This window comes from Marmota flaviventris, chromosome 2 (genome assembly GCF_047511675.1).
Source record: "Marmota flaviventris isolate mMarFla1 chromosome 2, mMarFla1.hap1, whole genome shotgun sequence".
In the NCBI taxonomy this organism is placed as follows: Eukaryota; Metazoa; Chordata; class Mammalia; order Rodentia; family Sciuridae; genus Marmota; species Marmota flaviventris.
The window spans coordinates 89,980,307-90,112,853 of NC_092499.1; the positions used below are offsets into that span (position 1 = coordinate 89,980,307).

The 132,547-nt window shown below is 37.5% G+C and overlaps 2 protein-coding genes, 1 long non-coding RNA gene, 3 other non-coding genes and 1 pseudogene across 7 annotated transcripts; 3 read left to right on the plus strand and 4 right to left on the minus strand.

Moving 5' to 3' along the window:
• Positions 1–9,301: 9,301 nt before the first annotated feature.
• On the minus strand, positions 9,302–9,374 carry Trnaa-agc (transfer RNA alanine (anticodon AGC)). The gene has a single exon. It is a non-coding gene; the product is annotated as a tRNA-Ala (tRNA).
• Positions 9,375–14,327: 4,953 nt separating this feature from the next.
• Positions 14,328–63,430, minus strand: Exd1 (exonuclease 3'-5' domain containing 1). Of its 2 annotated transcripts, XM_027923048.2 has the most exons (12): positions 63,267–63,430; positions 50,540–50,725; positions 46,292–46,360; positions 42,817–42,874; positions 42,395–42,522; positions 36,281–36,339; positions 32,694–32,780; positions 27,453–27,557; positions 27,293–27,373; positions 22,412–22,555; positions 19,696–19,887; positions 14,328–16,107 (listed from the first exon to the last, which is right to left on the minus strand). In XM_027923048.2, exons 2-12 carry the CDS (start codon positions 50,670–50,672, stop codon positions 15,448–15,450), a joined length of 1,716 nt encoding a protein of 571 aa, XP_027778849.1. In that variant the 5' UTR covers positions 50,673–50,725; positions 63,267–63,430; the 3' UTR covers positions 14,328–15,447. The 2 variants fall into 2 exon arrangements, with proteins under 2 accessions (XP_027778849.1, XP_071463418.1); XM_071607317.1 differs by lacking the exons at positions 46,292–46,360; positions 50,540–50,725.
• On the plus strand, positions 18,861–18,964 carry LOC114085109 (small nucleolar RNA U13). The gene has a single exon (XR_003581403.1). It is a non-coding gene; the product is annotated as a small nucleolar RNA U13 (small nucleolar RNA).
• Positions 63,431–63,619: 189 nt separating the features above from the next.
• On the plus strand, positions 63,620–111,928 carry Chp1 (calcineurin like EF-hand protein 1). The gene is made up of 8 exons (XM_027925818.2): positions 63,620–63,719; positions 64,075–64,182; positions 74,790–74,862; positions 87,986–88,066; positions 93,614–93,741; positions 104,322–104,383; positions 109,669–109,791; positions 109,928–111,928. The coding sequence occupies exons 2-8, from the start codon at positions 64,116–64,118 to the stop codon at positions 109,979–109,981; spliced, it is 588 nt and encodes a 195-aa protein (XP_027781619.1). The 5' UTR covers positions 63,620–63,719; positions 64,075–64,115; the 3' UTR covers positions 109,982–111,928.
• Positions 82,808–82,946, minus strand: LOC114085097 (small nucleolar RNA SNORA70). Its single transcript, XR_003581392.1, has one exon. It is a non-coding gene; the product is annotated as a small nucleolar RNA SNORA70 (small nucleolar RNA).
• LOC114081776 (large ribosomal subunit protein eL21-like) lies at positions 92,494–93,127 on the minus strand (annotated as a pseudogene).
• Positions 111,929–117,925: 5,997 nt separating the features above from the next.
• Positions 117,926–129,231, plus strand: LOC114084799 (uncharacterized). Its single transcript, XR_003581368.2, has 3 exons — positions 117,926–118,060; positions 119,665–119,753; positions 121,186–129,231. It is a non-coding gene; the product is annotated as an uncharacterized lncRNA (long non-coding RNA).
• The last annotated feature ends 3,316 nt before the right edge of the window (positions 129,232–132,547 follow it).

Consider the following 132,547-nt stretch of genomic DNA (forward strand, 5'->3'; position numbering starts at 1 on the left):
AGATTAAACTCAGGGAAAGTCAACCACTGAGCCAAATCCGCAGTCCTTTTTATTCTTCATTTTGAGGTAGGGTCTTGCTAAATTCTTGACTGACCTGGAACTTGTGATCCTCCTGCTTCAGCCTCCCAAATTGCTGGAATTATAAGCCTGTGCCACCTTGCCCAGCCTGCACTCCAATTTAAAGAAGGATGACCTATAATCTACATCTCTGATCATTTAATTTCCTTGCTCATAATTCTTCAATGGTTTCTTATAGTTAGGATAAAACCTGTACTTCTCAAGAGGGCATATCTTTAATTCCCCTTCCTCTAACAGTAAGTAGTTTACTTTTGAAGGAATTACTTTTCCCATTTTGTATTGATAGGACAATAAATCAGGGTGTCCTGGATGGGCAAGTTCATTATAAAAAACCTGAAATTCTCCTCAGGATTTTTTCATTTTAATTAATCAATTGTACCGGGATTGAACCCAGGAACACTTAATAACTGGGCTTTATCCCTAACCTTTTTTATTTTTTATTTTGAGACAGGATCTCACTAAAAATAAGGCTGACTTTGAATCTTCCATTCTCCTGAGACTTCTGAGCCACTGGGTTTATAGGCAAGCACCATCATGCCCTGCTAAATTAAATTTATTGTTAAATGACATATAAAGTTGTACATATGAATGATGTAACATGATGTTTTCTTATCTGTATACACTGTATAATGTTTAATCAGGTTAAAAATATATATCTGCTTGAGCATTTATCATTTTCTTCTTTATAATACTGGGGATTGAACCAGGGGCAATTTACCATCAAGGTATCTTCCTTGTTTTCATTTTGTATTTTGAGACATTTCGCTAAATTGCCCAAGCTGGCGTCAAACTTGTGATTCTCCTGCCTCAGCCTCCCAAATTGCTGGGATTACAGTTTACATGTGTGGACCACTACCCTGGCTATCATTTCTTTATGATGAAAACTTCCAATACACTTTCTTCTAGCTTTTTGAAATGTATATTTTTGTTATCTACAATTACCATACTGTTCAATATTACACCAGAACTTATTGTTCCTAATTGTAAATTAGTATACACTAATCAACTTTTTCCTATTCTTCCATTCCCTCCTCAGAATTTTGAGTCAGATTATGCAGTGATGGAATATATATATATAGGCACTCACTCTGACAGTTGAGTAATTCTTGCTACCTACATTTCTGCAGCTATTTCCAAGCCTAGTTGTCTAGCTTTCTGGTCAATTCTAAGAGTCATTAATTTTTCCAATAAATTCTCTTTTTGCTTACATTAGCCAAGTCAGTTCTTTTGCTTATGACTAAATAAATAAATAAAATAACAGACACATGGACCCAACCTATTTCCCAGTGTTGCCTTTCTCTATCATATATTATGTTTTTCCCTGTTGCAATAATGAACTCTTCATAGTTCTCTTGCCCAAAGTGTACACTTCCCCAACTTTTAAGAAAGTTTTTGAGCCTGGCAGAGTGGCACACTACTGTAATCCCAGCAGCTCAGGAGGCTGAGGCAGGAGGATCATGAATTAAAACCAGCCTCAGCAATTTAGCAAGGCACTAAGCAACTCGGTGAGACCCTGTCTCTAAATAAAAAATACCAAAAAAAAAAAAAAAAAAGAGCTAGGGATGTGGCTTACTGGTCATGTGCCCCAGGGTTCAATCTCCAGTACCAAAAATAAATAAATAAATAAATAAGAGGCAGCAGCTCTTTGAGCTGAGCTGATGATTTTAATCCCACCAGTGATTGGGATGACTGAGGCAGGGGGATTGCAAATATGAGGCTAGCTTTGGCAATTTAGTGGGATTCTGTCTCAAATATTAAAAATTAAAAAGTCTAGGGGCATAACTCAGTAGTAGAGCACTAAAAAACCCAAAAGACCTCCTTGATTCCCATCTCAGCTGCAGGGGAAGTGCCATATGCTCTCCAGGGCTTCTCTGCCTCCCTAATGCCTACACAATGCACTGGTTCACCTTGAACATAATTATTATTTCAGTTATACTTTTTCTACATGTCTTTCACTAGACTCTTTAAGTTCTAAGAGAAAGAACTCTGTCTACTATCTCTGATTTCCCAACCCAGCCCAGTGCCCAGCTCTAAAAAGTCACTTCAAAATGTTTGCTAGTAAATACACAAATAAAGCCTTCTATGTGAGACACTGCAGTCAGGTAACTTCATAGTTACCTTCATAGGCAAGTATAAGTATGTGAAAGTCATACATTAAATATTTCCATTTATATTTTACTTCTTTTAAGTTGGCCTTCTCAGAAAGATAGGCTAAGGAAGAATTTCCTTTCCTTTTACACCAAAATTTTGCTATTTCAATGGCTTCTTAAAAAGCAAAATATGGGATGGCGGGGAGGGGGTGCTGGGGAGTGATATGGGCCAAATTATATTGTTGCATTGTGTACATATACAAATATGTAACAACAAATCTCATCAATATGTATAACTATAATTCACCAGTTAAAAAAAAGGGAGGGGGTTATGCAGCAAACTATGGATGATGTCCCAACAAATTGCACAATAAGGAGAATTTCTTTCCCTTCTTTCACTCTTTCCTGGAACTTGCTGTTTTGGCTCTAAGGAATGTTTTAATTAGAATTTGTTTGCATTATAAAATTCTTATTCAAATACTCCGGATTTAGCCATCAGGTGGCTTTCAAGTTATGAACAATAATGCACTTTGGGGAATTTGAGAATTCCAGAATGTGGAAGTGTCTCATACAAATCAGAGAAGCTATTCCTGCAATTTGGAGAGATCAGCAGCTCTTACAATCAAATGTCTTTCATCAATTCACCACTTTCCACTTCACCACATTACACTTTAGTTCATTGGGAAAAAATGTTTAAGTATTAAAAAGTGGATGCTTCAGACTGGTTTGGTGGCACTTGCCTGTAATCCCTACCCTGGAGGTTGAGGCAGGAAGATCTGTAAATTCGAGGCTAGCCTAAGGAATTTAGGAAGACCCTGTCCCCAAAATAAAAAGTGCTGGGGATGTAGCTCGATGGTTGAGCACCCCTGGGTTCAATTCCTAATGTCAGGAAGTAGCTAGCAAGGAGCAGTGAAATACATGGCAAGGTCACAAGTTTTCTTAAAGTCATTACCATTTTATCTATCTATCTAGGTATTGAGAATTGAACCCAAGGGCGCTAAGTCATATCTCCAGCTGTTTTTATTTTGAGACAGGGTCTCACTAAGTTGCTTAGGGCCTCCCTAAATTGTTGAGTCTGGCTTTTGTTATGGAAATCTCCATCCTTGTCCCAGATGCCAATGCAATAACAAGGACTTGGTTTTGAGAAAAAGGAAACAGAGTTGTATTGCTGTGCTAGAAGGAGAAACGCAGGGGACTCCTGCCCATCAGTGGGAACATGGGGGTTTTAAAGAAGTTTAATCAGAGACCATAATCCATGTGTTCTCTATCTGGAGTTGTAATTCACTTGTTAATTGTTGAGGGCCACTGTATTTCATGATCCCATACTTAAAAATATTTAAAATGTTATTAAAGTATATGAATTTTCCTGACCTTGAGTCATGGAAGTAATCTGTTTTAGGTGGCCGCCAAATATGTATTATCATGTACAAGTATCCTTTTCTGGATTGTTTTAAAATGTGAACATAAAAGGAGGTTAACAGATCTGTTTGTTTACTTTCACCTTTCCTTTTCATTATATCTAATTCTATTCAGGATACTAAATTGTTTAGAAAATTGCTTTCTTTTAGTGCCTGTTGGAATGTTACATAATTTTTTTTAGCCTTCATTGCCAGAATTCTTATCTTCATCCCAGTGCCGGTAAAGACAAAGATAAAACCAAACTACAGCTTCTTCGATAGCTATCACAGTAAACTGTATAAACTGATGCATCAATGAATAATAACTCAACAAGTGATGCTCAATCAAGGAGTCGATTTACTTTGAGAGGAAATGGACATATTGATGGAATCCTCTGCTTTGAACTGCTTGCAGAACTGGCCTGGACTATGTATCACTTGTATGCATTGTGAACTATCTGTTGGTGCAGCGAATTGTGGTAGTGCTGGGGCATCTTTGCTGATGGTGTCATCAGTGGTACAATTTTTCCAAAAAGAGCCGTCATTTGGCTTGGTGTCATGGCATTTTGCATCCTCCTCTCTTCTGCTAGCAAAGGCCAAATTTGGGGGCCAACAGAGGTGAGGCAAAGAACCTCACCCCCCACTGGTATTTGGGGGCCAACAGAGGTGAGGCAAAGAACCTCACCCCCCCACACTGGTGCAAAGGCCTATCCACAAGTATGGCTGTATGCTGGACCGGTAGTCAATGATGGGTAAGATCCAATTGCAATGGTACCAACCTAAGACAGGAGGCTGATGGCTTGAGGTCAGCTCATCCGATGACGGGTAAGAACCATATGTAGTATTGGACAACCTAAGACAGGCACAGTCCCTAAGCCACATGCTTGTTGTTTAATTAAACAGAAGGGGGGAGATGTTGAGGGCCACAGCCCAGTAGGGATGACGCATGGCATTTTGCCAGAAGGGAGTGGTTGAGAGGTGGCGCCAGCCAGCCATTGAGATGATGATGGTTATGTTAAGCTGTTTATTCAATTGTATATAGACCTTTACTGTCCTGCAATAGGGCAGCTCTTGCTGCCTCAGGTGCCTGCTACTTTGGAGTTCCTGTTGAGTTCTTGCAGGGTCCAAGAGAGTTCCCCAGAAGTGTGTGTGGAGTGCTGGTGGAGTTCGGGCAATAAAGTTTCCTGTTTGAACATACAAGTGCTTTGTGGCAGCTCGGTTATTTGTGCCCAGCCAGACTGCGGCAGTTGATTTGGGAGACAGTAATTTCTTAGATCTTCTGGTGTCATCCCCAGGTCTGAATTACTTTGTTCCTGTGGTAGGTGTGTGCTCAAGGATGGATAACTCTGCTAGGATGGGGAAGAAAGGTAATCCTGTTTCCACTGAGATTGGGAAGGGGGAGAGATTAGGGAGGCAGAGAGAGAAAGGAAGAGAAAAAAAAATGTCCTTTTCAAAAATAAGTCACAATGACACAGCAGCAAAAGCTATATTCAAAGCATAAAGTCGACCATAGTTACACTTTGAATTTGCAATCCTCCTGCCTTAGGCTCACAAATTGCTGGGATTACAGGCAGGCAGCACCATGCATCATCTCCTTTGTCATTCTCTGCTCAAAGATGAGCATCTCTCTCTCTCCCTCATCTTTTTTTAATATACACATTCTTTTCTTTTGATTTTTTTTAAGTTGTAGATGGACACAATACCTTTATTTATTTTTATGTGGTGCTGAGGATCGAACCCAGTGCTTCATGCATGCTAGGCAAGCACTCTACCGCTGAACCGCAACCCCAGCTCTGACCCACTCTCTCTTGAGATTGCTCTTTGCTTGAGCCTTACTTTACTTTCACTCTGCTTGTATTTATAATAAAGTTCTCCTGCCTGGCTTTTGGTGTCTGACTTTAAATTTTCTTTTGTCAAACACAAGAACCAAGGTTTAAAGTTTCAGTTCCTGTGACACTTATATCACAAGAAAATTAAAGGTGGATGCCTCTGGTGAATACGACTAAGATCAGGAAAATATGTATTTGTTTTCATTGTAAGTCTTTCTGTAGCATTTATTTTATAACCATATGCATGTATTACTGTTTCTTTTACATTTTTGTTTAAATTTTCCAACTATAATAGTAACACATTTATTATTTTTGTTCACTATTTTTATTCGTGTGTGTGTGTGTGTGTGTGTGTTACTAGAGAATGAACCCTTTGCTTCACACATGGCAAGTGCTCTACCATTGAGCTACATTCCCCTTTTTAATGTTTTTTTGTTTGTTTGTTCTGAGGATTGTACACAGGGGTATTTTACCACTGAACCACATCCCCAGTCCTTTATTTTTCTATTCTTATTTTGAGACTGGGTCTTGTTAAGTTGCTCCGGGTCTTGTTAAGTTGCTAAGGCTGTCTTTGAACTTGTGATCCTTATGCCTCAGCCTCCCTAGTCATTAGGATTATACAGGTGACCACCGCTCCCTACCGAATGTTTCTAAATAAACTTATTGAACATAATTTAATACAATAAAATGCACCTGGTTTTTTTTTTGTATGTTTTGTTTTGTTTTTATTTGGGGGTATTGAACTCAGCAGCACTCGACCACTGAGACACATCCCCAGCCCTGTTTTGTATTTTATTTAGAGACAGGATCTCAAATTGCTTCACACTTTGCTTTTGCTGAGGCTGATCTTGAACTCGAGATCCTCCTGCCTCAGTCTCCTGAGCTGCTGAGATTACAGGCACACACCACCTTGCCCAACAAAACGCACCTGTTTTAAGTATACTGTTTAATGAGTTTCAACAAATGTTTGTATCAGCCAGGTATTGCTGTCATCCTGACTTTGGAGGCTGAAGATCACAAATTTGAGGTCAGCCTCAGCAATTTAGCCTAAGCAATTTAGCAAGACTCTGTCTCAAAAATAAAAAGGGTTGGAGATGTAGCTCAGTGATAAAGCACTCCTGGGTTCAATTTCAAGTACCAAAATGAATAAATAAAAAAACAAACAAATAAATAAAATAAAAATAAAAACAAAAAAGTTTGCATTAATGTAACTACCATTATAATCAAGATATAGAACACTATTTCACCCGAAAAAGCTCCCTTGAGATCTTTGCAGTCAATCCCCAATGACTGTCCTTAGCCACAGGCAATCACTGCTCAGCTTTCTGTCATTAAACATTAGTTCGCTTAGGTTGATTTGGTCTGGTACTAGGGATTGAACATAGAGGTGTTGAACACTGACACATCCCAATTTTTTTTTTTATTTTGACAGAAAGACTTCCTAAATTGCTGAAGGTCTCAGTAAATTACTGAGGCTGTCCCTGAATTTGCTATTCTCCTGCATCTCTAGCCACTGGGATTACAGGTTATACACCAACCTGGCCAGGGCTTTTAAATTTTGATGATATCCCATTATAAGATCTATTTATTTATTTATTTACTTTATGGTTTGTGCTCCCCTCCCCCCCTGCAGTCACAGTGAAATCCAGAAACAAGAAGCCTGATGGATAAACATCTTGTGACAAAAGTCAAAACTATGCCCTAGGGGCTGAGGCTGTAGCTCAGTGGTAGAGTGCTTGCCTACCATGTGTGAGGCTCTGAGTTTGATCCTTAGCACCACATAAAAATAAATAAAGAAGGCATTTTGTCCATCTACAACTATAAAACAACAACAAACAACAACAACAACAAAAAAAAAAAACTATGCCCTAAGACTTGATGGCACATGCCCATAATCCCAGTGACTGGGGAAGCTGATGCAGGAGAATAGCAAATTCAAGGATGGCCTCAACAATTTAGTAAGACTCTATTAAAAGGGCTTGGCTCTGTTTAAAGGGCTTGGGATGTGGCTTACTGGTAAAGTGACCCTGGGTTCAGTTCTTTGTACCAACCAAACAACAAATTATGGTCTAGACAAGGGGACCTTTCTTCTCATAACAAAAGCCACCACGAAAAGAAAATCCTGAATGAAGATCCACCAGACCAGCCTGACCTAGGTCACCTGTTGTGGCAGCTGTGCAATCTCTCCAGCTATGCAGATCCCCCACCATTGCCCTCAATCCCCTTTCTATGAAATCTCAAAATCATTGTCAACTCCACAAAGACAGGACCAAGGACATGGGTTCCCTTGTCTTCCTGGTGTGGCTACACTGATTGAAGTTTCTTTCATGATTTTCACCCTCCCCTTTTGATTTGGGGGCAAGTGGCTGGACCTGATTTATTGGATTACCAGAGTCAGATCTCTGGCCTAGGACTGCTGGTAACAATCTTATCTGAGTCTTTGCATTCCATACATGTTTTGGAATCACCTTGTCAATTTCTACATACAATCCAGCTTGAATTTTTATTGGGATTGTAATAAATCTGTAGGTCAATTTGGGAAGTACTAACAATACCTATTTTTCCATGGTATATTTTCCCTTAGGTCTTCTTTAATTTCTCTCAACAATATTTTGTGGGTTTCTTTAACAGGCCTTAAACATTTTTAAAAATGTATCGCTAGCCAGGTGTGGTGGTGCACACCTGTAATCTCAGCGGCTCAGGAGGCTGAGGCAGGAGGATTGAAGTTCAAAACTAGCCTCACCATTTTAGTGAGGCCCTAAGCAACTCAGTGAGACCCTGTCTCTAAATAAAATATTAAAAAGGGCTGGGGATGTGGCTCAGTGGTTGAGTGCTCCTGGGTTCTATGCCAGATACCCTCCAAAAAAGTATCCCTGAAAACATCATGTTTTGGATACTATTTAAGTTTTTTTTTTTTTTTTTCCCTTCGGTACTGGGGAATTAAACTCAGGGATAGTTTATCACTAAATTCCATTCCTAGCCCCCCCATTTTTTAGTGGACATAATGACTTTATTCATTTATTTTTATGTGGTGCTAAGGATTGAACCCATTGCCTCACATGCACTAGGCAAGCACTCTATCACTGGGCCACAATCCCAGCCCTGTTAGTAGTTTTTATACATTTACATTTTGCATAATATTATACACTCTGACTTTGCTGAATTTAATTATGTGTCCTATTATGTTTTTTATACACCCCATAGGATTTTTTTCTCTTTGTTTTAGTAGCAGGGATTGAACCCAGGAGTACTTAGCCACTGAACCATATCTCCAGCCTTTTTTATTTTTTATTTTGAGACAAGGCTTGCTAAATTGCTTAGGGCCTTGCTAAATTACTGAGCCTGCCATTGAACTTCTGATCCTAATGGCTCAGTCTCCTGAGTTGCTGGGATTATAGGCCTGTGCCGCCATACTTGGCCCTGTTGGATTTCATGTGCTTGTGACCTTGTAATCTCCAAACTATTTTTTTGTTTGTTTGTTTGGTACTAGAGATTGAACCCAGGTGCACTTTACCACTAAGTTACATCCCTAGTCTTTTAATTTTTTTATTTTGAGGCAAAGTCCAAGTTGCTAAGCCTGCCCTTGAACTTTTGATTCTCCTACCTCAACCTCCTGAGTTCCTGAGATTCCAGGTATGCAACACTGAGCCTAGCTTGTTGTGCTTTTTGTTATCATAAATGTACAATTTTGTAAAAAAAAAAAAATTTCTCTTTAGCCATTGAGAAACTCATATATTCATTCTTCTTTATTCTCTATTATGAAGCATTATACTTTTTTTTTTTATATAAAATCATACTTCCTTTCCTGGGATAACTTCACACAGTATGGATGTATTACCTTTCTTCTTCTTTTTTAAAATATCTTTTAGTTGTAGTTGGACACAATACCTTTATTTTATTTATTTTTGTGTGGTACTGGGGATCGAACCCAGGGCCTCGCACTTGCTAGGTGAGCGCTCTACCACTGAGCCACAACCCCAGCCTGTATTACCTTTTTTCTGTATTCTAGTTGTTAATATTTTGTCAAAGACTTTTGCATCTTTGTTCATGAGAAATATAGTTGTAGGTTATAGTTTTATTGCAATTTTGTCTGGTTTGGTATCAGAGTTATGCTGATCTCCTAAAATGAGTTAGAAAATGACCCTTCCTTTTTTTATTCCCTGAAAGGATTGGTATTATCTCTTCTATTATTTGATAGAAATTCATCAATGAAGCTATCTGGTTAAAACATTTTCTTTGTGAGAAGTTCTTAAATTATGAATTAAATTTCTTTAATTCATTTAGAGGTATTTAGATTTTCAATTGCTCCTTGATTCACTTTTATTTATTTATGATTTTCAATGAATTTGTCTATTTCAATTAAGTTATTCAATTTGTGGGCATAGAAATTTTCATAGTGTACCCTTCTTTACTTTTTTTTTTTAAGTTATAGATTGGGCACATACCTTTATTTATTTTTATGTAGTTCTGAGGATCGAACCCAGTACTAAAGTGCTAAAGCACTCTACAACTCCAGCCACCTTTATTTACTTTCTTTTTGGTGGGGGACTGGGGGACCAGGGATTGAACTCAGGGGCACTCAACCAGTGAGCCATATCCCCAGCCCTTTCTCTTTTTTTATTTAGAGACAGGGCCTTGCTAAGTTGCTTAGGGCCTTGCTAAATTGCTGAGGCTGGGTTTGAACTTTCAGTCTTCCTGCCTCCGCCTCTCCCAGCCACTGGGATTACAGTCACGTGTCACAGTGCTTATTTACTTAAAAAAAAAATTTTTTGTAGTTGTAGATGAATAGCATGCCTTTATTTTATTTGAGTATTATTTTTAAGTAATGCCAAGGATCAACCTAGTGCCTCCCACCCACGTGCATGGCAAGTGCTCTGCCACTGAGCTACAGCCCCAGGCCACTTATTTACTTTTTAATATATATAGAATTGCAATGACAGCCTCTCATTTCTGATATCAGTAAAATAAATCTTTTTTTTTCAATGTTGTTCAATCTGGTTATAAAGATCAACTTTATTGATCTTTCCAAAGAATTAACTTGAGGTTTCATTGACTTTCTCTGTCTTCTTTTAATTTTATTGAATTTTATCATTATTATTTTCATTTTCTACTTACCCCAACTTTAATTTGCTCTTAGTTTTCTAGATTAAAGTACAAGCATAGATCAATAATTTTATCTTTTTTTGTTTTGTTACATAAGCATTTAAAGCTACATCTCTCTTTCCTAACTTTAGAGGGCTTTTTTCTTTTTACAGCAAACCAACACTGAAACACATATAATTCAACACATACAAACTGTGAAATTTTTTTTTTCACAAAACAATACTTTCTCTTTACAATGTGCAAGGCATGCTGATATTTTTTATTCCATATAATTAAGAAATGCTATTTAAGCTGGGTGGTGCACATGCCTGGAATCCCAGGGACTCAGAGGCTAAGGCAGGAGGATTCCAAGTTGAAGACCAGCCTCAGCAAGTTATTAAGGACCTCAGCAACTTAGTAAGATCCTGTCTCAAAATAAAGAATACAAAGTGCTGGTAATATAGCTCAGTGGTAAAAATCCTCCTGGGTTCAATCCTTAGTACCAAAAAAAAAAAAAAGAAGAAGAAGAAGAAATGCTTTTTATACCTGGAAATGGTGGCACAGGCCCATAATCCCAGTAGCTTGTGACAGGAGGATCATAAATGGAACATAACTTCAGCAGTTTAACAAAACCCTGTCTAAAAATTAAAAATCAAAAGGGGTGATGTTTTAGTCAGCCTTTTCACTACTGTGACTGAAAGACCGAACCAGAACAATTTTAGAGACGAAGAGTTTATTTGATGGCTCATGGTTTCAGAGCTCTCAGTCTAAATTGAAGCTGGGTCCATTTCTTGGGTTAAAAGTGAGGCAGAACATCTTGGCAGAAGAAGAGTGTGGTGGAGGAAAACAGCTCTCAAGAAGACCAGAAAGAGGAGAGGAGGGCAAGAGGGAGAATGGAGAGGGAGAAGGTGGGAGGGGAAGATGAGGAAGGGGGAGACTCCACTCTCCAGATACAAAATATATACCCTATAGCCACGCCCCCAATGAACCACTTCCTCCAGCCACACCCACCTGCCTCCAGCTACCAGTTAATCCCATCAGGGATTAATTAACTGATAAGGTTAAGGCTATAGCCCAATCATTTCTCTTCCAAACCTTCTTGCATGTCTCACTGGTGAGCTTTTCAGGGATACCACATATAAACCATAACAGGTGATATTATAGCTCATGATAAAACACCCAGTGTTCAAACCCCAGAACCAAAAAACAATCAAACATGGAAAACATTTATGTATAAAATGAAGAATTGAAAAAAAACTGAATACCAAAATACAGTCCGTTAAATACAAACAATACTGCATCCTCTTAGATAAATGCCATCTTAAAAATCTTTGTAAAGTTTGTGAAACAGCATAGGAAAGCATTCATAAATCAGGAAATATACACACATATGATTACAACTATATAGCAGAAAGAAATTCCACCTGTAGAGGTGGAATGAACAAAAGTGTTACTTGCTTTTTCCATTGGGATTAGAGGAGACATTTTTTCCTATTCCTCTGTATTTTCCAAATTCTACTAAATAGTATGCTAACTTAAAAATGAAACATTGACTGAATATGTTGGCTCTTAGGATTTAAAATGGAAAATATACAAAAAAAAGCACAGGAAGAGTATTTATAGTATGGTTGTAATTCTGTTTCAAGTGTACATTTGTATGATGAAAGAGTGAGAGAATACAGAGAAAAATGTCAGAATACCAAGAAAGGTTGAAAAAAGTGGAATGGTAGTTGAGAATTTTTTTCCTCTTTATTTTTTAGATTTTCTGTAAGTTATTTACTTGTATTTCTTTTGTAATAAAACCTTTTTGATAACTGTACCTAGTTGCAATAGATGAAGTTAATTTCCCCCAGGCTCCCTGTGGTAGAGATATACCTCAGGCTTCATTTCAACAGGCTGCTGGGGCTTGTTTTGTGTCAAAATAATGAAAGGCATATAGGACATTTAAATTCTACCTTGTCATGTTAGGATTTATCAAGCCCTTAGAAAGATAAAAGGCAAAGCTTCTACAGTGGCTTTTCTACTACAGTTGAAAATAATGATGACTGGGCCAAGAAGCCAAGAAACATGGGTTCTATTCTCAGTTCTGCATTTTTGTTCAGGGAGGTCATTTAACCTCATTTCCTAATTCTAAAATTTTAAGAGTCAGATTACTAGTCTGTAATTGAAGGTCACATATAGAAAACCCTGCTAAGTAGGGTAGATGCAGAAAATTAGTGGTGGATTTGAGCAAGTTTCTAAAAGTACAAGGGGAAGAACTCAACAATGGGTTGAAACACAAGCATCAAGATTTTTCCAAAAAATCTTAGGGCATAGAACACCCAGGTACTTTGTATACCCTATCTAGCAAAGAACAGAACTTTATGGCTGGTCCTAACTCCCAGCTAAAATGAGGATGTGGAGAAAAATGCAGCTTTGAGTGTTACACTGAGAAAACACCCCAAAAGCTCATTTAGTTTGGCGAGTCAAAGTATATCTCTACCATACTGTCCAAAAGAATTTTGTGAAAAGGCTAGGGATATAGCTCAGTTGGAAGAGTGCCTGCCTAGCATGCACAAGGCTCTGGGTTCAATCCCCAGCACCAATAAAATTAAATTAAATTAAAATAAAATAAAAAGAATTTTGTGAAATGACAATAATGTTTTAAATCTGTGCTGTTCTCTATGGTAACCACTTGCTATATTGGACCACTGAGTACTAGAATTGTGACAAGTGTAACTGAGGAATGGAATCCTAGTTTTATTTATTTATTTATGTACTGGGGATTGAACCAGGGACACCTTAAATGTCTCCAGCCCTTTTTATATTTTGTTTTGAGAGAGGGTCTTGCTAAGTTGCTTTAGCTGGCTTTGAACTTGCCATCCTCCTACCTCCGCCTCCTGAGTTACTGGTATTACAGGCATGCACCACCACACCTGGCTCTTAATTTTAAAATTAAATAGCTACATGTGGCTAAAGGCTATCATATTGAGCCTTTTGTTTGTTGTTGTTGTTTGATCATGGGGATTGAACCAGAGGCTTTACCACTGAGTTACATCCCCAGCCATTTTTATTTTTTGTTTTGAGAAAGGCTCTTGCTATCCCAGCAGCTCAGGAGTCTGAGACAGGAGGATCTCCAGTTCAAAGCCAGCCTCAGCAATGGCAAGGTACTTAGCAACTCAGTGAGACCCTATCTCTAAATAAAATACAAAATAGGGCTGGGGATGTGGCTCAGTGGTTGAGTGCTCCTGAGTTCAATCCCCAGTACGAGAGAGAGAGAGAGAGAGAAACAGAGAAAGAAAGAAAGAAAGAAAGAGTCTTGCTAAATTGCTGAAGCTGCCCTTAACTAGGATCCTCCTGACTCAGTGTCCCAAATAGCTGGGATTACAGGTCTGCCCCACCATGCTCAGCTGTTCTTATTCAAGCACAACAAAACTTATGCAATGAAAGAAAAATCCTTTTTTAAATATGAAAACTATTGCATTTTATACTTCTTAGTGTGTCTGTGTATGTGTCTGTATGTGTGTGTGCTATGAGTAGTAACTTAATGATTTCACAAGAAGCTAAACAATTCTAAGAATTTTACAGGAATTTACACCCCTTCTAGAGTAACCCTAGAGTAACCACATTCTGGGCTCAACCTGAAAATGCATTCACCTAAAATGATTCAGCAAGCACATTAGCTCCAAGTGACTTTCTAAACTAGGGACAAGGTGAGACAACGCAATTTGGGGCTGAGGCCTTAATCTTAAACTCAGACTAAGTCTGGGTTCTGCAGTGAGGAAGGGCACAGCAATTCTTTCTTTAGCACTCAGAATCAGCTGGTACAGACAATGATGTTCCTAACCTTAGACTGTCCCTAAATTTCCCCTAAGTGCAATAAGTAATATAGTCCTGTAACAGTCAAATTATAGATTTCTAAACTGTACTATAGACCTGGAAATCCAGATATATTCCAACGTCTTCCTACCTAACCCCATTAAGGAAAGAGAGAGTTAACCTAATGCCAAAACAGGTTTATTGGTTATTTTATGCCAAAGAATGTGAGTAATTTGCAAGTACTCAAAATAAAAAAGGCTCGATACAAGCTGCCTCCCTTTTACCCTGAGAAAGTGTACCAACTCCAGGCAAATAGAGTTCAGTCAAACTTCAAGTTCACATAATAGACATACTAAAAACAAATGTAAAGCTCCTGCTTTGTTAGGAAATAAATAAAAACTGCTGAAAGTAAATGAAATAAGAAAAAATTAAAATTGAGATACTGATTCCTATAATAACATCAATTATTGTTTGTCTAAAACATAAGGCCAATAAAACATTCAGAATTTAGGCATAAAGTTATATTTTAAGAGGAGAAAAGTACTGGCAATTTTTTTGTAGCTCCTCTGGCAGCTCCATACATGTAGGCTAAGAAAAGAAAATGAGCATAGGTTTATGATAGCTAAACCTTTGAATACGGTACTTAAAAATCACTTCTATTATACCTGACAAGAATAGGTACTCTAGAGTCTATTCAAATGTGTTCATATATCACCCTCTAGTTTTTTGTTCATTTGTTTTTTTTACTAAAAAAAGTACTACCAATATTTTTCAGCCTATGAATATGAATTTTGCAGATCCCCCTTCAAACAAATCTGAAAGCCAAAACACAAAGCAAAAATTTTAAATGAAAGATCCTTCCTGATACTAAGGCCAAGATTTTTCCCTTCTTCAAATCCTCTTAATCCAAATTATGAGAAATAATTTACTCTGTCCACTGGCAACATTTCTGCATAGTGACATAATCAGAAATTGTATTTCTTTCATTAGTTATTCATTCTCATTCTAACCCAAATACCAGGAACTCAGCAGTAAGCAAGAGGATATAATTTTCCCTGAAGCCTATAATGGAGGCATACAAAACATACAACATGAGAAACTTAAACATTTCGAAAGGCCCTGTATGGCAGAGAAATGAGCCATCTTTATGGCCTCAGGGACAAACTATAAATCCTAAGGCAGATTTAAAGAAGGATTTATCCATGAATCTGTTTTCTCCAAAGCTGGACAGGGAGGGAGTGTGGAAATCACAGCTTTTTTGAAAGGATGAAAGGTATCAGCTGGTGACACTCTGGTTTCCTGAGGAAGAGAAGAAGACACTGAAACTTCTTGCTTTGTGCATGTGAAATCTTCCTTATTTTCCACCATCAATAACTGTTCTATCTCTTCTTTCAAAGAAAAACTTGCCTGGAACTCATGCTTGGGTATTATAAAGTGTTCTTTCTGAGTTATTCTTTGCTCCTTTAACCCTTTTAACTCAGGACAAATGAGTTTGTTACTGGAATTGTCACTGGCTTCTCCTTCCTTTATGGGAGGTAGATGAGACTTCACTGTTGTTTGTTTAGCTCCTTCTTTCAAAAAATTCACATCCTCATGAAATTCCGGAGATGTAAAACTTGGAGCTTTATCTATTCTAGAATTTTTACAAAATAAGAAGCCTCTGACTTTTTCCTCTTTTCCTGTTGTCTCTGCCACTGATTTCTTTGGGCGTAGCTCAGTCCTTATTAGGAGTCCCTTTGCATTCACCTTATATTCTTTTGCAGCTCTCTCTCTGCGCTCCTTCTGGAAGTCCTTGAGTTGAAGTAGCTCCTCTGGAAGCTCCATACATGTAGGCTAAGAAAAGAAAATGAACATAGGTTTATGATAGCTAACCTTTGAATATGGTACTTAAAAATCACTTCTATTATGCCTGACAAGAATAGGTGCTCTAGAGTCTATTCAAATGTGTTCATATATCACCCTCTAGTGTCTTCAACTATAATTGTACTATTTTTGAGCAAAAATATTTTGAAAAGGTAATGAGTCCACATGTGTGTGTACACATGTATGTGTAAAGATTATACAGGGAAAGTGAGTCTCCCAACCTGGCCCCAGTTGCCTTAGCAGATGCATCTTCTAAAAAGCTGTTTCTTGTGTAACCTACCAGAGGAAGTCTGCATATATGATTATAAGTGTATACATATACACCTTATTACATGTTTATATTTCCAATGCATTACTTTTTTATTATTTTTGCAATACTAGATATCCAACCCAGAGCCTTGCCCATGGTAGGCAAGTGCATTACTACTGAGTTACACTCCCAGTCTTGATGGCATCTTTGGTTTTTCCCCTAACTTTTAATGTTGGTAACTAAAATCATTCTACACAAATGATACCACACATTATATATTCTTCAGCATCTTGTTTTTGTTTGTTTGTTTTTTTACTAAAAAAAAATGTTTAGGAGATTGTTCCATATTAGCATTTCTAAGGGCTATATGGACATATTGTAACTTACTTAACCAAACCTGTTGTGTCCCCCTCCCCCAACACACACACACACACACACACACACACACACAAACAGAGTGACCCACCACTGAGCTATGTCCCCAGGCCTTTTTATTTTTCATTTTGAGGCAGGATTTAGTTACATTGCCCAGGCTGGCCTCAAAGTCCTGTTCTCAGACAATGTTTCTGCTTCAGCATCTCAAATAGCTGCTATTACAGGCACATGTCACTAGGCCCAACTATCACAACAAGTTTGCAAAGTCAAATTTATGAATTTTTTATGTATGAACTTTGAGTATTTTTGTGTTACGTTAAAAAATTCCTGTATTAAAATTTTTAAATTATTTTTTCTAATAATTTTCTAATTTCACTAAAATTTTTTTTAGTAGTAGATGGACACAATACCTTTATTTTATTTATTTATTTTTATGTAGTGCTGAGGATAGAACCCAGTGCTGCACGTGTGCTAGGCAAGTGCTCTACCACTGAGCTACAACCCTAGTCCCATCTAATTTCACTTTTTTATACAACTACTTGATCCAAGGAGTTTATTTTGTTGTAATGAAAGAGAACAATCCAACTCTGGTTCTCCTCCTCTATATTTGTAAATTAATTGCCTAAGACCCTTTACTGAATAATCTCTCCCATTGATTGGAAATGCTAATTTATCACAATCATCTTGGCAAATTGATACTGAGTTTATTTCTTGGCTCTCTACTTCATTCCATTCACCTGCTTAATCATGTATCAGTCAAAAAATGTTTTAGGGCTGGGATTGTGGCTTGGCGATAGAACGCTTGCCTGGCACAGGCGGGACCTGGGTTCGATCCTCATGCACCACATAAAAATAAAGTCATTGTGTTGTGTCCATCCATACCTAAAAAATAAATATTAAAAAAAGTTAATTAAAAAATGTTTTAGTGTAGCTTTGTTTTAATATTTTACAAAGCCAGTCTTCTTTCAGCATACTCCTTTTCCCAAGGTTTCCTGGCTATTCTTGCATATTTATTGGTTTTTACAAAGTCTGTAATGACAATCTGTCATAATAATCCAGGTGTTACTATTTTTATGAGAATAGAATTAAATTCAAAGATTAATTTAGGAATGATCAATAGCTAAAATTTTTTAGTGTTCCCATTCATTTAAGTGTTCTTTTACACTGTGCAGTAATATTAAAATGTTTGCTTCATTTATGTCTTTTTTTTTTTTGGTACCAGGGATTGAACCCAGGGGCACTTAACCACTGAGCCACATCCCCAGCCCTTTTTTTTTTTTTTTTTTAAATATTTTATTTACATTTTAGTTTTCGGCAGAGACAACATCTTTGTTTGTATGTGGTGCTGAGGATCGAACCCGGGCCGCACACATGCCAGGCAAGTGCGCTACCACTTGAGCCACATCCCCAGCCCTCCCCAGCCCTTTTTATTTTTAATTTTGAGATAGGGTCTCACCAAGTTGCTTAGGGCCTTGCTAAGTCACTGAGGCTGGTCTTAAACTTGCAATCCTCCTGCCTCAGTCTCCCGAGCTGCTGGGATTACAAGTATGCGCCACCACACCTGGCAACCTGTATTTTTTCATACAACTATACATAGGGTGTTTTCTCCCATTATATTTTCTAGCTGTTTTTATAGATTTAGAAAACCTATTAACTTTTATATTATTATTATTTTGTTAAATTCTCTTTTTGCTTGTGGCAGTTTTTGTTTGTTTGTTGTTGTTGTTTTTTGGTTCTAGGATTTTTTTCCACCATGGAGCTACATGCCCACATTTTTTATTTTGAGACAGGGTCTTGCTAAATTGCTTAGGGTCTCACTAAGCTGCTGAGGCTGGCTTTGAATTTGTGATTCTCTTGCCTCAGTCTCCAAGTTGCTGGGATTACAGGCATGCACCACCATGCCTGGCCCAGTGTATTAGAAAAGTACCCATCCATTCTGACTTTAATCAGTAATGCATGTAAAGGATTATACAAATTTTTTTCAGCATTTATGAGATAATCATAAATCTTTCTTGGCTCTATGAAAATGGAGAAATATCCTAACATTGAACCATGTTTGGAACTAGAATCCAATAACACATTAAAATAAAAATATATAGGTCTTTTGTAGTTCATAAACATGATAATTAGGTTTTCATGATATTGTGTGAGATGTTCCTTCCTCAAGCCTTTCTATGATATTGGCACATTTCTGGTCTGACATGAAAAAAAAAAAAGCAAAATATCATACATTTAAGTGGAGTTTGTATACATCTTTATTTTATTTATTTATTTATTTATTTAATATTTTTAGTTGTAGTTGGACACAATATCTTTATTTTATTTATTGTTATGTGGTGCTGAGGATCGAACCCTGCGCCTCACACGAGCTAGGCAAGTGCTCTACAGCTGAGCCACAACCCTAGCCCCTACATCTTTATTTTTAATTGCCATATTAATTGTACATACTTATCAAGTACAGTGTGTATTTTAATATATGTATACAATGTGTAGTAAGTTGAATAAATATTGAATTAAATAAATATTTTGGGCTTTGTCAGCTGTAAACTCTGTCTCATATACAGACGGTCTTTGACTTATGATGGTTGACTTATTTTATGTATATATGTGTGTGTACATATTTATATTTATTTATTTTCTATCTATCTATCTATCTATCACCAACTTCTCACTTATACACTCTTATGTTACTCTGGCTGCATAAAAATAATTCATAAAAATCTTATGTTTACTTGATTGACAGAAACATTCATTGGAAACATAATGATTTGGGGAAAAGGTGCTGAAAGGGATGGATCAAGCACAAACCATATTCTCTTTAAGAATATTTATCACTAAGTCTGCCCGTGAAAGTTACTATGGTTATGATGAATCGGTATCATTGTGCCCTCGTGAGGAAGAGGCAAAAACTGCAGAAAAGGAGGTGCACATACCTCCATGCCTGCAAGCCGGTCTGCAGACCCTTCTCTATAGGTGTTTAGGTACCCATCCACCAGGGTAGTTAGGTCAGACATCATCTCATCCATAAGTACCAAGCGAAGGGGTAGCAGGTAGGTTGCCTCCAGGGCCAAAATTTTCAGCAAAGAGGGTGGAAGAGGTCTTGTGAACCACACTTCTGGATTCTCCTAGAAACACCCAAACAATTTTTTTTTTTTAATGAAGAGTAAGTAAAACTTTACAGAAAATAATTGTATAAAGGTTGCTTAATCTAAAATACTGTTATTCCCTTCTATTTTTACCTCCTACTTTCACACCATCAGTAGCTTTCTGAGTGCATGCATGCATCCATACCCATACATATACAGGGTGCATGAGAGACACAGGGAGATTGGTCAATCAGGAGTTCTCAAAGTTGGAGGCAGCAGACTGGAGTATATGTCCAAATTTGTAGACAGTATGGTCATGATCTAAGTTTATATTCAGGGATACTGGTGGTCATAATATAAAGAAAATTTATATTATTTTGGGAGAAATAACTTGTATAATTTTGTTTCCATCAGCTTAATTCACTTTCTTTTTTTTTTGGGGGGGGGGTACTGGGTATTGAAATGGGTGTTTAAACGCTGAACAACATTTTAAATTGCCTAGGCTGGCTTTGAACTCGAAATCTTACCATCTCAGTCTCTGGAGTCATTGGGATTACAGCACCCAGCTTAATCCAAATTCCTACAAAAGTTTCCCAATTATCCCAACATGGAATTATATTTCAGAATACTTTTTTGGGGGGGTAAGAGCAAGGTGGGGGTACCAGGGATTGAACCCAGAGGCACTTAACCACTGAGTCATATCCCCACCCCCCACTTTTTTTTTTTTTTTTTAAGAAAGCAAACAACCTAACTTAATTTTTGTTTTTCTGGTACTGAGTATTGAACTCAGAGGCACTCTATCACTAAACTGATCCAAGGTCCTTTTTAAATTTTGAGAAAGGTCTTCACTAAATTGCCAGTCCAGCCTCTAATTTGATATCCACCTACCTCAGCCCCCCCCCATGTAGTGGGGATTACAGGGGTGAGTCACCAAGCAGGGCTTAATTTACTTTTTTTGTGTGGGGGGGACCAGGGATTGAACTCAGGGGGACTCAACCACTGAGCCACATCCCCAGCCCAATTTTTGTATTTTATTAGAGACAGGGTCTTACCGAGTTACTTAGCTTCTCACCATTGCTGAGGCTAGCTTTGAATTCACCATCCTTCTGTCTCAGCCTCCAGAACTGCTGGGATTATAGGCATGTGCCACAGCGACTGGCCAGGTCTTACCTTACTTTTTAAAATTAAAGATGATAAATAAGTCAGGCATAGTGGTTCACACCTGCAATCCCAGTGATGAAGGAGGCTGGGCAGGAGGATTACAAGTTCAGGTCAGCTTTGGAAATTTAACAAGAACATATTTCAAAATAAAAAGCGGGTGTGCAGAGTGCCCATGAGTTGAATCCCAGTACCATAAAAAGAAAAAAAAAGATGACATACAGATGGTAAATAAATACAGAAGACGCTCAACACTATGAGTGTTGAATTAAAACCATATATTGTCAATACCCATAAGAATGACTAAAATTAAGAGTGACCAAGTGTTGGCAAGGATGCACAGGAACTAGAAATTTCATACACTTCTGGATGGGAATGTGAATAAATAGAGGCCCATTGGAAAACAATTTGGAAGTGAAACATAACATCTACAATATCATCTATCAATTCTATTCCTAGATACTTGCCAGATAGAAGTGAAAAGTATACATCAACACAAAAGCCTATCCACAAATATTCATACCATTCATAGCAACACATGAGTAAACTGTGATATATGCACACCACAGAATACAACTAGGCAACAAAAAGAAGTATATTATCATGCTATAGCATAATAACTCTCAAAATAATTCTGTTAAATGAAATAATCCATATGTACATACTGATTGATTCTATTTCTACAGTATGTCATGGAGAGGGAGCTATACAGATTTTTCCCCCCTTATTTTGGTGATAATTTCACAGGGATATACCAATGTTGAAACTAACCAAATTGTACATTTTATATATGTGTAATTTATTATGTCCATCTCATTCCACCATCTTTCCTGCCCCCATACCCCTCTCCCCACCCCTCTCTCCTCTTTGCCCATCCCCAGCCCTTTTTATTTTGAGAGTGGGTCTCACTAAGTTGCTTGGGGCCTCGCTAAATTGATGAGGCTTGCTTTGAACTTTAATCTTTCATGCCTCAGCCTCCCAAATTTCTGGGATTATAGGTAGGCTCAAGAAAGCCTGGTTTTATTTCAGAGTACTTTTAAAATGATAATCAACAAATCTTTTCTCCAACTGAAACCTTTTTCTACTTGGCACAACTAAGATTCTGGCAATGCTCATATGCTTACATGGCAGCCAACAGCCAGGGGCACTAACAATTTAGAAACATCCAGACCATTTATTTATTTATTTATTTATTTATATTTTCAGACAGATTCTCATGAAGTTGCTTAGGACCTCATTAAGTTGCTGAGGCTGTTTTTGAACTTGTGATTCTCCTGCCTCAGCCTCCAAAGCTCCTTGGATTACAGGCATGTACCATTGTACCTGGCAATATAATAGACTATTAATGGTGCTCAAGAAAACACTTGAAAAAATAACATCAAATGGGATATCCCTTAATACTTACCCGAATCAGTTTTTGTCTTTCTTCTAGAAAGAAGAGATATTTAGGGGCTACTTTAAGGTGTCTAGTTAAATTTTCCTGCAGAGTACTGATGCAATTTGGAAGAAAGCCACCTGTTTCCATGGAAAACTGAAGGACATCTGCTACCTGCAGTGTTAAAAAAGACAAATTAACCAGTTAAGTGTATACAGAAAACTATCTCAAAATTATATTAAAAACTATTTTAGCCAGTAGTGGTGAGTCATGCCTATAATCCCAGAGGCTCAGTAGGCTGAGGCAGGAGGATCCCAAGTTCAAAGCAAGGTTCAGCAATTTAGTGAGGCCCTAAGCAATTTAGTGAGACTCTGTCTCAAAGTAAAAAATAAGGGCTGGGGTTGTGGCTCAGTGGTAGAACGCTTGCCTAGCATGTGTGAGGCACTGGGTTCAATTCTCAGCACCACATATAAATAAATAAAATAGGGAGGTCCATTGACAATTTAAAAAAACTTAAATAAAATAAATAAAAATAAAAAGAGCTGGAGATATGGCTCAGTAGTTGAATATACCTTGAATAGCCCTGGGTTCAATTCCTGGTACCAAAAAAAAAAAAATCGATTTTAAGTTTTTAGTTTTAACTATCTTAAAAACTATTTTAAACTGGGTGTGGTGGTGTACACCTGTAATCCCAACAGCTCAGGAGGTTGAGGCAGGAGGATTGGGAGTTCAAAGCCAGTCTCAGCAACTTAGCAAGACCCTGTCCTAATAAAATATAAAAAAAGATTGGAGATGTGGCTCAGTGTTTAAGTATCCCTGAGTTCAATCCCCAGTACCAAAACCAACAACAAGAAACTATTTTAAGAGAAATACTTTAAATACCATTTTCCCCAAGGATCCATGTTAGGCCACACCACCAGGAAATTTAAAGTTGTTTATTATTTTGAAATAATTTTTAAAAGTAGAAACTACTGACTTTTTTTTTCTGTTTTTGTTTTTCTCTCTCTCCCTCTCTTTCTCTCAGGGCCTTGCTAAATTGCTGAGGCTGGGTTTGGACTTGTGAATCTCCTGCCTCAGCCTCCTGTGCCCCTGGGATTATAGTATGCCTGACTACACCTAGTTCAAGCCCTTAAAGGTTTTTAAAAATTTTTTATTATTTTCTTTTTAGATATGCATGACAGTAGAGTATATTTTGGCATATTAAATATACATGGAGGGGTTGGGGTTGAGGCTCAGCTGTAGAGCGCTCGCCTTGCACGTGCGAGACCCTGGGTTCAATTCTCAGCACCACATACAAAAATAAACAAGTGAAATAAAGGTGTTGTGTCCAACTACAACTAAAAATAAATAAATAAATATTTTTTAAAAAGAGTATGACATCACTCAAAAAAAAAAAACATACATGGAGGGCTGGGGTTGTGGCTCAGTAGTACGGCGCTTGCCTAGCATGTGTGAGACACTGGGTTTGATCCCCGGAACCACGTAAAAATAGAAAATAAAGGTATTAAGTTCATCTACAACTAAAAAAAAAATTAATAAAAAATACATGGAGTATTGAGTTATACTAGTCGTATATTCACATAAGAACATAGGAAAAGTTATGCCTGATTCATTCTACTGTCTTTCCTATTTCCAAACCCCCTTCCTTCCCTCATTTCCCTTTGTCTAATCCAATAAACTTCCCTCCCTCCACCATTTTTTTTTTTTAATTGTGAGACAGGGTCTCACTAAGTTGCCCAGGCCAGCCTCAAACTTGCCATCTTCCTGTCTTAGTCTCTCTACTAGCTGGGATTATAGGAATATGCCACCACACCTGGGTAAAGTGTTCTTATCCACTTTCTTTTATTTGCCTAGTATAATGTCATTTACTATACTTTGATGCCTGTGGGAACCAAAAGGAAAAGAAAGGAAAGGACTGGGCAAAGGAAAATAAACTTGAGAATTTTTTTCTATTATCTATTAGCAACTTTATTAATAAAAGTTTTGGTATGAAAAGCTAATCAAATTAAGAATTTCAATACCTAGGGGCTGAGGTTGTGACTCAGTGCATGTTTGAAGCACTGGGTTGGATCCTCAGTACCACATAAAAATAAATAAATAAAATAAAGGTATTGTGTCCATCTACAACTAAAAAAATATTAATTTTTTTAAAAAATAATTGCAATAACTATTTATGATAGGCTGAATAATGATCCCCATAATATGGCATTCTAATCACTGGAACCTTTGAATATTATTTGATATGGCAAAAGGGACTTCACCACTGTGACAAGTTAAGGACCTAGAGATGAGGGGATTATCCTGTATCACCTGGGTGGACTCTAAATGTACCCACAAGTGTTTCCTTCTTTCTTTTTTTAATTTTTTAGCTGTATTTAGTATTATTTTATTTATATTTATTTATTTTTATTTTTTTAGTTGTAGATGGATGTAATACCTTTATTTTATTTATTTATTTTTATGTGGTACTGAGGATCCAACCCAGGGCCTCACACACACTAGGCAAGCACTCTAGCACTGAGCAACCACCCCAGCCCACAAGTGATACTTTAAAAAGGAGACAGGGAGATTTTATTATGGTCAGAGGAGAAGGTGACCCAGTGGTGGTAACAGAGAAAAGAAGGATGCATTTTAAAGATGGAAAAAGGGACCATAAGGCAAGGAATACAAGTAGTCACTAGATACTAAAAAGTAAAGGAAAGTCTCTCCCCTTGAGAGCCTCCATAAGAAACCCTGCTGACACACTGACTTCAACCTGGGAAAAGTGATTTGAGACTTCTGATCTCCAGAATTGTTTGATAATATATTTGTGTTGTTTTAGATCACCAAATTTGTGGTGATTTGTTACATCAAGAATAGGAAACAAATATACTGCGTTAATGGAAAACAAATTGGTAAAATTCTAAATTCCTGTTTTTGCACTATGGAAATCTAAAAAGAAAATTTTGGAAAGATATGCTGGAGGCTACACTAGAAATACATATGAGTTCTAATCAAGAAGCCTAATGGAGCAGGTGCACTGTTGTGGGCTCGGGAGGCTGAGGAGGAGTATTGCAAGTTCAAGGAAGTATTGCAAGCTCAGCAATTTAGTGAGGACCTAAGCGATTTAGTGAGACTGTCTCAAAAAAATGGCTGGTTACTTAGCTCAGTGGTAAATTTCCCCTGGGTTAAATCCCTAGTACCCCATCTCCTCATCCCCTTCAAAAAGAAACCTGATGGTCTCAAGGGAACAATGAACAATTCTCTTACATTTTGGAGTAAGCATAGCATAGAAGACATCTCTATGCTATTAGTCAAAGCTCTTGAGAGAAGCCCCAAAGGAATATGAAAATAAGATAAATGACATAAAATTTATTATAAACATGTATAAAGAGCAAAATTGAATCATACATAGTAATGAAATTGAACTTTTAGGAATTGCTGCTCAAAAATAATTGGCCAATTCATTAGTTTAATTCCTCTTCACAGCTCTGAGTATATGTATCCCTTTCGTTGGCATAAACCTAAAAACTAGAAGAAAATAAAGAATGCATAATGAAGGACTGGGGATGTGGCTCAGAGATAAAGCACCCCTGGGTTCAATCCCAAGTACCTAAAAACAAAACAAAATCCTCAAAAAAACATTTTAAAACTGGTGGTTTTACTGCTCTCACAGAAAAGCCAAAAATTAAGTCAGCTCTATGAGCTAACATAATCTAGAGATTTCTCATCTTTTAATACATATTTTTTTAGTTGTTGGTGGACCTTTTATTTACTTATTTATATGCAGTGCTGAAAATCGAACCCAGTGACTCACACATGTGAGGCAAGCACTCTACTGCTGAGCTACAATTCCAGCCCCAAGAGATTTCTCATTTTTGTCTCTCTCTCTCTTTTTTTTTTTTTTTTTGGCAGCAGGGATTGAACCCAGGGGCACTGAGCTACATTCCCAGCCTAAGTCTTTTCTATTTGTTATTTTGAGACAGGTACAGACTAAGTTGCTTAGAACCTCACTAAGTTGGCAAGGCTGGTTTTGAACTTGAAATCCTCCTGTTTCAGCCTCCTGAGTTGCTAGGATTACAGGCATGTGCCACCATGCCTGGGTTTCTTTTCAGTTTTTTTTTTTTTTTTTTTTTTTTTTAGGTTGACACAATATCTTTATTTTATATCTGTGTGGTACTGAGGATGAAACTCTGTGCCTCATGCATACTAGGCGAGCTCTCTACTACTGGGCCAAAACCCCAGTCCCCGCCTCTTTTCATTTTTGTTTTTAGGTCCTGGGATTGAACTCAGGGACACCTTACCACTAAGCTACATCCTCAACCTTTTTTATTTTAAAGACAGGATCTCATTAAATTACTGAGGCTGGCTTCCAACTTCTAATTCCCCTGCCTCTGCCTCCCAAAGCACTGGGATTACAAGCATGCACCACTGTGCCCAGCAGTTTTCTCATTTCTCTAAGGCTTCATAGATATGAGTCAAATCATACCTCTTCAGCTATTTTGGGCCAGAATTGGGTTTGGGGGCATAGACAGAACAATCTATACCCCTGAGGTACAGAGATGGTAAAAGTCAATATGTGATTGCTCATTTCACAAAGTTTCCCATGTCAGACTTTAAATGACACATAAACCGCTCAAGGTTTCTGAATGGCATGGAGTATGGATTTTGCTTCTTATTTGACAAATTCTGGAGCAAAATGAGGAAAACAAATTACCAAGTAATTTTAACTTTTCTGCAGTTTTTTTTTTTTTTTTTTTTTTAGTTCACCAAATGTTCTCACATATTGTATAAACATCTTATATAAGAAGTGGGCAGAAATGGTGCATTAAGAGAGAGAGAGAGAGAGACTTTTGATCATTTATCAGAACAAGGACTATTTTCTACCAGATGTCATGCACTGGTTTGAATCCAGTGTTTTCCTTTAAGTACCTGTGTGTCAAAGACATTATTTAGCATAATTCCATACTGATGAGAGAGGCAATCGGAAAGCCAGCGACAATCATGGATGACCTAAGGAATCAGAAGAGGGAGACAGTTATTAGAACCTGGTTGCTAATCTTCTAGCAAAGAAATCAGCTTAAATACTCACCTTTAGAATTCTCTTGTCTTCTAATATCATCTGAAGTCCATTGTTGAAAGCTCGACTTCCCAGAAGGAAAATGTCAAATAAGTAAACTCGGCTATTTGTGGCCACCTATAATAAACCACATCATTAGGATAAGGAGCAAGTGGGGAAGTGGATCTGAAGACCAAGAATATAAGACATAGGACTGGAGTTGTAGCTCAGCAGTAGGGTACTCACCTAGCATGTGCAAAGCACTGGGTTTGATCCTCAGTACCACATAAAAATGAATAAAAATAAAATAAAGGTATTGTGTCCAACTACAACTAAGAAAAAAAAATTTTTAAAAAGAATATAAGACGTGGGGGCTGGGTTTATGGCTCAGTGGTAGAGCACTCACTTAGCATGCATGAGGCATTGGGTTTGATCTTCAGCACCTCACAAAAATAAAATAAAGATATTGTGTCCACCTAAAACTAAAAAAATAATATTAAAAAAAAAGAATACAAGAGATGGGCCAGGTGTGGTGGTACACACACCTGTAATCCTAGTGACTCAGGAGGGTGAGATAGGAGGAGCACAAGTTTAAAGCCAGCCTCAGCAACTTAGCAAGGCCCTAAGTAACTTATAGAGACATTGTCTCAAAATAAAATAAATATAAAAAGGGTTGGGGATGTGGCTTAGTGGGAAAGCACTCCTGGGATTCCTGGTAGCAAAATAAAATAAAATAAAAGGACTAGAGCTAGAAATATAGCTCAGTGGTAGAGCACCCCTAGGTTCAATCCCCAGTACAGCACACATGAAAAAAGAAAAAAAAAAAAAAAGACATGGATAAAATATTTAACACCATCAGTGTTAAATAAATAATAGATACTCAATGATTCTTAGGGAAAACAAGTTTAAATTGATCCTACATAGTTAAAAAAGATACAGTGGGGCTTGGGGTACAGCTCAATGGTAAAGTGCTTGCCAGGCATCCGTGAAGCCCTGGGTTGGATCTCCAATACAACAGACACGATCACTGTAATTTTTCAAAGAAAAGAAAAGGATAAGCTGGTGAGTAAGACTTCCACTATTTATCCTCTCAACTTTTTTACTCCCTTTGGTACCAGGGATTTAACCTAGGAGCATTTAACTACTGAACAAAACCCCAGTCCTCTTTATTTTTTATTTTGAGGCAAGGTCTTGCTAAGAGGCTGGCTTTGAACTCGCCATTGTCCTTTCTTTTCTTTCTTTTTTTTTTAACAACTAAGATCAGAACAGGGAAGAAGAGCATGAGGAAAAGATTAACATTAAACAGAGACGAGTGGGGGGACAGAAAGGGAGAGAGAAGGGAAACTATGGAAATGGAAGGAGACCCTCATTGTTACACAAAATTACATATAAGAGTTTGTGAGGGGAAAGGGGAAAAAAAAAAAAAAAAAAACAAGGGAGAGAATCTTTTTTTTTTTTTTTTTTTAGGTTTTTGGCGGATACAACATCTTTGTATGTGGTGCTGAGGATCGAACCCGGGCCACATGCATGTCAGGCTAGCGCGCTACCGCTTGAGCCACATCTCCAGCCCCCGCCATTGTCCTTTCTCACCTCCTAAGCAGCTGGGATTGCAGGTATGTGCCACCACACCCAGCTACAGTCTTAACTTTAATGTTTACCAGTTTCACCTATGCCATTCTAATTGTGATATGTGAAATATGTATTTAATCCCCCTCTAATTTCCAGACTTACAGCTTCAGAAACCCTTGGAGTCTCCATAGTGATGAGTGTCTTTTATATGCTAATGAGAAGAAAATAGGGCTGGGGATGTGGCTCAGTGCTCAAGTATTCCTGAGTTTAATCCCCAGGTACCAAAAAAATTAAAAAAGTAAACAATAAATAAACACACAAAAGGTCTGAGTTTGGAGGGTTTCTAGATAGCTAAGCATAAGGAAGTTTCTGGAGGGTGGCATACCCCTTCTTTCAACATTTTACCCTATGGGTCTCTTCCATCTGGCTGATTATCTGCATCCTTTATAACCTTTATCTTATATGAGTAAATGTTGAGTAAAAATGTTTTCCTGGGTTCTGTGAGTTACTACAGCAAATTAATTAAACCTGAAAAGCTAGTTGTGGGAACCCCCAATTTATAATCAGATACAGGTTGTGTCCTGTGCTTCTGACTGGTATCTAAAGTGAGGGGCTGTCTTGTGGGACTGAGTAATTATTAATTCTGTGAAAAATAAAAAGTTTGTTCAAGAAAAGAAAAACAATCTGGATCAGCAGGAAGTAACAGTTCAAGACATAGTATTACTAACATAAATCTTGAATTCTGTCTTAACTAAAAATTGTGATGTAACTAAGTTAGGAGGTGCTATGAAGGTGCTAAAAGGAGCATTTTTACTATAGTAAATGTTCACAGAAAATGTGTAAAACTTATGAATCAAGATACAGCAATACACACATTATTAAAAATAATAATAATCTTTCCCAGCTTTGACCTATCTTTCTGAGTATTTCAATATGTTAAAAGTAGTAACCTTTACAAATGAATTATCTTTCACTGTGCTTTTGAAAATATAATTGTCTTTCAATGTGCTACATAAATTTACTTTGCTTTAACAACTGTATAATGAAAGTCTTAAAAAAAACTGCCTCTGAAGGAGTATTAGTGTAAGAATTTTTCTTTCCTTGTTAAACTTTTACCATTATTTGATTTTTTTTTTTTTTTTTTTTTTGGCTTTTAATGCACAGTTGATGTGATACTTGGATTTAAAAAAATAATCATCTTACAAATTTTTTTTTTAATTTAAAAAATTTAAAAAAATAATCATCTTTGGGCTGGGACTATAGCTCAGTGGCAGAGCACTTGCCTAGCACTCATGAGGCACTGGGTCCGATCCTCAGCACCACATAAAAATAAACAAATAAAACAAAGGCATTCTATCCATTTACAACTACAAAAAGAATTTTTAAAAATTAATCATTGCAGGAAGCCACCCATTAATTACTTGAGGGTCTTCTCAAGTAATGGAGCCACAAAGATTTAGTTTTTTCCTTGAGAACTATCTTTGGCTTCCAGGGGTGCATTAGATTGCCCGAAGCAGATGACCTCTGTTTCCAATGAAATAGGAAGACCCCTCCTGTAGCTCCAAAGTTGGGTGTAACCTGTTGGGAACTGGACCTGTTGGAACCTCCTACCCTATTTGGCAAAGAACATTCCATGGAAAATCTTTGATGATCCCTCATATAAATAAAGCAAGAGTAGGCTCCATTTTGCTCTTTTCAGTATAGAAGCTCGATCCCTAAGATTGGCTAGCCCATCCTGCCCCTGCTTTTAAAATTTTCTGTGTCCTGTGAATTTTTTTTTTTTTTTTTTGCTACACTATTTTCCTTAGCTTTTATTTGACAGCCAGCGCATTCCACCAAGAGGAACCCCATTTTCAACTGCCCGTGTGGGACATGGGTGGGAACCATCTTTCTCATTCCCCAGCCATCTTGGTGGCTTCTCTTGGTTGGAGCTAACCCACACCTTAATGCTGGAAGATGACAAAAACATCACTGGAGGCTATTAACTTAAGTGGAAAGTATGTGCTAGAGTTCAGGGGTATTCTGAAGATAATTAGGCAGGGCAAAGTGAAATTGGTCATCCTCACCAACACTTTCCCAGTTCTGAAGAAATCTGAAACAGAGTACTAAGCCATGTGGGCTCAAATTGCTAAACACCGTCATGATGGCAATAATACTGAAATGGGCACAACATGCACAAAATAATACAGATTATGCCCAGTGGCTATCATAGATCTAGGTGATTTCTGATATTGTTAGAAGGTGGCTATCATAGATCTAGGTAATTTCTGATATTGTTAGAAGGTGGCTATCATAGATCTAGGTGATTTCTGATATTGCTAGAAGGTAGATACATCTCAGAACAGACTGTGAAAAGCAAAACATGCAAAAAAAATTGTTTTAACTTTTTTGGGGGGATGGGGTGAATAATAGAAGTTCAGTGGAGTAGACAAAGGAGAAAGAAGGGAAGGGAGGGAGGATGGGAATAGGAAAGACAGTAAAATGATTCAGACATAACTTTCCTATGTTCATATATGAATACACAAGAATGAGATTCTAATTTGTATAAGTGGGGCTGGGGATGTGGCTCAAGCAGTAGTGTGCTCGCCTGGCATGCGTGCGGCCCGGGTTCGATCCTCAGCACCACATACAAACAAAGATGTTGTGTCCGCTGAAAACTGAAAAATAAATATTTAAAAAAATTCTCTCTCTCTCTCTCTCTAAAAAATAAATAAACTTTAAAAAAATAGAATAAGTTATACTGCATGTATGTATAATATGTCAAAATACACTCTAATGTCATATATATACAAAAAGAATAATTTTTTTAAAAATGCCAGAGATTGTTTAAAAAAAATTAAACACATAAGCCCAAGGGCTTGATTGGGGAAAATGTGCCTATTAATTTGCTTCCAGTCACAAAGAGGACATCTATAACTAATTGGATAGTCATTCCCTTTGGTACTTAGGAAATTAAAGGGGACAAATTCAGAAATAACCTAGAGTTATCCAAGCATGTATTACCAGAAAGTCCTTCATTCTGTTTTGTTAGAGAAAAGTTTTTTTGTTTAAGTAATTTGCTTTTGTGCTAACTTGGTTTTCTAAGAGCTAAGGTTTACCAATTAAGTGCAGGGAACAAGAGAGAGGCAATCTAATACCAAGCAAAATTAGGCTCAGCCACCTCTATTCCTTTTCCTTGGAGAAGTTGAATATTGCAGAAGGAGGAATTTAAGAGGGCAGATTGCTAACTCAGTTGGCTATATTCTTGGAAAAAATATTCTCATAGTGACTCAAACCGCTGGTTGAGGATACAGCTTGCTCTCTTGACCACCTTGCATACTGATGCTTCTGGCTTGACTCAAAGGTAGCTTACTCATCCTCTAGTTATTTAAGGCTCACTTCAAACTTCTTTTGATATAATGGTACCCTCATCTCTAGGAAACTCACCTAGTGTGGCAGAGACATGTATCAAACCTAACTTCAGAAAGATGGTCAAAGTTGGGAAAGAAGATCTCCTGCAGAATCTGTGAGATAGCAATGATAGCTATTAAAGTGAATCTATTAGAAGTTCCTTCTTTTGAAAAGAATAAATTGAGCACTAAAAATATGAGGTACATTCCCAACAAGTTACAGAATAATAATAGCAGGGATAACAGAGAGAAGACAATTAATAATATATTGAATGTACAATTATTTAAAAATAAAAAGTTTTAAAAAATCTTTTACCTGAAGCCAACACAGTTTCCCATGGCGGCACACGTTAGCTCCTTCTGCAGCCACACTCAGGACACTCTGCTTCTTGATATGGAGCATCTGGTAAGATAAGGAAGAAAAGGGACAGGTGTGGTGGTGCACACTTGTAAACTCAGCACTCAGGAGGTTGAGGCAGGAGGATCAGAAGTTCAAAGTCAGTCTTAGCAATTTAGGAATACCCTATCTTAAAATTAAAACTAAAAAAAATAAATAAAAATAAAAACAGGGCTAGGAACATAGCTCAGTGGTAGAGTGTCAATGGATTCAATCCCCAGTAGAAGAAGAAAGGAGGAGGGAGAAAAAGAAGGGGAAAGAAAGGGGAAGAAAAAGAGGAAAAGAAAGGAGGAGAATAAAAGAAATTCCAGGGAACAAATATTGGCATCATAACACCATGAATGGCATCTGTGATAAACAAAGTACATCATTTTCTCTAATTTTTTTTGTTTGTTTTTGGTACTGGGGATTGAACACAGGAGAATTTTACCACTGAGCCACATGCCCAGCCCTTTTTATTTTGAAACACGTTTTCGCTGAGTTGCCCATGCTGGTCTCAAACTTGTGATCCTCCTGCCTCAGCCTCCCAGATGGCTAGAATTATAGGTGTACACCATTGTACCTTGCCTCAACTTACAAATCTGACCAATCTAAAACACTGATTCAGATTCACAAGCATACATAAATCATCACTGAACACTTCTGATCCTCTTTTTAGTTTTGGTAAATGTATTCCACAACTGGAAGATAAATCACTCATACCCCAAATGCTAATGAGAATTAATTATAAGTGATACCTTTTATTTTCACAGATGGTGCTGGAAAAATTCTAGTATTTAAGCCAAGATTCTTTAGGCAAACTGTGGTGCCCTAACACAGGCAATTTACTACATCTGAAAGGAACACAATAACTACTGTTCAGAATTACAGAAATAAGTGGGGTGAGTGTGAGGTGTCACATGCCTGAAATCCCAGCAACTTAGTATTGCTGAGGTATGAGAATTGCAAGTTTGAGGCCAGCCTCATTAACTCAGTGAAGCTCTAAGAAACTCAGCTCTGTTTCAAAATAAAAAATAAAAAGTCTTGGGGCTGGGGTTATGGCTCAGCAGTAGAGCACTCACCTAGCACGTGTGAGGCTCTGGCCTCAATCCTTAACACCATATAAAAATAAATAAATAAAATAAAGGCATTGTGTCCAACTACAATTAAAATAAATAAATAAATAAAAAGTATTAAAAGACTTGCAGCTATCACCCAGTGGTGAAGCACCCCTGGGTTCAATCCCCAGTACAAAAAAAATAAATACAAAATAAAAGGCAAAGTATCTAAATAGATAGTTCACCAAAGAAGTGACACAAGTGGTCAATAAGCTCACAGAAAGATGTTCATCATTTTTAGACATCAAGGAAATGTAAATCAAAATCATAATGAAATACCCCTTCACACAAGCCAGATGACTATAATAAAAAAATGACAGATAATAACAAGTATTGACAAGGATATGAAAAAAGTAAAAATCCTCATATACTACTAGTCAGGATGTAAAATATCACAGGCAGCAGCTTTGGAAAAGTCTGGCCAGTCCTCAAAAAGTTAAAAAGTTACTAAATAATCCAGTAAATTCCCTACAAGGTATCTATCCAAGAAAAATAAGTTTTATTTGGATATGTTCATATAAAAACTTGTATATGAATGTTCATAGAAGCATTATTAATAACACCCCTAAAGTATAAACAACTCAAATGTCCATCAAATGGTGAATGAGGGCTGGGGATATAGCTCAGTTGGTACAGTGCTTGCCTCACATGCACAAGGCCCTGGGTTCAATCCCCAGCACCACACACACACACACAAATATATGGTGAATGAATAAAATGTAGTATATCTATAAATATAGTATTATTAAGCAATAAGAAGATAAAAAGAAGTAAAATACTAATATACCCTACAGCATGGATGAAATTTCCAAACGTTATATTAAATAATCAAAGATCACCTATTTCATGACTGATTTTATATTAAATGTCCTGAAGAGTTAAATTCACAGAGACAGAAAGTAAATTAGTGGTTGCTGGGGGCTGAGACAGGGTTGGGAGTAATGGCTAAAAGGTGGGGAGCATGGGGTTTCTTTCTAGAGTATTGAAAATATTCCAAAATTCATTATGATGGCAGAGAGACAACTCTGTGAATACCCTAAAGGCCAGTGAGCTATACATTTTCCAAAGGTGAATCATATGACATTTGAATTATATCTCAATAAAGGTTTTAAGAAAAATAAAAAAGAATCTGTTGAAACTCTTCCCTTTAAAAATGCACCCCCCACACACACATGTACAAGCCTGCATCCAACAGAAAGTTCAGTTATTCTCCTAAAGCCCATCTGTGCACTAGTCTGTAGGCTAATTAGTTTTTGCCACTTCTCAAATTAATAAATGATTATTGAGAAACTGCCTAGGTACAGCATCCAGGGTGTTCCTTTTAAAATCAAAGTCAGATAACTTCTGACTGTTCTCTGAAACTGTCAATGGCTTTCCATGTTACTCAGGTCAAAATCAAAATCCTGAAAAGCCTGACCTGATCTGCCTCCCACCCACTTCTATCTCCTACCACTCTTCTCTATTGTGGTCCAATCACACTAACCTCCCTGCTGTTCCTCCACACAAGTCAGGAACGCTTCAGCCTCCAGCTTTTTTTTTTTAGAGAGAGAATTTTTTAATATTTATTTTTTTTTTTAGTTTTCGGCAGACACAACATCTTTGTTTGTATGTGGTGCTGAGGATCGAACCTGGGCCGCACGCATGCCAGGCGAGCGCGCTACCGCTTGGGCCACATCCCCAGCCCCACCTCCAGCTTTTTGTACATGCTAATTCTACTTTGCTTAAATTCTTCACCCAGATACCCACACGACTAGCTTCCTTACTTCCTTCAGGTCCCTATTCCAATGTCATCTCTTCAGAGAAGTTTTTCTTGTCCATCCATATGAAATAGGACCTCCCTGTCACCACTCTATTCTCTATGCCTTGTTTTTCTTCATTGCAATGACTGCCAGCTAATACACAATTATCTATTTACTGTCCTTTTAAAGAATTTTTTAAGTTGTAAACAAACACAATACCTTTATTTTCCTTATTTTTTTAATGTGGTGCTGAGGATCAACCTGAATGTCTCATGCATGTGAGGCAAGTTCTCTGCCACTGAGCTATAACCCCAGCCTTCTTTACTATCTTATATAAGGATGTAAATTCCTTGAGAGTTAGAATTTTGTCTTGATTATCTCAGAACAATGCCCGACATGTAGCAAACACCCCAAATATTTTGTTGAGTTAATAGAGAAACATGTCAGGCATCAAAGATCTTATAATTAAAAAAAAAAAAAATCTATAGGCGGGCAGGCTGGGGTTATGGCTCAGTGGTAGAGCACTTGTCTTGCACATGCAAGTCCCTGGGTTCGATCCTCAGCACCATATAAAAATAAATAAATAAATAAATAAAGTTTTTTAAAAAATCTATGAAACACAAATATAATACCATTCCCAATATTAGAAATGATTGAGGATAATACTTACTGCAGCACCAAACTTCTGCTGGAACTGATCAATGACTATGTATGTCACCTCTTCTTCCTCTATAAGAGAAGCATAGCATTAAATATATTTATCTTCCTTGGCAATAGAAAAGCCTTCCCACCAGCTTTGGCCACACTCATAAACTCTTACTCTATTGTATCTCAAACGTCTACTGTTGTTTCATTATCATCTGTGTCAGAAAATACAAATCAGCATCCTGTTTGTCCATTGAGAGTAGATAAAAGTCCTACTAACTATAACCTTATCCCCTCTACAATACTAGGGATTGAACCCAGGTGTGGTATACTATTGTATACCACTGAATTATGTTCCCAGCTCTTTTTATTTTTTAACTGAAACACATTCTAAATTGCTAAGACTGGCTTTGAACTTGTAATCCTTTTACCTCAGCCTCCTGAGTAGCTGGGATTATGGGTATGTGCCACTATGCCAGCAATAATCTTACAAATGAACTATCTATTCATTTCCTGTGGTAATCTGTAATATTTCCCTACTCATAGATATGCTTTTTTTTTTTTTTTTTGTACTGGGGATTGAACCCAGGGCACTGTACCACTGAGCTATATCTCCAGTCCTTTTTATTCTTAATTTTGAGACAGGGCTCTCTCTAAATTGCTGAGGGTCTTGTTAAATTGCTAAGGCTGGACTCAAACATGAAATCTGCCTGCCTCAAGCTCCTGAGTGGCTGAGATTACAGTCTTGTGCTCCCACACCTGGAAAGATTTGTTTTGAACACCTCAAGTCATGCACTTTTATTTATTGATTGATTGATTGAGTCAGGGATTAAACCCAGGGGCAATTAACCACTAAGCCACATCCCCAGTCCATATTTATTTTGAGACAGGATCTCACTAAATTTCTGAGGCTGGCTTTTTGAACTTGTGATCCTCCTGCCAGCCTTCCAAGTAGTTGGGATTATAGGAGTGTTCCAATGCACCTGGCAAATCATGTACTTTTTTTTAAATATTTATTTTTAGTTTTAGGTGGACAAATATCTTTATTTTTATGTGGTGCTGAGAATCGAACCCAGTGCCTCATGCATGCTAGGCGAGCTCGCTACCACTTGAGCCACATCCCCAGCACCATTCAATCATGTACTTTTTTAAAGCGTGTTTATAAAACAAAGTAATGGTTTAAAAGAAATGAGCCCTGGAGATGGGCCTATGCCCAATTTTTTAGAGTTCTCTAGGTACTAATAATTACTTTTAAAAAATGATATAATTGAAAATAATTAGATTATAGGAGGTATGGCCCAGTAGAGTAATTGCCTTAAGGCCCTGTGTTCAATCCTCAGTAGTAATAACAATAATCTAGTTGTATAATTTAACATAGAGGAGGTCTTCTTCTTTTCCTTGTCTTTCTTTTTTGTGGTGTTGGTTTGAATATAGGGCCTCGTACATGCTAGACAAGGGTTCTGTTATTGAGCTATATCCCCAGTCCCTCTTTAGCTTCCAACCTCTAAGGCGGAGTGCCACTGGACACATACATTTTCCCTTTGTACCTACACTCTCTTGGTGACCTCATCTAGTTTTAGATTTTAAATAAATATCATCTATGGGCTTACTTCTGAATCCTTTCTCATACCTTGCTTCTCATCTTAAGCTTTTATTCAAATTTAAATTGACCAAAACTGAATTCTTAATCAGCTTCTCAAAATCTTTTCCACTCATAGTCTTTCCTACCTCATTATAATAGCAACTCCACACTTCTAGCTGCTCTTATAAAACCCCTGAAATTGTCCTTGATTCCTCTCTTTATCTCATACCAATATTTGTCAGTATGCCCCATGGGCTCTACCTTTAGCATATATTCAGAATTCCAACACTTCTTACTCTACTGCCACCATCAGGGTCTAAAGCCACCATATCCAACTGTTTTAATTATTTCTTAGCTTCCTGACTGGTATCCATGTTTTTACCTTTGCTCCACTTTCAGTACCCATATAACATCCAGAATGAGCTTTTTTTTAAAAAAAAAAAAAAAAAAAAAAAAGAAATATTTATTATTTCTCATTACTGTGTAAATCGACTAGATGCTTCTGTCAGTCCTGTTTGGGAACTTTATGCATAAAGTGAGCTTTTTAAAATAGAATTCAGGGGGCTGGGGATGTGGCTCAAGCGGTAGCGCGCTCGCCTGGCATGCATGCGGCCCAGGTTCAATCCTCAGCACCACATACAAACAAAGATGTTGTGTCTGCCGAAAACTAAAAAATAAATATTAAAAATTCTCTCTCTCTCTCTCTCTCTCAAAAAAAAAAAAAAAGAATCAAAAAATGGGACGGTATCAAACTTAAAAGCTTCTTCACAGCAAAAGAAACAATCAAGAATGTGAAGAGAGAGCTTACAAAATGGGAGAAAATCTTTGCCATCTGCACCTTGGAAAGAGCATAAATCTCCAGGATATATAAAGAACTCAAAAAACTTAACACCAGGAGCCGGGTGCATCGGTGCATGCCTGTAATCCCAGTCTTGGGAGGCTGAGCCAGGAAGATCACAAGTTCAAAGCCAGCCTCAGTAACAGTGAGGTAATAAGCAACCCAGACCCTGTCTCTAAATAAAATATAAAATAGGGCTGGGGATTTTTTGTATTTTATTTTATTTTTTAAAGTCACATAAAACAGAGAAGATTTATTTATTTTTTTAAGAGAGAGAGAGAATCTTTAATATTTATTTTTTAGTTTTCGGCAGACACAACATCTTTGTTTGTATGTGGTGCTGAGGATCAAACCCGGGCCGCACGCATGCCAGGCAAGCGCACTACTGCTTGAGCCACATCCCCAGCCCTTTTGTATTTTATTTAGAGACAGGGTCTGTGATGTGGCTCAGTGGTCAAGTGCCCCTGACTTCAATCGAACCTCCGCCCCCGCCCCCCCCCAAAAAAAAACCTTAACACCAAAAAAAACCAAATAACCCAATCAATAAATGGGCAAAGGAACTGAACAGCCACTTCACAGAAGAAATAGGATCTGTCAACAAATATATGAAAAAATATTCAACATCTCTAGCAATTGGAGAAATGCAAATTGAAACTACACTGTGATTTCATCTCACTCCACTCAGAATGGCAATTATCAAGAATACAAGTAATAATAAGTGTTGGCGAGGATGTGAGGAAAAAGATACACTCGTACATTGCTGGTGAGACTGCAAATTGGTGCAATCACTCTAGAAAGCAGTATGGAGAGTCCTCAAAAAACCTGGAATGGAACTACCATTTGACCCCGTTATCCTACTCCTTGGCATATAACCAAAGGAATTTAAATCAGCATACTATAGTGACACAGCTACATCAATGTTTATAGCAGCTCAATTCACAATAGCTAAGCTATGGAACCAATCTAGGTACTCTTCAACAGATGAATGGATAAAGGAAATGTGGTACATATACCCAATACCCAATAGAGTATTACTAAGCCTTAAAGAAGAATGAAATTATGGCATTTGCCGATAAACTAGAGACTATCATGTTAAGTGAAATAAACCAATCCCAAAAAAACAAAGGTCGAATGTTCTCTCTGATATGTGGATGTTGACTCACAATAGGTGGTGGGTAGATTAAAAGAGGGGAAGTGAAAGGAGGGGAGGAGGGATGAGAATAGGAAAGACAGTAGAATGAATCAGACATAACTTTTTATGTTCATATACGAATACACAACCATTGTAACTCCACATCATGTACAACTAGAAGAATGGGAAATTACACTCCATGTATGAACTTGTATGTATAATATGTCAAAATACATTCTACTCCCATGTATAACTAAAAAGAACAAAGAAAAAAACAAAAACAAAAAAACTTTCCGGTGAAAAATTGGAGTTAAAATATATTCTATAGGGCTGGGGCTATAGCTCAGTGGCAGAGCACTTGCCTAGCATGTGTGAGGCACTGGGTTCAATCCTCAGCACTACAAAAAAATAAATAAATAAAATAAAGTCATGCTGTCCATCTATAACTATAATTTTTAAAAAATAATATTTATAATAGTATAAAAATATGAAATAGGGTTGGGGCTGGGGCTCAGTGGCAGAGCACTTGCCTGGCATTTGTGAGGCATTGGGTTTGATCCATAACACCTCATACAAAAATAAATAAAATAAAGGCGTGCTGTCCATCTACAACCACAAAAAAATTTTAAAAATACAAAATAATTATGGGTAAATAGGATATAAGATATGAGAGACTTAAAACTCTAAGAATTATAAAACACTGCTGGGAAATAAAAGAAGATCTAAACAAATGGAGAAATATACCAGGTTCAAATATTGGAATACTCAATATTGTTCATATGTCAATATTTCCCAAACTTGTGTATAGATTCAATATATCCCAATTAAAAGTCTAGAGATTTTTTAGCTTAAGAAATGGAGAAACAGATTCTGTATATATATATATATATATATATATATATATTTTTTTTTTTTTTAAATACGTATTTTCTAGTTGTTGATGGACCTTTATTTTATTCATTTATTTATATGTGGTGCTGAGAATCGAACCCAGTAGCTCAGAGGTAGAGCGCTTGCCTAGCACATGTAAGGCACTGGATTCTATCCTTAGTACCACATAAAAATAAATAAAATAAAGGGGTTGTGGCTCAGTGGTAGAGTGCTTGTCTAGCATGTTTGAGGCACAGGTTTTCTGAAGAATCTCCATACTGCTTTCTAGAGTGATTGCATCAATTTGCTGTCCCACCAGCAATGTACGAGTGTACCTTTTTCCTCACATCGTCACCAACATTTATTGTTACTTGTATTCTTGACAATTGCCATTCTAAGTGGAGTGAGATGAAATCAGGTTCTTAACACCATATCTAAATAAATAAATAAATATCCATCAATAACTAAATTTTTTTAAAAAGGTATTGTGTCCATAAAAACATTTTAAAAGAGAGAGAGGAATAAATGGGAATTCATCAAAATTAAAAATATCGGGCTGGGATTGTGGCTCAGTGGTAGAGTGCCTGCCTAGCATGGGCGGGACCTGGGTTTGATCCTCAGCACCATATAAAAATAAAGGCATTGTGTTGTGTCCATCTACACCTAAAAAATAAATATTTTTTTAAAAAAGAGTTTAAAAAATTAAGAATATCCATTCTACAAAAGATATTTTAAGAAAAGGAAAAGTCAAACCACAGATATTTGGAGTAATCATTTGCCAAGCATTTCTCTGAGAACAAAACTTATATCCAGAATATAGAACTCACAACACTGAGAAAGAAAACTAGCCAATAAGAAAATGGGCAAAAATTATGAAAAAAAAGTTCCATATTCAGATGGCAAATAAGCACAAGAAAAGACTCTTAGCATTCTTAGCTATCAGGAAAATGCAAATTAAAACCACAAAGAGATATTATTACATATGTATTAGAATGGCTAAATTTTTTTTAATTAAAAAAAAAAAGTTCTCCAGTGACTTCTCTTCTCACTTCAGACAGTTAAGGCTGATATCCCTTCAAGGATCTAAAAACTCCTCCTTGACCATTCATCTAGTCTCATCTACTGTTTCTTTCTCTGCTCCAGTTCCACTCATCTCCTTGCTGTCTGAGTCCCTGGCATGTCCTATTTCAGGGGTTTTATGCCTTTTTTAAAAAATATTTTTTTTTAGTTGTAGAAGGACACAATACCTTTATTTTATTTACTTATTTTTATGTGGTGCTGAGGATGGAACCCAGTACCTCATACTTGCGAGATAAGCACTCTGTCACTGAGCCACAATGCCAGCACTATGCCTTGTTTTTTATGGTTTTTGTTTTGGATGTACTAGGGATTGACAGGGATGTTCTATCAGCCTAGCCAAATACTTCTCATCATCATCATCTTCTTCTTCTTTTTTTCCTTTTGATATATGGGACTAGCATACAATATATTTTACTCATTATTCTTATTTGGTATCTGCCTCCTCCAGAGCTCAACGAGGGTAGTATCTCCAATGCGCGGCTGTAGTATGCATTCACATATCAAGTGATATTTATTTTAATTCTGAGCCTAGAAGCAGTTGCTCAGCATTTCATATAGAATTTGGATTCAGGGTTATGCCAATTCTAAAGAGTTCTGAACTATAATAAAGAGAGCCTAGAAAATTCTGAGCACTCACCTGATGGACTATACTTCAGGTCATTTAGCAAAGAGGTAGTTGGCGCCTCAGAGGCAGGTGAAGCAGGCTCGCACACATTTAGGTCTTCATCCTTCATTTTATCTATCCTGGCTCTTTCTGTATTTAGACTACCCTTACAAAAGAACAACACTTAGATGAACTTGTTTTTAATTACTGTCATATTCAGATTTTTCCTCACATTAAGGGACTGTTGTTCTCCATTAAAGAGAGGATCCTTTCACACACTGTTTACATGGGCATAAGGATGCTATCTAGAGATGGAAGAGACATCCACATTTTCCTTCTCATTTCTCTCCCCTTAGGCCATTTTAGGAATCAAGCAGCTAGTGGATGAGAGTTAAGTCTTTCTCCCTACTGTGTATTTGGAAAACCTCATAATGAAGAAAATTATCCCATCATACCTAACAGAAGATGCCTTTTCTCTCACTGCACCTTGCTCCACTTCATCCAGCAGTTCCACTGAAAAATAACCAAATAGCTTCCAACAGTTTCCAATCAGAAAGCAATTAATCATCCTCAGCCCCACAGACCCAGTGTGACTATGTATTACAAATAGTAATTGGAAGCAAAGTGTTAGAACACAAAGGGCTACATTGGCCAGCAATAAATACAGCAAAAAAGACTATCAAAAGTACCATGGAAGGGGCTAGGGTTGTGGCTCAGCGGTAGAGCGCTCGCCTTGTGTGTGTGAGACCCTGGGTTCGATCCTCAGCACCACATAAAAATAAATAAGTGAAATAAAGGTATTGTGTCCAATTACAACTAAAAAATAAATAGTAAAACAACAACAAACAAACAAACAAAAGTACCATGGAGGGGCTGGGGCTGTAGCTCAGTGGTCAAGGGCTTGCCCCGCATGTGTAAAACACTGGGTTTGATCCTCAGCACCACATAAAAATAAATAAAGATACTGTGTGTTCATCTACAACTAAATAAAATTTAAAAAAAGTACTATGGAGGGGTAAGGGGTGCAAAAGAGATGGTGGAATGAGATGGACATCATTACCCTAAGTACATGTATGAAGACACAAATGGTGTGAATATATTTTATATTCACAACCAGAAATATGAAAAATTGTGCTCTATATGTGTAATATGAATTGTAATGCATTCTGCTGTCATATATAACAAATTAGAATTAAAAAAATAAAAAAAGTACTATGGATTCCCAATATTATGTCCGAAGCTTCTTGGTTACTTAGCAGGATTAAAACTTCTCAATATGGCCCCCTTATCCTTTTACATCCCCAAGGCTGCCTTTGCTGTCATTCACATTGGTTCTAGAGTTTTTGTTTTACTCATCCCAATTCTAATGCGCCTTCCCTCACACTATACTGTTGAAGGGTAATCATATACAGATCTGTCACTGGCAACTCTCAGGCTAATGCCATTATTGCTCAGTGACATGAAAGGCAATGAAAATAGAGTGAAAATCCCAAAAGAATTACAAGAGAAATATTCCAAGGATATTATGAAACCATTTAGCTTTAACCTAATTGTTCAGGGAATCTAGGGAAACATTGTATTTCATTGATTCAGAGATGCACATTTTAAACAGCTCTGAAATTGATTGTGATTTACAATAATTGCACATTATAGCTGCATTGCAGCTTCTTTCTAAATGTTCAAAAAGTAAGAATCTTATAATTATTGACATCTTAGATTCAATACAGTACATTCAGTATTTTTTATTTTTCATGGAAAAAGTTTCTCAGAGGGCCACTGTGTTTCAAATGTCTTTTTTTTTTTTTTTTCTGGTACCAGTGAATCTAAGGCAGCAAATTGGAATTTACTAAAAATGTCAATTAGTCATTATTGTGCTCTTGATAATTCTTACTCAAGGTGTTTTCTGGGGAAATTCCTTCATGGTTGATTAGGCCATGGGACAAAAAAGGAGAAAACCATCCTCTGAGCTTAAAAATTATGAATAAAGGTCAAGACCTCAGAGAGAATTTAGGAGAAAATAAATTATATGTGTACAGATTATAGAACTGGTTAGTGTCAGCCTTCTTTGGATTAGGGAGGTGTTCTAGTGATTCCTTCACTTCTTTACAAACTCAACCACCATTCAGTTCTGTTCTAGTCAAGTTCTGCTCTGCTACAAAGGCTATTTATCCCCCTTGGTGGTGCTGGGGATCAAACCCGGGCCTGTGCATGGTAGGCCAGCACAGTTATTGAGGTACACACTCAGCCCTGAAAAGGCTATTAAAACAAAAGTAAGAATTTCAGGGCTGGGGTTGTGGCTCAGTGGTACAGTGCTTACCTGGCATGTGTAAGGCAATGGGTTCAATTCTCAGCACCACATATAAATAAATAAATAATATAAGGATCCTTTGACAATTAAAAAAAAAAAAGTAAAATTTTCACTTTCATTCAGTGGCACATGCCTATAATCCCAAAGGCATGGGAGGCATCGACAGGAAGATCTTGAGCTCAAAGCCAGTCTCAGCAATTTAAGGAGGCCCTAAGCAACTTAGCAAGACCCTGTGTGGTTGAGTGCCCTTGGCTTCAATTCCTGATACCAAAAAAAAAAAAAAAAAAAAAAGCAAAAAGAATTTCACCTTTACTATCGCCATCTTCATCACCACTATAAAAAGAAGTTCAAGGTACAAAGCATTTATGGCAGCATACTCAGTAAGAAAGGACAGTGAGGTAGCTATCCAGACCTATCTAGCTTGAAGTAGCTCTGAATTGGCAATCATTAATTTGGTGAGATTTTTATCTCCTCCTGAATTCTAGTTTTCTCACAAAGTAAAGCAATCTTTCACACAGCTGGAAAGTTTTGTTTGCAGAAGTCCTCAAACTTTCCTCAGATCTGCTCCAACAGTGAGAAATGCATAGCCCTACATCCCAGAATTCCTGTTCCTCTGCCCTTTCACCCTGCATTGATCTTTACTTCTCCTTGGAGGGCATCATTTGAGTTCTTGAAAGTGTATTGTACATCTTGCTCACAAACTGTTTTTCTCTTATAGGATTTGACTTATCTGAAGGGCAGACTAAATGAGCTTCTATAGCTACTCTTGAAGCAACAATTGGACCTACTCTTACTAAATGTCTTTGGCCAAAAGAAATGAGAACAAATTACATCCTGCAATTCCAAAATACAAAAGGTTGCTGGGTGCAGTAATGCATGCCTGTAATTCCAAAGATGTGAGAGGCTGAGGCAGGAGGATTATAAGTTCCAAGCCAGCCTCAGCAGCTTAGTGAGACCCTGCCTCAAAAAATAAAAAGGGCTGGGGATGCAGCTCAGTGACAGAGGATTCTTGGGTTCAATCCCTAGTATTACATTTAAATAAAATAAAAAATCTAAAAAGCTATGAGAACAAAATTTTTGTTTTAACTCTTGGTGGCAAAACCTGACTTGACAAACTTATTTATAGTCCACTTCATTTCACTGAGTGTGATTATTGACCCCTTTCTCTAGAAAAAAAAAATGTTTTATTACAGGGTGTTATCTAGTCTATGTTGCATTTTCTAAAAACTCAGAACAATTCTGAATTCTCACATATGTGACTTCCAGTTCTCAGAAAAGAGATTGTGAATAGATGCTGAATGTTGGTGTTTGACTAGACTACTGACCAAGGCAAACCCTTCCTATTCAGGTTCCTGACTTGGCTTGCTGGCTGACTCTATAGTTATAAGTGGACCTCAGACTGAGAAACCAAAATGATTCTAATTCTGTGAGACTATTCTATTCATAGACATCCTCTGAAACAATATAAGAAAGGATATTTCTCAAACATCAACTTTGAGAATTTAAAAATGCAATATTAAAAGACAATACCTCATTTTATTTCAAATATTGGAATGAGAGAGAGCAGTAAGTTTACTATTATAAATCCCAATACCAGAATTTAGGGAACACGAAACTCTCACCATTCACAATCTCATGCCCAAAAAACATCTTCACTCCTGGAACACTCCGGCCTGTCTCCACATTCTTCACTGTTATAGAAAGTAATTCATTTGATTAATATTAAATATTATTTTCCTAAAACTGAGAGAGGCAATATGATACTTTTTAAAATTGCTACTTTATGTCATATTATATGCTTAAAAGAGACAATAATCTGATTCCTAACTCTTCTGTGCGTAAGAGAATTAGGAGAAGTTTACGTGTCAAGTCCTCAATATACAGTCATGCTATCATTTTCTAGATGGAAGTACTATCTGTTTATTTCCACATCTCTCAGCAAAAATTAAAATAACTTGTTTCTTTTTTTCTTTCTTTTGGTACTAAGGATTAAACCCAAGGGTGCTTAACCACTGACCTGTTTATCCCCAGCGCTTTTTCATATTTTGCTTACAGATAGGGTCTTGCTGAGTTGCTTACAGCCTTGGTAAATTGCTGTGGCTGACTTTGAACTCATGATCCTCTAGCCCCAGCCTCCCAACCCGTGGCCTCAAACTTTCAATCCTGCTGCCTCAGCCTCCCAACTAACTGAGATTATAGGTATATGACACTGTGACCTATGGGAGACCTTGTGTTAAAAAAAAAAAAAAAAAGACATAGTTTAGTGGTAGAGTGTCTCTGAATTCAATTCTCAGTTCTGAAATAAATAAAAATAAAATATCCCTCACCTTTGCCCAGTAATTTCATTTCTAGGAACTATTCCTAAAAAAATAGTTGTAAGTCCAAGTACAAAAAAGTTTAAGTCTTTTGCTTTACAATGTCCAATCATTAAATTGAAGTTTTAAATAACATGAGAATATGCTTCTTATAATATTAATTTAAAAACAGCAATTGGGTGGGGCTGGAATTGTGGCTCAGTGGTAGAACATTTGCCTAGCACATGTGAGGCACTTGGTTTGATCCTCAGTACCACATAAAAATAAATAAATAAAATAAAGGTATTATGTCCATTGACAACTAAAAAAAATATTAAAAAAAAAAAAAACAGCAGCTGGGGCTGGGTGTGGTGGTTCACACCTGTAATCCCAGTGGCTCAGGAGGCTTGAGACAGGAAGATAATGAGTTCAAAGCAGCCTCAGCAAAAGCAAGGCATTAAGCAACTCAGTGAGACTCTGTGTCTTAATAAAATACAAAATAGGACTGAGGTTGTGACTCAGTGGTTGACTGCCCCTGAGTTCAATCCCTAGTACCCCCAGAATAATAATAAAATAAAATAAAATACAAAATAGGGCAGGAGATGTGGCTCTGGGGTTGAGTCCCTCTGAGTCAATCCCTGGTACCTGCCCCCTCAAAAAAAAAAAAAAAAAAAAAAAAAAAAACAGCTGATACAGTGGTTGACACTTGTAGTCCCAGCTACTTAAAAGGCTGTGGCAGAAGAATTGCTTGAGGCCAGAAGTTCAAGGTCAGCCTGGGCAACATAATGAGACTCCTCCTGCTGTTTTTATTTATTTATTTATTTTTGAGGAGGTACCAGGATTGAACTCAGGGACACTTGACCACTGAGCCACATCACCAGCCCTATTTTGTATTTTATTTAGAGACAGAGTCTCATCAAGTTGCTTAGCACCTCACTTTTGCTGAAGCTGGCTTTGAACTTGAGATCCTCTTGCCTCAGCCTCCTGAGCTGCTGGGATTACAGGTGTGTGCCACTGTGCCCATGAGAATCCTGCTTTAAAAAAAATAAAAGTACCAACTCTGCGGGGTTGGAGTTGTAGCTTAGTGATAGAGCACTTGCCCAGCACATGTGAGGCATTGGGTTCCATCCTCTGCGCCACATAAAACTAACTAAATAAAGGTACTTGGCCCATCTACAACTAAAAAAATTAAAAAGTATATATGAACTGGGTGTGGTGGCACACACCAGTAGTCCCAGCAGCTTGAGAGGCTGAGGCAGGAAGATCACAAGTTTGAGGCCAGCCTCAGCCATTTAGGGAGACTCTGTCTCAAAAATAATAAAAAGGACTGGGTTTAGTGGTAAAGTAACTCTGGTGTCAATCCTCTGTACTATGCCCTACAAAAAAAGAGTACTTATGATAGATATAATTTATTATATCAACTATGTAAAATCTGTATAATCATACTAGGGAATGATATTGGTCAAATTATATTGTTATATCATGTGCATGTATAAATATGTAACAACAAATACTATCATTATGTATAATTATAATGCACTAATAAAAATATGTAAAAAAATCTTTATAATTAGCCTATTAAAAAATACATCTGGACTAACCACCTTGGAAACAAGCACATGATATTTACTGCGTGTTGTTTACTCCATGCTACTTTTATTTTTATTTTTTTAGATGTTGGTGGATTTTTATTTTATTCATTTATTTATATGTGGTGCTGAGAATTGAACCCAGTGCCTCACACATGCTAAGCAAGTGCTCTAGCACTGAGCCATAACCCCAGCCCCTCCATGCTATTTATTCAGGTTTTCAATGTGTCCAATCTACCCTGCAGATAGGTATGAACTGTTGAACTTCCAGGACATTTCTTTAAGGGGAATGACTCAGATGAGAGTAACATCCTTTCCCCCTTTCCTTGTTTTCCTATCTGTAACTCTACCAGCTATCATTTGTCCTAGAGGTTTGAAGCCATGTGCTAAGGATAGTTGGGCAGAAAAAATAAAATGTTGGATCCTTGCTGACATGAGAGAAGTCGCAGCAACCCTGTGATACCTGTCTTTTTTTTGGGGGGTGGGGGGTGGGGGGAGGTTAACCAGGGATTAAACTCAGGGGCACTCAACCACTGAGCTACATCCCCAGCCCTAATTTGTGTTTTATTTAGAGAGAGGGAGGGGCTCACTGAGTTGCTTAGCACCTTGCTTTTTGCAGAGGCTGGGTTTGATCAAAAGATCCTCCTACCTCAGCCTCCTGAGCTGCTGGAATCACAAGTGTGTGCCACCATGCCCAGCACCTGTCTTCTTCTTCTTCTTCTTTTTTTTTTTTAATACGGATTTTTTTACTTTGTTTATTTATATGTGGTGCTGAGGATTGAACCCAGGGCCTCACACATGCCACGCAAGCACTCTACCACTGAGCCACAATCCCTGTCTTCTTTTATATGAGAGAATACATTTCTAATTTGTTTAAGCCACTGGATGCAACATGGCATGTGGATGTGGTAGTTTGATCTGTCAGGCCACACATAAAACCAGTCATGTGTGGCCTGACAGATCAAACTACCACATGCCATACACTCAAATGGAAGCTAAGTGTGATTCCCGACACAGCATTAAGGTTTTTAGGCAACTGCTAGGTAAAGTGACGAATCCCAGTAGCCCTAGCAACTTGAGGAAGCTGAGTCAGGAGGATATCAAGTTTGAGAACAGACTCAGCAACTTAGGCCCTAAGCAACTTAGCAAGATCCTGTCTTAAAATAAAAAATAAAAAGTTTTAGGGATGTAGCTCAGTGGTATAGGGTCCCTAGGTCCAATCCCTAGTACCAAAAAAAAATATATATATATATATATAATTTTTTTTAAAGGCAACTAACTTGTAAATTCATATGCTTCCCACTTAAAAATGTTTTATTATTCCTCACTGCCTTCAGAATAATGTTCAAACAGTATAATTTTCAAGTCCTTCTGATCTGCCCGATCTGCTTACTTCTCTATTCTTACCTCTCTCCATATCCTCATATTGAAATTTACTTAGGTTTTCTAAATGTCTTTATGTATGTGTACATACTCATACCTCTGCTTAGAACAGTAGTCCTCTAAAAGTGTGACTCAAAACACAGCATCCCTATCTATCCTTGGAAAGTTTGATAGAAATGCAAAATTTTGGGCCCATCCCAGACCTTAACAGAAACAGAAACTCTGAGGATGTGGCTCACAAACTCTTGACTGGGGATATAACTCAGTTGAGAAAAATTAATGCTTTACCATCTTTGTGATTTGTCTGTTGAAGCCAAAAGCTTCTAAGAGATTTTTTATTTTTAATTTAAGATGTTTATGTAGAGAAAAGAAATACCCAATTAAAAATTATATATTAGAAATTTCCACTAACACATCAATAAAAATATAGAAATGGGGACCAACTGGCACCTGCAACCATGCTGCTGTGTTAAGAAATATCTTATTTTCATCCCTCCCTAAAATAGGAATAATGTCACTTGTCCAGTTGCTAATGGAGCCCAAAGTCATCACTCATACTCAGTCATCTCATAAAAGGCAGAAGAATATGAGAAATAAGTAAGACCTTTCTTCAGGACAACAATCTTGTTAGGGTCCACATGCTGGAGCACGCCCTCGAAGATGCCACAAACCAATGTGAGTTTCACTCTTCTCCACAAAATCTGATTGAGGAAATGGTAGTCACTGCTGGGATCCATGCTCTTTGATTCCAAAAGAAGTCTTCAAATAATCTTCTTTAAGCATCCAAACACTTGAAAATTAATTAAGGAGATCTATGATTTTAAAAAGACTATTTTGAGTATTACTTTCCCTTCTCTCCTATTTGTAGGGACACAAATAAAAGAAGGAGTAATTTGTTTTTGTTCATTTTTTTAGAATGCTAATGAGAAAAGAACCATTGCAAGCACAACTCAAATTCATACAAGGGAAACTAAAAACTGTAAGACTTGGGGCAAGGGAGGCTTGACTCCTTTATAAGATGAGCATAATATCACCTTTCTTTCTACTGAAAGTGTAGCTAAATAGAACAAACAGAACATTTAGAGTTGCTTTAATGGCACACTGTGCTGTTTTTGACAAAAAAAGAAAAAAAGAATGAAAGAAACTGATATTGGCAAGAGTACTTTGCCACACATGTTGCAGTAAGTGTTTACCCAGAACTGTCTGGGATGTAACCTCTTCTGGATTAATATATTAAGAGTGTGACACACTGTTACCAACCAAAGCATAAATGTTAGAACTATCAGAATTTATGCATTACTATTTTGGCTTCCAAGATGTCACACTGAAAGGCCCATTCCCCATTACCCTGGCCATAGCTCAGGGACAAGGGTCCTTCCTATAGTGTCACCAACCAGTCATGTGTAGCCTGACAGATCAAACTACCACATGCCATACATTCAAATGTTTTTGCAAAAATGAAGTACTTTCAGGCTGGGCACGATGGTGCATGCCTATAATCTCAGTGGCTCCAGAGGCTGAGGCTGGAGGATCTCAAGTTCAAAGCCAGCCTCAGCAAAAGCAAGGTGCTAAGCAACTCAGTGAGACCTAGTCTCTTATTAAAATACAAGATAGGGTTGAGGATGTGGCTTAGTGGTTGAGTGCCCCTGAGTTCAATTTCTGGTACAAAAAAAAAAAAAGGAAAAATGAAGCACTGTCATTAGAATTATAACAATAAAGTACAAAGAAAAAAACTTCACCTTATAGAATAACTTTCATTTATAGTAAATGCTGTTAAGTTCTTCAGTGTTATACTATCATTTAAAAGATCAACTCTTTCTTTTTTAAGTATCTTATCCAACAAGTCTGTTATTTAGATGTCCTTGTATTTAGAACCCTAGGTAAATGTTTGTTGTACTACAAAAGCTGCTTATGGCTGGGTGTGGTAGCAAATGTGCCTGTAATTAACTAGCCTCAGCAACTTATACATACCCTGTCTCAAAAAAATTTTTTAAAAGACTGGGGTCAAGGAGGATATGGAGACTAAGTCCAAGGACATTCCCACCTATGCCTTTTCTAGGTAAAATTGAAGTTTTTGTCATTTAAAAGCCCAGACTTCAGCCCTAGTGAAGGAACACAAAGGGACTTGCATCTAACCACCCCCATGGGTCAGTTGACCCCAATACAATAAGTCCCAGGAAATTTCCTATTCACATTCCTATCTCACTCTAATGAATCAGCCCACCCCAATACAATGAACCCCCAAACTACCCTCCTGTCCCACCTTAAAAGAAGCCTATATAACCCAGACCCTTGCTTCAGCCCATTGCCATTTTCTGCCCCCCCAAAAGAGCCACACCAGGGTTCTACCAATTGACTTTGCTGCTGAATCCTGAATAAAGAGAAGCTTGCAGGGCTGCAGTTGTAGCTCATGGCAGAGTGCTTGCCTAGCATATGTGAGGCACTGGGTTCGATTCTCAGCACCACATAAAAATAAATAAAATAAATTTATTTTAAATTTAAGATAATAAAATTATCTTAAAGAAAGAAAAGCTTGCTGACTGAGGTTTGTCTCCTATCTCCCACCTTCCTCTCATTGTCTAGCCACCCCCAAGTATCTCTGAGATCCAGGAACTCATGCAGCTCATGCAGCTTCAGCTGAATCTCTAAACTGACTGCATTTCCTTACCCCATAGTACATAGGCCCTTCACACTCTCTGCTGTTCAGTTTATATAGAAAAATTTGGTATGTGAAACACAGGGGAGAACTCAAAGCAACTGAAAGCATCTGGCTAGGGAAACTCCCTAGTGTTGCATGAAGGCTTTGAATCTAAACTTCAACTACAACAGCCCTCAGGGGTACTAGATATCAATCACCTGCTAAACATTTGTGGCTTTATGCCACATGGACAGTAAAGGGATTTTTTTCTTTTTTGTGATGCTGGGGATTGAACTCAGGGCCTTGTGCTGCAAGGAAAGCACTCTACCAACTGAGCTATATCCCCAGCCCAGTAAAGGGATTCAACCAAACCCTTTGTTAACATTAAAGGAGGCCTACTTCTACTCCACCCTCCAACCTTGCACACCCAGCAAACCTCATAGATCAGAGACCTCCTTGCCATTTTGTTTCTGCATCCACCACCAGTCTCATCTTTCCATCACTCAATTACCAAATTGTTGGGAAAAGTATAACGGCAGCCGCACCCCAGAGAAAAACCCCAACATGGCGCCTAAGGACCTTCTCTTCCTACTTTCCTCTTTTTTTTTCCACTGGCGTGAAAAGTTCCCGCGGGTGTGAACTCTCCCGCCGGCGCCAATTTCAAATCTCGCTGGCGGGGAACCTTAGCCCCAATAAGAACTAATTGGGCTCCGGAGCTGATATCTGGAAGAACTTGCCAATAAACGGGTGGCCTGCCATTTATCTAAGCCCTGCCATCTCTCCTTAGATCTATATAAGCACACAGCCTTTTGCAATAAAATTGGAATTCTCCCCGGCGAATTGTCTTGCGTGGAGGATTCTTTCACAAATATACTACCCTAGACCTTTATACTCCCGCTGATACTTTCTCCATGTCCAATTTATCAGCAGATCTGCACCTGATACCCATAAAAAAATTAAACAGAGAAGGATGCCAAGGCTTCCCAGAAGCAATTTCTAAATATTGCTTTCAAGACCTTTAACAATAGGGAAGACAAGACCAAATAGGAGAAGGAAAAGTTTCTTAAAATTAAACATCAGCTCCTAGCCTCAGCCATCCATAGGCCTAAAAATCCACGGCTGCTCATGGCCCCACCAGACCTTCTAATACATCTCCTGCGTCCTGTTTCCCAAGTGGATGAACTAGACTTTGGGCAAAAGCTTGCCCTAACCTGAACCCTGCTCCCCAAGCCCTGTCCCAAGTGCAGCAATGGGGAACTGGAAGGTGGTTTGTCCCCAGGGCAAAACACCCCTCCCTTCGGTGCAGCCAGCTTCCCAAGTCCCATACACTGAATTGCTGAAACAAGAAGATCCAAATCTCACTGCCCCTGTCACCCCAGATAATATACCTTAGGAGCCTCAAGTTACAGAGATGGTGAACAGCCAAGTAGCAGGCAAATATTCCTCTTCTGAAGAAATTTTAAGGGTACAACTAGCTGGTAAATGTCCTTCCTTAACTTAAAATAATTATCAAAAGGTTAATTAGTATTTTCCTTTCTGAGTGAGATCCCAGCCCCAAACCATGTAAACAGGAGCTTTATGTTAAGCCCCTACCCTCAACTTAAATTTAAGCAAAAAATTTAATGTTTGTCACTGAGAGGAAAATAACTCTAACCAGACCAACAAACAGTGGCATGTCTCAGTCCTCATTCTTTTTTTTTTTTTTTTTATATATTTATTGTTTAGCTTTAGGTGGACACAATATCTTTATTTTATTTTTAATGTGGTGCTGAGGATCGAACCCAGTGCCTCACGCATGCCAGGCGAGCACACTACTTCTTGAGCCATATCCCCAGCCCTCAGTCCTTATTCCTAAAAGTAATGGGAGATAATGTTTCATTTTTCGCATCCAAACCTGGCCTAATTACCAACCAGGGAAGAAGGGTTAAAAAGCCCTGGGCAGCAATCTCCCTGGCCAGGCCATGCTGAAGCCTGCATTGGAAAGTAAACTGCAGAAGCCCCCAAGCCCGGTAGGGGACCCATCTGAAACTAAAGAAAAAAGAAGGAAAATATCCATTTAATATCTCCCTGGCTGCAAAACAGAAAAATGACTTCAGGGCTCTCTCTCCCTTTTACTGTCTTTCTCATTCTCTCATGCTGCTTTACTGTAATAATTAATGGCCATATCATTTTTTTCTAGGACTCTTGTTTTTTAAATTCTATATTCTTTTGAGCTCATGATTTTGACTCTGCGTGCTTAAGTTAAAATTTCTGATCAGACCTATTTTATCCAACTATAAAGGTTTATTATCCTCTGCTTTACTCAGAAGCCAATTTGTGAGGGTTGGCTCTTAATCTAATAGGTTTTAAAAAGCTATAAGGCCTTTGCTTGTTTGTTCTATGTATTATCTTGTCTACATGTGTTTGTGTATCAAAACTAACATATAAAGTGCTTACAAACTAAAATTCAAAAATATGGATCCAAATACATTTGAATCACGTGATTTTAAAAGTTCGCTTTAAAACTGAGTAAACAAATGAGAATAAAGGGTGTCTTTAAAGTTACTAAGTAAATGCTGTTCAATATACTTATCTGATACCTTGATTCTTATAGGCTCAGCGGTAGAGTGCTTGTCTAGCATATGCAAGGCCCTGGGTTCGATCCTCAGCACTACATAAAAATAAATAAATGAATAAAATAAATGTATTGGGTCCAACTACAACTAAAAAACAAATATTTTAAAAAATATTAGATTTCACATATATGGGATTAATCTTCATAAATGTGTTTGTTAGAAGCATTGATTAATTTGCAAAGTTAAAATGCTGTTAAATATAACATCAAGTACTCTTCTTGAATTCCATGGGGTGATATACTTGAACATTGTTTGTTTTCATGAATTGATAAACAAGCAGATGTGATACTATACACACACAGGATTAAAAGATAGGAAAGAGAAATTAGAAGATTCCAGGTATGGAAATATATTTAATAGAAGGAAAAATGTTTCTGGGTAAGAAAGTGTTTGTGTGATGAAATAAACAACATGAGGATCTATGCAAGGGCAAATTTCAATAAAGTTGGTTATATATATATTTGGAACAATCAAAGCATTTAAGTTTTTCCCCTAAGGTCAAATACTAATGTACTGATATAAAATCAAGATTTAATCTTTATGTTAACGTGACAAGGATTTCTTAAAACATTAATTAACTCTTAACATTGTGTCTGTTAAGTTTTACTTGTTAAAGCAACTAATTTAAAGGAATTAAGATCTATACAACACTGATTACACAACAACAATCATTATTTTCGAATATTATACTACATTACAGAGTCTTATTTTCCTTTAAAAGCTAAACTTGGTTAAAATAAAAATTTCAATACAGCATACTAAATATGCTCATATCTTCCAGGCACACAAGTTTTTAAAGCAGGAGGTTTAAAGGAATATTTTTATCAAGCTGATGTTCTCCTAACTAAAGTTGTCTATAATGGCAATTTTAGGTTTATAAGAATAGCAAATTTAAAAAAATTTTTTAGTTGTTGATGGACCTTTATTTTATCCATTTATTTATATGCAGTTCTGAGAATCAGACCCAATGCCTCACACATGTGAGGCAAGTGCTCTACCACTGAGCAACAACCCCAGCCCAAGAATAGCAAATTTTATTGGGGATTTATTTATATTATTTAATGTTCTGTAACCAAACCTAAACCTTACATTACCTTTTACTTAGGGTTAAAATGTAAATGTATTTCTAAAACGAGAGCCCAATCTGTTTAAAGATTAATATTGTGAGATATGAAAGCATTTTACCATTTTTCCACACAAAAGGGAAGTTGACCGCTCTCAGCCGTTTTTTGATTCACATTTTAAAAGTAATGTTATACTATGTTAACTAATGTTCATGTAGATTCAGGAAACAATATATATAAACTTTGTAAAATGATATTTAAGAAAGAGGCAAAGATCAGCTTCAGAATAGGAACACTTTATCTAAAATTTGTAGAGTCCCACCTTACCTAAGACTCTGCATCCCACTTTACTGCATGTTAGAATGGCTCTAAAATAAGCTAGACTTTAGCTTATTTAAAGTTGTGTTCAAAAGATTGATTTTTGTTGTAAAGATCTTGTGATCTCAGAGGATATAATATATAACTCAGCCAAAATTCAAGATAGCTATTACATGGAGCTGGGAATTTGGCTCATTGGTAGGGCACTTGCCTCACAAGTATGAGGCACTTGGTTCGATCCTCAGTACCACACGAAAATAAGCAAAATAAAGGTATTATGTCCAACATATATATATATATATATATATATATACACATATATATATATACACATATATATATATACACATATATATATACATATATATATATATATATATATATATATATATAAAGGATAGCTATTATACAAACTGAATATGCTTTTACTCTTATTAATTTAATTTTGTATTTTCCTTGTAAAACTCTATAGCTGTTGCCTATTTATGTTTTACAGAAGTACTGCTTCAAGAACAAACAACCTGGACTGGGGATGTGGCTCAAGCGGTAATGCACTTGCCTGGCATGTGTGGGGCGCTGGGTTCGATCCTCAGCACTACATAAAAATAAAATAAAGATGTTGTGTCCACCGAAAACTAAAAAATAAATATTAAAAAATTTTCCCTCTCTCTCAAAAAAAAAAAAAAGAACAAACAACCTGTGTTAAAAATAGACCTCAATTAAATAAAAGGGGTAAATGACTATAAGGTTATGGACATCAAAGTTAAAGCTCAGTTCTTTTACTTTAAGACTTGTGAGACTGGCTTGTTGGATGATTAAGATGAAGGCTTAAAAATTAAAATTAAAGGACCAAAAAAAAAAAAAAATACCCAAATATCCACAACTTGGCTCCTGCCCTCTGCTCCTCTAAGGAGCTTTACATTGGAAAAGGGAGACATCCCTAATGCTTCTAAGGGAGGCCACCTCATTAAGGAGACCCTACCTAGAGAGCTAAAAAGCTGCTCTCAAGTTCCCCAAGAGTGACCCCTATGGGAACTCAGCTACTCACCACAACAGATAGGAACAAGGTCAATTTGAGCAGCTTGATCTTAAACATCTATAAAAATAGGTATAACCAAAATACAGCAATTCCTGCACATTTAAAAAGAAAAATGATGATTCTTTTTAATAGTGGTTAAGATATACACTTATGTCCATCCCACAGCCCTGATGTCCCCCAAATTCTGAGGCTTTTTTGTCTCATAATTGTCCCTGCTACCAAAATTAGATTGACCTCTGTACCTCAAATCTTCCTTACTCCTCAAACTGACAATTTACCTCAAAACCAAAGCCTATCCATTCCAATAACAGCACACATAACAGCACAATAACAGATGTAGGAGAGCCCCACCCACCCACCCAGTTATTCCCTTACTCATAGGGCTAAAAACATCCACTGGGATTGGTACAGGAGCAGAGAATTAGGAATATCTGTTCACTATAAAAATCATCAGAACAGGTTATTGCAGATATCCAACAGATCACTGATTTGGTATTGACTTTACAAAATCAGTTGGACTCCCTAGCATCTGTCTTCCTCCAAAGTCAATCAGGGAAGAGTGGTATTTCTATGTAAACCACTTGGGAGTGGAAAAAGACAAGGTTAAATATCTTCAGGACCATCTGGAATATGGAAATGAGATATGAGTTAGAAGACTTTTTGGAAATGTGATTTTCAATATAATAGGTTTAAAAATGTTACCCATCTTAATATTTCTTTTCATAAGGAATTCTATCTCATAGCATATGTATTAAATACCCATATTTATTGTCTAAACCTATTCAAGTACAATATAATGCCTCATAAAAAATATATGTTAAATGTGAGAACTATATGCTACAAAAATGTGTCAATAAAACTGTATGGCTGCTGAGAAAAAAGTGTAACTGCTTGATGTTGGGTAGTATATTCTATATATGTCAATTAAGTCTAGGTTATTAATTGTGTTATTGAGTTCTATAGTTTCCTTATTCAACTTTTGTTTGGAAGATCTGTCCAGTGGTGAGAGAGGTGTGTTGAAGTCTCCCATGATTATTGTATGGTGGTCTATTAGACTCTTGAACTTGAGAAGAGTTTGTTTGATGAACATAGCTGCACCATTGTTTGGGGCATATATATTTATGATTGTTATGTCTTGTTGGTGTATAGTTCCCTTGAGCAGTATGTAGTGTCCCTCTTTATCCCTTTTGATTAACTTGGGCTTGAAATCTATTTTATTTGATATGAGTATGGACACTCCTGCTTGTTTCCGAAGTCCATATGAGTGATATGATTTTTCCCAACCTTTCACCTTCAGCCTATGTATGTCTTTTCCTATCAAATGCGTCTCCTGTAGGCAGCATATTGTTGGGTCTTGTTTTGTGATCCATTCTACTAGCCTGTGTCTCTTAATTAGTGAGTTTAAGCCATTAACCAACCTAGATGCCCTTCAATAGATGAATGGATAAAAAAAAATGTGGCATTTATACACAATGGAGTATTACTCTGCATTAAAAAATGACAAAATTATAGAATTTGCAGGGAAATGGATGGCATTAGAGCAGATTATGCTAAGTGAAGCTAGCCAATCCCTAAAAAACAAATGCCAAATGTCTTCTTTGATATAAGGAGAGTAACTAAGAACAGAGTAGGGACGAAGAGCATGAGAAGAAGATTAACATTAAACTGGGATGAGAGGTGGGAGGGAAAGGGAGAGAGAAGGGAAATTGCATGGAAATGGAAGGAGACCCTCAGGATTATACACAAGTTCATACAAGAGGAAGTAGGGGAAAGGGGAAAATAATACAAGGGGGAGAAATGAATGACAGTAGGGGGGTAGAGAGAGAGGAGTGGGGGGGGATAGTAGAGGACAGGAAAGGCAGCAGAATACAACAGACACTAGTATGGCAATATGTAAATCAATGGATGTGTAACTGATGTGATTCTGCAATTTGTATACAGGGTAAAAATGGGAGTTCATAACCCACTTGAATCAAAGTGTGAAATATGATATATCAAGAACTATGTAATGTTTTGAACAACCAACAATAAAAAATTTTAAAAAAAGAAATTAGAATTTGAAAAAAAAAAAACTGTATGGCAAAATTCAGGACAAACTGTTATGATTCTCAAAAGGCCAGTAGCCACCTGGCTCCTTATAAAAGTGCTAAATGTTTCATCTAATGGTTAATAGCTTGCATTGTTATCTTGGCTAAGATAATTGCTTCTGCATCCCCTTTCAGCAATTTCAAAAGAAATTTACTGAGATCTTATAAATTCAAGTACATATTGATCAGGAATTTTTTTCAAAAACTAAAAGAGTCTATCATATGGCTAGAAGAACAAGTACAAGATTTATGATGGGCTCAAAGACCTCAATGTCATTATAATGTTACCCAATTTTGTTTTACTAGAGTTCCATAGAGTGATACTGAGATTCAATGGCAAAATAAACATAATCACCTAATGGGGCTTGATCTCCATTAGGGACGTGTTGGAATTACACATTGGATGTGTTGGAATTGAAACCTTAGGTTATGGCCATGGTTGATGCAAAGGCACCTGCTTTTAACAATGAAGAGATTTGGGGCAATTTGACTGAAGCATCTCTTCCCTTAAGCCTTTTAAATACTTTCCTATACATGTAGTTGGGTTACTAGCTACAACCATACTGTTAAACTCTGTTCTTGTTTTTGCATAGTCTGTCAAGCAGGATAGAAACAATTAAAACATCAGGAAAATATGGTTCCAAGAAATGGTTTCTTAGGAAGGTGACCTATCTAACCCAAGCCACCTCCTAGGGCTCATCTCCTCCCATGCTCATCATCTGACTTTTTGAAAAAGAGGGCTTGCTTTAATCAGATAATCTGGCCACTCCTCCCACTTATACCTCAACCACCAGGGTCTGCATGTTCTCTTTCAGAACTCTGAAAGGGGGAGGTCCCCTATTTTGCCCATTTTCACCGGGAAGCAGCTAGATTTGATATTGATGGCTCAATTCTTTATGTCCCTTTCAGAGTCTGGAATGTAGGATATGAAGAATAAGTCCAAGGACATTTCCCTTTATCTGCAGCTGTTCCCCCACCGGCCTTTTCTGTGTAAAATTGAAGTTTTTGTCATTTAAAAGCCCAGTCAGAGTGAAGGAACACAAAAAGAATTCACACCTGATTGGCATCTGACCCCCCACCCTAATGGGTCAGCTGAGCCCAATACAATAAGCCCCAGGTAATTCCCTATTCACATGCCTGTCTTACTCTAATCAGCCCACCCCAATATAATGAAGCCCCCAAACTACCCTCCTGTCCCACCCTAAACAGAGCCTTTATAACCCAGACCCTTGCTTCAGCCCACTGCCATTTTCTGCCCCCCAAATGAGCCACATCAGGGTTCCACTAATTGACTCTGCCACTGAATCCTGAATAAAGAAAAGCTGGCTGATCCAAGATTTGCTTCCAGTCTCCTGCCTGTCATATGTGTGTCATTTATGCTAACAGGTTATAGCTCAGTAGTTAAGTGTCCCCATACCAAAAATAAATAAGTAAATAACAATCCCAGTAACAAAAACAAATAAGTAAATAAATAATAAAAGCTGCTTGACTTTGCCACACTGGGAAAGTTCAGAGAATTTTGCAATTTACTCTCTAAAACAGTGATGAAATACCTACAGCCTAGGAAGAAAGTGAAGATTTATAGTTTTTTTTTTTTTTTTTTTGGGGGGGGGAGGGGTACCAGGGATTAAACTCCAGGGTACTCAACCACTGAGCCACCTCCCCTGCCCTATATTATATTTTATTTAGAGACAGGGTCTCACTGAGTTGTTTAGTGTCTCACCATTGCTGAGGCTAGCTTTGAACTCTCCTCCTGGTTCAGCCTCCCAAGCTGCTGGGATTACAGGCATGTGCCACCATGCCCCATGATTTATAGCATTTTTAGTCAAATAAATAACCTACGTTTTCAAACTTTAAGGTCAAGTGCTTTCACAAGTATTATAGTCATAATTTAATTTACAGATGAGAAAACAGAGGCTTAGAGATTTTAAGACATGTGCCCCAAATCACAAAACTAGAAGAACCTAAACTAAACCAGGCCCTTACTGGAAGATATTTGAGGTCAAAAGTATGACCAAGCATTATGCACCCAGAAAGAGCATAAAACAAGCCTTAGAAAAATCACTCCTTGCTCAAGTTAACCAACAGCAAAAGAGGACTCTTTACAGAAACAAAGGAGATCCTAAAACGGAAGAGAAAGCCTTGACAAGCTTCATAGAGGCAACATTTTTGGATGTAAAAATAAATTTATGTTTAAAAGCTACCCAAGAAAAAAGTTTGTGAAATGCTTGGGAAAAAATTAAATGCTAAAGAGTGCCATGTGGTGTAATTCCAGCTGAGGCAGGAGTTCCAGTCTAGCCTCAGCAAGTTCTCCAAAACTGTATCCAAAAAAAAAAAAAGAGGGCTGGGGATTAAAAAAAGAGGGCTGGGGATGTAGTTTAATGGCAAAGTGCCTTGGGTTCAATCTCTGTAACCTCTTTTCCCCAAAAAAGGTGAAGAAAAAAATGTTAAAGCATTAACACCAAGCAAAGTAAAGTTTGATTGAAGACAGCTGCAAATGGTAAGGTTCAAAATTAGGAAGGAAAAAAAGAGGTGGGCTTCAAGGCAGAATGAGAAACAGGCAATCATGCAGCTGACAAAAATTTTCCTACAAACCCATATTTCCAAGATAAAAAGCAGCTCCTCGTGTCTTCTTTGACTGACATATCTAAAATGTTACTGTTTGCCCATGAAAGCAAGAGCAAGTCAATCATGAAAACAATAAGGTGAAACTAGAACCTCAGCCTGCAAGGAACTTCTGGGTCCTAGGGCTAAGCTACAAAGCCTTAGGTGAAGTTTAAGCTAAGTTGGTTTGGGAAAGTATGCTGAGGTAGTACCCTAATTATTAGGTAAGAGTGATGAGAATTTGGTTCTTCCATATCTCAAACCGGTTTTGAACAGAGAAGTGAGGGGTCAAATTACTCATTCTCTTGAGAGGATGTATACTAACTTAAAAAGTGGCATTCAACCTTATCAAACAAGAATATACTTTAAGAATAAAATGTGAGGCTGGGGTTGTGGCTCAGCGGTAGAGCACTTGCCTAGAATGTGCTAGGCCCTGGGTTAGATCCTCAGCAACACATAAAAATAGATAAATAAAAATTTTCAAATAAAATGAAGGTTTTGTGGGCTGGGGATGTGGCTCAAGCGGTAGCGCTCGCCTGGCATGCCTGTGGCCCAGGTTTGATCCTCAGCACCACATACAAAGATGTTGTGTCTGCCGAAAACTAAAAAATAAATATTAAAATTCTCAAAAAAGGGCTGGGGATGTGGCTCAAGCGGTAGCGCGCTCACCTGGCATGCGTGCGGCCCGGGTTCGATCCTCAGCACCACATACAAACAAAGATGTTGTGTCAGCCAAAAACTAAAAAATAAATATTAAAATTAAAAAAAAATTCTCAAAAAAAAAAAAAAGGTTTTGTGTCCAACTAAAACTAAAAAAATAAATAAAATATAAAAAAATAAAATGCAAAATTTCTCATTTTCAAGATAAAGTAAGAACTTCAAATTAAAGGTGGGCCCTATGCTAGGAATTCACTCTCCTCCACCTGTAGACTCCCCCCTCACCCAAGAAATTTGGGAAATCCGGACCTTAATTTCAGCCAAATGGTGAGTTGCTTGAACTTCAGTCTAGAACTAAAAGAGGGATCACTGTTAAAGAAGAAATTTCGGGGTACTTCAGTCACTGAGCGACGGTTTTCAAAGCACAGTCTTGAAGCAAACTAGAGAAAAGCTCTCAACGCCGGGCACCCAAACCGCACAGCTGACGCCCGCGGGGCAGAACACCGAGGTGCTGTTTCCCGAGGAGCCAATTGACTCGACACCCGAGGCCGGCTCCCCAGCGCCCTCACGCGGCTGGGCGGAGAGAGGGCCGCCCGGGAAAGACCAATTACAATTCCCAGCATGCAGTTCCCAGGGGACACACCCTAGGGTTCCTCCACGAAAATTTTTGTTGCTTCTTTCTGCAATCCCAACGACCTGTACGGTGAGATTCCTGGTGTTAAGAGTTTGTGAAAAACAGGTTGACTACACTGCCGGTCTCAGGTTGGTTTGATGGAAAACGGTGGGTTGATGGAGTTGCCCCTTTAATTGAGGCCGCTAACGCCACAGTGGCATCGCCCTTTTAAGCCCGGTGGCAGCGGTGGTTCCGGGGGCGGGGTCTATCTGTAGCTGAGCAGGAGCTGGCGCTGGGCTGATTCATTCGGGGGCTGGAACTCCGAGCGCCGACGTCGACTCGGGTGCAGGGCGCGGCCTGGCTCCTCATTGGCTGGCCTTCGGGGCCGCCCTTCCCCTCGCACCACCCCTGGGTCGCCTCCCGGGTCCGCAGTAGAAACACTGCCCTCTCCCTTCTTGACCCCTAGCCCTTTCTTCCCTCCCACCCTCCCTTCCACTGCCTTAGCTTCAGGCGCCGCCGCTCCCGGAGGAGCTTCCAGCACAGTGATGGGGTCTCGGGCCTCCACGTTACTGAGGGACGAAGAGCTCGAGGAGATCAAGAAGGAGACTGGCTGTGAGTTCAGATTGGGGGTGGGAAGCCGGCCCGGCACCTCCGGCTGGCCTCAAGACCGAGGGCGGTTGTCACTGAGGTTTGGAACTGGGGTGCTATGAGTTTGGGGGATCCTGGGCAAATTCTAGCACTGGCACTTCGGGGAAACGAGCTACTGGAGGACCTGTTTGTCCAGCGGTAGCTTCCCAGAGTGGGGCTGTGGCTCTGATGGGGTTGTACATTCCCTCAAAAGCGGGAGTCTCGATCACCCCTAAAGCGCGGACACGTCTCTTTCTTCCCTCCTTGACCACGAACGTCCCCGAATTCCCTTCCTTTATCGTCCCTCGAATCAACCTTCCCTATAAAAAATTAAAAAAAAAAAAAAGCATTTTGAACAGTAGGTAAAGCCCGAGAAGCAAATTCAGGAACTTTGAATGGATCCTGTAGAAAACGTAATCCATTCCTGTGACGTTTCTGAGCAAGGACCTATAACCGCTGACATCTGTGGGGAAATCACAAACAAATTCACGCTACAGATTGAAGAAATAAGCTCAGAAAACAGCACCGCATGTCTTTGGAAGATGTGACCTGGGTGATTATAGACTTTTAAAAAATCAGGGGTCTGAGAGCATGAGGCGTCTTTCAATCTGAACTTTTGGAGAAAAAGCACGGTTGACTACTGGGTGATTTTACTTACACTGAGGTTGTTTTCTGCCCTGATTTCATGTATATATTGATTGAATATGCAGTGGCTATTGAAATTGGATACACTCCAAAATTCTCTGTGTGAGTTTGTACTGGGAACGGGTTTTTAAATAGTCCAATCTCTTCCTCATTAACCTGAACAAAGGAGCAAGAGGGTTTTAGGAATTCAGAAACTCAGAAACGTCAGAGTGTATTTGAATGGCCCTTGATAATGCAATGTATGATACAATTGTATTGCTGAATACTATAATCCTTTATAACTCTTACTAATCCTTTATAACTCTTGTTGAGTTATAAGTTATGTAAGTTTTTTTTAATGATACTTGTCTTTGATGATGACATGGCTGTTAAGTAAATTTTGTGATCTATAGGCAGATAGTACTGAAAGGCACTAGGGGAACTACAGAATTACTCAGGCAGTGGTATCCTGGGATAAATTAAAAGCTGTCTCATGCTTTCTGACAAGTTAAACTTTCTAGAATCTTTGTGTTGGAAGAGGTGTTATCTAGCCTCACATCATATCAAATTGGTTTGCTTCTTTCATCATCCCCTAACATATGGCCATTAAAGCTCTCCATAAAGATTTTTTAACCATGATGACCTTATTACCTACCAAGGCAATCCTTTTCATGATTTTGAATGAATGACAGAAATGGTTACTATTTACAATTTACAATACTTTCTTGGCCATTTGACTTTACAGTCAGTCATCTTATGACTAACTCCGACTCCAGGAGTGGAAATATAGACATTTTGGATTGAGCAAGCTTTTATTACACTTTGTGGCCATGACTTCTGGCCATACTTGTAAATATAATGACTGCTTTAGGTCTAGGATGACACCCAAATTAAAGCATTTGTGCTTAAAATAAAGAGTCATAAATTGAGGAAGTGTAAACCATGGTGAGGATGTGAAAAGCTATTTTTATCTCAGAATGAAGGGAGCAATAATCCCATTTTGGTTTATTTACATTTGATCAAATGAAAAGGGCCTGGATTGCTAAAGGACTCTGGGTTATATTATGTGACTTGGGTACAAACATCTAAGTACCATGGAAGAACTGTTTTCCAGTTGCTGAAGACTGACTCAAGCATGAGGGAGATTCTTTTTTTCAGTACCAGGGATTGAACCCACGAGTAACATCCCATTCCTTTTTATATCTTATTTTGAGACAGGGTCTCTCTAAGTTGCTGAGGCTGGCTTTGAATTTGTGATCCTCTTGACTCATCCACCCAAGTCGCTGGGATTACAGGCATGCACCACTGTGCCTGTAATCTCCTAAGGAGGGAGATTCTCAACCAAAATCAGTGCAAATGTTTGTATTAAGCCAGTAAACCTAGTGAAACAATTGCTTAATGAATTTTTCAGTATCTATGTTCACTATTAAGCTAGATATTCAGGGAAAGTGTGACAAAGACACCCACAATCTGGTTGAGATATAAGCCCAAAAAAGATTAGCATCGTGACATAAAGAAGTTGAAATTATGTGACACCCACCTTCAGAACTCAGAGAAAAGACAGTCTTTGTGAACAGGCCTTGTGGAGAACAGAAATTGGGCCTTAATGCATGCCTGAATGGATTAGATATGGATAAATTAACTTAGGGCATTTTGGGTGGCTTCCAGGAGCAATCTCCTGCAGTCTGTTACAAAGTCATTCCTCCACTCTAGGAGGTAAGTCATCAGTTTATCTAGTTACTGTCCATCAGCCTTCAGCAGAGTTTTTTTTTTTTTTTTAAACAGAAATTTTAGCATGATGCAAAGGTGTAGAAGAATTAAAAACAACAGATATCTGGAGGGTAAAGAGGTGAAATTTGTCCTGTTTTCATCTGCCTCTTTTTTTTTTTTGGTACCAGGGTACTCAATTACTGAGCCACATCTCCACCCCTTTTATTTATTTATTTTTTATTTAGAGACAGGGTCTCACTGAGTTGCTTAGGTCCTCAATAAATTGATGAGGCTGGCTTTGAACTCTTGATCCTCCTGCCTGCTCCAGCCTCCGGAGCCCCTGGGACTACAGGTGTGCACCCTGCTCATCTGCCTCTTGTGAGAGGAAGAATTTAGAGAACTATTTTAATCAGAAAAATTTAGGAAGTATAAGACATTTTACTACTCCCTTTGCCAGTAAAAAAAAAAAAAAAAGGTATCATAATTGTGAAAAACTGACTTTATATTCAACATGAATGCTTTGCATTGGAATTGATTATATTTAAAATATTTTTGGCAAATTTAGATTGATTAGAATTCACATGACTACTTTAGCTGGTGTTTGAAATTTAGCCACTAAATGTTTGGAAAAGTAATTCTAGGTAAGAATTATCTGTGAGCAGAGAGTGGTGGGGCATGCCTATAATCCCAGCTACTCTGGAGGCTGACGCAGGAGGATCAAAAGTTCAAGGCCAATTTGGGAAACTTAGCAAGACCCTGTCTCAAAAAGGGTTGGGAACATAGATCAGGAATAAAGCTCTTAGCTAGCATGCATGAGGCCCCTAGGTTCAATTCCCAGTATAGATAGATAGATAAATAAATACATACATACATACATACATACATATATACATAGAATTACCTAACTGCAAAATGAGAATAATAATAGTACCTATTTTATAAGATTCTTTTGCCAGTAAGTAAAATAAATTATTTAGAGTAGTCTGATATAATGAGTGCCATACTATAAGTGTTAGCTTTTATTATTTTGAACCCTAGATAAATATCATGTTTTTGGGAAAATACCATTTGCATATGCTCCCTCCTTGGGAGGCTAAGACAGGAATTAGTTGAGCCCAGGAGTTCAATTCCAGCCTGGGCAATACAGCAAAACCCTGTCTGAAACACACATGTGCAAAAATATGTCCTGGGGCTATATAATTTTATGTAATTATAAAATATAAAAATAATTTTATATTTTTCCTATTTTCAGAGATCATCGGATTATGAATCAAATATAGATGTTTTGGGCTGGGACTGTAGCTCAGTGGCAAAGTGCTTGCCTAGCATGTGTGAGGTACTGGGTTCGATCCTCAGCACCACATAAAGAAATAAACAAATAAAATAAAGGCATTCTGTCCATCTACAACTACAAAAAAAGTACAGATGTTTTGCCAATTCTAAGGAAGTAAAACCCAAAGAATAAAAATTCTGTCTTGAAAAACCAAGAAACATTTTATGTTGATATCAAACATTTCTTAGATTGTCTTTGTTTCTACTACCTTCTTTCACATGTCTATATTTTTATAAATTAAAGCTCAATTGATTAAAAGATGTAATTGGAGGAAGGTCTTTGGAGTTTGTATAGTCTCCCTTTACTTCACTAAACTGTAGTAATAACCTGGTTGTGAATTACTTAAAATCTTAAGTATAAGAAACAGTTCATGCCAACTTAATAGTGATGGAAGCAGATTGATTTATTTTTAGTCTGTACCTTCTGGTGTGTCACGTGGGGATGGGGAGGGCGTTGAACAGGTTTAGGAAGTAAGTTTTACAGGCTGGTGAGGTTTTGTTTGTTTGAAAGGGTGTAGTGATGATATGATGGGTGTGGGTTTTTCTGTAGTTCAACAAAGAACACAAGCCTGGCAAAGGCAATTGCTTGAGAACAATTTCCTGAAGTTCAGCTTTGGCTGTTGCTGCCTCCAAATGGAAGATTCCTTTATGGTCCTCTCATTATAGAAGACCCTGATGTCTTCTATGTTCTGTTGAAATCTAAAAGCATGGATAATACCTTTAGCTGATTTTTGAGTTAAGTAGCTTATAAAGCTTTCTACTTTTCTAGTTATAGTTTAAAGTTTTATTCTCATTTGTTACCAGAAATGGGTAAGAAGAAATCACATGCCATATTGGAGAACAGGGCTCTAAGGAAGTAGGACCCTATAAACATTTTGTGGTAGGGGAAGGTGGTCCAGAACGTAGAATACTTAGATGTTTACTCATTTAGAAGATCCATCAATCCCATCTGGGCACCACCTTTAATCCCAGAGATTCAGGAGACTGAGGCAGGTGGTAAGTTTGAGGCCAGCCTCAGCAATTTAGCAAGACCCTGTTTCAAATATAAAAAAGATTGGGGATGTAGCTCAGTGGTAAAGTGCTTCTGGGTTCAGTCCCCAGGAACCTCCCCTGCCAAAAAAAAAAAAAAAAAAAAAAAAAAAATCCCAGCAGCAGCTATAAAGATATAAGCTGAGTTCTCTGTTTAGGAGAAGAGAAGAAAATCCAAAATATTATACTACAAAATAATGATAAATGCATTACATGCAGTAAACGCTATTATGGAAAAGAATGAACAGATAACTTAGGTTATAGTGGGAAAGGAAACTTACTGTGAACTGAATTTATAAGAGTTTAGTTTTCTTCCCCCCAACTTTTTGTGATGAAAATTTTCAAATATACAGAAAAGTTAAAAGAATAGTATCCCAAACACCCATTTGCATTTATTTGAATCCAACAGTTAACATTTTGCTATATTTGCTTTATTCGTTTTTGGTTGGGTTTAAACCCAGGGTCTCACTCATGCATGCATGCTAAAGCACATATTCTACTGCTAAACTATAGTCCCAACCCCAGTTTATGTTTTCTTTCAAAATATTTTTGTAAGTCGTTGATGGGCCTTCATTTTATTTATTTATTTATATGCTGTGCTGAGGATTGAACACAGGTCATCACACATGCCAGGCAAGCACTCTACCACTGAGCCACAACCCCAGCCCCGCAATTTATATTTCTTGGTGAATAATTTGAAAGTTGCAGCTATTGGAACTCTTCATCCTTTAATACTTCTGCAAGTCCTGAGAAAAGGGATTTTTCCAGTATAACTGCAATACAATTACTGTGCCTAAGAAAGTTGACAATAAATTCTATAATATTATCTACTATTCAGTCCATATTCAAATTTCCCCAAATATAAAAAGGTAGATTTTGTTTGTTTTATAAAATATATTTTAAGCCAGGCTCTGTGGCACATGCCTGTAATCCCAGCCGCTCAGGAGGATGAGACAGGAGGATTGCAAATTCAAAGTCAGCTTCGGCAATTTAGCAAGGCCCTAAGCAACTTGGCAAGACCCTGTCTCTAAATAAAATATAAAAAAGGGCTGGGGATGTGGCTCAGTGGGTAAGCACCCCTGGGTTCAATCCCCCATACAAAACAATAGTGTTTTTTTTAAAATTTATTTGTAGTTGTAGATGGATAGAATGACTTTTTGTTTATTTTTATGTGGTGCTGAGGATTGAACCCAGTACCTCACACATGCCAGGCAAGTGCTCTACCACTGAGCTACAGCCCCAGCCCAACAAGTCTCTTAATTCCTAAGAGAGTAGGCCACACCTTGAAGTCCTCATATCAGGGGAAATATTGGGGTGTGGAGTGCTCAGAAGAAATGATTATGGTACAAGCTTCAATTTTCCAGTCTTTATTTAGAGTGGCCTTGCATAGGTTATCTTCAGCTTTAAGATTTAGGGTAAACTAAAGGGTAAAATAACTTTTCTTATTCTCTTTTTGCTTTAATTCTTCCCTCTCCTTTCCATCGTGGTGCTTGGCACCTCTGCAAAATACCTTTCTATTCTGAGCACAAAGCAATGACAATAAAATGGTCTCTAGTGAGGAAAGTTAGCACATTAAAGAGTGATTTATACAATTTTAAATTTGGAAAGAATGTTATGATCTAGTCCAGCCCTTTCAACTAACAAATGAGCCATTAAACTTCTTTTTAAAATATAAGAGAATTATTTGCCTATTGGTGAAGAAAAATACAGTTTCACTCAAAACATGTCGGTATACAGACTTATGAGAGTAACTATCAACTCCTGATAACTCCTTTGGGTTATCAAGAGTGGTTCAGGTTTTGAGCATCTGTCTGATGAGCTTAGCACCTGGAAACTGCCTTCATTTTTTTTCTGGAAAAATGAATGGCAATTTTTTTCTGCATCTGGATTCTATAGCTCCTTTAAAGTAGAATGAGTCATTCGGAGTTTTACATCTTGGAAGTTGCATTATACTCTGTCATGGATATAGCACCTAGATGAAAGCTTTTTCTTTTTGTTAACAAGGCTCTCCCCCACCCCACCCCCAAGTGCTGGGGATTGAGTGTAGAATCTCATGCATGCTAGGCAAGCACTTTACCACTGAGCTATACCCCTATCAACATAGCTTTCTCTAACAGAATCATAACATTAGTTCAGAAATTTAGAAGATAGGTTCAGATATGACAGTACAAGTAATGTTAGAAGTTGACATTTGGTTGTGTGTTTCTCCAGTGATTTATTTCCATATAGCCAGTTTGTCCTGGAAATAACAACTTCATAATGGTATGTATATACATATTTATTGTGAACATGTTGGTAAATTATTATAAATTCAAGCAGCCATATACTGGTTTCCCTCCAAAAATTGGGGTTTAATGCCACACCAATACTTAATAAGGGAGTTTTAAAGATTATACTAGTAAGAAGTTCTTGCATCCCATTCTATTAGATGATCTGGATTAGAAAGTTTAATGGCTCATTTGTTAGTTGAAGAAGTTGGGACTAGATCATAATATTCTTTCCAAATTTTAAATTGTATAAATCACTATTTATGTATATAGGGTGTTTCTAGAAAGATTCAAAAGAAACTGGTAATAGTGTTTGTCTTTGGGATGGGAGAGTGGGAAACTGAGGTGTTAGGGAGATTTTCCTTGTCTTTTGTTCCATGTGCATTTTTATCATGTGCATGGATAAAGCTAATATAAAATTGAAATATATCTTGGCAAACCTGTGATCCCACTGATTTGAGAGGCTGAGTCAGGAGGAATACAAGTTTGAGGCCAGCCTCAGCAATTTAGTGAGGGCTTAAGCAACTTCAGAGAGACCCTGTCTAAAAAAAAGGAGGCCTGAAGGCTAGGAGTGTAGGTCAGTGGTAGAATGCTCCTGGGTTCAATCCCTAGTACCTCCCCCAAAAAACAAAAACAAAACACAACTCTTCCTAAAAAGTAATCTGAGCTGGGCACGATAGCGGTAGCTGTAGCTGTAATCCCAGCAAATCTGAAAGGATCTAAAGTTCAAAGCCAGCTTCAATAACTTAGTGAGACCCTGTCTCAAAATAAGAAATAAAAAGGGTATATGGCTCAGTAATTAAGCGCCCTTGGGTTCAATCTCCAGTATATGTTAAAAAAAAAAAAAAAAAAAGGTACTCTTTTTTTTTTTTAATAGAGAGAGAGAATTTTTTAATATTTATTTTTCAGTTCTCGGCGGACACAACATCTTTGTTGGTATGTGATGCTGAGGATCGAACCCGGGCCACACGCATGCCAGGCGAGCGCGCTACCGCTTGAGCCACATCCCCAGCCCCAGAGAGAATTTTTTTTTTACTTTTTAGTTTTCGGCGGACACAACATCTTTGTTTGTATGAAAAAAGGTACTCCTAAGCAGTATAGGAAAATTATGAATTACTATGAAAAGTAAGCTATTACAACAGTGTGAAGTATATGTGACTGATAATGGAAATGAAAACAACAATATTGTGTATGTGAAGAAATTTTGTTTTTTAAAAAAATCTTTTGGGGAAATTTAGTAATAATTCTTCAACTGACTTCTTTTCTAAATTAAAGGGAACTTTAGTACAAGAGTAGCTTTTGAGACCCGAGGCCAGACCAGGGTAAACCAGTCAGTTTCCTAAAGCAAAATCAAGAGTCCAGAGGAAAGTTGAGAGTAATTAGCGCAGGAATAAAACTGAACCTTCAGGCTGGCTATGTCAGAATGGTAATGATAATAACTAACCAGGAATGCTTACCAAGTGCCAGGCACTTTGCCAAGCACTTTCTTTTCACCAGCTCACCACAGCCACATTTACTTACCCCTTGCTGGTAAGCAGTGATGCTATGAATGGAATCATAATCTGTCCACCTGACCCTTAGTACTCTTCACAGAGAGCTCTTCAAACCTGCCTGACAAGCACAACAGTCCTGCTCTGTTTCCTTAGTGGCTGGACCCATGCTGGCTCTGCCCAGGATGAGAGTGATTCTTTCTGCATCTCTGCTCTGTTCTCCCATCACCTTAGAGTGCTAACCAAGGACAGAGTTCCTCTTTGAGGGTGCAACCTAATTTTGAAGAAGTCACAGCTGCCCTAGTGTGTCCTTTGATCCCAGCCCTGGACCACTCATTCACTTCCTGTTTTCTCCTGCCTACTCTGTTTACTTTGTTCCATTGTTCCTAGTAAGTCAACTTGCCAGTCAAGTTTTGTTGCAGGAGTTGGGGGAGGAGGATAACTACCAGAACTACTTCAGCCATCCCTTTAAGCCCCTGAAGGTGCAGCCCAGGACAAAGTCCGAACTTGGCACACCCTTTTTGGCTGTGTTCTTTTCTCCTGTGATCATTTTCCCCACCTCTTACCCCCAATTTGCCAGGAGACTAAACTATTTCCCAGAAATGCTTTTTTGCATTTTCAGAGTTTTATTGCATACTTGCAGTAATTACTTAATTTTAGTTGTCAACTTGTGTTTGAGTTTACAGAGGCAATTCAAAATTAGGGGCAAAATAACTCTTTTCCTCTGAGGATATAGTTCAGTTGGTAGAGTGCTTGCCTAGCATGCACAAGATCCTGAATTCAATCCCCAGCACCACCAAAAAAAAAAAAAAAAAGAGAGAGAAAAATAACTTTCTTGCAGATGTCATCTGATGATGGCATGACCATTTTATAAATTGCCTAATTTGCTTTTTGGAAAAAGTTCCTTTCCTGGGAACTCAGTGAAGTTTATGCAGTCACAGAAAAGAGGTTGACCCCAAGCTGTGGGGTTCTTTTACCCATAGGTCAGTCCTGAAGGAAGAGATAAGACCTCTAATGCTTAGTGCAGGAGTAAATCAGATTTTCAAAATAGAATGTTTGATATACCCCAATTTTTAATTCAGTACAAGTTTCTTACCCAGCAATGCCAACCTGAAACACCAAACTGATTAGTAGATTTGAGTTTTTAATCAAAGCAAAGCATGCCTTTTCATAGCCTGTAACTCAGGATGTTGAAATGTAAAATTCTCAATATCCTTTTCTCTTTTTTGGTTAGACACAATACCTTTATTTTATTTATTTATTTTTATGTGGTGCTGCGGATCGAACCCAGGGCTTCGCACATGCTAGGCGAGTGCTCTACCGCTAAGCCACAACCCCAGCCCCATCTTTTTCTCTTTTTTTTAACATTTTTTAAAAAATATGTTTTTTTAGTTTTAGGTTGACACAATATCTTTATTTTATATTTATGTGGTGCTTGAGGAACAAACCCAGTGTCTCATGCATACTAGGCAAACACTCTACCACTGAGCCACAACCCCAGCCCTGTCTTTTTTAAAAAATATTTTTTTAGTTGTAGATGGACACAAAATCTTCCTTCCTTCCTTCCTTTATTGTGTTAAATCTTAACTATCTGATATGTAACGTGTGTGTGTGTGTGTGTGTGTGTGTGTTTTGTGTGAGTGCGTGTGATGTTCAGGATCAAAACTAGGGCCTTACTCACACACTCTATAACTAAACTACATTCCCAGCCCCTAAAATGTTCTTAATTAAACCTAGACATCATTCTTGAGAGCTAGTTTTGATTGTTCTTGATTTAGTTTATTTGAGTCCTTTCCACTTTTAGCTTTCAAACTTTCTTCTTTGGTGGGGGTGGGGGTACTGGGCATTCCTCTATCACTGAGCTACATGCCAGCCCTTTTTTACTTTTACTGAGACAGGGTGTCTTTAAGTTGCCCAGGCTGGCCTAGAATTTGGGATTCTCCTACCTCAGCCTCCTGAGTACCTAGTATTATAGGCCTGTGCCACCAGGCCTAACTACATTTTGTGCTTTGACACTCTAGATTGCCTAGCGTTGTGACATCTCCCCATCTCACACACTCCAAAGCATTTGAGGATGGGCTGTGGGTGCAGTGTGAATGGGTGCCTATTTTCCAACTGGAACTAATTTTGTGCTCTTTAGTTTCCCACAGTCAGATCACTCGTCTCTACAGCCGATTCACCAGCCTGGACAAAGGAGAGAATGGGACTCTCAGGTAGGCAGCTAGTGTCTTTCTTTATTTTCCTCACAGAAGCCAGAAACTCTCTGGCAGTGTCTGGATAGCTGCTGTTATCCCAAGGGCAGACATGATAGGTGTCCAGCGTAAGGAGTCAAAGAAGCATTTCATCACGGGTCTTTAAGTATCATTCATCCATGAGGGAATTAAATTAGCAGAACAATGACACTAAATTTACCACTAGGTGTTGCTTTATTCCAGTTCCCCTTTGTTTAGGTGTCCATTGTCTGGTTTCAGCTCTATGCCCATAATCCCAGTGACTCTGCAGGCTGAGACAGGAGGATCACAAGTTCAAGGTTAGCCTGAGCAATTTAGTGAAGCCCTTAGCAACTTAGTGAGACCCTGTCTCAAAATAAAAATAAAAGGGCTTGGGATGTAACTCAGTGGTAAAGTACTCCTAGGCTAAATTCTCAGTACCAAAAAAAAAAAAAAAAAAGAGAGAGATTTTAGCTCTTTGCTACCATTTCCCCACAGCTCTTTCCTAATGTTGATTTTTTTTAAGAAGCTGACCCATAGGTGGTGTAGGTGATTTTGTCCTCTCTCCTCTTATATCCCAAACTAAAACCCTAGGGTACATGACTCTGTGTATATTGATGTTAATACTAGACAAAATGCTTAGTATTTTGTCTAGAGCTATGATTCTAATTAGAAGGCCATTTTACCACACAGGGCAAAAGGTCTTGAGGCATTTTTTTATTGCTGTGATTAGGGAATGCTACTGGTATCTGGTAGGTAGAAGCCAAAGATGCTGCTAAGTGTTTTGCAATGCACAGGATTAAAAAAAAAAAAGAGTTTCCATGACAAAGAATCATATTGTCCTAAATGTCAGTAGTGCTAACATTTGAGAAACTCTGCTCTAGATTAAATATATGATCTCAGAGTAATGTAATGCTCTATTGTTTTGTGCTTGCAATTGTCATAGTCAAATGAAATATCTCCTCCCATCATCCTCACCCTCTCATTAGCAACCTTTTTTTTTTTTAATGCCATTGTGTTTTAGCTTTGATTGGCATCAATAAAGCTATTTGCCTTTCTAGTGACTGGCCTGAAACAGTTTGGAACTTCTTTGCAATGGCTTCTAGCACATTCCTAGAATGTAGCATGATTATACCCTTTAGGTATAATCTTTAGGCAAAAAAGATAGAGAATGCTGGTAAATTCAGAGGGCTGTATTTCTATAGGGCAAAAATCTGCTAGCACTGAAAACTGAAATCATGCTGTTCAAGTCAATGAATACTTAGCATGTGCAAAGACCATGCTAGGTGTTTTTGTTTTGTTTTGTTTTTTAAGAGGGGGTACAGGGGGCTGGGGTTGTGGCTCAGCGGTAGAGCATTCGCCTAGCATGTGTGGGGCGATGGGTTCGATCCTCAGCACCACATAAAAATAAAAAACGTGTCGTGTCCAACTACAACTAAAACAAAATACTAAAAATAAGGGGGGGGGGGTGGTCCAGGCTGACCTTGGACTCCATGAGCCTCCTGCTTCAACCTCCCAAGTAGCTGGGATTGAGACTGGGATGTTGCTTAGTGGCAAAGTGCTTCCCTCACATACTTGAACTCTGGGTTTGATCCCCAGTTCCAAAAAAGAAAAGACAAAAAAAAAAAAAAAAAAAAAGACTCCAACCACCATGCCCAGCAGCTTTTTTTTTTTTTTTTTAATTGTGGCACAATACATATAACCAACTCAGTGGCTTTAGGTATATTTATAGTATTGTACAACCAACACCATAATCTAGCTCTAGAACATTTTAATCACCCCAAATGAAAATTCTATGCTCATAAGCAGTCACTTCCCATTTCCCCTTTTCCTGAACCCCTGGCAACCACTACTATACTTTGTCTTCCTATGGACATTTTTTATAAATGGAATCATATAATATGTGATCTTTTGGGGATTAGCTTCATTCCATTTAACATGATATTTTCAGGGTTCTTTCATGTATGGCATGTATCATACATTATTCCTTTTTATGGCTGATTTATATCCCACTTATGGATACCACATTTCATTTTATCCATTCATAAGTCTGATGGGCATTTATATCTGTTAGCTATTATAAATAGTCTAACTTTGAGCATTTTTTTGTTGACATGTTTTAATTTCTTTTGGGCATATCTTTAGGAGTGGAATTGTGGTTAATATGGTAATTCTTTGCTTAACTTATCAAGGGACTGCCAAACCATTTTCTTCAGGGACTCTACCATAAGACTTTTCCACTATAGTGTACAAAGATGCTAGTTTCTCTATATCTTCATCAGCACTTATTCTTTTGATTGTAGCCATCCCAGTAGATGTGAAGTGGTGTATCATTGTGGTTTTGATTCGTATTTCCCTAATGGCTGATGATGTTGAGCCTTCTTTTCTTTATTTATGTTTTGGAGGTACTGGGGTTTGAACCCAGGGGTGCTCTACATACAGGTCCATCAGTATGAGCTATTTCCCCAGCCCTTGTTATTATTATTTTTTTCTCACTACATTGCTGAGGCTAGCCTTGAATTTGCAGTCCTTCTGCCTTAGCTTCCTAAGTCACTGGGATTATAGGAATGTACTACTATGCCTGACTTTGAGCTGCTTTTCCTGTGCCTATTGGCCCCTTTGTATAACTTCTTTGGAGAAATGCCTATCAGTTACTTTGCACTTTTTAATTGGGTTTTCTCTTCTCTTCTCTTCTCTTCTCTTCTCTTTTCTCTCTTGTCTGTTTGTTGTTGAGTTGTAAGGACTCTTTGTATAATCTGGATATTTAACATGGATTAACATGGATTAATAAGAGTTTTTTATGTAATGTGACCCTTAACATTAATTCTTATCTGAATACAAGACCTTTATATATTATTTGCAAATGTTTGTTTTGCTGTTCTACAGATTTTCTTTTCTTTCTGTTTTTTCCTCCACTTGGGTGCTGAAGATAAAATCAACATTTTTTAAAGATAAAATGCTAGATAAGTGTTGTACACTGAGCTACATCCCAGCTTTGTGGAATTTCTTTTAATATCTTTACATTGTTCTTTGAAGCAGAAAAATTTTTAATTTTTTTCCATTTTTTATTGGTGCATTATAATTGTGCATAATGGTAGGGTTCACTATTAACAAAACTTCGTATTTTCATGGAGCACAATTTCTTTTAAGTTTTTTTTGGTGTCATATGTAAGAAATGATAGCTAAGGGGCTGGGGTTGTGGCTCAGTGGCAGAGCGCTTGCCTCAAACACGTGAGGCACTGGGTTCAATCCTCAGCACCACATAAAAATAAATAAACAAAATAAAGATATTGTGTCCATGTATAAATAAAAAATATTAAAAAAAGAAAGAAAGAAAGAAATGATAGCCAACTCCAAGGTCCTGGAGACTTATCCTTATTTTTTCTTGTAAGAGTTTTATGGTTAGTGCTTATTCTTAAGTCCTTGATTAATTTTGAGTTGTTTTTCTCTATATAGTATGAGTCCATCTTCATGTTTTTCATGTAGATATCCAGTTGTCCAGCATCATTTGTTGAAGATACTATTAAAACTATATGGATTGGGCTGGGGTTGTGGCTCAGTGGTAGAGCACCACCTAGCACATGCCATCCTCATTAGCACCACATAAAAATAAATAAATAAAATAAAGGTATTGTGGGGCTGGAGTTGTAGCTCAGTGGTAGAGTGCTTGCCTCGTATATGTGAGGCACTGGGTTCCATTCCCTGCACCACATATAAGTAAGCAAGTAAATAAAGATCCATCAACAGCTAAAAAAAAAAAAAAAAAAAAAAAAAATCAAAGGTATTGTGTCCAACTACAACTAAAAAATAAATATTTAAAAAAAAAAACTATATGGATTTGTACTCAAAAGGTAACCAGAGTAGAAACCTCTGTTTTTCTCTTTGTCAATTGAGGCATTTTATTTGAATATATATATTATAATCTTAGAGAATTGCAGGCTTTCTGCTTTCTGGTGCCACATCCTGAACTGCTTTCCTCTACCACACCCTTCCACCATGTGGTTCTGCCTCACCTTGAGTCCAGATAATAGATTCAGCCATCTACGAACTGAGACCTCTGAAACTGTGAGCCCCAAATAAAATTTTCCTCCTTTAAAAAAAAAAAAAAAGAAGAGAATTGCAGGATTTTCTCTCTTTTCGTGTTTTCATCTTGCTTCTTTGTGGTCCATAATGCCATCTTAGGCTCTCAGGACAGTGAAACCAAACTGATAGGATGGGAGCATGTCATTCTCTCATTTTTCTAGGTCTTTCTTTCAGTTGCATATCAAATCTGGGGCTGAGCCGGGTGCAGTGGTGCATGCCTGTAATCCCAGTGGCTTGGGAGGCTGAAGCAGGAAGATTGCAAGTTCAAGGTTAGCCTCAGTAATTTAGTGAGGCCCTAAGCAACTCAGCAAGATCCTGTATCTAAATTAAAATATAAGAAAGGGCTGGAGATGTGGCTCAGTTGTTAAGCAGGGGCTCCTGGGTTCAATACTCAATACCTAGATAGATAGATAGATAGATAGATAGATAGATAGATAGATAGATTGATTATCTGGGACTGATCATTCCACACTTGTTTAACTTGCCTGTAAGTTTCACAGCATTTTCCGAGCTCAGTGACCATTAGTAATTTACAATTTGCCAGTGTATCCATGCTTCATCATCATAGTTAGGAGGAAACCAGATGATGGCTTTGAACATGGCCTAATAAGAACCATGTGCTTGCCTTTTAGCAGTCTTGACGATCTTGAGGACACTAGCCAGGATTCATGTGTACAACTATGGTGGTATGGAAAGATGTTGGAATGAAACAGCTTTAATACTTTAATCATTCCTTTGAGTTTGGATTTATATCTTCCTCATAAATTCAGATTGAACTACTCAATAAAAATAGAGAATTTATGTTAATTCCAAGTTCTTTTCTTCTTTGTAGAAAATAGGCAACTCGTAAATGTGTATGTTTTCATTATTCCCACTGTTTGCTGGAAAACAATGGAAAAGTTTTTATAAAATGAGAAAACATTTCAGATGTCAGCTAGTGTCATGTACTCTTTAAAGTCTAGGTAAGATTTGCTGAAACCTAGCCTGGCAGCATATGCCTGTAATCCCACCAGAAAATAGAAGTAAGAGGATTACAAATTCAACAGCCTCTGAATTGCCAGTGTGATGGCTCATAGGATCACAAATTCAAGGCCAGCTTCAGCAATTTAGTGAGGCCCTAAGCAACTTAATGAGACCTTGTCTCAAAAGGGCCTGGGGTTGTGGCTCAGTGGTAGAGTGCTCACCTAGCATGCACAAGGCACTGGGTTTGATCCTCAGCACCACATAAATGTAAAACAAAGATGTTGTATCCACCTAAAAACTTAAGAATAAATATTTTTTTAAAAAGTGCTAGGGATGTGGCTCAGTGGAAAAGTGCCCTTGGGTTAAATCCCTGGTACCAAAAAAAAAAAATTTTCCTCGACCACTAAAGCACCATTTTGTATTCTGTGGGAAATGGGTGGACTCACTTGCTCATTTGTTAGGGATTTTTTGAGTACCTATAAATGTGCTAGCCACAGTTCTCAGTGCTGATTTCTACAAATTCTTTGTGTGAGAAGAGGTGATAGGAAGTGATGGGTAATTTTTGATTTCACAGTCCTCTGAATCTGATTTTTTTTGTACTTAGCTTCATCAAGCTCTAATTCTTAAACCTGTTCTTTGATTATTTTTATGAGTGGATTTGAATATTGAAGACACACCAAACCACCTTGAATACAAAAAGGAAACTATCCCATTAGAATAGACCAAATAATATGTCAAATAATAAGCAACTAGCACATTTTATGTTACTCATTTTGATGAATCCACTCATTCTCAGAGATTTCTCACTGGCTGAGCTTCCAGTGAGAAGCATCTCAACCTCTAGCCATTTGGTCAGATTCCAGCCAACTACTCTCCTACTCCCTCTAACCATGGAAATTAGCTGGTGAACCCTTATTCTTTGGTACTACAGAGCAAGTCAGCTCTTTCCAGCCTTTTCTGCCAGTTTGAACTTTATCTTTTCAGAATCCATATGTGTGTTCTGCTGAAAGTTAGTGACTTCCAATTTTGTATTAGCTGCAACAGATTTCACCTTCTTAAGAAGGCATTTGGGTGTGTTAGGAGAAATACTTTTCATTCTATGATTTTTTTTTTTTTTTAAGATGGGGTTTCTGTTGCCTGAGCTGGCTTAACTCTCAATCTCCTGAGCCCAGGTGATCCTCGTACCTCAGCCTCCTGAGTAGTTGGTACACACCACCACACCTGGCTTTTCAACCATTTTTAATCTTTCCTCTCCATATCTGTGGCCTGGGCTGGGGTCATAGCTCAGTGGTGGAGCATTTGTCTTGCAAGCATGAGGCACTGGGTGCCATCCTCAGCACCACATAGAAATAAATAAGTAAAATAAAGGTAGTGTGTCCACATCTGTGACATGAAGCCAAATTCTGCAGAGTGAGAAGCTCTAGTGTAGATTCTTGGCATTTCACATTCCTTTGTAATGATTATTTCTCAATAGAACATAAAATACGATCTATAAAAAACTTTGGTTATAATAGAGCTTCTTCAAAGTGTTTTTAGATTCATTCTAAAGTATGTTCTTTAAATATATATTTATATACATATATGTACATACATGTATCTTTTTTCTTAGTTGTTTATGAACCATTATTTTTGTTTGTTTATATGCAATACTGAGAATTGAACCCAGTGCCTGACACATGCTAGGCAAGAGCTCTACCACTGGGCTACAATGCGAGCCCCTAAAGTATGTTTTATAGACTAATAGATTCCTTGGTCTGTCAATAGGTATTGTATTAAAAAATATGTGAAAAGTTTGATAAACGAGGTTTAAAGCTTCTTTTTTTTTTTTTTAAAGAGAGAGAGAATTTTTTAATATTTATTTTTTAGTTCTCGGCAGACATAACATCTTTGTTTGTATGTGGTGCTGATAACATCTTTGTTTGTATGTGGTGCTGAGGATCGAACCCGGGCCGCACGCATGCCAGGCAAGCGCGCTACCACTTGAGCCACATCTCCAGCCCGGTTTAAAGCTTCTTTATGACAGTATTTTACCCACATCTTTAAATATATTCATATATAATTGGAAATTTCCAAGGGAGAATATTGTAAACAGTATTTGTCAAATTGATTTGCTCTTTTGCTATAGACCCCTTTTTACACAAACCATAATTTTAGGTTGGTATTTCATAGAATGTAATATATACTATAATCTTAGAAATCTTACTTAGATGCCATTATTTGGATAAAATATTTCTGTGATTGCTTTGGTTTTGTATGCCTGGAATGGGCACTGGCAATAGTTGGCAGCCAACTCATTGTTATTTTTAGGTGCATACACAATTAAAAAAAAAATTTTAGATGGACATATAATTTATTAATGGATGTACATAAGGAGTGGGAAGCACAATGAAGACCTCATGAATCCCGGGCCCACCACTGTCTGAGGAATCAAGATTGGGATATATATATGTGACCCTACAGTCATCCATGATAACTTGCTTCATAGCCTCTATATTTTAAGATTCATCCACATTAAACATGGTAAAATTTCACTTCATTGAGATGTGGATCTTCTGGTGGCCAGGGAACTTGAATGTGGCTCAAATGTAGGTTCTCTATCCTTGTTCTGCAGTTGGACATTATGACTTGGCTATTGTGAACCCTGATCATCATGCTAGGGCTTTTCTTTCCTTCTCCTTTTTCTTTTCTCGTGAGTGTGTGTGTGTGTGTGTGTGTGTGTGTGTGTGTGTAGGGGGGTTCTGGGGATAGAATCCAGGGTCTTGTGCATGCTAGGCAATCATTCTGCCACTGTCTATAACTCTAGCCAGCCAGTTCTTGGGTTTTTCAGAGGCACTCCACATACTTGTCTTAAGCTTAAATTGGGCACAACAGAAGATCAGAGACATGAATATCCATTGGAAAGTGCTGCCTCCAAGGTCCCCTGGGCAACCTGTACAAGCAGCAGGCTTTATAAACCACTGGGGAGATTGCTGTTTGCAGTCATTGCACATTGGATCCCCTGGGCCCATTCTTTAAAAGATCCTTTAATTAATTACTTTTAATACTACTTCCCTTACTTTGCAACTGAGTATGGTGCCTTAGTGAAATTCTGCAGGGCAGAATGGTTCTCAACTCTGCTGCACCCTTTCTGCTCAAACTTCTGTTACAACATCCACATCTGCCTTCTGAATTCCAGAATTTATTAGAATACCTCAGCTACTTAGTACATTTCTCCTATCCTGATTGTTTCTACTGTGGATATATTCCCATGTATACCTTTTGGCTGACATTTTGAGGAGTTTTAAAGAACGAGAGGAGGTGAATGTGTATGTGCCCACCACTCTCAACCAAAAGTCAGAATGCAGCCTTGCAGATAATCCAGTCTGACCCTGGAACACTAAACTAGCAAACAGTGGATAAACTAGCAAATACTGGCTTGAACATTTATTGGCACTGTATAGGAAAAAATTCTGTTATAACAACAAAATGATCTTGTCAGTTGAATTTAAAATATTAATTAAATACTTTAGGTATTAGAAAATATTGTTTCAGTGTTAATATGTTGTACCATATAATCGGTTAAACTACTTGATTATTTTCTCTTTTTTATTGGTACATTATAATTATGCATAATAGTGGGATTCATTATGCCATACTTGTATATGCACATAACATAATTTGATCAATCTCATTCCCTAATACTTTCCTTCCACCCTCCCCCTTAATTCTGTAGTACTGATGATTGAACCTAGGGCCTTGTTCATGCTAGGCAAGTACTCTATCACTAAGCTACATCCTCAGCCTGTTTTGTTTTATTTTGAGGCAGGGTCTCACTAAGTTGCTCAGGCTGGCCTTGAACTTGAGATCTTTTTGCCTCAGCCTCCTGAGTAGCTGTGATTATAGGTGTATGCCACCATGCCTGGCTGTGTTTAATGTCAAATTAACAGATTTTAATCACCTCATTATGTAAAATTCATATAAATCATCAACCTCTGGGTACTTGAAATATAAATAGGCTCCTGTGAGACCAACTCTCTGTGTAAGAGAAGGGATTTTACTAGGGCTGGGGATGTAACTAAGTTGTATAGCACCTACCTAACATGTGCGAACCTACACAGCATGGAAGAAAAAAACAAAAAACAACAATTAAAAAAAAAAAAAAAGGAGAGAGAAAATAGAGAGGGAACTTCCACAATGAAAGAAATCAGTATAGAGGTATAGCACCTCTGTTTACTCACAGTCTCTCTCAAACTGACTTTTCATAGCATCTTTGTGCTTTTGAATGTCTGGAAAACCACTGCTCCTGAGGAAGTTTTTGGCCGCAAAGAATGCCACTGTATATGGTTTCATTTGTGGACTTGCCTACTAACGTAACAATGTCTTTTTCTTAAAAAAACTTCCTAGGTATGCTATAAGGCTAAATATAATGTTGGTGTGTTTTGTAATGAGTTCACATTTATTTCAAATGAATTTTGCACTTGCATGTAGACCACTTTGGAGTATTTAATTTTTCTCTATTGGGGTTGGATTTGTTGACAAATTTGAGAAATTAACTTTTAGAAAAACTGCTCAGACAATCCATATTTTAGATGTTCTATATAATTGTGTATTGTTCAACAGTTGAAAACCTGTTTTTAATACACTGTCATTTTAATTTTGATGTTTTAAATAATATTCCCTTTGGTCTGGTAACTGGAAGCACTTGTATATAAAAACAAAATAGTAAAACTAGAACTAGATAGTATCAAAGGACAGGGTTTAAGTCCTTGTTAATATTGGAAAGTCCAAATCTAGATCCTACTATTGAGACTGAGGGTTTCAGGCTAAGTTGTATGCCCCAAAATTGATACTAGACCTGGTGTTTAAACATGTCTTTTCTCAGCTAAAATTATTAAGCTTGTTAGGGACATTAAACTTAAGTATGTAACCATGCAATTCAAATCAGCTTTAAGTCTTAATTTAAAAGGAAATATTGATTTTTTTTTTAACCTTGGTCAAACAAGAGGAGCTACATTTTGGTGATAATATGGACTTTGTATTTCATGACATTGTTTAATAAAAGCTAGGTACATATTTGTTGAGTTAAATAATCAGGACTTAAGTGATTATCTTTTAACCTTTTTTTTTTTTTTTTTTGGTAAAGGACATCGAATCCAAAGCCTCACACATTTTAAGAAATTCAGTTATGAATGGCTTTTTTGTGTCATTCATTGTTACAAAAATTATTACCCTACGTGATCATGAAAGATTAAACTCCAGAGTTATTGTTCCAGGGCTTTGTGCTTAGTCCAGTAGGTCAGTTTCTACCTGTCTCCAGAGGTAGTAAAGATGAGCTAATTGTTAAGTACCATGTAAATGTTAAACCATAAGAGGAACAGAGTGTGAAGACTTCTGAGTAAAACAGGAGCATTTCATGCTGTTTTGCCTTCATTAGCATTTAGTATGAAGAAGACAGAGCAACGACGTGTTTATCTTCTGTTAGTAAACTTCTAAGAGGCAGGAATCAGATTTATTGAAGTTTATATTTTTATAACTTTTTCATCTAGAAGTAGTTTCATACTTACAGAATATTGCTATGTACAAGAACAGTACAAAGAACTTTTGTATACTTGATACCCAGAGTAACAATTGTTCACATTTTTTTTACATTCATTATGCCATACTATTTCCTATTACAAGGATAGTCTCAGATCAAAATCAAGAAATGTAGCATTTTTATACAGTGTTAGTATGTAATATTCCATATTCAGTATGTCCATATTCTGTATAATTCATGTTTCATTTTCACTTATCTTCTAATAATGTCGTTTATAGAAGTTTTTTTCCTTAGTCCAAGGGATCAGTTAGGCTTAGTCTCTTTAGTCTCCTTTGATCTGGAACAATCTCCTGCCTTTCTCTTTTTGTTTATTTCTATAATGGTAGGGATTGAACCTGGGACCTCATGCATGCTAAGTACATGCTCTACCTCAGCCCCTCTGCTTTTCTTTACCCTTCATGACATAGATTTTTTTTTTTCTTTTTGATACTGGAAATTGAACTCAGGGGTGGGGTGCACTAAGCAACATCCCCAACCTTTTTTTGTATTTTATTTAGAGACAGCGTCTTTCTGAGTTGCTTAGGGCCTTGCTAAGTTGCTGAAGTTGGCTTTCAACTCAAAATCCTGCCTCAGCTTCCTGAGCTGCTGGGATTATAGGTGTGCAACACTGCACCTGGCAACATTGCTATTCTTGAAGAGTGCAGCACAAATATGTTTTATACAACTATGAATTTTGGCACAGGATGTCATCTGAAGAAGGTTTATATATATATATATATATATATATATATATATATATATATATATATTTATTCCGAGACTTTTAAAAAATTTTCTTTTTAGTTGTAGATGGACACAGTATCTTTATTTATTTATTTTTATGTCGTGCCGAGGATCGAACCCAGTGCCTCACACATGCGAGGCAAGTGTTCTACCACTGAGCTAAAACCCCAGAACCTAAAGAAGGTTTTTAGAAGTGACTATTAAGAACTTGAAATAGTTATGGTGGCATACATCTGTAGTCACGACTGCATGGAGGCTGAGATGGGATCATTACTTGAGTCCACGTTTGAAGGAAGCCTGGGTAACATAGTGAGACTCCATCTCACCACCACCAACAAAAAAAAGTTATTTATTTTAAAAAATGTCTGTTGAGATCTGGGATTGTAGCTCAGTGGTAGACTGTTTGCCTAGCATATATGAGGCACTGGATTCGATTCTCAGCACCATATATAAATAAATAAATAAATAAACAAACAAACAAACAAATAAATAAATATTTTTATATAAATATGTATATATATATTTATAATAAATGACTAAAATACACACACACACACACACACATAAATGTCTGTTGAACATGTTTTGAGAGAGCAACTTTCTTTCAAAAAGTTTAACATGGGAGCCAGATGTGGTGGCTCTGAGTCAGGATGATCATAAGTTCAAAGCCAGTCTCAGCAACTAAGCAAAGCAACTTAGTAAGACCCTGTCTCAAAATAAAAAATTAAAAGGGGTAGGGGTGTGGTTAAGCACCCCTGAGTGCAAGCCCTGTTAACCCCCCCGCACACAAAATAGTTTAACATGGGAAAGTAATGTGTTTTTTTTTTTTTTTTTTAAAGCACATACTTTGACTTACAGGGTTGGATTCAAATCACATTTCTGCTACTTTGTAGTTGTGTCAAGGGCAAATTACTTTATCCCAATTGATTCAGTTTCCTCAGCCCTAAAAGGGTATAGATAAAGCATTGGCATGAAGAAATGAGATACTGTATATAAACAAAGTTAGAGCAGTACAGGATGTATATGTGGTGAATGGTAACTACTAATATTCATTGAACACAACTTCCCAGTTATGTGAGGATGACTGCTCTTGTCATGTTCAATGGTCAAATACTTCTTTAGCTCTAGTATAAAAGGAGATGGAGGAAAATCTAGAAATATGGAAATCATTTGGTTGTCACATTCTTTCCTTGAATGTAAATATCGTCTAAGAATTCCTTGTATTTAGTAGGTGCTTGAGATTATTAAAAAGTATTTTTAGTTATAGATGGACACAATACCCTTATTTTATTTATTTTTTTATGTGATGTTGAAGATCGAACCTAGTGCTTCACATGTGCTAGGGTAAACGCTCTACCACTGAGCCACAACCACAGCCTGGTGCTTGAGATCTTACCAGGATGTAGCAGCTCCTCAAAAGTTAAAAAAAAAAAAAAAAAGCTTTTCCCCCACATTTAAATTCTAAGTACAGAATGGCAGTTTTCAAGGAATCATTTACTAAGGAACAGCTTAGAATTTCCTTGTCAGATGGTTTGTTGACGTAACCTGTGTGTGTGCTGAATTCACTGGAATGTGGCATAGTCAAATATGGCTTCTTTTACCCCTGAGTTGATGCAAGAAATATTTGGCAGCTATTAAAGTGCTATTCTTTGCAGTTATTTGGTATAATTTGCCCCCAAAATAAATTCCAAGAGGTAATATTCTTCTTAGGTTGTACTCTGTTTCAGATGTAAGGAGTTCTAAGGGCCATTGATCTCTAACCCAAGGTGATTCTTTTGGCAGCCGTGAAGATTTCCAGAGGATTCCAGAACTTGCCATCAACCCATTGGGGGACCGGATCATTAATGCCTTCTTTCCAGAGGGGTGAGTTGGGGCAGCTGTTGGATCTCCTTCCTTTGGCTATCTTAAACTAAATTAATTACTGAGTTGGAATAATGATATTATTTGAGTTATCTCAGACATAATCCCCTGATTATGTTGGGCATTCCTAATTTTACCATATCTAAATCATCTCTTCTGTTCTATCTTCCTCCCTCTCTCTCTTTTATTTTAAATTTGGTAGCGCTGAGAATTGAACTCAAGACCACACAAATGCCAGGCAAGCACTCTACCACTGAGCCACATCCCCAGCCTTGTCTCCTCCCTCTTTTAAACTTAAATATATATGTGAGCCTATCTTCAAAATTCTTAGATTACAGACTGGGAATATGACTCAGGAGTAGACTGTTTATCCGGCATATATTAGGCCTTGGGTTTGATCCCTAGCACCACAAAGCAAACAAAGTTTTAGATTAATCTCTGTTTATCACTATTGTAAAATTGGACTTTAAAGATATTTTATTTGAGAGCTGGATTGTGGCTCAGCGGGAGAGCACTTGCCTAGAAATGCGAGACCCTGGGTTCCATCCCCAGCACCACATCAAAATAAATAAATGAAATAAAGGTATTGTGTCCAACTACAATTAAAAAATAAATATTAAAAAGTATTTGAGGGCTGGGGATGTGGCTCAAGCGGTAGCGCGCTCGCCTTGCATGCGTGCGGCCCGGGTTCGATCCTCAGCACCACATACAAACAAAGATGTTGTGTCCGCCGAAAACTAAAAAATAAATATTAAAAAATTAAAAAAAAAAATAAATAAAAAAAAAATAAAAAATAAAAAGTATTTGAAATAATTTCAAATTTACAGAAAAGTTGCAAAATTTAAAATATTACAAAGAATTCCTGCATCTTTGACTCACATGCATATATTGATTTATTGGTAACATTTGGCTCATTTGTGTGCTCTTTCTCTCAAAACTAGTCTATAAAAGTACTATTCAAGACTCATGTGTAGTTACATTTTTTCTAGTAGCCACATTTAAAGAGTAAGAATAAACAAGTGAACTTTGACAGTAAGCATTTGATTTAACTTAACCAACATACCCCCCAAATTATTATATTCAGTATGAAATCAGTATTAAAAATTACTGAGATATTATAAATTTTTAATATTAAAATTTGAAATCCAATGTGTAATTTATATTTATGACACATAACAAGTCAGATTAACCATGATTTATATGCTCATAGCCACTTATGACTAGTGGCTATAGTATTGGATAGTGCGGCTCATGCATGTGTTCTCCCTTGCCTTCCTATCTCTCCCCAACCTTTACCCCTTACTTGCCCCCACACACTCTTTCTTTCTCTCTCCATCTCCCTCTTTATTTCCTTTCTCTGTAAACACACATGCACGCACCTGCACACACACATGTTTACACATATACATAAGTTCTTATATAATTGTTGTCTGTATTCACATAGTTGTATTTCTAAATCATTTAAGGATAAGTTGCATAGTCATGGCCTTTTACCTCTGAATGCCTCGGTATATGTTTGCGAATAGGAATATTCTTTTATATATTCATAGTAATTATCCATTTCTATAAAATTAACATTGATACAGTACTTTAATCTATTATTCAGTTCATTTATTTATTATCTATTTTTTTCTTAATATTAGTCATACTTCAATATTGCGCCCCTCTCCAGTTCAGGATCTAGTCCTGGTCATTTGTGGTGTCTCTTTAGCCTCCTTTAATCTGGAACATTTCTACAGCCTTTATTTTATTGTGATATGTGCTAAGGATACAGTTCTCCTCACCACATACACTTTTTCAAGCATATTACTCCTTCATTTAGGTTTGTCTAATGTAGAACTAGGCTTTTGATGTTCTTTGCTACTTAATATACTGCCTTCAGAGTGTCAAGTAAATATTTTTTGATTCAGTTAAGAACTTTTCATGACAAAAATTGTATCATAAAACTTGTCTTAAGTAATCTCCTAAACAGTGTTTTCTTGGTTCCATGTGAGTTGTTTGTATGACCCAAAATGCTGTAGGGTGCCAGTTCTTAATAATGGAATTGTCAGTGGGGACACAATCAGATAAAATGCTGGAGAGGAAATTTTAGAGCTTTCAATTGAGAGTAAAGAAATTTGCTAAATGAGATTGTGGGTTGGCCATTTAGTAAATTGGAGTGACAGAGAGGGAAGGCTGGTTCAGTTGTAGTCAGAAACTGAATCAGACTAAAACCTACTCTCTTAGGTTCATGTTAACCCTGAGCAATCTCATACCCTCCCTCAGTTTTTTCTTTCTTTCTCCCTATATTACCCTGTTTATTTCAGATGATTTTTATGCTGAATTCTTCCATTTATCTACTTCTCCTTTTAATGCTGGTGGAGCACTGAATCCTGTTCAAAAATAATGTTCACAAATATGCTTTGTACTTCAGCCTTTTGTGTGTATGTGTGTGGTAGGAGGAATTGAACCCATTGCATATGTTAGACAAACACTCTACCACATTCCCTGCCCTATACCCAAACCTTTTGCAATGAAAACTAAAACCAGTAGTTATTTTGTGCCAGCTTTTTTCCAGAAAACAACTTTTTCCTTTAGTCAACATTGATTACTTGAAGAAGCAGCTTGTGGAAAGCTGTTTTGTAAGGCTGAACCACATTTTCTTTGACCGTGGTTATCACCTATTGTCTTCTTTACCAGTCTATTGCGAAGGAATCTAGTCAGGGTGCAGATGAGGAAGCAGTGTAATCTATGGCCTGCATGTCACAATCAAGGATCTTGGCAGGCTACACTTCTGCTTCTTGTTTTTTTTTTGCACCAGGGATCGAACCCAGGAACACTTAGCCACTGAGCCACAAACCCAGCCCTTTTCCTCTTTTTTTCAATATATTTTATTTAGAGACAGGGTCTCTCTAAGTTGCTTAGGGCCTTGCTAAATTGCTGAGGGTAGCTTTGAACTTGTGATCCTCCTATCTTAGCCTCCTGAGCCTCTGAGATTATAGGCATGCACCACCATGCCCAGCTGCTTCTTGCTTTAATTAGAAATAGATATTTGGCTTTTGGGCTTTTATTTCTCCTGTGGTCTTATGGAGGTAGAGTTTCCTTTTTTTAATTATGATTTTTAATATTGAGATTTGATAATAGACCATTGGTATTTAGTTTTTTGTTAGAAATGATGCTAGTAATATGTGTTCTCATTATTCAGTTTGTTCTGGCATGACTTGAATCCTATTCCATATTCCTTTATTCCTCAGATCTTGATCATATTTTTGAGCAGTTATTGCTATGTTAGCAGTATAGCTACCAGGAAGAACTAAAGGTCATTCTTTCAAGTACAGTGGGCTCATGAGCTAGTCTTTGAACTCTACTGTTAGAAGACCTCCGAACTGGTGTGGTATGGTGGCACATGCCTGTAATTTCAGTTGCTTGGGAGGCTTAGGCAGGAAGATCATGAGTTCAAAGCCTTAGCAACTTAGTGAGATCCTGTCTTTAAATAAAATACAAAAAATGGGGATTGGCTCAGTGGTGAAGCCTCCCTGGGTTCATTCTCTCGTACAAAAAATAACAATAATAATAAGGTCTCCAAACTCTCTCTGTCTGGCACATAAGAGACTCTGTGTACCTCATCTATACAGAGGGCTACACCAAGACTGGGATTTTACTCAAGGTAGCGTCAGGAACCAGGCCGCCTGCAGTTTCTGTGACTGCCTTAGATAAATAAATCAGTCACATAAGACATTCTTTTTAATATCAGAACATTCTTCATTTGTTCAAGTTTTAAAATTATTTCTTACAGGGTAACCGATTAGCCTATGGCATGATAAAAAGATTTTCTCTAAGCTTAAGTGATGAAAAAGCTTTACATACAAAGAGATCTTTCATAGCCTTATTTATGATTGCAGAAAATGAGTAGGAAAATCTATCCAGTTATGAGGGAATAAAATTATGGTAAGTCTACACAATTATTATGCAGGCATTTAAATATGTTTCAAACTGTTTATATTGATTGGAGAAATGCTTAAAATATTAAAAAATATATGAAATTATATATATAGTAGGTTCACAATTATGCAGAAAACATAGAAAAGTTAATGGAAGAAAATATATTCATATATGGGCTAGGAATGTAACTCGGTGGTAAAGCATGTGCTTGGCATGCGAGGCCCTGGGTTCTATTGCCAGTATTGAAGAAGAAAAAAAGGAAGGGAAGGATGAAGGGAAGATTAGGGAGGGAGAAAAAGGGGGAGAGAGAGAGAGAAAGAAAGATAATATAATCATATATTATTAGACCCACAAATGGTATATTTCTTTCTACTTTTCATTTTTCTAAAATTTCAAAAAATATGTTAAATTGCTTTTATTACTAAATCAACTTTATTTTATTTTTATTTCCAATTAAGAAAATCCTTTTTATATAGTCCATGGGCCTTTTTTTTTTTTTTTTACATTTACTAGGCCATGAATTCATAGGGAATAGGTTCCAGCAGCTCATGCTCCTTTCCATTTGTTCTCACAAAATGTGCTGCTTTGGGTGGAGCAGGCTGGTGCTTCTGCTGAACCCAGGTACCTTTCTCTTTGGCTTCCTTCTTTTTCTGATCATTTTCCTTCACATGTTTCAGGAAGCTGCCTCAGCTCTTAGAGTGCTTAATATGCTTAATACGCACATTAGTTCTCTTGGCAAGAATCTTGTCATTAACTTGCTTATTCACAACAATGCCAATAGCATGCTGAGTAACATTGTAGACTCTCCCAGTTTTGTCACGATAGCATTTGTGGGCATTCCTTTTTGAACAGTAGCCATTCTCTTAATGTCTGCATTATTAACCTTCTTGTAGATTCACATATATGTGGCTAAAGGAACAACTCCATGTTTTTCAAAAGTCCTAGAGAACATATATCAGGTTCCAGTTCCTCTCCTCTTTCCTTTGCTTTACATTTCATCTTTTTGGCGAATTACTGGAAGATGGTAGTTCCTGTCAAAAGGTCAACTTTATTTTAAAAGTACTTTTCCATAATATGCTTTAACTTTAAAATGTCTCTAGGTATACCTTACTGCAGGGGAGACATGGATGGTGGTTGAGTCATTGAGTTGAGATACTAATTTGCTGCTTGCTACAGAGTTCAAAGCAGTGAGTTCAAGTCCTGGTTCTCCTAATTATATAGCCCTGGAACTACTTTAAATCTTTTTTCTTTCTGGAAAATTGATATAACTAAATTCAAATTCTAACTCTTGATTAGTTATGTCCTGTTAACTCTCTTATGTTGGATTCATCACTTTATAAGCAGAAAATAACATCTACCTCACAAGGTTGGTGTGAGGCTTAAATGGAGATGTTTTTTGATCCATAAAGTATGATATATATGGAAAGAGATCCTGGTAAATGAATTTTCAGGCTAATGTAACTAAAGGTATTGCCTATATCTTGAGTTCATAAGAAATGATTACCCTGGGGCCAGGGATGTAGCTCATTGGCAGAGTGCTCATGTAGTATGTGTGAAGCTCTCAAAAAAACAAAAGTAAAACACGACCTTGATTGACATGATGTTATGTATTTCATATTTCCCAATCAGAGAGGACCAGGTAAACTTCCGTGGATTCATGAGAACTTTGGCTCATTTCCGACCCATTGAGGACAATGAAAAGAGCAAAGATGTGAATGGACCAGAACCACTCAACAGCCGAAGCAACAAACTGCACTGTAAGGAGCTAAAGTCATCTGACTTAAAATATTTGCTTTACATTTCTTACAAATCATGTATTTACATCTTCATTCATTGAATAACATTTACAAGAGCAAACTCAGTGCTTAGACCCTGGAGCTAAACTGAGTTTGAGTCCTAGCTATACCTCTTTTTGGCCTTGGGGGTCTTGGCATATTAAGATCTTTAGGCCTGTTTCCTCTTCTGTAAAGTGTGATATTATGGGATTCTGCATGGGGTTGTTGTAAAGATTAAAGGAGTTAGTAATGTATGTCAAGTATTTCAAATAGTGCTTTATATATACTAAGTACTCAGTACGTGTTACCTGCTGTGTTGCTGTTATTATTTGTTTATGTATATGGTATTGGGGAACTAACCCAGGACTTCCCACATGCTAAGCAGGCAGTCTACCACTGAGTTGCATCCCCAGCCCACCTGCTGCTGTTGTTATTATTATAATTCACTGACTGCCTACTGTGTGCCAGGTACTCTAGTAAGTCCTAGAGTGACAGTTGTGAGCAAGACCCATGCCCTACCTATGGGGAATAATGACAATCCTCTACCCATCATAGAATTTGATAGATACCAGATGTGAGGTAAGTTAGTGCAAGATTTAATTTTTGTTCCCATGCCTCTTGCCTCCTTTCCTTGGATACTTATAAAATTCCCTTCAGCCATTATTTATTCGTGTTATATTGCTCAATCCCTTGCAGCACTTCTCTAAGAAGTTGAAATTGAATTTCTCTTTTCTTTCAACACAAGTCGAAATTGAAATTATATGAAACTGATTGAACTCAAGCTTCTCTTACAAGGAAAAAAAATATATATATATATAAATTACAAACTGTAATGTCACATTTATATGCATTGGAAAAAATGACACATGAGACTTAAAATTTTAGTTTGTGGCCTTTGGGCTATTTCCCCAGATCTTCCCAGGCAGAGAAGTATAAATTCACTGTCTTGATAAATGAGGTATAGAGTTTGAGAAGCACTGAAATGAATCTTTCTTATTTAGGACAGGAAAGATTTCTGAACAAAAATGGTAACATATTATTTAGCCTTTGGTAGGAGATTACATTCCCAAAAAGGTGGAAAACTTAGTACAAACAAAATCAAATACAGGAAAAAAAAATAGAACTCTAATGAATTATCTTCAAATTTTTTGTACTTTGTTAATGGATTCCAATTTCTTCTCTCAAGACTAAATACTATTTGAGGCAAAAAATTGTATCTATAGTTTGATTAGCATTTTAGCATATATTTACTAAATGCTTGACTGACTTTGACATTAATATGGTAGAAATTTTTTTTTTTAATTTTTAGTTGTTGGTGAATCTTTATTTGTATGTGGTGCTGAGAATCAAACCCGGTGTGTCAGGCATGCTAGGCAAGCACACTACCACTCAGCCACAACCCCAGCCCCAATATGGTAGAAATTTTTGTTTTTTTATATCAGAGATTGAACCCAGGGTGCTTAACCACTGAGCAATATTCCCAGCCCTTTTTATTTTTTATTTTGAGCCAGTTAGGGCCTTGCTAAATTGCTGAGGCTGGCTTTGAACTTACAATCCTCCTGCCTTAGCCTCCTGAGCTGCTGGGATTGCAGGCCTGTGCCACTGCACCCAACAGATATTTTCTTGTAATGTTACAAACCAAGAGTTGATCAATAATTGAAGTGCTGGGCGAAGTGGCACACACCTGTAATCCTAGCCGATAAGGAGGCTGAGGCAGGAGGATCACGAGTTCAAAGCCAGCCTCAGCAACGGGGAAGCCCTAAGCAAGGTACTAAGCAATTCAGTGAGACCCTGTCTGTAAATAAAATACAAAATAGGGTTTTGGCTGTGGCTTAGGGGTTAAGTGCCTCTGAGTTAAATCCCTGGTTCCAAAAAAGAAAAAATCGGCTATACAAGATAATAAATAGAAGGAAATACCAATTTTAGTAGAAGCTTTAAGGAAAACATAGGCTATTTTTCCTTTCATGTTCACATACTCCTTTGTCTGTGGATCCTGGGTTAAGCAATGTTCTCAGGCTGGGAATGTAGCTCAGTGGTAGAGTGAGTACTTGCTTATCATACAGCACCATAAAAAAGAAGGAAAAAAAAAAAGAAGAAGAAATGATCTACAAGAACCCTTCTGTTCTCAAACAGGGAATTATTGTTTCCTTATAGCAGCTTTTCTTTTCTTTTTTAATATTTTTAGTTGTAGATGAACACAATACCTTTATTTTATCTTTATATGTTGCTGAAGATCAAACCAGTGTCTCACAGGTGCTAGGCAAGTGCTCTACCACTGAGCCACAACCCCAGCCCCATAACAGCTTTTTTTTATAGCAGCTCTAACCATACATAAGCATCTTTCTTTTTTTTTAATATGTATTTTTTTAGTTGTAGGTGGACACAATACCTTTATTTTATTTTTATGTGGTGCTGAGGATTGAACCCAGTGCTTCATGTGTGCCAGGCAAGCGCTCTATCACTGAGTCACAGCCCCCAGCTCCATAAGCATCTCTTTTTAAAAAAATTTTTTTCTTGAGTGCCAGGAGCAGTGGCACATGCCTGTAATCCCAGTGGCTTGGGAGGCTGAGGCAAAAGGATCACAAATTCAAAGCCAGCCTCAGCAATTTAGCAATGCCCTAAGCAACTTAGTGAGTCCCTTTCTCAAAATAAAAAAATTTAAAAAGGGCTGTGGAGGGGCTGGGGTTGTGGCTCAGAGGTAGAGTGCTTTCCTAGCATGCGTCAGGCTCTGGGTTCAATCTTCAGCGTCACATAAAAATAAAATAGAGTTATTGTGTCAACTTACAACTAAAACATAAGTATTTTAAAAAGGGGAGCCTGTGGATGTGGCTCAGTGGTTAAGCATTCCTAGATTTAATCCCTTGAAACCAAAAAAATTTTTTAAAAAATTCTTCCTCGGACTAGGTACATGGTACATGCCTATAATCCCAGTGATTCAGCAGGCCAAGGCGGGAGGATAGCAAATTCGAGGCCAGCCTCAGCAATTTAACAGGTGCCTAGCACCTGTGAGGCACTGGTTTGATCTTCAGCAACATATAAAGCAATTTAACAAGGCCCTAAGAAACTTAGTGAGATCCTGTCTCAAAATTTAAAAATAAAAAGGACCAGGGATGTGTTTTAGTGGTAAAGCAACCCCGGGTTCAATCTTCAATACAAAAAAAAAAAAAAAATCTCCCTTGCAGTAAGGCATAGGTGCTTGTAGTCCCAGAGGCAGGAGTATTGCTGGAGCCCTGCAGTTTGAGCTCTGCCATTTTACACCAGCCCAGACAACATAACAAGACCTCATCTCAAAAAAACAAAACGAAAAAAACTTCCCTTTTTTTTTTTGAACTGAAATGTCTCCCTGATCCTCATTGCATAAATTTTCTACATGATAGGCTTTTATGTATTTGGAAATAAATCTCTAAACCCAGTATTTCTTTCTTCCAGCTTTATGCCAGTTCTTTTAATATCCTCCTTATGGGGTAAAGGGGATTTTATTGGATATAGAGTTTTATTTAGATTTGCAAGTTGAAACAGTACTGGAGATTGGTTTCACAACAATATGAATATACTTAAAATTACTGAACTATAAACTTAAAAATGATAAAACATTTTATGCTTATTACCACAACAAAATAACTGTGCCCTCAAACTTCTAGTTGCTTTCTTATAAATGTGCTCTAGCATTATCTATGGGATCCAAAATGAAATATTGTTCCCAAGATGTGTTCTTATTAGCATACAGGTGGATTACAACTATTCTTTTTTATTTTTAGCATTCTTTTTTTATAATTTTTTAAATATTTATTTTTTAGTTGGACACAATATCTTTATTTATTTATTTTCACGAGCGCTCTACCGCTGAGCCCCAACCCCAGCCCCATTCTTTTTTTTTTAACCTTTATTTTATTTATATATTTATTTATTTTTAAATATTTTTTAGTGTTGATGGACCTTTATTTTATTCATTTATTTATATGTGGTGCTGAGAATTGAACCCGCTGCCTCACACATGCTAGGCAAGCATTCTACCACTGAGCCACAACCCCAACCCCAGATTACAATTATTCTTGTTCTAATGTTGTGCTATTGTTGCCATAGCCTGATACTTTATTGCTTTGGGGTGAGGGTAGGGGTGCTACAAGGCAGACAGGCAGCATGTGTGATGGCATCATTTTAGATTTGCCTATAGATGGTGTTTATATGTGTTGTTAGACCCAAGTGCAACACTTTGGTTTATTCCCCTACCTTTTATTTTGTTAGATTTAGTCCAGACATTTGTGGCCTGTCAAAAATCCTTTTTGGTTCTGAGTATGAGTCTTTATTTATTTATTTTCTTGTGGTGTTGGACCTTGAATCCAGAGTCTCACAAATGCTAGGGAAGAACTCTACTACTAAGCCACATCCCCAGCAACCTGAGCATTGAGTCTTTTGTATTCACTATGCCTCCGAGTTTCCACTCAACCAGAATATCAGCTATTTGATTATTACAGCTTCAGTGAAAATTCATAATGAAAACAAGAAGAAGCTGAAAGAGCCCTGTATCATAATACTGGCTACTTCTTTCTTTTGTGACATAAATTCCTGTCTTTGGATTTTCTAACCTATTGTGCCATTGTATACAATAGAGTAACAAGATAGCCCTTATTAAATATCATCCTGAAATCTATTTTATTTTTATTTTTTTTTGTACATTTTTATGTCTTTTTTGAAGATTGATCCAAGCGATACTTTACCACTTTTTATTTTTAATTTTGACACAGGATCTCTCTTAGTTGCTTAGGGCCTCACTAAATCCAAAAGACAGGAATTCGTGTCACAAAAGAAAGAAGTAGCCAGTATTATGATACAGGGCTCTTTCAGCTTCTTCTTGTTTTCATTATGACTTTTCATTGAAGCTTAATAATCAAATTTAAGGCTTGCCTTCTGCTTGAATCTCCTATTTGCTGTAATTGCAGGCCTGTGCTACTATACCTGGTCTGACATCTATTTTATATCAACAAACCCCATGGAAGAAATATGCAAAGAGAACCATATGAATGGGTTTCTCTTTTGTTTTTACTTTCTTTTTGGAGAGACACGGAAGTAGGGGTCTTGTATTGCCCAGCTGAGTGTTGCTGTGGCTGAGTTGGCCTCCCAACTCCTGAGCTCAAGTGATCCTCCTGCCTCAGCCCCTTAGTAACTGGAACTATAGGCTCTTGCCACCATACCTGGTAGATTTTTAATTTTTATTTTGGAATCATTGGATTCACAGGAAATTGAAAAATATGGGTAGGAAGATTCCATATACCTTACACTCAGGTTGACTTAGCTATAACATCTTACTTAATAATCATGTAACAGGAAAATTTGGAAATTAACATTGATACATTCCGCAAGCTTATTCGCATTAGACCAAGGAAGTGTGTGTGTATAAATGAGAGAGAGAAGGGGAGAAGTTGTATGCCATTTTATCACCTATATAGCTTCATGTAACCACTTCCACATTTAAGATACAGTACCACAAGACTAACTTGTACTCCTTTATAGCCACACCTTCACTCTCCCTCTCCTATCCTCAATTCTTCATTCTTGGGTCAAGTGTAGTGGTGCATACCTCTAATCCCAGTGGCTCAGGAAACTGAGGCAGGAGGATCCGGAGTTCAAAGCCAGCCTCAGCAAAGAGTAAGGTTCTAAACAACTCAATGAGACCCTATCTCTAAATGAAATACAAAATAGGGCTGGGGATGTGGCTGAGTGTCCCTGAGTTCAATCCCTGGTACCCTCCGCCCCTCCCCCCCAAAGTCCTTAATCCTTGGCAAACACTAATTTATCCCAACTCTATAGTTTGGGGGGTTGGGGGGAAGCAGACTGGGAATTTAACCAGGGGGCTCATACTACTGAGAGCTACATCCCCAGCCCTTTTTATTTTTTTATTTTGAGATAAGGTCTCACTAAGTTACTTAGAGCCTCGATAAGTTGCTGAGACTGGCTTTGAACTTGCAATCCTTTTGCTTCAGCCTCTGAGTCGCTGGGATTACAGATGTGTGTCACCATGCCTGGCTTCTTGCATTTTTTCAATAATTCATTCCATTTTGTTGGATTTGTTTATTTCATGGTTTGGTTGTACCAATTTGTTTAGTCACTCACATATTGAAGGGCATTTTGATTGTTTCCAGTTTTGGGCTAGTACAAATAAAGCTGTTTTGAACATTCATGGTACAGTCACTTTGGGAAAGTTTGGCAGTTTAAAGAACTACATATATATCAGGTGCAGTGGTACATGCCTGTAATTCCAGCAGCTCAAGAGGCTGAGACAGGAGCATTGGGAATTCAAAGCCAGCCTTAGCAAAAACAAGGTACTAAGCAACTCAGTAAGATCCTGTCTTTAAATATAATATAAAATAGGACTGGAGATATGACTCAATGGTAAAGTGCCCCTAAGTTCAATTCCCAATACTCTGCCGCAAAAAACACTAAATATGCAACTACCATTATCAGAAGGTACATTCCTAGGCATTTAAAAAAATTTTTTTTAGTTGTAGATGAACACAATATCTTTATTTTATTTATTTATTTTTATGTGGTGAGGAGGATTTAACCCAGTGCCTCACAAGTGCTAGGCAAGCGCTCTACCACTGAGCCATAACCTCATCCCAGCCCCCATTTCTAGGCATTTAATCCAGAGAATGAAAACTTATGATCATGCAAAAATCTGTACGTGAAAATTTATAACAGCTTTATATATTGCTCAGCCCTAAAAAGGAATGAACTATTGATACATATAAGTATTGATACACACAATGATGACTCTCCAGAGAATTATACTAAGTAAAAAAAAAAATCCTAAAAGGTTATATTTGTTTGATTGTATGTATTTAATAGTTTTGAAATGCCAAAATTTAGAAATAGTAGATTAATGGTTTTCTAATTGTGATTTTTAAAAAATTTCAGCCATTCTAATAGGTATGTAGTGGTAGTTCATTGTGGTTTTATGTTCAACATCTTATGTGCTTGTCAAATGTCTAATCATGTCCTTTGCCCGTGCTCTAATTGAATTGTTGTTTTTTTTTTTTTTTTTAGTGTTAGGTTGGAAAGTTCTTTATGCTAAATATGTGTCCTTGATGGATATGTGGTTTGCAAATATTTTTTCTTCCCTGTCTATAGTTTGTTTTCACTTTCTTAACACGGACTTAAGCTGAGCAAGTGTTTTTAATTTTGATGAGACCCAGTTGATTTCTTTTTCCTTTTATTGATTAATGGCATCTATAAAATGTGTATTTTTTTCCCCAAGTGCTCTCTCATCCCCAACCTGAGGATGATTTTTTTTTTTTTTTAATGAGGGCCTCATGTATGCCAGGCAAGTGTTGTAACACCGAACTGTATGGACCCCAACCTAAAAATTTTTTTCTTTTTCTTTTTAAATTTTGAGGCTTGTTGAGTTGCCCAGGCTGGCCTGGAACTTCTCATCCTCTTCTTTGGTCTCGCAAGATCTGAGATTATAGGAATGTGTCACTGCGCCCAGTGAGGACAGTTTTTTTTTTTAGATGGACACAATACCTTTATTTTATTTATTATTATGTGGTGCCTAGGACTGAACCCAGTGTCTCATATGTGCTAGGTGAGCACTTTACCACTAAGCCACAATCCCAGCCCCAAGTACAGTATTTTTTGTGTGAGTGATTTTTTTTTTTTTTTTTTTTTTAGTGCAGGGGGTAGAACCCAAGGCCTTGTGTATGGTAGGCTAGTACTCTACCTTTGAGTTACAAATTCAGCCCTTATGTATTTTGCCTTAAGACATTCCTGTGTGAATTGGTGGTTCCATTCCAAGTTTTCCAAGGAATCTCCATACTGCTTTCCAGATTGGTTGCACCAATTTGCAGGCCCACCAGCAGTGTATGAATGTGCATTTTTTTCCCCACATCCTCGCCAACACTTATTGTTATTTGTATTCTTAATAGCTGCCATTCTGATTGGAGTGAGATGAAATCACAGTGTAGTTTCAACTTGCATTTCTCTAATTGCTAGAGATGTTGAACATTTTTTCCTATATTTGTTGATTGATTTTATATTCGGAGATGTGTCTGTTCAGTTCCTTGGCCCATGTATTGATTGGGTTATTTGTTTTTTTGGTGTTAAGTTTTTTTAGTTTTTTATATATCCTAGAGATTAGTGCTCTATCTGATGTGCGTGATCCTCAGCCCTTTTTATTTCTTATTTTAAGACAGGATCTTGCTAAATTGCCCAGGTTCACCTCAAACTTGTGATCCTCCTGCCTCAGCCTCCTGAGTAGTTGTAATTACAAGCCTGTGCCAACATACCCTGCTATTTGTCTTTAAAGCTTACTTTCTCTTAGTATTTTCACCAACTCCACCAGAAAGTCACATTCACCTTACACTTTGTTCACCCAGTGTTATGAATGTATTATAGCACTTACTAGAGTGAGCAGTGTATATTGCTGTATTCTACTAGATAATGAGTTCCCAAGTCAGAATCTAAATCCATGGATCTTAATATCTCTAGAACAGTGCATTTGGGCATTTTAGTATTGGCACTTCCCTATTGAAAAGCATAAATATTCATGGCTTATTTGACATGATTTAAAATCATTGTAAATTTATCTATGTGACAAGATAATCACCTCCTTAATGTGAAATTCTCACAGTTCCTACATAATCACCCAGTGTTGTTATACTTTACACGATAGCTCTTCAAAAACAGAATGTTTTTTTCTCTCCTAAATTCTCTCTCTTATATGAACACAAGTAAAGTTCTCATCTATTCTACTTTCTAGAAAACTCATCTATTATTTAGGAGAGAGAAACATGAAACAACCTGGAGACCATCAGAGCCTTGGTGTTTTTATTTGAAACTTCTTGACCTGTAGAACTCCCAAATGGTAGGGAATTACTTGAAATTTGGCACAAATTTATCAAAGAGAATATATTCCCAGAGCAACACTTTATTTTCCGTATTTTTATTTGTGCATTGTAGTTGTATATAATGGTAGAATTTGTTGTTACATATTTATACATGCATACAGTGTCACAATATAATTTGGCCAATATCATTCCCTAGTATTTCCTCTTCCCCTCCACTCCTCTCTCTTCTTGGTCCCTTTCCTCTTCTCTACTGATTTTCCTTTGATTTTTATGAGTTCTCACCACCTTTCTCATCCTTTTTCCTGTCTGACTTCTATAAAAGAAACAAGCCCCTTAATCTTTGAATTTGGCTTATTCTGCTTGACATAATGTTCTCAAGTTCCATCCATTTTCCTGCAAATGACATAATTGTATTTTTCTTTATGGCTGAATAAAATTCTATTGTGTGTGTGTGTGTGTGTGTTTGTGTATACATATATACATAGCACATTTTATTTATCCATTCATCCATTTATGGACACCTAAGCTGGTTCCATAGTTTGGCTATTTTGAACTGTGCTGGTATAAACATGGGAATGTTTGTATTTCTATGCTATGATGATTTTAATTCTTTTTTAAAAAATATTTTATTAGTTGTTGGTGGACCTTTATTTTTATGTGGTGCTGAGAATCGAACCCAGTGCCTCACACATGCTAGGCAAGCACTCTACCACTGAGCCAGAACACCAGTCCTGATGACTTTAATTCTTTAAGATAAATATCCAGGAGTGGTATAGCTGAGTTATATGGTAATTCCATTCCTAGTCTTGTGAGGAACCTCTGTACTGAATTGTATAGTGGTTGTACTAATTTATAATCCCACCAACAGTGTAAAAGTGTTCCTTTTACTCTATATTCTCTCCAGCATTTACTGTTGTTTGTATTCCTTTTTTTTTTTTTTTAATTTCTGTGTGTGTGGTGCTGGAGATTGAACCCAGGACCTTGTACATGCAAGGCAAGCACTCTACCAACTGAGCTATATTTTTGAGTTCTTATATATTCTAGTTATTAATCCTCTGTCAGTAACTAGCAGATTTCCTCCCACTCTTTAAGTTCTCTTTTTACATTCTTGTTTCCTTTCTTTTGCAGAAGATTTTAAATTTGATGTCATTTTATTTACTAACTCTTGACATTATTTACTGAACTTTAGGAGTCCTTCTGAGAAAGTTGTTGCCTGTGCCTAAATATTGGAGTACTGACCCTATGTTTTCTTCCAGGAATTGCATAGTTTCTGATCTAATTCCTAGGTCTTTGACCCATTTTGAGTTGATTCTTGTGCAGGGCCCCAGAGCAACATTTATAGTCAGCTTTGTGGTTTCCTCTGAGTGGTGCACAGTGGAATTGATGGGTTGTGTGAAGTAGCCTAACTTACAGAACCCCTTAAGGGTTGTTTTTTGGTTTTGGTTAAGTTTTTGTTTTGTTTTTAGTACCAGTGATCAAACCCATGGTTGGTTAACTACTAAGCTACATTCCTAGCCCTTTTTATTTTGAGACAGAGTCTTGCTAAGTTGCTTAGGGCCTCACTAAGTTGCTCTCAAACTTGTGAATCCTTCTACCTCGGCCTCCTGGGTCGCTGGGATTACAGATGTGCACCAACCTTGCTCAGCTTTGCATGTTAGTTCCTTGAGAAGGAGCAAGACACTACAGAATTTCCACTAACTTCTTGTTTTTCCCAATCAGTTGCTTTTCGACTGTATGATCTGGATAAAGATGACAAGATCTCCCGTGATGAGCTGTTACAGGTATGTGGGAAAACTATGTGACAACTCAGTGTGACAGCTCACATGTGACAAAATACTATGGCTCATACTTAAAGAGTTCAAAATTGTGGGTAATAATGAAATACCTGGGTGGTGGTTCAGCACTGGGTCTTCCATAAGAGTTATAGATCGATACCATGCTAAATGACATTTTGAAAGGTCTGGACTACCTGCAATCAGAAAAGAAAATTCACCAAGACATAAAAGCTGCTAATGCCTTGCTCTCTGAACAAGAGGATAGTAAACTTGCTAAATGAATAAAATAAAGGTCCATCAACAACTAAAAAAAAAAAAAAAAGAATACACATACACACATATATAATTTTTTTTAAAGGCACTAACTAAGGGGTTGAGGTTGTGGCTCCGTGGTTGACCACCTTCCTAGCATGTGTGAGACACTGGGTTTGATTCTCAGAACACATGTAAATAAATAAAATAAAGGTCCATTGACAACTAAAAAAATATTAAAAAGCACTAACTAAATGTTTCCTAAGTGCGGACTGGCAGAGGTGAAATATGTGACATTGTGTACATCAAATAGTTCAGTTATGCAGGGCATGGTAGCGCATGCCTGTAATCCCAGCAGCTCAGGAGGCTGAGGCAGGAGGATCTCAAGTTCAAAGCAAACCTCAGTAATTTAGCAAGGCCCTAAGCAACTTAGCGAGACCTTGTCTCCAAATAAAGTAGAAAAATTGGCTCGGGACATGGCACCCTTAGGCTTAATCCTTGGTACCAAAAAAATAGTTTGGTTATTACCAAAACAGCTTGTTGGCAATCAGATAATTCTGATGATACCTAGTAAATTCTGCTGATTTGTCTGTCCTTAAACTTAGCATAAGAGTTACCAACTCTTGCTTGTGCCAGTGTACCTTGAGCTAATCATTCACTGCCCTTTGTTGTTCCCACAGACAAGTTCCTATTCCTCTACTATCGATTACTAACATTCCATGCTGTTAGCATTGCAATTTATTGTTTTTGCCTTTTATAAATTCAGAAGGGGAGAAAATTACCCCTTGTTTTGAGTCTGAAAGACCATAGGCTAACACATTTAGGGATTTCCATGGGGAAATTTGTCCGTTTCAAGATACACCTAAAAAGTAAATTGTTTCTACTCAGCCCTTAAAGTAAATCTGAATTCATCCATTATCTTGAGAAGACTTCCAAGTTGAAGATTGCTTAAGATCAGCTTAAGACCCATCCACAGTATTCCTACATTTCTACCTGAGCAGAAACCAAAACAACGAGGAGATCATGATAGTGTCCCTTGCTTTTGAGGTGGGAATATATTTCTTTGGTGAGAAGAGTTTACTTTTGTTACATTGCTACACATTGACTTCTGAGTTCTGAAATGTAATGGCACATTTTCATCCTTGAGCCCAAACCTGGTTGCAAGAAAGGTGTTTTTGGAGGAAGAGTTGATTTATTTACTGTTATTGGATAAGAAAGCCTGAAGAGGGGCTGGGGCTGTGGCTCAGTGGCAGAGCGCCTGCCTCGCACATGTGAGGCACTGGGTTCGATCCTCAGCACCACTTTAAAAAAATAAATAAATAAATAAAAAGGAAAGCCTGAAGAGGAAGTAGGGAAGAAACTATGTGGCCAGAGTTCTAGTCATGCTCTTGGATTATTTAGGTTTAGACAACTAGTTTTATCCCAGCAAAAAGAGGATCTGACCATTTTGCTGAAATGAAAGAAGAAAATAAAGTTTATCTTTCTAGACACAGTGATTTCTAAAACATCTGGTAACTTGCAGTTCCTAGATACTTATTGAATGTTAAAAAAGTATGTAGTGAATTTACCCTCAAGAATGGCTGACTTGTCGTTGTCGTCATCGTCCTCCTCCTCCTCCTCCTTCTTCTCCTTCTCCTCCTCCTCTTCCTCCTCCTCCTTTCTTCTCCTTCTCCTTCTTCTCCTCCTCCTCCTCCTTCTTCTTTCTTCTTCTTCTTTCTTCTTTCTTCTTCTTCTTCAGTACCTAGTGGCACTTTACCACTGAGCTACATCCTCAGCCCTTTTCATTTTTATTTTGAGACAGGGTCTTGCTAAGTTGCTAAGGCTGGCTTTGAACTTGAGATCCTCCTGCCTCAGCCTCCAGAGACACTAGAATTCCAAGCATGCCCCTGGCTGGGCATGTGTTCTTAGTATGATTCTTGTAGAATGTCCTGGTTGAACTTTTGGGGGCCAGTTGTATATTAATTATCTTGATTTTTGGTGATGGTGTCAGAGGTGTGTACATGTATACAAAGACTCATTAGCACATTTTAAATATGTACCATTTATATCATTTATACTTCAATAAAGACTCATTTTATGAGGCTAGCATAACTTTGACATGAAAACTTTATAAAGACAGTACAAGGGCTGGGGATGTGGCTCAAGCAGTAGCGCGCTCGCCTGGCATGCGTGGGGCGCTGAGTTCGATCCTCTGCACCACATAAAAATAAAATAAAGATGTTGTGTCCACCTAAAACTAAAAAATAAATATTAAAAATTCCCTCTCTCTCTCTCTCTCTCAAAAAAAAAAAAAAAAAAAAAGACAGTACAAGAAAAAATTATAGCCCAACCTTTTTTATTCACTTAGATGTAAAAATCCAAAACAATTTTTTTATCACACAGAATCCAGCAATGTTATTATATCCAAAGTAAGTTTGCACTAGGAATTCAGAGTTGATTTAAAATTAGAAAATAGTTATAACCATATGAACAGATTAAAGAAGAGAATCTAATCTAATGGTCTTCTCCATTGAAGAAAGCATTTGATAAAATTCATCACCTATTCATGATTTTTTCAAGTCTTATAAAAGCAGAAATAAAAGGAAGTTTCCTTTCTGTTTTATTTTTTTGTTTTGTTTTTTCCATCATCCCCAAATCCTTCAACCCCAGTATCAAATCCAGTACCATGTGCATGCTAGGCAAATGCTCTACCACCACCTTATATCCCTGGCCCGGGAAGTTTTCTTAAATTGATATAGGGTATATATATAACCCTCCCCAAACATTGATAATAAAAATAGTAAAGTTCTCATTTGCTAATAATCTTCCCACTGGAACAATAAGTGGCAGCCAGGATAGGTGAAAGGAACACTGACTGGCCTATGAGCAGACAGCTCATGCCACTAGTTACTGAGACAGGGGGGTCAAGATACTTCTGAGCCTTATTATCCTCATTACTGAACCAGACATGGTGACCTTTAAAACACACTACTCCTGTCACATCCTGCCTATACATGCAGCACACTAGTACATGCACAATCCAGTTCTACTATTATAAAAGTAAAATACCTTAGAAAATAATTGGTCTGAGATCTGAAGTTTGAGGATGGATTAATTTGCTTGATCTCTTGAAATTGGAGAAGATGGAAAATGGTTTGGCCCAAATAGTCTTTTCTAGCACTGTCCTTTTTTTTTTTTTTTTAATACCTTTATTTTGTTTATTTATTTTTTATGTGGTGCTGAGGATCGAACCCAGTGCATCACATGTGCGAGGCAAGCACTCTACCACTGAGCCACAACCCCAGCCCCATAGCACTGTCCTTTTTTTAATCCTTCAGTTGAGCATTTGTACCTAAATAGTACAACTTCATAATTTTCAAGAATTGATTTGTAGCCATGCAGTGGAGTCCATGAATTGATGACAGCTGAGGCAGGAGGATCACTGAGCCCAGGAAGTTGAGGTCAGCCTGGGCAACATAGTGAAACCCTGTCTACAAAACAAAACAATTAGTTTGAGAAGAAGAAGGAAAAAAAAAAAAAAAGTGTGCTGGTTCTAATCAGTATTTCGGCTTTTTTTATTTTTTGAAAATTCTGTCATGTACTTCATTTTGGTACGGGACATTGAACCCAGGGGCACTAAGCCACATCCCTAGCACTTTTTTATATTTTATTTAGAGACAAGGTCTCCCTAAGTTGCTTAGGTCTCCCTACTTGCTGAGGCTAGCTTTGAACTCGTGCATAAACCTCCTGCTCAGTTTCCCAAGCTGCTGGGATTACAGGCATGTGCCACTATACCAGATCTGTCCTATACTTTTTTTAAAATATTTTTTTTTAGTTGTTGATGGACCTTTATTTTAATCATTTATTTACATGCAGTACTGAGAATCGAAGCCAGTGCCTCACACATGTGAGGCAAGCGCTCTACCTCTGAACCCCAACCCCAGCCCACTGTCCTATACTTTTAAAAAATCTATTTCATGAGGTTGGAGAAGGATGTAAAAGAATAGGGGAAAGGAAGACCTCTCAACCATTGGGCTAGAGGGGCTTCCTTCCTGTGAAAGAAAAACTCAGCTTTTCCCTTTTGAATGCAGAGGTGGCTGATTGCTGTGATGTGAAGCATCACAAAAGCTCCTTGTCTCCCATTTCACATGAAGCCTCAACCTTTGCATATTGTCTGAATCACATTGTTAAAATTACATATTTTGTTTAAGGTATCAAATTTTTAAATATATTCATACTCTAAAGATGTTAGAAGAATTGTGGGTGGTGGGTTTTTTGTTAAGTTTGAGATACATTTGATGAAACAGTGTTAAATTATCTTTGCTTAGTTCTCAAAGCCCTTTAATTGTGCTTGTTATTTTTCTAAGAAAGAATTTAGCATGTACCTCTTCAAGGAGCTTTACATTTCTTGGGCCATACCCCAGGAGTACCTTGCTTAATGTTTAATACATCTCCTCAAAGAGGACAGCATTCAGGTGGGATTCCAGAAAGCCCCACCAAACCAACTGACATGTTTTCCTCTTGCAACAAAAAGTCTGAGAATAGGTTTTCTAGGCTCATTAGTACCTAAATAAAGTCTAAGAAACCTGGCTTCTGCCATAGGCTTGCTGTCACATCCGTAGCACGTGATTCATCTCATAGCTCCAGGATGGCTACTGTACCACCAGACATCATATCTATATTATGGGCAGAAAAAATGAAGATTAGCAAAATGCAAAGGACTCTCCTTCAACAAGGCTTTGCTTTCCTATCTAGTGACCTTGCCAAAGAGTTCTGCTCACATTATTGTCCAAAATGGCCTAGATAACAAGTTAGGGTTTTAGCTTTCTAGCTGTTAAATTTGAGGGTATCAAAGGAAAAAGATAGGGTTTGGGAATTTAGCTCAGTGGCAGAGTGCTTGCCTAGCATGTGCAAAGCTCTGAGTTTAGTTCCTGCCTCTGAAGGAAAAAAGAAAAAAAAAAAAAAAGAGGGGAGTCACTTAGTGATTTTACCTTAAATCTTAGTAAAAGAGTCCCTCTCACTCCCACGTCCCCTATAATTCCTGGCTCTTGGTCTTGTAGGTGCTACGCATGATGGTTGGAGTGAATATCTCAGATGAGCAGCTGGGCAGCATTGCAGACAGGACCATCCAAGAGGCTGACCAGGATGGGGACAGTGCTATATCTTTCACAGAATTTGTTAAGGTCAGTCAATCACCTCTTGATTTGAAAATGTTAAGTTCTGTTACACAGGAGGTCGGGGGGACATTATTTAGAAAAGTGCTTAGAACTGTTAGGATATTTATAACTATAATTGTTCTTTTGGTTTTTTTAACCCCAGGTTTTGGAGAAGGTGGATGTAGAACAGAAAATGAGCATCCGATTTCTTCACTAAAGGACAGAGACCAAACTGTTCCTTGCTTTCTAGTATTTAAGAACTGGAACTTTAGAGTCCTCCTGTCCACCAACCCCACCTCCACCCCTTCATTCTCCTTCTCCCAGAATACTACTGCTGTTGCATGACAACCCCAAATATGTTCTGTGTACACAAAACTGCCTTTGGTGTATAAACAGGGCATTACAGAATGGTACATCCAGTCTATTTCTCTTCAGTATCCATCTACCAGTTCTCCATTTATAAATACCATGTTCCCCTGTTCTGCTGCTCAATGCCACACATCCATCCAGTTTGAGAAAGAGATGGAATCATGCCAAGAACCAGCCAGCAAAACTCTAACTGGATGTAGACTCCCTTCAGCGAGGTTTAGCATGTTCCTACTTCCTTCTTATATGTCCTTTGCTTCTTATTTCCCTGTCACACAACTTACCTCCACTTAGTCTTTCAGCCTCCCTGCTTTTTATTGAGCCTCAAAATTCCCTGTGTTCCTCTTAGCACCCCAAACTATGCCTGTTAAATGTATTTCTGACTAGGCAGGATAGTTCAGTGGTCTGGCAGTTTTTATCTACCTTCACTCTTAAATGAGTACCTAGGATGTTACCTTTCCAGGAGCTTTTTGGTAATCAACACTTCTCTTGGAAGAATGTGACCCTTTCTTGATCCTCTGCACTGCTCTGTCATCAAAGGGTGGAGATATCCTTCTTGGAAACTGGCCTTGGTGAAAACATTTCATAGTTTGTGAAGATATAGAGAAGAAATTGATAACTAAAAAGTGTAGAGCCACCTGTTTTGTGTGGGTTACTCAGATTGCTCTGCCTCTGCCCTCTGATTCTCGACTTATGTACCTACACGGCTTTTCCTATGAGTGCAGTGTTCACTATTCAGAAAATATTCATATGCCTACAGGTCTGCTTAGCTTTGGGACACTGTTGCTACCAGAATAGCTGTTCTGACAGCATTCTTAGGGACCTTTTCATGACTTTTTGAACACGATGGCTGGGCGTCTTATAAAACCTGCTACATTTACATTCTGCAGCATGGTTTATGCCTCCTTGTTAGTGCACTGGAATGTTTTTCACTTCACGTTTCCAAGTGGAAAGACTATTGTTATGGAAGTGCCTAACTTTTCCAAGTCCAGAATAGTTAAAAAGATGGTCCTCAGTGTTTTGAAGTTTTGCACAAAATTATTTATGAACTTTACAATTGGCAAATGTTAATGCTGGAATCCATATTCAATCCCAATACACGTCCAAAGCATTGAATGTATTGTGTCATTAGCTGCCCGGTTGCATTATCTCCATAGCTCCTTGTATAGGCCACCACTGATCCCTTAAAAACAAGGGGTCTGACCCTGGTAAGACAATGTGAGGTGGCATTACAGGACTTTGAGTGAGCCAGAGCAACTTCTCTGCCAAAGTCAGCTTAATTAGACTTCATTGAATCTGGCCATTGCCATCCTATGTATGTCTGTGAGTCTATTCATTTATCTCCCCCTGCCTCATGTTGAATTTATAATCCCCCTGACTCATTGCTTGCTTGCTTGTTTCCTTGCTTCAGAAGGCTATTCAAGATGTGTTAACCAATCTTTAGGAAGAGAATTGCTAACAAATATTACTACAAAGGGATGGATAAAGGTGGGGAACAGGGGAGTGGCCAGGCTTGATGGCTCAAGTATAAATGAATGAGAAATTCTTTAAGAAGTATCAGTTTTGTGATCAAGTGATGTAATATAGGAATAGTAAAAAAGGAAAGAATTGTCTGTTACTGATCGCTAGAGAGGTACTTCAGAGTCTCCTTGATTTGCATTTTTAAAGTTCCTAAGATTATGGCTTCCCCACTCCTTTGGCTGTATAGCAAACTTTTAATCCACAGTTGTGCCTTATTGTCCTATTACGGTTGTATTCTTTGATCCATCAATAAATATTTGTGGTTAAAACAAAACAACTCGATTGATTTTGTCTGTGTTTTTCAAGAATTTTCTGTAATGCAGGCTCCTTCTTTAACACAGGATGTTCCTTACTCAGGTCTATGTCTGAACTATGAATACAAGTGTACTCTGCTGCTACCTGACATGTGAAGTAGAAGTAGAAGAATTCATCTAGGAGCTCACACTGTCTGCCTCTAGGCCCATTTTTTTTAATTTTTTTTTTTTTAGTTGTGGATGGATCTTTATTATTTATTTATTTATATGTGGTATTGAGAATCAAACCCAATGCCTCACACATGTTAAGCAAGCGTCTACCACTGAGCTACAACTCCAGCCCATAGGCCTAGTTTTGTTAGTCTTGGCCATTCCCATTTATTCCACTGAAGATTCAGTTTCTTTTCTGGTCTCTCTAAATGCAAGAAGGGAAGCTTATAAATGAGGAGATACTATGAAAAGCCAGATAGTCCTGTACACATTCTAGTATAGATAAAATAATTGTAAGCAGCCTATTAACCTTAAAGGTAATAGGATGTGAGTTTATATGATCTCAAGTCCTCAAGGTCTAAAATGTGCTGGCAATTATAGGCTTTTAGCTTCAGCATAATAGAAATTTACTTAAGTGAAAATCCCAGATAATAACAAAAAGAAAATTAAATGTTACTGTATGTAATTCAGGATATACCTGGATCTTAGTACCACAAAACTATGTGTCCTGCTTGAGCTTAGTGAGTTCTCTTTTCCTCTGTACAGAAGTCGTATCTTTTTCCTTATCACCTTAGAAACAGAAGTTGTTGGTGTGATAACATGGCTCAGAGGCTTAATAATCTAGGAACAGCTTTATGAATGGAAGAGAAAAAGCACTGTCATGATGTTGAATTTTATGAACATTTTCCCATAATTGTCTTTGTCTCAAAGAAAACTTTGAATTTTAGCAAAATGAATGTGCTAACTTTTAAGTGTACTTTGTGCTGTCTCTTCCTGGAAGATGGGGAGGTACAACCACAAACATGAAGTGACATATAATCTGTGCCTGGGTGATCAGGGGCATTTTAAGAAGTTATCATTGAAAAGTCAGAGGGAAATATAGGAAAGAAAGAAAAGCCATAGCAAAGTGTACAAAAGGGGAAAAGGGTAGATTTCAGAAACAGTTTACTCTAATTTACATTATCCCTCAAGAGAATTTTAGAATCATTTCATGGTTTGTGAAGATATAGAGAAGAAATTGATAACTGAGATGCTGACATTTTTTGTTTTGGGATTTTGTTTGTTTGAGCTACTCAGAAGCATTCTACCTTCTGAGTTTCAGCCTAAGCATCCCACCACACACACATTTTTTTTTCTTTTTTTAATCTTTGAGACAAGGTCTTGCCAAGACTGGCCTCAACTTGAGATCCTCCTGCTTTAGCCTCTTGAGTCACCATCATACACGGCAAGATTCTAATGTATATTTTGGTTTTTTTGTTTGTTTGTTTGTTTTTGGTTTTTGGTACTAGGGATTGAATCCAGGGATGCTTTACCACTCAGTCACATCCCCAGCCCTTTTAATATTTTTATTTTGAGACAGGGCCTTGCTAAATTGCTAAGGCTGGTGTTGAATTTATGATCCCCCTGCCTCAGCCTCTTCAGTCACTGGGATTACTGGTGTGCACCACCATGCCCAGTGAGATGTGAATGTTTTGACAAATAAATAAGTATGCCAAATTACTTTCCCTTTCATATATTTCAAAGACTTTTTAAATTTGTGTGTAAGATCAGTGATATAGGTACTGCATTGCTGACATCAGTAAAACATGGCTGGGTCTCATTGAATTCATGTGGTTAAAATGGAAGAAATTGGATTGGATTGTAGTTGATGTCTATTAAAATGATACTTGAATAACTATACACCAAGAATCTAGAAGATTAAACAGTCTTGAAAAAGGAGCAGCCGGGCATGGTGGCACATGTCTAATCCCAGCGGCTTGGGAGGCTGAGGCACGAGGATCACGAGTTCAAAGCCAGCCTCAGCAAAAGCGAGGTGCTAAGCAACTCAGTGAGACCCTGATTCTAAATAAAATACAAAAATAGGGCTGGGGATGTGGCTCAGTGGTCAAGTGCCCCTGAGTTCAATACCCAATTAAAAAAAATTTTTTTAAAGGAACAAATTTAGAGGAATCACAATCCCTCACTTTGTTTTTGTCATACCAGGACCTATTCCTGCTGGGCAAGCACTCTGCCATTGAGCTACCTTCCTTTTTTTTTTGGTAAATAACAAGGATGGAACCCAGGGATGCTTAATCACTGAGCCACATCTCCAGTCTTTTTTATGTTTTATTATTTTTTTTCTTATTTTTTGAGTACTGGGGATTGAGCTCAGGGGCACTCAACCACTGAACCACATCCCAGTTCTATTTTATATTTTACTTAGAGACAGGGTCTCACTGAGTTGCTTAGTGCCTCACCGTTGCTGAAGCTGGCTTTGAACTCGTGATCCTCCTGTCTGCTGGAATTACAGGTGTGGGCTGCCTAGACTTTGAAGAGGACAAATGCATATTATTCTAATTAGCCTTTAAAAAGATAGCAAGTAAGACACACCTGTGTATTTTAAGATATCACAAATTTCAAATTCACCACTTTTTTTTTTTTTTTTTTTTTTTTGGTGGTACTGGGGATTGAACTCAGGGGGGTGCTCTACTACTGAGTTATATAACCAGCACTTTTTATTTTACTTTGAGATAGTATCTCACTATGTTGTTCAAGCTGGCCTTATACTTGTAATCCTCCTATCTCCATCTCCCAAATTACCAGGATTACAGTTGTGCACCACCACACCTGGCTACTTGTTTTTGTGGTACTGAGGATTGAACCAGGGTCTTGCTCATACCAGGCAAGCATTCTACCACTAAGCTACATCTCCAGCCTTGCCATTACCTTTTAATTAAAGAACAAGCAGGGCATAGCCATGGCGATACATGTCTGTAATTTCCGTGGTTAAGTGCCCCTGGATTCAATCCCCACTACCAAAAAATAAATTTAAAAAATTAAAGAAGGATACTGTCAAAATGTGTTTCTAAGAAGCAAAATGGTAAAGGGATTCAGGGCAACTCAGGTTGGGCAGTGGTGAGAACCAGGACTTTAACCCTAAAAAAGCCACACTAGCTATATTCAAATTGTTAAGAATCTGTTTTCAAAAGGCTCTCTTACTTTTTAGAGGACATAATAGGGTAGTTTAATATATAATTCAGCAATGTGTAGGTGGGTCAAATCCTGGTTTTGCCACTTAAGCAGTTATATGAACTTAGACAATTCATATAACCTTCCTATATCCTTTTCCTCCATAATAAAATAAGGTTTATAAGGATGATGATAATGATACCAACCTCATGGGTTGCTGTGAGGATTAAATTGGTGCCTGCTATAAGTATTATATATAAAATTTAATTGAATTTAATGGTGGATAGAAATAAAAGGGTGACAGATTTTAGTTTATTCTAAGGAAGAAGTTCCTAATAACTAGAACTATTCAAATTAGGAACAATATCCCCAAAATTAGATCTTGATAGAAATGCTTAAAGAATGTCTTTTTTTTTTTTTAATTGCAGTATTGGGGATCAAAACCAGGGCCTTGCATATGGTAGGCAAGTGCTTTATCACTAAGCTATATCTGCAGCCTCTCCAGCCCCCCGCAATTTGGGCTGGGGATATGGCTCAAGCGGTAGCGGTAGCGCGCTCGCCTGGCATGCGTGCGGCCCAGGTTCGATCCTCAGCACCACATACAAACAAAGATGTTGTGTCTGCGGAAAACTAAAGATACAAAGAAAGATATTGTGTTCACCGAAAACTAAAAAATAAAATATTAAAATTCTCTCTGTCTCTCTCTTAAAAAAAAAAGTATGTCTTAGTAGTAATAATATTTTACAAAAATGGGAGCTGATAAACAAGTTTGTTTTTCTTTTAGGAACACACAATTTCTAAACATGAAATGAGGTGGTTTTTAGAAGGAAATGAATGAGATGTAGTCTGTATTGTCAGAGTTGACATCATATATTTTGCATTTGGTTCTTTTCTAGTTGTCTGCACCCAAGGAAGAAAAAACACCTGTGTCTGGAATTTATTTTGAAAATATTTTACAATTAATGTTGCAATGACTAATCAGAAAAAAAAAAAAAAAAGGTTAAAGCAGGGTCCTGGAGATCCTTTGCTTTGCTGGGCTGTAACCCTTCAGTTGCTGGATAAAGGGCAGATGTGGGAGGATCCTGAGTGTGTGAAGCAATAAAGAGGACATGGGCTTGGGACAGTGGCTATCTTGAGCAATCATGGAGATATTTTAATAAACTGATTTTATTATCAATCAGTTCTTTCAGTATCCTCTATTGAAGAGAACTATCCTTTCCCCTAAGTATTATCTTAGTTGAAAATTAACAGTTTCTTTCTGGGCTCTCAGTTCTGTTCCATTGACTTATTTGCCTATCCTTATGACCGTACTAAATCATCTTGATTACTATAGCTTTTGTAGTCATTTTTGAAACTAGGAAGTGAATTCCTCCAACTTTGTTCTTTTTCAAAAGTGGCTGTCCTGAGCAAGGAGTGGTAGCACAGGCCTCTAGTCTCAGCTCACTGGAAGCTGAGACAGGGGGATCCTAAATTTAAGGCCAGCCTGGTGAAATGGAGATCCTGCCTCAAAATAAAATTTTTAAAAAGGATGAGGAGTAAGGGCTGGGGCTGGGGCTCAGCGGTAGTGCACTTGCCTGGCATGTGTGAAGCTCCGGGTTTGCATCCCGAGCCCTATTTTGTATTTTATTTAGAGACAGGGTCTCAGAGTTGCTTAGTACCTTGCTTTTACTGAGGCTGGCTTTGAAGTCGCCATTCTCCTGTCTCAGTCTCTGGTAAACACAAATACAGTTGGCTTTCTTATACTGATTTGTATGCTGGGACCGTGACAAACATACAAGTTTTGGTTGTTGTGGATTCCTTATTATTTTCTACAAAGGATCATTCCATCTCTGAATAAAGGCAGTTTTATTTCTCCCAATCAGGATGTCTTATGTTTCTCTACCTTTATTTATTCCTACTGGCTACCCCCTCTACTACAAAGTTGAACAGAATAAGTTGAATAGAAACGGTGGGAGTCCATGTCCTTGCTGTGTTCCTGATCTTTTATTTTTTTAATTTTAATTTTTTTGTTTTTAAAATTATTTTGTAGTTGTAAACAGAATGCTCCTATTTTATGTTTATTTTTATGCGGTGCCAAGGATCAAACCCAGTGCCTCACACATGCTAGGCAAGCGATCTGCCACTGAGCAGCAGCCCCAGCCCCATGTGTTCCTAATCTAAAGACAACATATAAGCTGGGAACAATTGCCAACATTTAGGCTTTTTAAGAATGCAACTGGATCGCAGGTCGCGGTGGCACAACTCCTATAATCCGAGCAACTCGGGAGGCTGAGGCAGGAATCGTAAATCAAGGCCAACCTCAGCAATTTAGCAAGGTCCTAAACAATTTAACGAGATCCTGCCTCTAAATAAATAAATAGATAAATAAATAAATAAATGGGGCTGGGAATGTGGCTCGGTGGTTGAACCCCTCTGGGTTCAATCCCTGGTCAAAAAAAAAAAAAAAAGTGTAACTGGATCAAAGCCAGAGACCAAGTGGAACCATTGTTTCCCTAAGTGTTGTGTTAACGCCTAGAATTAATAAACTTGGGATCTGAGAATGAAATCATTAGTACTATAGTTTAACCTAACAGTAGCTTAAAATAGTCACACCTTTAATCACACTATCTCAGTAAGATGTGTCACTGCTTCTTCGCGGAAATAATTTTACATTCCTAAAAAATGAATTACAAAGGCGTTTTCCCCAATTACCTCAATCCAATGACCTAATCTATCAAAAAAAAAAAAGATCGAATGAGGGAAGAACGCATTGATTGACGTGCATTTCAGCCAACCTGTGGCGGAAGACTAACGCGCGCGCGAGAAAGCAAGCCGTTGTCCAATCAATACTCAGGAGGGGGCGGGGATTGTGGGAGCCGCCCGTCGCTGGGTTGGCAGACGTGAGAAGAAGCGAAGATGGCGGAGTGAGGAGCGCCTCGGCCATTTGGCCGTTTGGCCTCTGGGCCGGGGGCGTGCAGGCCCCCGGGAAGCCGACTGCGTCTGATGGACCATGTGAGGTGAGCCGAGAAGGGAGACTACGAGGGGACAAGGAGGCTGTGTCTTGCCCAGCCGTCCGGGCACCGTGTGTGCGGGAGCCTGCTGGTAACAGAGCACTTCCAAGCTGGAATTGCCATCCTTGGCCGCCCCAGGGCAATCCACACCGCCGTCCCGGTGTGTCCCTCAGTCTACTTGTTCAAGCCTCCTCCCGGCTCCCCGCCCTTCCCTGTGCCTTGCTTTTGCCTGCCATTGTGTTTCGGTTTGTTCCTAGGGGATTTCACACATACTGGGCTTTCGTGGCAGCCGATTGTCGGTCACCGATTTTTTTTTTTTAAAGAATTTCTTTGTTTTATTGATTTATTTTCATCTTTCGTCTCACGACTTGGTGCCCACGCTGTTGTCTAAGGCTCCAGTGTCATTTGAGGCCTTTTGTGGCCCTGAGTATTTTTTTTCTCCAGCCCGTTGACCTTGAGATTTCGTGTAACAGGTTACCCCTGGATTTTCATTAGCGTTTGTGTATCTCAGACATCCCCTCGAACCTATAGTATATCCAATCGCTTCTGCTCCTACCTCCCAAACTTTTATGATCCCGAGAAAGCAGCTTTGTCCTTGTCCTCGAAAGTCTTATAATGGCTGTATGACGCTTTAATTTCGGCTGAAGCTAGGTCACAGTGGTATTCACTGTTGATTTCTGATCCAAAAGTAAGGGAGTGAGTTTACAGAGCTTTTTTAAACAAAGAGAAATAGTTTGGACAATGTTATTAGAAAGTAATTTGTGTAAGGTGTTCAGGTTGCATAGCATCAGTACTGTCAGACATTTGTATTCTTTTCCTTTTTAACTCTATGGGGTATCTATTCCTAATTTGGAGTGTTATAACCCCTGTTGGATCTTATTTAAATTCCATGCGTTTCTGCTAATGGGTTTCTGAATTGGTAAGGCCTTATTAAAACTGTGACAGGTTAGTTGACTCGAGTTCAAATGGAAATATTAATACAAATGAATGTTTTTTATAGATTATGTGCTCTTTGCTGGTCCTGGATTTAGGAGAGCTGAAAATAGCGTAAAGAAGCACTTCTAATTGAGACTTTTTTGTTGCTTTTGTCCGTTTTTTCATTTCATCCAAGAGAAGGAAAAAAGAGCTGGCCAGAAGAAAATAATGTAACATTCTTACAGAGGAGAGTGTATGTATACTAAAGCAAAGGTTTTAAGTAGATGACTATAAACTACTGGAAATATTATGCACCATTATACATTTTCCGGGGAGGAACAAAGTTTGATAGTCTCATCAGGAAAAGAGGAAAGTGTTTCATAAATCTACCACTTCAAGAGTTTTGACATCTTTTGAAAGTAGGTGCCAGTGCAGTAGAGAGTAACTTTTTGCTAATTGTTTCTTCTGAATTGTTTGTATTAGTGATTTTTTAAAATATTTATTTTTTAGTTGTAGTTGGACACAATATCTTCATTATTTAGTGCGGTCTGGAGGATCGAACCCAGGGCCTCGCACATGCTAGGCTCTGCTGCTGAGCCACAATCCCAGCCCCTGTATTAGTGAGTTTTTTACAGTAGTACATATAGCACCAGTGATGGCTATATCCTTACCTAAATGTTATTTTTATTTTTCAGAATTCTTGTCACACAGGATGAACACTTTCCTTACATTTAGGTGCTTTTTATTCATCTCAAAACAAAATTCTGAACTCAGGATGTGGCCGGTAAGTAGCAGTAGGCTAATCATTTCAAATAATATTTAAGCAGCAACAAAAGGTGAATATTAAATTGACTATAAATTATTGATAGCTGAGTACTTTATTTACATATATGTATCCTTGTTTTTTAAAAAGACAGGGTCTTGCTATGTTGCCCTCCTGGCCCTAAACTCATGGACTCAAATGATTCTCCTGCCTCAGCCTCCCTAGTAGCTGGGACTATAGACTACCACTACTCCTGGCGCATATTCTGTATTTTAACAGAAGCAATATAAAAAATTTAAAAAGGAAAAATTTTATCAGTTACCTAACCTATGATTTTTCATTGGCTATCAGAAACATAGGTTTAATTAGATGGAAGGAAATGAACTGATTAAAAAATAAATATTACTATGCAAGTTTTAGAATGTATTCACTTAGATTTCATTGTTATTTTTTTCAAAGTACTGGCTATCAAAACCATGCCTTGCCCATGCTAGGCAAGCTCTCTACCACTGAGCTACTTCCCCAGCCCTAGGTCTTTTTTTTTTTTTTTTTAAAGAGAGAGTGAGAGAGATAGAGGTAGAGAGAGAGAGAATTTTTTAATATTTATTTTTTTAGTATTTGGCGGACACAACATCTTTGTTTGTATGTGGTGCTGAGGATCGAACCCGGGCCGCACGCATGCCAGGCGAGCGCGCTACCGCTTGAGCCACATCCCAGCCCCCTAGGTCTTTTTTAATGTTGATGTTTATAGCTGTACATTTCCCTCTTAGTGTTACTTTCACTATATACATAAATTTTGTTTTTGCTTTTATATATGGGAGCTTGCATCCAGAAGCACTTTACCGATGAGCCACATCCCCCAGCCCTCTGTATTTTGTGACAGGGTTTGCTAAGTTGCTTAGGGCCTCAATAAGTTTCTGAGGCTGGTCTTGACCTTGTGATCTTCCTGCCTTAGCCTCCCAAGTTGCTGGGATTATAGGTGTCCGTAAATATGCTCAGCTCTGAAAATTTTTAGTATTTTTTTTTTCTCATTTATCTCAAGATATTTTCTAATTTCTGATTTTTTTCTTTCACCCATTGATTATTTAGATAGAGTTTACTTTCCATTGGCTCACTGATTTTAAATTCTGAGAATTTAAGGTTCCCAGGACAAAGCCAGTTAAATTCTTTATCATAAGAAAATGTCCAACCCTGAGCAACTTAGTGAGACCCCTGTCTCAAAATAGAAAATAAAAAGGGCTGGGGATGTAATTAAGTACCTCTTGATTCAATCCCCAGTTTAAAAAAAAAGACAATATTGAATTTGGTGTGATGGTTGGGCATTTTCTTATAAAGTATAATCCAAAGTATTAGTTTTTTTATGTATATTTTAAATATTGTTTTAAAAAATAAGCTCATGTAGAAGAAGTACCTGTCCTAATCTTTCTATTTTTAATTTATTTTGTATTTCTAGGTATTTCTATGTTGTCTTCTAGAGCGGGTAGTCCTGCTTCTTTTATCCAGCCTCTTTCCCTACTGAAATATGGATACCTTTCTACACATTACCTCCATGGTTTAGATTGGAAAAGATTGCTTTTCTTTTGTTCCACCTTTCAAATTCAACACAGAAAGAAGCCCTTAGGGTGCAGTTATCCTGCTGACTTCTCCCGGAAGAAAAAAAGCAATTGATGGGTCTTCTGCAATTTGCTTAATTATCAAAAAATTATTTTGCAAGCTGAAGGCTGACGTTTAATTTGAAACAGGTGCTTAGGTTGTGGTATTTGTGAATTCTTAGCCTTTTGCTCCAAACAAGAAGACTAATAAATGGCAAGTTTGGATGACTTCAGGTTTTTTAAAAAAATGTCTTCCAGTTTCGGCCACTATTATGATAAGCACATTTGAGACTGCAGCAGTAAATTCCAAATATTTGTTGTAATTTGAAAAGAAAAAGATGTTAAAAAGTTACATATATCTCTATATCCTGGTTCATCTTGTGACAGATTTACTGGATAGAAATGAAGGTCCAGTTTTGCAGTTAACCCTTTGGTATGATAAAGAAGCATAAAGACAAGATATCAAGATTGATTTCATATCTGATACCTAAAGAGAATCTGTACAAATACATATTTTTACATGTGTAAATCCACATTTTTGGATGAAAGGAGGGGTTTTTCTCCTGGAGACAGAACCTGTTATTTACTTTTTCAAGTCTTGGAACATTTGCTCTTTTTAAATTTTTTCATTCTTCTACAGAAGGACCAGATTGTGTAGCAGCTAAGTGAGTGCATGCTTACATTTAGTTAAAAGAATGGTAAAAGCGAACAACCCAGTTTGAGTCCATGATGGAACCCTGTTCACCTTCCTAAGATGAGAGGCTGCTGTATTACAGTTTTATTCATCCTGTTTTCTGGAGTCATATAGCACAGTAGAGTTAGTTTTCCGTGTGGCCAAAACTGGAAGAAAAGTAGCACGAGTAGTTTTTTAGATAAGAAGGTGAGATGGACCCTATAGTATGACCTGCTTTGAACTTTGGACATAGAAGAGAAGAAAAAGATAATGAGAAGTTTCCATATAACTCCTTTTTCCTAAGAAAAAGAAAAATGTCTTATGTAGCACCATTTGACTTTTTTGGAATTTTACATTACATAGTTCCATTTTTTATAAAGTCACAAGTAACTCTTTTCTCAACCCAGATGGGTACTTGGATTTATTTTTCTAGGTGGTAGGTGTAATGTTAAACTGAAAAAGCTGGGACTCAGGTAAATTTCCCCAGTTGGAATTGGACTTTCTCGTTACCGAGTGGGTCTATCTCAGAACCAATGTTGTCAATCCACTGGTTGTTTCATTGTAGATTTAGAAGAAATTCAGGATCTGAAAAAAAAACCTCAAATAAGAAAAATAGTTCCACTAAGAAATGTGGATTTTGTGTTTCGTTCATTATAGATTGAGAAGAAATTCAGGGTTTGGGGAAAAAGAAAACAAAAACAAGAAATATGGATCTTCCTTCTTTTTTTCCCCTTTAACAGTTATATGATGAAGACTAGAGTGGAAAACTGTTCTTGCTTTCAAACAAACAGGAGCATTGTATGATATCAAGCCTTTCATAAGAAGCATGGACACTTTATTAATGATTCTTAGTAGAGAAAGAATTTTAAACTTACTAGATGAAATTAAGAACAGGTAGTATAATTAGATCATCTTTGTTTTCTGGAATGGTTGCTGAGGGCCATGGGTGCGATGATGTTGGGAACACAGGGCAGATTTACCAAAAATTGAGAGTGATAGAAATTGCCAAAATGGGAAATGTTGAGCATTGTTATGATTAGATTGGTGAACTAATTTGATTTAGAATAAAAAAGCTTTTTCACAAAATACATAGTGTAGATAAAATATATATATATATATATAATTTTTAAAAAATTTCTTTTAATGTAGAGCATTTACTGAGAGAGATAAGAGAAATAACTTTGGTTAAAGGTAACTTAGATTTTTCTTTAAATAACCCCTTATGCCACTTCTTGATATTTTCCTTTACTATTTTGGACTTGTTAAAGACTGAAAGCCTATATACATATATCCCACTGTTATGTTGGGAATGTCATCATGGAGAATTTGTACCTTCTAGGTGTCATATCCATCTCCCCCATGTCTTCTTGGCAACTTTTTGGGTAGGGTCATGGGGCAAGGGATATAAGCACCAGTGGAACAACTCTGATCCACTTGTTTGAACAGGTGTCAGACCTGCCTCCTTCAGCATTTTTTCAACTTATAACTGAGAACCAGTGTTAATGATATCTTTCAAAGGAAATGTTTCCACATCTTACATGATTGACATTAGATGACGTTTAACAACATGGGCATATTCCAGTTGTAGTTGCCCAGTATTTACTTAATACATTTGCATTTTTCTCTGGTCTGTTGGTCCCTTTCTTGATGGCAAAAACTTAATTTTAGAAATGCTTCAATCTGCATTTGTGCTTCCTTTGCTTTGCTCATCCATGTTAGCTGGCAGTTTATCCTTTGAAAAGTCAAACAAAAACGGGATATGTGCAATAGAAATATATATATGTATATTTTAATACTTGTGGACAAATGTTACAAGTTGTTTAAGAACAACAAAATCACCAATGTCTTCCATTTTGAGATGTGTATAGTTTTGTAAGCATTAGTGCTTGGTAGCATATTATAGTGCCATGTTAGGGGTTAGTGCATGATCCTAGTAATAATTTTAAACTTCAGGATGAGTTATTGATAATAACCAATAGTGTAAAAAGAGTTGAAACTCTATATAAGACTTTTTTTTTCTTCCCATAAATACCTGAATCTGTGATATTCTCCCTGGGGAAAGGAGATTAAGGACAAATACAATTGTTTATGAATAGAAATGTGGGTTCACCATTAGAAACATCGTATTTGAGGACATAAATGCTTTCCATGAGCTGGCTAGAAACAGCTAGCCTTGTATCTCACAAAACCTCAAGTCAAAATGAGGCCCCATTTTCATGATTCTGTGTTGCTGTTAATTTGAGGTCAATTTGCTCTTATACTGTTTTCATATTATGTCTTGGGTTCATTCTTACTCCTTTTACATCTACAAATAGTTTTACATTCTGCATGTCCTACTAAGATGCTGTAATTGCTTCATTGAGTGCTTATATAATCTGCAGACTATTTGCTAATCCTGTCAGCAGCATGTGTGTTAATGCAAGAATAATATCAATGGTTTGGGAGTGTCCTAGATTGTTTCAGCCTCTTCTATTTCTGAATCTGCTAAATTGTGTACTGATGGGATTCCAGACCTTTTCATGAGCATTGGAAACATAGTTAAATGGAGCTTACCTACGTTGCCATATAATAATAAGTGGACTCTTGCCCTTGGTTACAGTAAGCCACAGATAACTTTCCCTTTTTTCTGTTTTCCCTTATAGAAATAAAACAGTCATTTTTGTTTTGAAAGCAAAAGATAGTTTTTTGTAAAAAGAAATTCCTACCTCTAATCGTCGTCTTGAGAACTGGGAATTGTTAGTTTTCTGAAGCGTTTTTCAAATCTCAATACTAAGAGTCCACGATTTATTAGCACAGATTCTACATTAGAAAGCTAGGAAATGCAAAACTGTTCTAATGTGGTGCATCCTCATGAACAAGCAATCTATAATAAGTAGATTTTAGTAGTAAATCTCTGGAGGACCCAGGTTTAGATCCCTATAGTGTACTTAAAGTTTTGTGCCTGGGAAGATCCATTTCTGAAAAGAATTTAAAACTCTGAAAAAGGTAAAGAATATAAAACAGCACAGTGTATAGGAAAGGAAATTTCTGTTGCAAAAATTTTTAAAAAGCCATAAAATGAACTAATAATTTTCAAGAGGTAGACTTTTAGCAGCAATAACGGTTTTGCATGTATAATACACTGCATTTGCTGTACAGTAGACTAAGTGATTACTACTTGAGTTTGTGGGGCTCTGTGATCAACAGAGTTAACAAAATGAAAAAGATGATCTAGGTACAGAGCATATAAAAGGTACTTTCTTTTAATTAAAACAGTATGAATGTATGACTATATCTGTATGAGAAATAACTTTTGTGTATGTTTCAAGGTTAAAGACCCTATTTGTTTCTTAAAGCAGAGGGTTGGAGTTATTGAAGTGAAATCCTTCTAGTGTTTAATATGGAAACAAATGCACTCTACAGCCCCAGTGAAGTCAAGGTGGGGTTTTTGCTTTGGGTTTTCCATGTTAAAATAGGTATTCACTGTATAGAATGGTATTCTCTTCTGCTTTGTCACCTTTCTCTTTTGGCTTCCTGGGTACATTTTTAAAGAGGAAAAGTGTGTGTGTGTGTGTGTGAGAGAGAGAGAGAGAGATTAGAGTTTAAAAAATTTTTTAAAAGCCAAGAACTTGTTTAGCTTGCTTTTCCTCATGTTTATGATTAAGGAAGTTATGATTTAAAGGTAAGAAGCAGGAGGACTGGGGAATAGCCAAAGACTATTGGTTTTGTGATACCTTGTTTAATGCAGTTGTGACAATGCCTGTGGCCTTTGACTACTTCTTTTAAGGAGAACCTAGCAAACTACTTTCCTGATCTGAGGAATTGCACAACTCACTTCAGGATGTAACAGTGAAACTAGGGTGACTTCTTACTTACTTTACCTCATGTCCAAGCTTGGCCATTTAGCACCTTGAAGGTCCCTGAAAAGGTCTGTGTACCTTTGTTTTCCTGGGGCAGGGGGACTAAAAGATAAGCATTATAGATTTCGGAATCACTTGAATCTTTAATTCTTATATGGCAACTCCAATGGACAAGGAAGGGCTATATTGATTGTAGCTTCTCTTTAAATGTCCTATACTGTCAGTCCATGTTAGACATTGGAACAGTCAAGCAATATTCAGACATCTGCATGATCATGAGGACATGGCTACTAATTACATTGATGTCAACACTTATTTCAAACAGTTACAAGATTATCCTTAACAACCATGTTGTTAATAGTTCTAACTGCTAAAGTATGCTACAAGTTTTTGTAGTCTCAAAGTATGTGGTTAAATGCTTTTCAAAGTTATTGTAGTCTCATGTTTACTCCTATGTACCTGTCATATGCAAAATATGAAGAGACCCTTGGCCTTCAGGAGTTTACATTCTCATGGTGCTGTTGGTGCAAGCAAATTGCTTCTAGTTTTTTCAGAACATTGCTTGGCTATTAATTATACAATTTGGAAGAATCCCTTGGCTAATAGTTTTTAAAAGCAGAGGGCTATGCTAAATTTCAGGGCACTGATGCTTGAGTTTACATTGTATTAGCTCTGCCCTTCAACTACTTTTCCCCAGGGAGCTGTACAGGTAATGCTCATTAATGTGAATCAGAAAAGAAACTATTCTGCCCAAGAGCTTCTTCATCATCCCATATATTACATGTTTTTCTATGATATGGCTGTCAATAAATGGCCAAGAAAACTTACTGCTACATAAGACTGTGCATCTCTTAATTCTCTTTTCTTTATCTAAGGGTTTTACATGGTTCTTTATCCAAAAGGGCCAGGATTTACATATAAGCCTTTTATAACTGAAGTGGTCCTAATTTTAAACTTTTTGTGTATGCTTAGACTTCTTTTTTGAAGTAGCATTGTGAAGATTTGGAGCACCTGCTTGCATTTCTAAGCAATTACTTTATTAACTCAAATTTTCAGTTGAAATTTTGCATGTCTCCTTGTTATTTTCCATAATTCTTCTGAATCAAGGGTTTTACTCTGCATGTTTATTAAAGCTGGGTCTGATTGAAAGTATAAGCAATAGTGGTGGGTCCATACTGATTTTAGAATACTAATATTCTAATGCATGACTGAAATTTTTCAGTGTTATGTGGTTATTATTAGTAATTTTATATATGCATTTAATAATGAAGCAATAGATACTTAAACCAATAGCTTGAATTTATTGAATTATTAGTTTTAATTTTCTAATTAAAATTATCTTACTTCCATTCAAAATGGGAAGTCAAAGATAAACAGGGGCACCCACAAGACATTCAAACAGTCAGGATTAGGACATAACATTGCCTACCCTCACCTCTTTCCTAGTCCCAATAGACCCCCCCAAGCATGTTTGAAAACAAGACACAAACTAAGCATGTTGAATGAGCCGCAGTGGCTATAATAATCAGAAAGGTGCAGAGTTTCAGAAAGGATAGCAACGTAGGGAATTAGTGTGCAGTCTAAAGGTATGGGGTTTGTCTGATAAGGTTTATGTAGACCTGTTTGGGGTTTCTTAAAACTAGTTATTGAGTCAGGCATGGTGGCACGCCCCTGTAATCCCAGCAGCTCAGGAGGCTGAGGCAGGAGGATCACAAATTCAATTTCAGACTCAACAATTTGACTAGACCCTATCAAAAAAATAAAAAGGGCTGGGGATGTGGTAAAGTGCCTCTGGGTTCAATCTCCAGTATTCACCCCTCCTGGGAGGGGAGAAAAACTAGTATCTTGAGCCAAGTGTTGTGGCACATACCTGACTTCCAACTACTTAGGAGACTAAGGGGAGGAAATTACTTGAGCTCGGGATTTTGAGGCCCACGTGGGCACCATAGTGAAATCACATCACAAAAAGTAATATACGCATATTTTAGATGTTTTAAGCAACTGTTCTGGATGATACTGATCAGCTATAAGGGATCCTGCAAGGGAGACATTCATCTATAAAGTTATGAAATTGCTGATATGTAGTTTCTTTCTTGTTACTGTATTCAAAACTTTTTTATTAATAATCAGAGTTTTATGCCTGACTTGGTGAGAATGCAGTTTCTTCCCTAAGAGTTTTTGATCCCAGGTACACAGGTGAAAACTTTTCTCTTTAAAAAATAATGATAATCTTGACATTTATTTTATGAAAAAACATCAGCTTATTGTGGTAGCATAAGGGCTGGGGGTGTAGCACAGTGGTGGAGTGCTTTCCTAACACGCAAGGCCCTGGGTTGCAAAAGAAAACAAGAACCTAGAAGTAGTAACCCTAGTGATTCTAAGAAATAATGTATAAATGTAATTCATAATGTCTGAAAGAAGCCTAAATAGAGAATTCAGGATAAGACTACATGATTTTCATTAGGCTCTTCCAGGTTTCATGTTCTATGATTGAAATCAACTTCGTATTTGCTTCAGGACTTTGCTACATATATCTTTGGGATGTATTAAATGGAATGGTGATTTCAGTGGTTCAGAATTTATTTAGGTTTGTCATTAAGATGTTTGCTTTCTACAGAAATATAGAAAGTGAGGTGTATCCCCCGTATGTAAATGTTCTTTGCCACTTACAGATAACATGTCTGCCAATCAATAAAGATTTAAGGTCTAGACTCTCCCTGTTATTCACTAAGCATATTTAGATTATTTGGAAAATGAAAATTCAAACGAATTTCTCCAGAAACTAAATTTTACTCATTTAAAAGAATAGTTGGCTTATGATTATGATTTTCAAAATGTTTTTCTCCTATGGCGTGGCGTGTCATCAATTAAAATACATTTTAGGGTTGGTGTGTAGCTCAATGGTAGATCACCAGGCTAGCATGCCTGAGTACCTGGGTCCAATCCCCAGAATCTCAAAAAAAAAATTTTTTTTTCTTTATCCCAAGGGTCAGGAAGATATTCTGGCAGTGATCTCAATCTTTAAACAGTTCAGTCTTGGAGTTTATTTTAAAACCACATACTCATCTTCATAATAAAATGTTCAGGATATTAAGTGTATATTATCAATAATTTATTTACTGTCCCCTAAGTACAGGACTTGACCACTATATTTATGTGCTATTCTACATATTCCATTGTACCATTGGTCTATAAGATGTTAAAAGAATTTTATTGAATATGTTTGAAGTATTACAAAAGGCAGCTTGCTTTTTAATCTATGCATCTTTGGGAGTTTTGAAGAAGATATTTATTCCTTGATGTAAAAAGGAACTGTTTTAAGAGTTGGAAACTCTGCACCTGTGTATATGTATATTTTTAGCAATAAAGCAGCATGGGCTGAGAATGCACTGAAATTTCATTGTGTTATCTGTTATTTGAAAGGGAAATTTTCATTTAATGCTATAAATTGTGATGGTAAAAGCAGCCTTTCCTAAGCCTGTGTTGACATTGGCTTTTAGTGTCAAAGGACAAAGGATCTGGGTTTCTTGACGCTTTGTGGCACTAAATTGTGACAGTTTCTGGTACATGTTGTCCAGTGGAACAGTAGCCATCAGGAGAAATATCATTTTTGAACTTAAACAGTTCCTGTTTTACCTTCAGGGTCAACATTGTTACATCTATGAACAAATAAATGCTTAGTTCTGGTCAGCAGTCAGTATAATAAATGATAAAACTATTCCAAAAGCTGGGCATGTTTGGTGCATGCCTGTAATCCCAGCGACTCATGAGGCTGAGACAGGAAGATTGCAAGTTTGAGGTGAAACTTGGCAATTTACTGAGGACCTAAGCAACTTAGCAAGACCTTGTCTCAAAAAATGGCAGAGGATGTAGCTCAGTGGTAAAGCAATCTCCAGTACAAAAAAAAAAAAAAAAACCTAGCCCAGAAAATCCTTTCCATATATTTCATATCTAACAAAGTCTTAACACTAAAATAAAAAATGCTGCTTTTTTGATTTAGGGGAAAAGATTTTTAAGTTTATTTTTTAGTTGTAGTTGGACACAATACCTTTATTTATGTGATGCTGGGGCTTGAACCCAGGGCCTCACACATGGTAGGTGAGCGCTCTATCACTGAGCCACAAACAAAAAAAAACCTAGCCCTATGGGAAAATGCCACAGTCTGGCTGGGCAAAATAACAGAGGTGACAAGCAACTTGAAGGGTGAAGCAGGAACTGAGTGAGAACTCAAAGTAGCGGGCACCCAAGGTAGCGGGAACCACTTCTCTGCCGAACAGCAGAGGTATATATACCTAACTAATTACACACAGCTTGACTCAATTAACATCATCTAGATACAGCAGTCAGCCAATAAGGAATCCTCATCATCTTAATGGCTCTCTGGCGTTGCTTCACAAACCACTCCTCCTGGCAAACTGCCAGGCGCCATCTTGACTTGATTTGCATCCCCAACATCTCCTCCCTTTTGTTTTATTAAACAACAGGTATGTGGCTTAGGGACCGTGCCTGTTTTAGGTTGTCCAATACTACATATGGTTCTTACCCTCATTGGATGATCTGACCTCAAATCGTCAGCCTCCTGTCTTAGGTTGGTACCATTGTAATTGGATCTTACCCGTCTTTGACTACCGGCCCATCACATTTAGCCATACTTGTGGATAATGACCATAGTGGTTTTTACACAAATACCATAAACAACCTGCCACAACCAGAAAGGAGGAGGATACAAAATGCCACGATACCAAGCCATTGACTGCTCCAAGTGAGAAACCCCTGGAAAAACTGTACCACCAATAACACCATCAGCAAAGATACCCTGGTAATATTACAATTTGTTGTATCAGTTCATAATGCATATAAGTGATACACAGTCCAGGTAAGTTCTGTAAGCAGCTCAAAGCAGAGAAATCCATTAATAAAGCAAATCAACTCTTTTGATTGAGCATTACTTGTTGAGTTACATTATTCATTGATGCATCAGTTTATACAGTTTGTGTGATAGCTATTCCAGAAGCTGTTGCGGCAGCAGCAGAAACAGAAACAGCTGTGATGATGGTAGCTGTAATTCTGAAGTCTCATTTAGTTTTTCAGTAATACTGGAAATTCTTCTATTTTTGTCTTAAGATAGGAATTCTGGCAACAATGCTAAAGAAAATTGTGCAGCATTCCAGCAAGCACCAAGAAAACAATTTTCTGAACAATTTAGTACATTATTCTGAACAGAATTATTAATATAATGAAAAGGAAAGGTGAAAGTAAACAGATCTGTTAACCTCCTTTTTTGTACACATATTAAAACAATACCCAATTTAAATTAAACTGTTCAAATCACGTGAATAAAAGATATTTGGATCCATTTTTTCATGAGCGCTCTTGATATATGGACATACGCACATACAGACATACAACACTTAACACAAGTGTGCACACGTAACACAATAGTAAAGGCCTTGTAGCTTTTCACAGGTGAAATCTCCATTGCAATGTTTAAAAACTCCACAGTTGATTAAAAAATAAAACTGATCAGAAAAACATTAACCTAGGTCTGTATGAGCTCAAAAAATAAAATAGAAAAAAGCATTCTGGCTACCACCTGGTTTTGACTCTTCTTTTGACATCCATCCTTCTTCCTGTAACTTGCATATGGGTTTGAAGGTATTCCCACAAGTAAGCTTCAAGGTTTTTTACATTTGAAATAGGCCTTTATGGTGCTCATTAGCCTCCAGGTGTAGGAGAACCATTATCACAGATGTAAGGATAGCTAAACAGGGGTTCTGGATATCAGCTGTTATGGATTTGAGCCAAATCATCTTTTTGGTCTGTAGAAATCGCTTTAGTTAATCTCTCTGGAATCCAAATTGGTTGCTGTTCTCCCTGTGGAAACACACAAACAGACCTCCAACTCCAATCACTGGGTCAGGACCTTTCCATTGTCCAGTTAGAATATCCTTCCAAGTAACTTTGGCTTAAGTACATTTTTTGGACACACGTGCCTTTCTGCAGCACTAAGTCCTTATGAATCCAAATTTAAAAAGTTTAACGTAAAAAGGGTTATGTTAAGTTTATCTTTGGGGGATTTATATCCCTTCCCAATTCCCTCTTTTTGTTTTAATAAGTACATTTTAATAGTTTGATGAGCTCTTTCAACTAGGCCTTGTCCCTGTGGATTATATGGGATTCCTGTTATGTGAGTAATGCCAAATGAGGAGCAAAATTGCTTGAAAGAAGTAGAAGTATAGCCAGGGCCATCATCTGTTTTTAACTGTTTTGGAATGCCCACAATGGCAAAATTTTGTAAACAATGAGATATAATATCTTTAGTTTTTTCTCCAGTATGAAGGGAGCCCATTAAATATCCAGAAGAAGTATCAACTGTAACATGCAAATATTTTAATTTTCCAAATTCTGACAAATGTGTGACATCCATCTGCCAGATATGATTAGATCTTAGTCCTCTAGGATTAATTCCAAGATTAACTTCTGGTAAAAAGGTCACACAATTTTGACATTGTTTTATTATATGTCTAGCTTGTTCCTTAGTTATTCTAAAACACTTTTGCAAGGTATTAGCATTGACATGGAAGGATTTGTGAAAATTTGTAGCTTCTTCTAGTATAGAAAAAATATGTATGTCATGTGTGGTTTTATCTGCTAAATCATTGCCCAAAATAAGGGCTCCAGGCAATCCTGTATGTGCCCTGATATGTCCTA

Coding starts and splice junctions, on each gene's coding strand:
- Exd1 (XM_027923048.2), bottom strand. CDS start 50,672: ATGGATCCCAGCAGTGACTACCATTTCCTCAATCAGATTTTGTGGAGA. Junction 46,361..50,539: donor GATTGTTGTCCTGAAGAAAG/GTCTTACTTATT, acceptor TTTCTATAACAG/TGAAGAATGTGGAGACAGGC. Junction 27,374..27,452: donor AAGACAAGAGAATTCTAAAG/GTGAGTATTTAA, acceptor CTGATTCCTTAG/GTCATCCATGATTGTCGCTG.
- Chp1 (XM_027925818.2), top strand. CDS start 64,116: ATGGGGTCTCGGGCCTCCACGTTACTGAGGGACGAAGAGCTCGAGGAG. Junction 64,183..74,789: donor GATCAAGAAGGAGACTGGCT/GTGAGTTCAGAT, acceptor TGTGCTCTTTAG/TTTCCCACAGTCAGATCACT. Junction 88,067..93,613: donor AATGCCTTCTTTCCAGAGGG/GTGAGTTGGGGC, acceptor TTTCCCAATCAG/AGAGGACCAGGTAAACTTCC.